The sequence below is a fragment of the Oncorhynchus nerka genome, linkage group LG17, assembly GCF_034236695.1.
Source record: "Oncorhynchus nerka isolate Pitt River linkage group LG17, Oner_Uvic_2.0, whole genome shotgun sequence".
In the NCBI taxonomy this organism is placed as follows: domain Eukaryota; kingdom Metazoa; phylum Chordata; class Actinopteri; order Salmoniformes; family Salmonidae; genus Oncorhynchus; species Oncorhynchus nerka.
In genome coordinates, this window is record NC_088412.1 from 34,271,353 (window position 1) to 34,415,531 (window position 144,179).

Below are 144,179 nucleotides of genomic sequence, written 5' to 3' on the forward strand. Positions count from 1 at the left end.
TGATTTATCTGGGTAGCCGGAAAGTAGAGCATTGCAGTCGTCTAATGTAGAAGTGACAAAAGCATGGATACATTTTTTGCATTATTTTTGGACAGAAAGTTTATTGATTTTTGTTATGTTACGTAGATGGGGAAAAAAGCTGTCCTTGAAACAGTCTTAATATGTTTGTCAAAAGAGAGATCAGGGTCCAGAGTAACGCCGAGGTCCTTCACAGTTTTATTTGAGACGACTGTACAACCATCAAGATTAATTGTCAGATCCAACAGAAGATCTTTGTTTCTTGGGATCTAGAACAAGCATCTCTGTTTTGTCCGTGTTTAAAAGTAAAACATTTGCCACCATCCACTTCCTTATGTCTGAAACACAGGCTTCCGGGGAGGGACATTTTGGGGCTTCATGTTTCATTGAAATCTACAGCTGTGTATCATCCGCATACCAGTGAAAGTTAACATTATGTTTCCGAATGACATCACCGAGAGGTCAAATATATAGTGAAAACAATAGTGGTCCTAAAACGGAACCTTGAAGAACACTGAAATGAACAATTGATTTGTCAGACAAACCATCCACAGACAAACTGATATCTTTCCCGACAGATAAGATCTTAACCAGGCCAGGACTTGTCCGTGTAGACCAATTTGGGTTTCCAATCTCTCCAAAAGAATGTGGTGATTGATGGTATCAAAAGCAGCAATAAGGCTGTAACATAACAAAACGCGGAAAAAGTGAAGGGGTCTGAATACTTTCCAAATGCACTGTATATGTCCAGACTAATACCCACACTAAATAACTGTCACTTTAGTGCAGTGACTGTTAGTTTCCTTCAATTTGTAGCCTTCATTTTTCATCATTCCTTTACATTGTTAGTTATCCTTTCTTTTCCTCTGTCATGTCCGTGTGGTTGTTTCTGAGGGCCGGTAGTAAATTTGAACCTGTATTGATCTAGGCAAGTCAGTTAAGAACAAATTCTTATTTACAATGACGGCCTACCCCGTCCATAACCGAACGACGCTGGGCCAATTGTGCGCCGCACTATAGGACTCCCAATCACGGCCGGATGTAACACAGGCAGGATGTCATTGTTCCTGACGGTCAACTGTGTGCTGCAATAGTGGATCATAATAGGCTAATGTATTACAAGTTGTGCAATCATTTGGGACATGTAGCCTATCTGAATCATTATGGAACGCAGACCATACATAGCAGTTTAAACATGAAGACTGGCCCACGGGTCATTCTCATCACAGTTCTGTGATTAGTGAGGATTAGGGTAGATTTATAGGATTATTGTTCAACCACTATTTCTTACCTTCCAATATTTTATGGATTAGACAATTGAATATGGCAAATTTCAGGATGAATCAAACCACTGTATTATTTATTCACCAATATACTCCCCAAAGGCTCTCCAACCCTGTTTATGTATGACTGTGTATGATAAATACTTTCCTAACCGTAAATAATCTTCAAAATCAGAGTATTTTTTAATCTACCAATAATTGGTGCAACAACAAATAAAGGATACGAATATATCTACATTAAGATGGCTTGCTTTCATAATTCCTATTCTGAACTTGTTCTCGATATACAGTATATTCTAGTCAGCGAGTCTGTTGAGAAAATTCAAATGAAATGTAAGTCGTATGTGTCACACACTCCCACCTGCCTGTTCGGGCGGCGCTCGGCGGTCGTCGTCGACGGTCTACTAGCCGCCACCGATCCCCTTTTCCTTTTCTGTTTGTTTGGTCTTATTGGTTGCACCTGTCTCTTGTTTTGTTTTTTGATTCAGTCTATTTAAGCCTGTTAGGCCTGCCTGTTTTTGTGTGGGCTTGTTTTCTGTTTGTCAGGTTGTGCGTGTTGTGCCCTGTGTTGTGCCCTGTGTTGGGTTGGACAATTTTGACTAATGACTAATTTCGCCTGTTGTTTTGGGCGTTAGCTTTGGAAACTTAATAAAGTCCGGTTTCCCCAGTATCCTCTGCTCTCTGCGGTTGACTCCGCACCCACCACTCCAGGCATTGTGGCAGTATGTAAAGGTTGGGCTTTAGATAAATGTACTGCAAACCCTGTTGAGTGAAAACTCCATGAGAAAATCTGTTAGCCAGCAAGTGGGAGGGTTTTCAGTGGTTTAATTAAATCTATTCAATGCACATCAGGGAGTCACATCTGCAAAGCCTGTTACCCACATGCATAAGGTAAGTGTAAATACCAACTACTGAGAAAGGCTTAAATCAAAAGACGGACTATGGGCGTGAAAGTATTGTCTGCTCAAGTTCAATTTGACAAAGAAAGCAAAATACACACCCACATTTCTACAAGTATATATTTATTTTATAAAACTAGTTACATTTATTACAAGTTTAGTACAGTAGATATCGGCTTCAATCAAATAAGGTAAGTTATTATAACAAAGACAAAAGTCATTGTGATAAACTGTACAATTGAGAGGCAAGAACAATCTAGAAAAAGCTAAACATCTGATAGAAACTTGACCGTACAAAAGATTTTAATGTGTTGCATTTGATAAAACCACTTGTGTGAGATGTAGACTGGATTTTTCCAAGAAAACACAATTGACAGAAAAAGAAAGAAAAAAAGAATGAAAACATTTGCTAATTCAATTGTCAAATTCCAGTTGCCATTTCCTGCAATAGAGGAAGTGGGTGGATTGCTTCTCAGGAACTAGGTGTGTCCCTGTGGCTCCCCTGACCTTCCATCTACTGTGTAAACATGATTGCATTCCAAGGGTTTGCTAAAAACAGTGGTCTTTACAATGACGAATTATCTCATACAACTTTCATCAATCCCATTGAATATATTACATTTATCTCATAACAAAATACTTTGACTGAATAAACAATGCAATGGATAAGCCACTACTACATGTGATGACATTGTTCCTGAGGGTGTGCTGCAAAAACAGGCTCAAGGAGAGGACTATATTTTGTGGGCATTTAGGGGAACAGTGCTAGTGATGATGGTGTTGACCATTAGGGGCTAAACAGGGGGTGTACTGTAGCGCACCTCAACACTGAACTTGTCTGCTGTTTTGGGCGGCAGTGGCTTCTTCACAATGCTTCTCTTCATGATCATCTCCTCATTAGCATAAATGGGTGCGTCAGTGTCGTCTGAGTGGTAGCCTGACTGGTACCCACTCGTCTGATTGGACGACTCGGAGGCCAGAGACTCCTTACTCTTACATCGCTGGATGTGACTATAGGAGGACAGGAACCATTTATTATCCAATAAACAAATACAGTAACAATCACACAAATGCTGTGAGATTCCAGAGTGTAACACAACCATTGGGTTGGGGGTTATGGGCCTCCTGTTTTCTCACCTGAAGTTGGACGTGCGGTGACGCTGATGGTCCAGACTCTTCATCTCCTCTGGTGATAGGCACATACCGCTGTCCGTCTGACCCTCCTGTAGGGAACACCCACATGGACTCAGATTATTGGCTGTTGATATGTAAGGGGGAGTGACACTGTGTGGAACCATGGAGACACTCACCATGACGCTGCTATGCCCCACAGGGACGTCATCAAAAGTCTTCACACTGAGTGGTCGACTGCACCTGTCACTCTGCTGGGAGAGCCTATAAGGAGCAGTGAGGGGGGGCATCACCCGTTACACTAGCAACTAGCAAGTGTTCATACAAACTGCACAAAAGTAGTCCACTATATTGGGGTTTCATTTGTGATGGATCAATGCGATGCTTGGAGTTAATTTGAGTCAGTGTGCATGTTGCTGACCCGAGGGAGATGGCGGGTGTGTTGTCACAGTGAATCTGGGGGACATGGGTTTCCTCTCTGATGATCCTGGTGAAGGGGTTCCTGGGTTCAGGGCTGAGTGAGCCCCCCTCCACCTCCACTGCTGTCAAAGGGATGTAGTCCTTCCCATCCTGAAGGTAAACACACACCGATTACACTCCCAGACCTCACGATCTCATCTCATACACACACAATAAGATGAACAAACTCACATACCGTGCACCAATACCCTCATAAATAAACTAGCACACATAACACGTGTGCTAGTGCTAGTTACATACAAACATGTAACATGCATGTAAACCAATAGACCTGATGAGCGCTGGCCTGTAGCAGGTTCCCCAGATGTTCTACGAGCTCAGTGAAATTTGGTCTGTCGGTAGGTTTGTCCAGCCAGCAGTCCAACATGGTTTGATATCTAGCAGAACAATCATTACCTGGTCATTTGTTAATTCATCACTGCAATGGTGTCACATTGTTGTCTATGGCTTCACGTGGCAGATTCTATTGACAGATAATTGTATTTCACAGTCATGGAATTGAGCAGGCTTCAGTATGTCATGTCGTGTGATATGCTGTATTTCAGTAGTCCACTCACATCTCAGTGGTGGCGTAGTCTGGTGCTCTCATCCTGGTCCCTTCCTTCAGCCTCCTGCAGAAGGCCTCATCAATGCCAACACCAGGGTATGGAGATGCCCCTGTGGTGGAGAGAACAACCGTTATAATACAGTCACAGTGTGGACATGGTGCGGCCACTAAGTGGCCAAGTTGTGTTTGAAGAGGTACTGTCACTTGGCTCACCCAGAGAGAAGATCTCCCAGAGCAGAATGCCAAAGGACCACACGTCGCTCTGTGTGGTATAGACCCGGTCGAAGATGGTCTCAGGAGCCATCCATTTCAGAGGGAGCCGCGCCTGTAGAGAGAATCGCAGTTTATGAGACGTCGTAATAACCACTGCTAGTGACTGAGGTACGGCGTGTTCTTAGTGGCTTACGTCTCCCTTGCGGACGTAGTCGGGGTCTTTGTAGACGTCTCTGGCCAGACCAAAGTCACAGATCTTCACAATGTTGTTTTCTGAGAGCAAGATGTTCCTAGCTGCTAGGTCCCGATGGATGCACTTGCGAGAGGATAGGAACTCCATGCCCTTGGCCACCTGGAAGCTATAGCTGATCAGGTCCTCCATTGTCAGGTGCTCCTCCCACTCACAACTCTCTGCTCGGGTTCAAATTGGGCATTTAGTAATAGCAGAGAGGTTAAATGATCACATTATCACGTCATACATTGTGATCAGTGAAGTGGTGCATACAAATGAAGGATCTTCTTTTGATCCATCTTTTGTTGCTTAGAATTCTCCTGCAAATAGTGTATTTGAGATTTAAAAAGGCTTCTAAAGTTTGTAATTCCCACTTTGAAATTAATTTCAGACTTGATTTGCCCTAACGAAAAATGTATCAACACCTACAAAAATGTATATTAAATATACCCCAAATAATAATTCAAATGTCCTGTTGCTGCATGATTATTTTCCCGCTGTAGCACACTGGCTCAAGTTAAGATCCTACGTCTATATAAATCCTATTGGTGATATGTACAGTATTTGCATGAGGTGAGTATGGAGGTATAGAGCTGCAGTACCATCCTCCTCCTCTACGTGGCTAACAGAGCTCTCCTCTCCAGGTCTGGAGCAGACTGCTGTCCCAGTGCAAATGTCCAAGTGGGTGCTGGTCCCCAAACCCAGGTCCCCTTCAGTCACGTCCTCCTCCATCCGCTCCCACTGACCTGACCGAGGCCGCCTCCTCTGTAACCATGGAGAAATGGCATGTCAAAGGATCAAGGACCAAAGGTCCAATAGAAAAAGTGGACTGGAAAACTCCTGGCCCAAGCAATACAACATGAAATGGAAGCTGGTAGTTTCCAGCGGCTCAGGCAGGCAGACAATGTGAGAGCATCACGGAGAACACTTGTGTAATGGTCTGGGATCAGTGTAACCACATCAGAGGCTGGCTGAGCTTTACAGAGCGCTGTTGCTGGGGCATGGCTCATTTACCTTGAAGGGGCTGTACTCTCCACGCTTGCTCTTTAAATAGCTGGAGAGGTTGCCGTGTTTACAGTACTCCACAATCACCATCAATGGACCTGAGGGGAGAGGGAGGGAGAAAAGGTTCAATATCAGAGGAAGATCATCATTTCATTAGAGCACTGTAGAATGGGAATGTGTAGTAAAGTAAGGGAAAGCGTAGGAGTGAGAAAGAGAGAGAGGACATGGAAACAGAGGCCCTCTTCCCCGTTCCCAGAACATGGCTTCCTCTCTGCAGTTTGAGCAGATATGCAATTAGGACAGATAGAGCATGCTTGTTATTCTCTGCCTCTCACCACTAATAAAGCAGACACTTCCTGATGAACACAGTGTGCAGAACACAAATGGAAGAGGGGGAGAAAGGGGTGTCAAGAAATGGTGCGAGAGAAAAAGAGGGGGAAAGAAAATAGGAAAGGGAATATGTGAAATATGAAATGTGTGAGTGTGTGTTGATAATGTGAAGACTCACTCCCTGGTTTGGTGCAGGCCCCCAGCAGGTTGACCACATTGAGATGGTGGCCGATGTGGATGAGGATCTTCAGCTCTGACATCAGTGCACGGTACTCACTGGATGTGGCTCCCTCTGTGGTGGGCAGAGATAAAAACTCAGTCAGCTCATTTATTGTGTGTGTGTGTGTGTGAATGCCAGGGGATGAGAAGGAGGTGTACCCACCTTTCAGCATCTTGACTGCCACTGTAGTACAGGTAGTGGCTTTCTCTATGCCAAAGGCTGCTGCCTCTACTACCTGTCCAAAAGCTCCACGCCCCAATTGGTCACCTTCAAAACACACCAAATATCATTTCAGACAGTGGATTTAAAACTTTCATCTCGCCTGTGTATAGCGTCTCTTCCTCCCCAAAAATGTGCCCGTAAGGATCTGAAAGTCTCACCTAGTTTCAGCCTGTCACGAGGGAACTCCCACTTGTTGGCGTCGTATGTGAGCCTCTCACAGTGCTCGTCCATGGGCATGTCCTCAGAGTCAAGGATGATGGACAGGTACCCTGTCTTCATGTCCCCATTATTTGTCTAGAGAGAGGGAATGGGGGGATGAGAGTGAACGAAAGAGAGAGAGAGAAATGTATATATTTTTATATAATGACCTACAGATACAGTGTCTTCAGACATTTCCCCTGATGGGATGAATGGAAAGCCCCCTTTTCTGATTATTTATGGATGTTTGTCTATGAGAGTTTGTCATGTGTTAGTCCCCTCTCTGCTGGTTCATCAGTTAGATGCCATGCCAGGCCCGGCCAGTGACGGAGGGACTGGCCGCAGAATGTGGCTCTGTTGTTCCCCAACACAAAGGAGTGTAGACACTGACCGCTAGACCAGTCACTTCTCATCTGTCAGACCCATCCGTGTGTGTGTGTGTGACTCTGTGTGTGTGTGTGTGTGTGACTCTGTGTGTGGGCCTGTGCAGAGGAGTGTGGAAAGGGGGTGAGTAGAGCAGTCTGTCTTACTCTTTTCCTGCTGCGGATGACGAAGACGATGAGAAGCCAGAAGAACATGGCGATGACCACAGAGCCAATAGGAACAATCAGCTCTACATTAGTCTTCTCCTCTGCACCTACAACCAAAACAATAACCAGAGTGAGTATGAAGTAGTATGAACTACAGTAAACGGTACAAGGTTATTTACCTCTTCATTATTCAATCGTTATACAGTGCTGCTTGAAAGTATGTGAACCCCTTGTAGAAATTACAGATTGTTTTAGTTTTTACCATGAAATCTTAATTGGATCAGAACCAGTCTTTTTGATCTGACATAGCAGGTATATATAATACTAATACTGTATGTTGGTGTAGAGGAAATCATGCGTGTAGTAGAAAAACTACATTAGAAAGGTGCAAGTGCAAAAATAAGGCTGATCTATGGAAATCTAAGTGAAAGCCAAGTTGCATTGGTTAAATCAAGTAGGTAAGTAGAATCAGGTGGTTAAATAATTGGGTACCAAATGAACCAATCAAAGGAGAGATCGTTAGGAAAGAGTTTGGGCGGGACTAAATAGATAAATAGAGATAGGAAACCTGGTCAGTTTGTTGTTACCCATCCAGGTGAATGCAAAGCACACCATGCCGAGAGGAAAGGAGATCTCAAAGGACATCAGGACGAAGGTAGTGAGAGCACATCAGCATGAGGAAGGCTATAAAATCATCTCAAGAAGATTTGAGCTCCATCAGTCCACTGTGAGGCAAATAATTTACAAATCGAGAGCATTTAACATGACAGCAACTCAGCCTAGAAGTGGACGCCCTTCCAAAATATCCCCAAGAAATCAGGTAAAAGCCAACCCAAGCATAACATCTAGAGATTTTCAGACCTTCCTTGCTGCATCTCAGGTGACTGTGCAACAACAAGAAGAACACTGAATCAAAATGCCATTCGTGGGAGGGTTGCTAGGGAGAAGCCTCTGCTGTCAAAAAAAGAACCAAACTGCCCGTCTTAACTTTGCCAGAGACCACCTGGACAAACCTGAAGGTTTCTGGAAGTCCATTCTCTGGACCGATGAGTCCAAAATTGACCTTTTAGGTCACAATCAACACTGCTATGTTTGGAGAAAACTCAACACTGCCTATCACCAAAATAACCTTATCAGAACAGTCAAGCATGGTGATGGAAATGTCAAGATCTGGGGCTGCTTTTCCTCTTCTGGACCTGGACGACTCCACATCATTAAGGGAACCATGAATTCTGAGGGAAACCAGGAGATTCTTAAACAGAACGTCGGGCTCAAGGAGCTAAAGCTGGGCTTAAAATGGGTCTTCCAACAAGACAATGACCCAAAGCATTCAAGCAAAGCTACCAAAGAACGGCTCAGGAGAAAGAAGATTTGTGTTTTGAATTGGCCAAGTCAAAGTCCTGACCTAAATCCAATCGAGACGCTGTGGGAGGACCTGGAGTGGGGCAGTTCATACCAGACACCCCTCAAACCTCACTCAATTGGCTGAGTTCTGTAAGGAGGAGTGGGGGGAACAATCTGTCAAAACCGATGTCAGAGACTGATTACTGGCTATAGGAGACCAAGTTATCGCTGCTGATGGAGGTGAGACAAGCTATTGACTGAAGGGGTTCACATATTTTGCACATTTTGCACACATCAAATCTGAGTTTATATTAAATAAACCACTTCTGTTAAATAAACAAAAAAATAATTTGAAATAGATTTTCTCCGTGAGTTTGGAATTTGCCAATTACAATGTGCTTTGGCTATAATTCAGTACCAAGCTAGGAGGAACACGGTTTCAGGAAACCTGTGTGTGTTTGTATTGGCAGAAGGGCACTGTTGGAATTCAGGCTGTGAGCAGACCTGATATTCTATCTAGTCATAACAAATGTTCTGGGGTCAGCATCACTCTGGCCAAAGTCAACCTGGAAAAAAACTGTCATCATACCATAAGTCTGCGACTACAAGCTGTAGAACCCTAATGATCTACCCCCATCATTAATGTTTCCACCCTACTCTCTCCCTCTTTCCATCTATATCCCATTTTCTCTCTTTTGCCCAATATCCCTCTCTTGTCCTCCGCCCACATATAAGAGGAACTTCTCGTTAGTGAGCTGAGGCAGCCTCTGTCGTCTGTCCTGTCTCGTTAGTGAGGCTCACTGGCGCCTGAGAGACCCTGAGCTCTGACTGGGTGACGGGCCGGTAGCCAGAGGCCTGTGATGGGGGCTGGGTCACGTAGGCTCTACAGATGCAGGATCTTAATTTGAGACAGTTTTCTACAGAAGGAAAATAATTCTGGAACAACATTAAATGTGAATTATTATGTGGATTATAATTCATGGACATTTTTTGTAAGGGTTGATACAGTTTTTGTTAGGGCAAATCAAGTCTGACATTTTAAAGTAGAAATTAAACACTGCAAATTTGCATTTTCTGCTGTGCCAGGAAATTCTTAGCAACAAAAGAGTGATCAAATGAAGATCCTACATCTGTAACTGGTCACTCTCTGTACGTCTGTTTGTTTGTTTGTTGCTGTGTCTCAGTGTTCTAGGCCAGCCTTTCCCTTTGTCCTTGCTGGGCTTCTTATTGTTTGGTATTCTGAAACTCCCAGGAGGATGTGCTCTAACAGGGCCCGCTTCCTGTTCCGTGGGGGAACAGTTATTTATACACTTCATCTTTGATATAGCAGAATGTCTAAAGTGGGAGGTGAATCAGGGGAACCTTGAGGCCAGCTATAAAAATAAAAAAAATCTATAAATGAATGGATGGTCTATATGGGAGTTTATGGGTAAGATATTGTGAGTAAAACTGAACAAATTCATTGTGGTATGAATCCCTCTTTGGTTATGCCTGTACCTTATTTTGTTTATGGATACACCACCAGAGAACAGGAAATACAGGCATTCCGTCATACTGCATTATGTCTGTAGCGTAATTAGTGTTGGCTGTTTCCTATGCTGTGGTCCAGTTTCCCGTAGTGGGAGAGACTGACCTTCAGTGATAAGGTTGCTCTGAGATGTGTCGCAGCCCCGGCTGTTACAGGCAGTACAGGTATACAGACCACCGTCCTCCTCCTTCACACGCAGGATGGTCAGGGTCTGGTTCAATCGGCTCAGAATCACACCTGTGGCACAAAAAAAGTCCATGGCATTAATACCAATATTGTACTGTATTTAACACAAAGTAGAAATGATAGCAGCAGAAGTGGTATATTAGTAACCATTGGGTCATGCCATTACCAGAGCCCTCCACCACTGTTTGGTTGTGTTTGGTCCACATCACGGTTGGGGTGGGTGTACCGGTCACCTCACATATTAGCATGGTCGTCGCACTGACGTTCACTCTCTGGTCTGTCAAATTGTTCAGGATCCTCGCGGCCTCAAGTGCTAAGAAAACACACCAAGAAGACAGGACTCTAAATATTTTTCCAAACACTAGACTAGATTTAGAAACCTGCGGTACCCATGAGAGGACCTTGGTTAAGGACCTGTGAGTGGCCCAAGTGATTGTGGAGATGACTGATAAATATGGTCCAGGTACAGATGTGTACCTCTGAGGGTGAGGTGTCGGAGGAGACATGTCCTCTCCCCAGTCTTGATGTTCTCCACCTGGCAGGCGTACACCCCCTGGTCCCTCCGAGACACATTGGTCAGGGGCAGCTCCAGGGTAACGTTGGTGCCCTGCAGCCCAGAGAGGACAGCCTGGGACAAGGGCTGCTGGGATAGGGACAGGCCCCGACAGGACTGGACAGCAGGGACCTGCTCTGTGTCAAACTCATTTTCCACACGGAACCAGGCCAAATTTCCATAGATCAGCCTGTCTGCCTTACACCTCAGAACCACCTGGTCCTGCTCAATGGGCTCACGGGACGGAGACACACTCAGCTCCAGACCACCTGTAGAGTAGACAATCACATGCACACACACACACACTTAATCATGAGGTGTTCTCATGGACGATGCACCAATGAACACAAACAGAAAGAACAGAAGAAGCATCAAATGAAGCTTACGTGTCACATGGAAGACGATAATGCGTGAATCTTGTCCCGCTTTGTTAGAAGTCAGGCATTTGTAGAGGGCGTGGACCTTGGCTTTCTGGATCTTCAGAGAACTCACAGTCTGCAGACAAAATGATCTTGACTATTATTTGACAAATTCATTGATATAATAAATGACTGAGGTCATTTAGAGAGGAAGGAATGGTCTTTACCTTGTGTACGTGATCTGTGTCACTGCTAATTCGGGCGATAGGATTCTGCCCTGTGGTATTGCTGATGTCCCTCCATTTGGTACAGTCCTCCATCTTGACCCCAAAGCTCGCCACTCCCGACCTGCAGAGCAAAACCAAAATCACTCCCTTGACACACTGCTATTGTCAGACACAAAAAAAAGCACAGCACCGTAGATACACAAAAACAAATAAACATACACACGCACACACACATATAAATACACACGCACACACACATATAAATACACACGCACACACACATATAAATACACACGCACACACACATAAAGAGACTATGACCTTTATAAATACAACATGTCCCTGATCTATTGGTCCCTGTTCTCAGCTGGGAGATGGTTATTTCAGGAGAGGTTACGTCATTTGTTTACAGACTGGAGTGGGTGGGATTGTCAACAAAGACACACCACTACAGTAGAGACCAGAACTCAAACAGAGAAGCAAGAGATCAGAGATGCATAGAAATAGACGGCTAGAGAGAGAGAGAGAGAACACAAAAATGATCTGTGAAATGGGGAGCCAGAGATGATTGGAGTGATGGTGGTAGTGAAGGATGGAGGGAAGACGAGGAGGTAGAGACAGGGTTGCACAGGAAGAAGCCTTTAGACAGAGTAGTGCACTGTGAACAACAGGAAACCCTGACCAGGCCTGAGGAAGTGCTTGGATGTGCAGGCTGAAGATAAGACCTTACTGTTGGTCTGTACAGTAGACTGGACCATACACTCCAACCACTCTATCAACAATCCTCACATTACTGCATACCTGAGGGGCCCATTCACTAATCACAACCGATTATGAAGCCCCAGCTCTACCCAATCACAATTTTCCTAAGCGACTCAATCATCAAAGTTTTCTGGAATACAAGGCTATCCATAATCCATAGAGAATACTGGGATCATATGAAAATCCATACAAAACCATACAAAGATAAGATCGGTCTTCATGTTTTCTCCGTCTGAAGCCCCCTGGTGTTTTTAAATTATGCACGCAACTTATTGTGCGAAGTATGAATCACATCCTACAATCTGATGCAGGTCACAGGGCACACTCATTGTCTCTGTTAATGCTTTCATCAACATCTAGAATGCTGATGTTCCTCCACAGAATCAACAACCTGTTAACAATGACCGTCTGAGGAGCAGCAGGGGGAGGTTACACACACATGCGCATGCATCGTGCAGACACACACGCACGCACGCACACACACACACACGCATAATGAACGTGAGACTTACTGAAAGAGGAGTGGGCAGTCCTCTCTGGACATCCACTGCCATTGGATGCGTGTAGGGGTGGGGATTCCACGGGCAGTGCACCTGAGGGTGGGGCTGCTGCCGTACATGTGAACATCAGTGTCCACAGCAACCTCCTTCTCAATGATATGGGGAGGGACTGAGGAGACATGAACCATGACTTGGCAGGTGCAAACTCCATATGGCCTAGGCTAAGTGCAGTGTGAACGCGGCAATGGTCACATCACAGTTTAAGTCTAAGACAGAGGTACAGCATAAAGGAGAAAGAGAGGGGGGGGGGATTATAGGACAAATTGGAGGGAGGAGCACGAGGGGAGGGGAGGAGAAGACTGGTGAGAGTAATGAGAGAGGAGAGGGGAGGTACATACCATTGACCAAGAGCTGGACGGAGCGTCTCTGCTCTTCTTTTGTTATCTTATTGGTCAAGACCACGGTGTAATTCCCAGCATCCTTTTCAGCTAGGCCAAGGATCATGAGCGAGTCCCTGGTAGGTTTAAATCTATAGTCATCCTTGTAAATAGGCTGGTCATTCTTATACCTGTAGAAATAAGGACAGGTGAAATTTACACAAATACGTAGTATACATAGAATACGATACAAACTACTGCAAGCATATACGGTACATCATTACTGTACATGATCAACATACCATCTGACTGTAGGTTCTGGGTAGGCGTCGAACTTGACTGGGATCTTAATGTTCTGGGCACTAGCGTTCACCCCCAGAACCTTAACCCACTTGTGGTCATCAAAATCAATAAAAGGCTTTTCTAATGTCAACAAAAAAAAAAAAATAAAACATTGTCAGCTACCACCGTCATCAAAACAATTCAAATGTCACAAAGTAACATAATGGATTATTGTGCAATAAATCCAGACCAGGGGTCATTATTAATATAAGACAGTAAGAGGATATCTGCAAAAAAAAGTGTAAAAACCTCCGGACTATGTATCTTGGAGAACAGATGTGGCTTAAACCACTAAGTGTACCTACCAAAGACCACAAGAGATGCAGATGCAGTTTTGACCATTTTTCCACTGGAGGCTGTGCAGGTATACTTTCCTGTGTAGTTGCCGGTCACGTTCTCCACTGTGAGTGTGTTGGACAGTTCCAGAGAGTTCCACAGCTTCTTCTTGTGTGACGTGGTGTAGGTCCGACCAGAGCCATTCACTGGGGCCTGCAAGTGGGGCAGAAAGAAGAGTGAGGGGATAAAAGCACTGTAAATCAACCTAAAGACTGGTATAAGTGAGAAGACAACACCATGAATTATATAAGGGCAGCATTGAACTGAAGTTGTGTTTAAAAACCTTCCTTGAAAGCAGGAAGTAAGGAGGAAACCTTGGGAGTAAGAGGAAGGGATATATCATATGGTATCCCTCTCTTGAATGGAATATGTCTATGGTGAGTCAGTTTAGTGTCAATATCATCACCATGTCTATGATTTCCGTGTTTGGTGGAATGTGATGACTAACATGTCAGTCAATAAAGCCTGAGTCAGTGATTTCATGTGCATTTAGTATAATCACAGTCTGTCTATAAGAGTGGGCCATGCAGAGTACTGACCAGGCTGATAGGGTGTGTCCAGGTGAATTCGATGGCCACGCTGAGCTCTGTGTAGGCAGTGCAGTTTAGCACCAATTTTTCCCCCACAGACAGCCTCTCATGTGCCGGGGTCAGGGTAAGGTCATGGATCTTATATCCTGCGGAAAAGGGAGGGGAGACACAGCGGTGTGGTGAGCAGGCTATTGTTCTCATAAGACTCACAAAAACACACACAATCATTAAGTTAAATGAACACAAACTTGAAAAAAAAATGGCCAGTTTCAATAACACCTTGGTAAGTCATACATACAGTGGATCAAATTGGATTCATACACTAAACTAAAACCTAACCCACTTACCAACAACTGTAACAATGTAGAGAGGTGACTTGTAGGTCTCATTGTGTATGCGTGTCTGACAGAAGACCAGTCCAGCGTAGCTGATCAGGTGACTGGGGACTGAGACACCCTTCATGCTATCCCAAAAAATGTCCTTGCCGTTCGGATTAAGTTCTTTCGTGGGATACTTCTGACGAAAAAGGACACCGAATAAAAAAAGAAAAACTAATTACAGATACATCACAACATTGCATCGACCTGACAAAACTGAGTAAAGCAGGTTCTTTGCTAGTGGTGCTGACCGACCAACCCTCACATGGAAATTATGAGTGATGTTTTACCATTTGATCAGCACTGGCTAGGTCAGAGGGCAATGTGGTTTTTCCAACACTCATTTTCAGTCAAATATCCTATGAACCATACAGGCCATATACGAGGTCCCAGAGTTCTAATACTGACTGAAGGTGGGAACAACCCAGGCAGGAAATGGAAACTCAGTTTATTGTTCCCTTGAACTGACATGAAAACAACGCAACAGACTCAGAATCTCACCTGACATTATCTGCCGCCCACAAAGCCTGCAGTCTAACAAAACATACCTGAGAGAGCAAGGTCTTTACCGACTGGCTTTGTTGACAGAGTAGAGCACAAATGTAGGCCACTTCATGTAGTAAGACTAGAGGAAAGGCAGGTATGAGGTGAAGCAGTCTTAGTTGTCAACTTTAGACAAAATAGATAGAATAACTTCTGGAATTTTGACTCCATTCTGAACAGAATATATTGCATGTATCCCATACTGTACATACTGTTCTGTGTTTTAATGTCTTTAAAGTCATTCTCCAGAACATTGGCAACTACTAAATCGTTTTTAAACGTGCCTCTTTGGGCTGGATATGTCAATGTGTAGTTCATACATGCATAATCTATTAGCAAAATTACTGTCTTGCCTCAATTAGCCACGGAATCCCTAAAGCAACTGTGTTCCTGGAAGCTGTGCTGTGCACTTTTCCCTACATTTCCCCCCACTTGGGTAAGCCCCCTAGCATTTTCGAGTTCTAACCAATGAGCCCTGCCATTTGAGTGACAGCTAACAAGATGCACACACAGCAGAGCGAGAGAGAGAGCAATGATGTAGGGCACATATACAGAATGTGACCTAGTGAGCCATTTTCAGGGGGACACTTTTGGCTGGTGAGCTCTACTTTAGTATGCCTTAAAATGTCCGCCCAAATGGACAATAAAGTCAGTGGATCTGTCCTTACGGTATGTAGCGTGACATTGAGATTTTCCACGGACCCTCGGCATGGGATGACCACCTGCACTCCCTCACTGATGAACACAACGTCATAGTCCTTGTCAGAGGGCACAAATGGCACTTTATAGTCTGAAATAAAACACAAATACATAAAGGAGTCATGAGACATCATGAGAGTCAACAGCATACACTGTATGTAATCCATACTGTACATACATCAGATCAGGTAGGCTCATTATTAAGGCAGCTCTAAGCAGCTCTTGGGTCAGATAGTAAATTTTACCCATTGGGTCATGCTTGAGGGATTTGGTAAGCCTACTTGTCATTCCAAGGTGAGGTAATGATGATGCACACCTTGGACATAGACATAAACGGCCACAGAGGTTTTTCTATCCTCCACCGCCAGGTCTCTGTAGGAGCACTGATACTTCCCAGTCTCATTGACGGTGGCCGAGGAAATGTGTAATTTGATGCAGAAGAATCCTGACCCACTGCAGTCTACTATGGAGAGTCGACTGCCAGCACGGCTGCGATTATATGATGTGGTCCATTCCAGGTTCTGACGGCCACTGTAGATCCAAAGAACAGAGTGGGAATGATGTAGGGGAGAAGTTTGATGGATGGATGACTTATATGGAGATTCATTATGTGAGGTATCAGAGGTAGTTGATAACAGTTTTAAGAACATTTGAGTTATGTTTGCAGCCATATTTGCCAAGCTTCTGGAGAAGAGAGGCCCATCAGGTTCCAGTATGTCTCACCTGCAGGTGATCGCCAGTGTGTCTGAGGTGTTGATCCTGAGGACTTTCTCCTGGATGCTCAGTGTTGGGGGGTCAGGCATGAACCGGAGTTCTAATGCTGTAGGAATGGAGAGGTAAACAGTCAGTCAATCACCCTGGTGATTGACTTATCTCAACAGTTCAGTCAGCATTAGCACACAGTGGAGATCAATATGAGACTGCTCTCTCTCTCATGTCAAACCAACCTTAAATCATGTGTATAGAAACATGTAGACTGGGAGACCGCCCGAGTGTAGAGTGCTAGTGATGTCTGAACATAAAATCAGATGGGTAATGGTTCCAATCCCAACTAAGGTTATGCTCTCCAATATCTAATCTCAAAATCCACACCAGACTCCTCAAACACACTAGTTTATTCTCTGCAACTAGAATGTTGATAGCTAGAACACATCATAACACATTTGTAATTCAATGATAAAATGAAGATTCATGAATCATTCCAACAGTGGATTTCACAGTTGGGAGAAATGTTTTGCATCCATGGCGTGGACTCTATGGACTCTGTCGCTATTTTTCCACTCCTGTAGCAAATGGCGGAGCTGTGTCAAAACAGGAAGCCAGGGCAGATGGGCCGGGTCAGGCTGAATAGCCCAGCTCTGTGTCGCCTAAGGTGGGGTTCCTGTTCCAGAGGATACAGCCTCCCAGAGAGGGCCTGGACACATACTATACATGCAGAAATGTGGAATATTTAGCCCCAAGTTATCCAACGTTTATGGAACAGTTCAATATTACTGATGTCTTTGATTAGCGTACTGATCCAAACAATATGAAAATGAAGTGTAGCACCAGAGTATTTAGGGGAGGAACATGTGTTGTCTCAATGCTAGCTCAATGGTCATTTGCTATACTGCCACAAATGAAGTGTCAAAATTGGATTGTTAAAAGGATTGAGGGCCAAGGGCCAGGGGTAATGAGGGCTACTACAGAATGTGGGGCCAAAAGGAATTGTAACTGACCTATGTACATAAAGGCCACTGTTAACACATTGTAATTATGTAAATGCATCACATTTTATACCTGGCAACTGCACTAATTGGATGTTACCAATTATTACACAATTTCTACTAATTGATGGTCAATCATTCAACTATGTTCTATTATATCTTCTACTGCCCTAGTGAGATAGAACCAATATTTTCGAGATCAGACTTTTATACCCCCCCCCAAAAAAAAATCCCTGAAATTATTTTAAGTTCTTATAAACATCTAAATACAGTTGTTAGTTTTAGTAAAGTCAAAATAAACCACAATTGAAACACATAAAGGTAGCCTAAGATCCAAATGTTTTCTGAACATATTAAACTTAACCATTTTGATCAATATTATTTCTGTGTCATCTTACCAATCATCCGGCTGGCTCCCAGAAGAATGGCCACGACATATAGAGTAATGACGGAGAATGCCTTTGCCATCGTCGACAATAGAGATGGATTGTCCCCGCATGAACACGCAATACGCAAAGTTCACTCCAGAAAGTAATCCAATGCTATCCGTTCATCACCTCTTCATGCACACTGACGATATTTGTCTATTCCACTGGACAATGTTAGAAAATGCTGAGCCAAAAACACAATGAACTGAATAAAATAGATAATCCTATTTCACAGCAGTGCAACTATGATACAGTCTGACAGTGAGTCGTGCTCAACAGTTTGGCGGAGTTGATGGGTCGCTCTGAGGAAGGATGGAGCGCAAATAGGAACGGGCAGTGGAAACGCGCTGTAGCAGAAGGAGGAGGGAGAAAGAGCAGTGAGACAACGCAAGGGAGGAGCAAGCCTCCCCATCTCCTCAGCCCCCGGTCCGTTATCTCTCAATTTAACTGACCTGTTTCAAAGAAACTTGGATAAGTCCACCCAAATAATTAGGGTCAAAGGCTAGATCTATAGGGAAGGAACTTTGGGTTGTGCAACACAATCTCACACTCAATTCGTGCATTTATGTACTAAAAGTATTTCAGCTGATTTCATGCTTTTTGTGCATTTTTGTGCACCTTAATTTGTGTGAAAATACACAAAGCAGTCACTATGGTCTGGCTCAGAGTATGCTATGAAGAAGGACATGACTAATCAAGGAAACATTGGTAGTGTGGTCATGTGCCACATAACTTAGATGTGCCACATGTTTAAGAGGATGATTTTTGATCATCTTAAATGATTCCTGATGATTTTTTGCAGCTTCTGTCATTCATGGTCAAATTGTTATTTGAAACGTTGTTTTGTTATTTTAGCTGACAATGCTGATGGGGTGGTGGGATGTGGGCCCCTCTGCTGTTTGCTGTTTGGGGGTGGATGTGGGGGGTTGGATGTCAGAATGTAGGTCTCCCATCTCCACATGTTTCCTGTCCCGGTCACTTCTGCTGGGACTCTGCCACCTGAACCGCCTGCCCTCCTCGTAGCCAACACTTCCTGGCGGGCACTCCAATCCCGACAGGGCACTTAGAACAGGAACTTTTCTTTTTTTTCTTCTTGTGTTGTTAGATTCACAATACAAGGTTCTAATTGTTCTCTACTCAACAAATAGAATGAGAGAGAGAGAGACCGAAAGAAGAAAGGATGGTGAAAGAGAGAGAGAGGCAGGGACTCTTGAGGGAGAGAGAAATGTTGTACCAGAAGATAATGATCCTCTATGTTTATGAGGTATTTGGGTGTTGCTGGACGGGGAGCACATATCTCACAGTGGGAAAAAGCAAGGGTTGTGATTCCTGCTAGAGATTTGTGCAAGTTTTTCCAGTAGTTAAAACAAAGACCACTGCCCTTGTTCTAAATGTGCACCTTGCCGAACTGGTCCTATATCTGGTCAACCACTGAGGGGTGCAGTTTCCACTCTGTAGCGATAGGAACCCCCCCCCCCCCCCCCCCCCAACGGGAAATGCGAACTGCTCCATAAGAGCAGATAACAGGCCAGGTTTAGGAGAGAAAGACAGCGTCCCCCCCTGCCTGTTGATATACGCCACCACCGTGCTGTAGTCGGACCTTACCAACACATACTGGCCCTTCAACATGGGAAAGAAACACCTCAGCCCCAGTAAAACAGTCAGTAGCTCTAAGTAATTGATATGCAGCGCCCTTTGTGATGTTGACCAAATCCCTCTTTCTGACTAGCCAACACACAGAGGTTCTCATCCCAGTAAGGATGTGACTGTCGTGATCACCTGTGGGATATTACCGGGCCCATAACAACTCCATTCAATAGCACAGTCGCGGGTCCCTCCAAAGAGTCAACTCTTTTAGGCATGACGGGGATACCTTAAGCAACCAATGGCAGTGGCAAGATATGTCCGGACGTGTAGAAATCACCCAAAAGAAGCATCAACAGAAGTCCCAGATGCACCACAGCTATCATAGAGGAACCGTGCAAGACAGAGTAAGAATGCGACCCTCCTCTGTTGAGAAAAAAATGCATGATTCAGAAGCAAGTACAGAATGAGACCCAGAAACTTAATGCGCCTAGCCAGAGTCAAACAACTTTTCACTATAAACCCCAGAGATTGAATATGGGAAACCAGCATGGCAGTGTGGAGCTCCAACTGTTCCCTCGACTCCGCTACGACCAGCCAATCGTCCAGATAGGCCAATACTCTGATTCACTGGCACTGCACCGGTTCCAAAGCCACCTCCACCACCGCAGAAAAGGTGCAGGGAAATAGGTATAGCCCAAAAGTCAGGACCAGACACTTGTAGGCCACACCCTCGAAATGAAGATATATAAACTTTCTGTGGGGAGGATGTATAGCCACATGAAAATACTCATCCTTCAGACCTATGGATGTGAACTAATCACTGGGACGCACCGACTGCAATAGCTGGCGAAGTGTGAGGAAATTGCAAACCTTGAGGTGCTTGTTTAAAACAAGTCCAGGATGCAACGTTACATCGCTCTTGGGAACTAAGAAGTACCAGCTATACCAATCACTCTGAACATTGAGGAATCTCGGGTAGAAACAATGCGCTTTCGTGGTACTACCGTTCTGATACCAGACTCACCCTGGGTTTGGGGACTTCGGTAACCAGTAACTTGCCCCCATTGACCGAGCCACTTGGGAGCACTGTTGCCATAGTAAATGCTTGGGGAGGAGGGCCCCAAGAACATGCCACCTCCCCTGGCCTCCAACTAGGGTTGCGAGGTCTGCTTCTTCCCCCGCACAGCTTTCACCCCGCTTTCCTTTCGACCCTGCATGACCTCTTTGCCAAGACGTCCGCCACTGCCAAGATGCACCAATATGGTCAAAAACCGACCTCGAAGCCACCCCCTGGCCCAGTGCAATCCACCTTTGGTCTGGACCCTTTCCTTCACGCCTCGGGAACTGCCGAGCAGCCCTTGAGATGGATTTTTCTGGGAGAAGGACCAGTAGAGCTGCGTCCTGTTTTTGTTTCTCCTCAAAATGAGCCTGTAAGGACTTCATAGCCCAGAAAAACAACCTTGTCAGCAAAACTGGCTCATCCAAATGCGTCCGCCTGTCCCTAATGAACCACACCCTCAGCCTGGTACACTTTGTCCAGCTGATCCACAGAGAACCGGCAACTCGGAAGCACCGTGCTAGGATTAGCCCACTTGTTAGCCTCTGGATTTAAGTAACTGGCCAGCTTTCCATCCATCGACAGTGTGCAAACAAGCCTTGCCTCCTCCATACCCTCAACATTCATGAACTCACCATAACCTGGTAGTACCAGCCTTGCTGAATGAGGGGAGTCACAGGTCGCCTTTAAAGAAGTGCAAGCAATGCTTCACCACTGCAATTACAGGAGGTAAATACAGTACCTTCCCCCAAACCTAGAGGAACACGGATGCGGGAGTTAAAGACCAATCCAATCCACCCCCAGGTGATCTGCCACCCCTACTACACCTCTCCATCAAAGGCGCATTAACCACCAATGGTTCACTCTCCTCTCTCCATCGAATCCACAGCCGGGGGTTTAGACCACCCCGAACTTATGTCAGGGTGTCTGTTGATAGAGGTGTCAGTCACACTATGAAAACCTTCCAGAGCCAACCGCTGCTGCTCTCACCCGGCCTCAGACAACCCCATTCCAGAGGTCGCTTCACCGGAAGACCCTTTGCCAGAAGCCCCAATCTTTCTCACAAAGTCAGCCCGACGCACAATGGAAGTTGAGCCCAGCTGGATCTAATGGTCCCACGAACTGGTCCGAGCCAAAAGCCTCCTGAGCGTGTTTTTACCCAGACAATCAGGACAGCACTTTAATTTTCATGGTGAAACCACATGTCCTAGGTCAGTGGTTCCCAAACTGTGGGGTGCACCCTCTGCCCACCCCTCGTGTCTCCCCTAGGGGGATGTTCCCCAATGCTGAAAGGGGGACCTGAGTTAAAAAGTGATGCCCAACTCACCTCAGCACAAATATCTCCTATAGTTCATCCTTTAAGCAACGCCCAAGACACTGCTGGACCCCAGGTAGAGTGGGCGCGTACATCGCTAGGTAACCGTTGTCCCATGTTGTTATATGCCAGGGAGATAACCTCCACAATCCAGTGGGAGTGCGCCCTGCTGCAAGCTGGATTAGCAAAACAAACAAAAAGCTGGTCACCTGGGATCGTTCAATGTACATGCGTAAAGTTTGCACAGGACACAGGGCATGTAACATCTGTTGCTTTTCAGAAGCAAATGGAGGAGGTGAAAAGGGAACCAACTCAAAAGCTAAGGACCTGTAGGACATAGTCAAGACCTTTGGTGTGAGGGCCGCATTAAGACGCAATGTCACCTTAGAGTCGCCCGGGGCGAACTGATTACAGGAAGAGTGTACGGATAATATGTGGAGGTCCCCAGCACAATAGGCAGAGGCCAAAGCGATGAGCAGGGAGGTTTTGTAGGAGAGGATCTTCAATCCACCAACTCCAGATTCTCAATGGGCGCTGCACATGTGAGTGCAATAGGTTCACATGACATGCTGAGATAGCGGCCATGTGCGCTTTTAAAGTGGAGAAGACTTGAAAAGCTCCTGTATGAACATAAGGATGTCCCTCACAGATCACTGAAAAGGAACCAGCCCTTTATCTTGGCACAAGGGCTCAAACGCAACTTATACGCATACATCCCTCTCATGGAGGGCGCCCTTGCGGACTGAATGGTAGCAATAACATACAGAGGTAAACCTCTAGCCCTCAGATTGGCCCTCTACGGTCAGGGCGTGACAATAAGACAGTCTCTCGTTTTCCAATTGTTTGTTTTAGTATACAGTAGTACCGCAAATCGTTTTTGTTCACACCAAGCGGAATAATTGAAGGAATGAATCCAAGTCTCACACTTTTGGAAGGCAGGACTTTCAGTGAGGCGCACATTTCATTGGCCTTGTTAGGTGTGATTGTACATCCTTCAACCGAAGTATCGAGAGTGCGACTCCCCATAGTATCTTATACCGAAGTTGACCGACTGAAAGGGAACCAAATGGTTCACCCCTACCATTTCTTAGTTGGTGCCACACTCCTTTTTATCCAGGCTGTGCCCTGGTCTCTATAAAGGAAGTATATTGCTGTGGGGTCATGAGTATGACATTAACATTTACATTTACATTTAAGTAATTTAGCAGACGCTCTTATCCAGAGCGACTAACAAATTGTAGGATAGGATAGGATTAACCGTTTTCATGGCTGTAGAAAGTGTTAAATTGATGTACCCCATGCACATGGTATATACAGTACAGCCAAAGTGGATCATACAGTGCATAGCTGAAATGTGGTCACAAAACTCTAGCTTGGGGAATGAAACCTATCCTACAGTATTTTACTCTATTGTCCTGGCATGCTCTGTGGCAGGGGTCACAAGGGCCCTTTCAAATTGTACTTTTGATACTTAAGTATATTTTAGCAATTACATTTACTTTTGATACTTAAGTACATTTAAAACAAAAAATACATTTAGACTTTTACTTAAGTAGTATTTTACTGGGTGACTTTCACTTTTACTCGAGTATGACAATTGGGTACTTTTCCCACTATTACATACTATTCAAGACAATGCTGAATAGTACACTATGTGAAATTTGTGATTTTCTTTTAAGACACGAAGACATGACATTTTCAGAAGTTGCAGAGAGGGACCACAATGTGTTCAATACATCTGTCTCTCAGGCTTTTGTAAACATAATCTTAAGCTTTTAATGTTCCTCACACTTCCAGCAGTCAGATCAGTGAAAATAGCCCTTTTGATCCAAGGTTACGTCTAGGAATCATGTTGTTGCTGTACAGCATGCATTTCATACAGCATGCCTTTTTGAAATATGGCACCACTGTATACTGTGTCTGGTTGCCCATTCAAACTGTGATTACTATGACTACAGTACAGCCTCATCTCTAAGAGATAAAATAGTAACTCCAATCTGACACACACATTCATATATACAGTTGAAGTCGGAAGTATACATACACTTAGGTTGGAGTCATTAAAACTCGTTTTTCAACCACTCCACAAATTTCATGTTAACAAACTATAGTTTTGGCAAGTCGGATAGGACATCTACTTTATGCATGACACAATACATTTTTCCAACATTTGTTTACAGACAGATTATTTCACTTATAATTCACTGTATCACAATTCCAGTGGGTCAGAAGTTTACATACATTAAGTTGACTGTGCCTTTAAACAGCTTGGAACATTCCAATGATGTCATGGCTTTAGAAGCTTCTGATAGGCTAATTGACCAAATTTGAGTCAATTGGAGGTGTACCTGTGGATGTAGTGGATGTATTTCAAGGCCTACCTTCAAACTCAGTGCCTCTTTGCTTGACATCATGGGAAAATCCAAATTAAATCAGCCAAGACCTTAGAAAAAAGGATGAACCAGACCTCCACAAGTCTGGTTAATCCTTGGGAGCAATTTCCAAATGCCTGAAGGTACCACATTTGTCTGAACAAACAATAGTATGCAAGTATAAACACCATGGGACCACGCAGCCGTCATACCGCTCAGGAAGGAGACGCGTTCTGTCTCCTAGAGACGAACGTACTTTGGTGCGAAAAGTGCAAATCAATCCCAGAACAACAGCAAACAAACTTGTGAAGATGCTGGAGGAAACGGGTCCAAAAGTATCTATATCGAGAGTAAAACGAGTTCTATATCGTCATAACCTGATAAGCCGCTCAGCAAGGAAGAAGCCACTGCTCCAAAACCGCCATAAAAAAGCCAGACCACGGTTTACAACTGCACATGGGGACAAAGATCGTACTTTTTGGAGAAATGTCTTCTGGTCTGATAAAACAAAAATAGAACTATGTTTGTCCATAATTACCATCGTTATGTTTGGAGGAAAAAGGGGGAGGCTTGCAAGCTGAAGAACACCATACCAACCGTGTAGCACGGGGGTGGGAGCATCACGTTGTGGGGGTGCTTCGCTGCAAGAGGGTCTGGTGCACTTCACAAATATATATGGCATCGTGAGGATGAAAAATTATGTGGATATATTGAAGCAACATCTCAAGATATCAGTCAGGAAGTTAAAGCTTGGTCACAAATGGGTCTTCCAAATGGACAATGACCCCAAGCATACTTCCAAAGTTGTACCAAAATGGCTTAAGGACAACAAAGTCAAGGTTTTGGAGTGGCCACAAAGCCCTGACCTCAATCCTATAGAAAATTTGTGGGCAGAACTGGAAAAAGCAGGTGCGAGCAAGATGGTCTACAAACCGGACTCAGTTACACCAGCTCTGTCAGGAGGAATGGGCCAAAATTCACCCAACTTATTGTGGGAAGCTTGTGAAAGGCTACCCAAAATGTTTGACCCAAGTTAAACAATTTAAAGGCAATGCTACCAAATACTAATTGAGTGTATGTAAACTTCTGACCCACTGGGAATGTGATGAAAGAAATAAAAGCTGAAATAAATCATTCTCTCCACTATTATTCTGACATTTCACATTCTTAAAATAAAGTGGTGATTATAACTGACCTAAGACAGAGCATTTTTACTAGGATGAAATGTCAGGAATTGTGAAAAACTGAGTTTAAATGTATTTGGCTAAGGTGTATGTAACCTTCCGACTTCAACTGTAGGCTACATTGCTTAACATACTGTAAATTTCACAAATTCTTTGCAGAATTTCATTAAATGCCAAGAAAAACTCATTACAGTTATTGTTTTATGAAGTTTATTTGGGTTAAAAATCTACTTCTTGAGAAGTTGATGTCCATGGGTCAGAGCCCTTTACCTGTCCTTACACACAGGGAGCTGTATGATCACCAGTCACTGGATCCTATCACCAGCAGAGTCACGTTCTTTGTAAATAGAGGCCGGCGCCCATCTAGGAGAGAGCGAGTCCTTGACGCTAAAGAAACAGTTTATACTCTAAGACAGTGGGGAAAACTCACCACGCGGTTAGGGATTCTGTATCGTGTCTCAAAACACCCAAGAAGAAAATATTCCAATATGTCGTATCTGTGTCTTTGAGAGGCCTTGTGTTGAAGGGAGTTCATGATGATGCTGGTCATCAGGATCAGCAGCGCACATTTTGGCTCACGAGACAGCGGTTTTACTTGGAATCTATGGAGAAGGATGTCAAGGAATACGTGGCCCACTGTAGGAGATATGTTTTGAGTAAAGCACCTGAGCCTGAAGCAAGAGCCCCCACTTGTCTCCATTGTGACAACGGCACCTTTAGGACGGGTGTGTATTGATTTCTGGACTGCAGAAGTTTCAAACAACAAGTCTATTGATGTGTTAGTAGTGACTGATCACTTTACTAAGCTGGCCTGTGCGTATCCATGTCCAAACCAGTCTGCTAAGACTGTTGCTCGTGTTCTCGGGAATAATTTCTTCTGCATTTATGGGTTCGCTGATTGTATCCATTCTGACAGGGGTGCTAACTTTGCAGAATTACTTCAGTTATCTGGTGTTGAAAAGTCCCACACCACACCTTATCATCCCATGGGTAACGTTCAAGCAGAACGTCTGAATCACACACTGGGTGGGATTATTAGAGCTCTGCCAGCTAGGTCCAAGGCTAAATGGCCTCAGATGTTGAACACGTTGACTTTCTCCTATAACTGCACTGTTCACGAGACTACTGGGTTTCCACCCTTCTTCTTGATGTTTGGACGCACCCCTAGGTTGCCGGTAGATTATATGTTTGAAAGTGTGCTGTTGGATGGGGACACAGTAGATGTGGATAAGTATGTCCAGTCTCTGGGTGAGGATCTGAGAGAGGCCATGACATTGGCCCAGCAGCATGCCAGTAAGCAACAAAAGAGACAAACCGAGGTCTACAACAAACGGTCTAAGGGTCACTTGGTGCGGAAGGGAGACAGAGTTCTACTTGCTAACAAGGGGGAGAGGGGCAAGAAGAAACTGGCTGATCGCTGGGAGAGTGTGGTGTACATAATGGTTGCGAAGAACAGCTCTGTAACGGTTTTCTTCCGTTGAAGGAGAGGAGGACCAAAATGCAGTGTGGTTAGTGTTCAACATGTTTAATATAGACGATAAACGACAACACTACAAAATACAAAACAACAAATGTGAAAACCGAAACAGTCCTATCTGGTGCAATGACACAAAGGCAGAAGACAACCACCCACAAAGTACCCACAGAATATGGCTGCCTAAATATGGTTCCCAATCAGAGACAACGATAGACAGCTGCCTATAATTGAGAAACAATCTAGGCAACCATAGACATACATACTACATAGAAAGGAAACAGCCCCGTAAACATACAAAAACCCCTAGACCAGACAAAACACATAAATCCCCATGTCACACCCTGACCTAACCAAAATAACAAAGAAAACAAAGATAACTAAGGCTAGGGCGTGACAAGCTCACTGAACACATGTCGTATCCAACACCCTGCCACTGGACGCATCAAAACTCTGCATAAGAACCTGATTATGCCAGTCAACGTTCTGCCTTTGCTTTCGTGGGAGGAACCTGAGGGTCACGAATCTCTATCGAGTGGTGACGTGATCTCTGAGATGTCTGCAGAGTCCAGCCAAATGGATGGGAGTGATGCCAGGACTGTCCACTGGGTAGCAGGCCTTCCCAAGTCTTCTGGGAGAATACTCCAAGAGGATGGTGAAGTCCCAGCTGATGGAAGTGAGGTGGAACAACCGTATGAAGTCTCCTTAAGTGAGGTGTACTCAGCGGAAGTGGACCAGAGAGATATCCACAAAGCCTACAAGAGTTCTAATTGCGAAACTCCATTCCGTGTGGATGATGCTGTGACAGATAATGTTACTTTGGTTGAAGATGCTTCGTCAGTGTGGTCTGTGACAATCTACCAGGATTCTGATCAGTAGTCTGACACTACTAGTGTTGAGTCTGTAACTGAAAGTGTGCTGGCTCCGGATATGCGGATCTGTAGTACTCCCCATCCTGAGGTCAGACCTCTGAGTAGGGTTAGTGCTGTCCGTGACATTCCTGATAGGTTTTTGGGTGAGGGTGTTCGGACTAGACTAGGTAGAGTTATTAAGCCAGTGGATAGGCTAATCCAAACTATGTCTACACAGGAAAGGAAACAGTTCCTGGTTTCTCGGTGACGGTAGAATATTGCCTACCTTTTCATTTCTTTATATATATGTAGTAATCTAAGTGTCTTAGAATGATTCATTGAGATGGATGTTTTCTAACAACCTTTCTCTTAAGGCTGAGGTCACCTTGTTGCCTCGATCAGATTCTTTGATTTGAAAGACAATGGAATAATCAAACATTTAACATGGTTCGGGGATTGATATTCAATAGTTGGGTCTGTACATTACCAGAGGTTCTCACAGGCAATTCTTAGCCTTAAAACATTACTTCTCTGCAGAAAAACTCTAAATGTTACAGTCTTCTCAAACTTCTCGAAACAAATTTTCTGTCTGACTGCTGATGGCTCTTTTCACCACAATATACTCCCGACCTGTGCCAAGAGAGCCTGCTATTCCATTATGAAAAAGATAGGCAATGGCGGGAGAGGGAGAGAAAAATAGACCCAATCCCCAATACTCTGACTCTCAGCTTCGTATCCTCAAGTCTTTCCTGTCTCAGCCTCCAGTATTTATGCTGCAGTAGTTTATGTGTCGGGGGGCTAGGGTCAGTTTGTTATATCTGGAGTACTTTTACATTTACATTACATTACATTTAAGTACTTCTCCTGTACTATTCGGTGTCCTGTGTGAATTGAAGTGTGCTCTCTCTAATTCTCTCTTTCTCTCTTTCTTTCTCTCTCTCGGAGGACCTGAGCCGTAGGACCATGCCTCAGGACTACCTGACATTACATTTACATTACATTTAAGTCATTTAGCAGACGCTCTTATCCAGAGCGACTTACAAATTGGTGCGTTCACCTTAAGACATCCAGTGGAACAGCCACTTTACAATAGTGCATCTAAATCTTTTAAGGGGGGTGAGAAGGATTACTTTATCCTATCCTAGGTATTCCTGAAAGAGGTGGGGTTTCAGGTGTCTCCGGAAGGTGGTGATTGACTCCGCTGTCCTGGCATCGTGAGGGAGTTTGTTCCACCATTGGGGGGCCAGAGCAGCGAACAGTTTTGACTGGGCTGCGCGGGAACTGTACTTCCTCAGTGGTAGGGAGGCGAGCAGGCCAGAGGTGGATGAACGCAGTGCCCTTGTTTGGGTGTAGGGCCTGATCAGAGCCTGAAGGTACTGAGGTGCCGTTCCCCTCACAGCTCCGTAGGCAAGCACCATGGTCTTGTAGCGGATGCGAGCTTCAACTGGAAGCCAGTGGAGAGAGCGGAGGAGCGGGGTGACGTGAGAGAACTTGGGAAGGTTGAACACCAGACGGGCTGCGGCGTTCTGGATGAGTTGTAGGGGTTTAATGGCACAGGCAGGGAGCCCAGCCAACAGCGAGTTGCAGTAATCCAGACGGGAGATGACAAGTGCCTGGATTAGGACCTGCGCTGCTTCCTGTGTGAGGCAGGGTCGTACTCTGCGGATGTTGTAGAGCATGAACCTACAAGAACGGGCCACCGCCTTGATGTTAGTTGAGAACGACAGGGTGTTGTCCAGGATCACGCCAAGGTTCTTAGCGCTCTGGGAGGAGGACACAATGGAGTTGTCAACCGTGATGGCGAGATCATGGAATGGGCAGTCCTTCCCCGGGAGGAAGAGCAGCTCCGTCTTGCCGAGGTTCAGCTTGAGGTGGTGATCCGTCATCCACACTGATATGTCTGCCAGACATGCAGAGATGCGTTTCGCCACCTGGTCATCAGAAGGGGGAAAGGAGAAGATTAATTGTGTGTCGTCTGCATAGCAATGATAGGAGAGACCATGTGAGGTTATGACAGAGCCAAGTGACTTGGTATATAGCGAGAATAGGAGAGGGCCTAGAACAGAGCCCTGGGGGACGCCAGTGGTGAGAGCGCGTGGTGAGGAGACAGATTCTCGCCACGCCACCTGGTAGGAGCGACCTGTCAGGTAGGACGCAATCCAAGCGTGGGCCGCGCCGGAGATGCCCAACTCGGAGAGGGTGGAGAGGAGGATCTGATGGTTCACAGTATCGAAGGCAGCCGATAGGTCTAGAAGGATGAGAGCAGAGGAGAGAGAGTTAGCTTTAGCAGTGCGGAGGGCCTCCGTGATACAGAGAAGAGCAGTCTCAGTTGAATGACTAGTCTTGAAACCTGACTGATTTGGATCAAGAAGGTCATTCTGAGAGAGATAGCGGGAGAGCTGGCCAAGGACGGCACGTTCAAGAGTTTTGGAGAGAAAAGAAAGAAGGGATACTGGTCTGTAGTTGTTGACATCGGAGGGATCGAGTGTAGGTTTTTTCAGAAGGGGTGCAACTCTCGCTCTCTTGAAGACAGAAGGGACGTAGCCAGCGGTCAGGGATGAGTTGATGAGCGAGGTGAGGTAAGGGAGAAGGTCTCCGGAAATGGTCTGGAGAAGAGAGGAGGGAATAGGGTCAAGCGGGCAGGTTGTTGGGCGGCCGGCCGTCACAAGACGCGAGATTTCATCTGGAGAGAGAGGGAGAAAGAGGTCAGAGCACAGGGTAGGGCAGTGTGAGCAGAACCAGCGGTGTCGTTTGACTTAGCAAACGAGGATCGGATGTCGTCGACCTTCTTTTCAAAATGGTTGACGAAGTCATCTGCAGAGAGGGAGGAGGGGGAGGGGAGGAGGATTCAGGAGGGAGGAGAAGGTGGCAAAGAGCTTCCTAGGGTTAGAGGCAGATGCTTGGAATTTAGAGTGGTAGAAAGTGGCTTTAGCAGCAGAGACAGAAGAGGAAAATGTAGAGAGGAGGGAGTGAAAGGATGCCAGGTCCGCAGGGAGGCGAGTTTTCCTCCATTTCCGCTCAGCTGCCCGGAGCCCTGTTCTGTGAGCTCGCAATGAGTCGTCGAGCCACGGAGCAGGAGGGGAGGACCGAGCCGGCCTGGAGGATAGGGGACATAGAGAATCAAGGGATGCAGAAAGGGAGGAGAGGAGGGTTGAGGAGGCAGAATCAGGAGATAGGTTGGAGAAGGTTTGAGCAGAGGGAAGAGATGATAGGATGGAAGAGGAGAGAGTAGCGGGGGAGAGAGAGCGAAGATTGGGACGGCGCGATACCATCCGAGTAGGGGCAGTGTGGGAAGTGTTGGATGAGAGCAAGAGGGAAAAGGATACAAGGTAGTGGTCGGAGACTTGGAGGGGAGTTGCAGTGAGGTTAGTGGAAGAACAGCATCTAGTAAAGATGAGGTCGAGCGTATTGCCTGCCTTGTGAGTAGAGGGGAAGGTGAGAGGGTGAGGTCAAAAGAGGAGAGGAGTGGAAAGAAGGAGGCAGAGAGGAATGAGTCAAAGGTAGACGTGGGGAGGTTAAAGTCACCCAGAACTGTGAGAGGTGAGCCGTCCTCAGGAAAGGAGCTTATCAAGGCATCAAGCTCATTGATGAACTCTCCGAGGGAACCTGGAGGGCGATAAATGATAAGGATGTTAAGCTTGAAAGGGCTGGTAACTGTGACAGCATGGAATTCAAAGGAGGCGATAGACAGATGGGTAAGGGGAGAAAGAGAGAATGACCACTTGGGAGAGATGAGGATCCCGGTGCCACCACCCCGCTGACCAGAAGCTCTCGGGGTGTGCGAGAACACGTGGGCGGACGAAGAGAGAGCAGTAGGAGTAGCAGTGTTATCTGTGGTGATCCATGTTTCCGTCAGTGCCAAGAAGTCGAGGGACTGGAGGGAGGCATAGGCTGAGATGAACTCTGCCTTGTTGGCCGCAGATCGGCAGTTCCAGAGGCTACCGGAGACCTGGAACTCCACGTGGGTCGTGCGCGCTGGGACCACCAGATTAGAGTGGCCGCGGCCACGCGGTGTGGAGCGTTTGTATGGTCTGTGCAGAGAGGAGAGAACAGGGATAGACAGACACATAGTTGACAGGCTACAGAAGAGGCTACGCTAATGCAAAGGAGATTGGAATGACAAGTGGACTACACGTCAAAAAGTCATGTCATGATGACTCCTTGCTGTCCCCAGCCCACCTGGCCGTGCTGCTGCTCCAGTTTCAACTCTTCTGCCTGTGTTTATTATTATTTGACCATGCTGGTCATTTATGAACATTTGAACATCTTGGCCATGTTCTGTTATGATCTCCACCCGGCACAGCCAGAAGAGGACTGGCCACCCCACATAGCCTGGTTCCTCTCTAGGTTTCTTCCTAGGTTTTGGCCTTTCTAGGGAGTTTTTCCTAGCCACCGTGCTTCTACACCTGCATTGCTTGCTGTTTGGGGTTTTAGGCTGGGTTTCTGTACAGCACTTTGAGATATCAGCTGATGTATGAAGGGCTATATAAATACATTTGATTTGATTAGATTTTTCCTCAGTCATTCAGCAGGACTGTTGATACCCAGTTTGTGGTTCTCAGTTCAGTTTTATCCCAGTGTCATGTGTAATTAGGGATGTCTCTCTCAAAGCTGATGGTGGTGGTCTATGAGGGCACAGGACAGATGGGGCAGCCGTGGACATGGGGCCTAAAGAGGGTCCAACTCTGGCCACAGTGAGCGAGTGGAAGGTGGACAGCAGTGAGGGGAAGGGGACAGGAAACAGTCCACGCTTCCCCAGACAGGATACTGCGCTCCTCTAAGAGGCATCCTGGAATCAAACGCCTCAAAAGCAGGACTGTCTATTACACAGAAACACACACACAAGCCCTAAACACGTGTCACACTGTACACACGGGAGCAGCATTTGATACATACATATACGTTACTCTCACACACACGCACACTCACACACAGTCACACATAGAAAGCACTGAGTAAGTTGAACTCTGTCAAACCTGACAGTGATAGTGCATACCAAGAATAAACCAATCAATCAAATAAATAAAACACTTTCCATATCTATCACACACACACACAAAGCCAAGAATACAGTGGATATACACAGTAAACACAAACACCTCTCTCTCTCTCTCTCTCTCTCTCTCTCTCTCTCTCTCTCTCTCTCTCATCCATGCACTCACAATAACATAAAGTACATGCTTAGACTATTGTAGACCATTCTGTCTCCTGTGGGAAAATTGATTCCTAATTAAGTCGCTGTTGTACTGCAGACACAGAATAATTACTATAGAGGAAGAGGAGGACTGAATTTATAGCCTCGTAATGAATTTCAATTGTCATATATATCATGTCCAGGAAGTGGCTTTATCCTTGAGGCAGATAAGAACAGAGTAGACCAAAGCTACTACCATTAAATCAAAGGAACTATAACTGAACCTGGTTGGCTAAAGAATAACTGCTATTAGGTCAATTTTGGTGCTCCCCATCGTAGGCTTACAGTACTTTTATGAACATAGCTCACTGTAATCAATCAATATTATTACCAATTATTTTAGACACTATGGAGCTCAGTGTCTTTTCCGTTAATAACAAAGATTTTGTCCGTCCTGTACACAACAAGATTGCCATCGGAATCTTAACACCCATAGTGTTAAATGTAACATTTTCTTAGAAATTATATATGACCGTCTCAAAGTCTTAAACTAACACTAAGTGTTGATAAACTAACACCCCAAAAGTGTTGAGTCCATAACACCATGGGTGTTGCAAATTCCAACTTAAATTAAAGATCATGACCATTCCAAATCATAATTTTTATGAAATTGGAGGATATTTGGATGAAACCAGATCAAAGTATGAAACAAAATTGTTGCTTCTACATTGATGAAGTTTGATCATAAAGTTACTGGTCCCCTCCCCAATGTCAAACACTTAAATTCAGAAGGCGGGACTATTAAGGGGATAGGGTGACATCACCCTAACTCTCTCATTTTAATACACCAATGGTAACATGATATTCTGTTACCCAATTTAAATAAGTACCACCTTGTAACCAACATCGGAGAAGGCATGTTTGTAGAGGGGTGTGGTATATTTCTTACATTATTAGCCCAGAATTTCTGGGGGGAACTTTTGGATATCAGAGCGACAGTAACTCACTGGCAATACCAGCATTACGACATGGGAATACGACTTTCCCGAATTGGATCCTTTGTTCGTACCCCCCAGGGCAATCAAACTGATACCAGAGGCTGATCCAAAACACCGCCAGCAGAGAAGATGTATACAGAGTGGACTTCTAGTCCGACTCAAGAGGCGCGCACACCACCCACTGCTTCCGAGTATATTACTCGCTAATGTTCAGTCTCTGGATAATAAAGTTGATGAGCTCAGGGTGAGGATCTCCTTCCAGAGAGACATCAGAAATTGTAACATACTTGCTTCATGGAAACATGGAATTCTCTGTATATACTGTCTGAGTCTATACTGTCAGTTGGGTTCTCAGTTCATCGTGCAGACAGGAATAAAGATCTCTTCCCGGGAAGAAGGGCGGGAGTGTATGTTTCATGATTAACTACTCATGGTGTGATTGTGACAACACGGAATCTCAAGTACTTTTGTTCACCCAAACTAGAATACCTCACAATAAAATGCAGACCGCATTGCCCCTCAAGAGAATTCTCTTCGGTTATAGTCACAGCCGTGTATATTTCCCCTCAAGCCGATACCACAATGGCCCTCAAAGAACTACACTGGACTGTATACAAACTGGACACCACATATCCCGAGTCCACATTTATTGTTAACAAAGCTAATCTGAGGAAAACGCTACCGAAGTTCTACCAATACATTGACTGTAGCACTCGCACTGAGAAAACTTTGGACCACTGCTACTCAGCATTTCAAAATGCCTACAAAGCCCCCTCCCTTCGAAAAATCAGATCAAGACTCCATTTTGCTCCTCCCTTCTTATAGGCAGATACTCAAACAGGAAGTACCTGTGCTACGGACTATTCCAAGCTGGTCTGACCCAATCGGAATCCACACTTTTGGGGTTTTGATCACGCGGTCTGGGATATGTTCCGGGTAGTCTCTGAGAATGACATTGACGAATACACGGATACAGTGACTGAGATTATCAGGATATGTTGTACCCACTGTGACTCTTAAAACCTACCCAAACCAGAAACCAGCATTCGCGCAAAACTGAAAGCGCGAACCACCGTGTTTAACCAAGGTAAGGTGACTAGGAATATGGCTTAATATAAACAGTGTTGTTATTCCCTCCATAAGGCAATCAAACAGGCAAAACATAAGTACAGAGACAAAGTGGAGTCACAAAAGACCCACTTCAATTTGCCCCAATAGATCCACAGACGATGAAATCGCCATTGCACTGCACACTGCCATCCCGTCTGGACTCCCAAGAGGAATACAGCTATGTAAGAATGCTGTTCATTGACAATAGCTCAGCATTCAACACCATAGTACCCTCCAAGCTCATCATTAAGCTCGGGGCCCTGGGTCTGAACCCCGCCCTGTGCAACTGGATCCTGGACTTCCTGACAGTCCGCCCCCAGGTAGTGAATGTAGAAAACAACACCTCCACTTCGCTGATCCTCAACACAGGGGCCCCACAAGGGTGCGTGCTCAGCCTCCTCCTGTACTCCCTGTTCACCCATGACTCTGTGGCCACGCACGCCTCCAACTCAATCATCAAGTTTGCAGACGACACAACCTGTTTACCAACAATAACGAGACAGCCTACAGGGAGAAGGTGAGGGCCCTGGGAGTGTGGTGCCAGGAAAATAACCTCTCACTCAACGTCAACAACTGATTTTGCACTTCAGGAAACAGCAGAGAGAACACCCCCCTATCCACATCGACAGGACCGCCGTGGAGAAGGTGGAAAGTTTCAAGTTCCTCGGCATACACATCACTGACAAACTGAAATGGTCCACCTACACAGACAGTGTCACAGGAAAGCAAAAAAGATCATCAAGGACAACAACCACCCAAGCCACTGCCTGTTCACCGCTATCATCCAGAATGCGAGGTCAGTACAGGTGCATCAAAGCTGGGACTGAGAGACTGAAAAACAGCTTCTATCTCAAGGCCATCAGACTGTTAAATAGCCATCACTAGCACCTTAGAGGCTGCTGCCCTATAGACATAGACTTGAGATCACTGGCCACTTTAATAATGGAACACTAGTCACTTTAATAATGTTTACATATTTTGTATTACATCTCATACATATATACTGTATTCTATTCTATTCTACTGTATTTTAGTCTATGCTCTACCGACATTGCTCGTCCAAATATTTCTATTTTCCTTGACTTTAGAGTTGTGTGTATTGTGTGTATTGTTGCGAAATTGTTAGATATTACTTGTTAGATATTACTGCACTGTTGGAGCTAGAAACACAAGCATTTTGCTACACCCGCAATAACATCTGCTAAACGAGTATGTGACCAATACATTTGATTTGATTTGATTTAGATAGCTACTCTACTGATGCCACAATTTGACTGTAGGGTGTCAGCAAATATAATAACACATTTACCCTATCATATATAGGGTAAGCTTGTTTGCCCTTTCATATGTGTTTTGTTTTAACTAGTGTGAGCGGACCAAGTAATTGGGCGTCACTCTAAAGCGGAAAGGTGGAATAAACGAGTCAGGAGTAGGTTTTCTTGATTGAACACAGTTCTCTATTGAGGGCATTTGGTCAACACAAACACTCCAACATAATCAATGAAAATCTTCCAAGGAAAAACATACATCTTCTCCAGATGAAACAGGAACACAATAGGCTTATCTTTAAACTACAACAAAAAGTCACGGGATTGTCACCGTCTTAGTGGTTCTTCCTGGATAGCTCCTCTCTCTCGGTGGCCATCTTCCAGAGATAGTTTCCCCCCTTCTCTGCTGGTTCCATTCTCTCTCTTATAGGGGAAGGAGAGTATGTCATTAGTACCGTCAGCTGTGCTTAATTGCCTCTGGTTACCTTGTCTCCCATGCCTTGTTGGGCTACTATCCCTGAGCCCAGCCTGCCCTCTGGTTACCTTGTCTCCCATGCCTTGTTGGGCTACTATCCCTGAGCCCAGCCTGCCCTCTGGTTACCTTGTCTCCCATGCCTTGTTGGGCTACTATCCCTGAGCCCAGCCTGCCCTCTGGTTACCTTGTCTCCCATGCCTTGTTGGGCTACTATCCCTGAGCCCAGCCTGCCCTCTGGTTACCTTGTCTCCCATGCCTTGTTGGGCTACTATCCCTGAGCCCAGCCTGCCCTCTGGTTACCTTGTCTCCCATGCCTTGTTGGGCTACTATCCCTGAGCCCAGCCTGCCCTCTGGTTACCTTGTCTCCCATGCCTTGTTGGGCTACTATCCCTGAGCCCAGCCTGCCCTCTGGTTACCTTGTCTCCCATGCCTTGTTGGGCTACTATCCCTGAGCCCAGCCTGCCCTCTGGTTACCTTGTCTCCCATGCCTTGTTGGGCTACTATCCATGAGCCCAGCCTGCCCTCTGGTGGTCCTTCCACACTAGTTACTGGCTAGCTAGGTCTTCAGCCAGCATGGAACAAAATGGGGTGAAGGTTCGTTCACTGCAGTTAGAATGACTGCCACGGTAAAGAAGATTGATAAAGGAGACCTAAACCATCTACATTTGAACCACCATCTCAATAATTTGTGAATAAGTCCAACCATTTACAGATTGGAATAGTTTCGAAAAATGTATGTTATTTATCTTTGTGCAGTATAAGATCAATTAATCAATCAATGTGCGTACAGAAACATAAATATTAAAACAAACTATTCTTAAAATCAACCTGCACCAAAACGTGCAGGGAAATATGATAATGAGGCCCCTCCCATGTCTTTTTCACTCAGGGTTAACGGGAGTTAACTCAACACAGTTGAGTAACAACAACACCACAATTCTGTAAATTCTGTTGCTATTTTGTTATTATGCTCTTTGAACAACGTGCCCTGATTTTCCAGTGGAGAGGCAACCATCTGCCAACAAAGCCATTGTCAGCCATCCCTCTCCTGTTCTCATTTAGGATTGTCAGAAGCCAAGGCTTGTGGGCGTCATAGAGCATGTTACATGTGCGTGTTTGTCAGAGTCTCAGCTTTCATATATAGCTTTTAATAGTTTGTAGCTCAAACCATTCGGACTCTACATACATGCAGAAGAAATAAACAAGTCCAATGGTACAAACCAGAAGTCTGTAGTTCAAACACACTTATGTTTAAAAGGGGTAAGAAGTACAAAACGTGTCTGCAATACGGTGTGACTCATTGGGTTAACATCTTTTTAGCTTCCTCTCATGGATATGTTTTGTGTCATTTGTGTACATTTTTTCTTGTGTTTTGTTGTTCTCTTTTGCAGGGACAGTGGAGACTAACCCACAGGTTAACCAGTGAAGCCTGGTTTGAGCTGGTCTCCTGTCATTACTTTCCTGAGCTGCTGATCTATGTATCTCTGGGGATTGTGTCTGGCAATCACACTCTCACCTGGTGGCTCATTGTCCTCTACATAAACACAGGCCCTCACGCACTTTGATATCTAGAGTTCTGACTGGGTCTTGACTGCTGGAGCTGCTGTACCTCTCATACCGCCTCCAACAGGAGGCCCATAAAGGAAATCAATGGTATAGAAACAGTTAACATGGTTCTGCCTACATTTGCTGTACCAAAGCTGAAATAAAAATGTCTACAGGAAAGCAATAAATGAATGTGTTCAATGAATGTTCCCACCTCAGCCACTGAATGACACTAAGATTGAGTCAATGACAGTTTGGATATTTTGCATTGTGGATTTTTCTGAGCTGTTTTCTCAGGCAGTGGCTCGAACAGTCAAGTCAGAGGCTGTCAGAGGCAGAGACCGTAAAAAAAAAGACATTTTCAGAGGTCTTCTGGCCAAACTCTTGCTGCCACCTGCTGTTTACACCTGTAACATCAACAGCACATTAATGAATCGTTGTGTTTTTTTAATCATCTATTGATTGGATCAGTTATATCCGTAATGTATCATACAGTATGGTGGTTATTTATCTGATGAACTAACTAATACACGACTGTCCCTGTGTAGTCTTCAAACCCCGGCCCTAGGCAACGTTGTCAAGTTTCAGGTTACGGGTCGAGTTATCGAGACTAGTCCCTTTGCAGCAGTTGTGCATCGGAACTTGAATGCTCCATTGATGTTTCCAGACGGAGGTTTTTGAGTGCCTGACCGAACAATGCTAACACTTTTAGGATTTTGTGTTATTGATTTCCTGTGGTTATCCTTGGCTTTATGCTTTCTCTTAGCTTTTTGTGTCCACAGACTTTCACGTTACCTGCCGACTGGATGTGAGCATTCAAAACTGTATATATTATTCCAGGATCTAATCCGATACGGTAAAACCAAGGGACCACTGAAACGAGACCACTGGCTGCGTGTTTTTGATATCCCAAAAAGGTAATGCTCGGCCCTTTTGAGGAAATGGGAAAACATATTTCAACTATATTTTAAATTACCCACTTCCATATATTTACTTTATTGGGTGGACGTTTATCAGCACAACGTAATGTAACAGCTGATCGGAAGTCCAGATTTTCGAATGGTTTTGCAAGACTAGAGCCCCGATTGATGATGATGACACTTGACTGACTGTAGGCCACTGATTTGAATTAAACCTCTTCTTTGTAGATGGTTCTGGCACTTCTATGCAATATCTGTTGGCTGGAATGGTTTTCTTATTGTCCTGTCACTTAACATGATTGTATGGGGCCAGAAATTCCCATCATGGTTGACTGACATATTGGGATTCCTGACTACTGGTGGACCAGTGGCAGTCAGGCAAGGTAACTTTTCCAGATTTGGGATATTTTATGGTTACCTCATTTGTTTTCATTTGCTGTGTTGGCACCTGGTAAGACCAACTCATCATATTAGTTTGTATGTGCCTGTAGAACACTGACTCGTGTTTACTTTAGTTCCACAGGTGTCAGCTGTGCTGGTGCAGGTCCTGTTATTCGTTCATTCTCTTAGACGACTACTGGAGTGCCACTTGGTCAGCGTGTTCTCTGATGGGGTCATTCACATTGTTCAGTATATATTTGGCCTGGCCTATTACATTTTACTGGGGCTGACAGTGCTGTGCTCGGATTCTTTGATAATTGAAGGAGGTGAGCTTTGTATTGTATTGCTTCACAATTCACATACTGCTTGATGATCTTTACCGAACAAAAATATAAATGCAACATGTAAAGTGTTGGTCCCATGTTTCATGAGCTGAAATAAAATATCTCAGAAATGTTCCATATGCACAAAAAGCTTATTTCTCTCAAATTGTGTACACAAATGTGTTTACATCCCTGTTAGTGAGCATTCCTCATTTGCCAAGATAATCCATCCACCAGACAGGTGTGGTATATCAAGAAGCAGATTGAACAGCATGTTCACATTGTGCTGGGGACTCTAAAATGTGCAGTGCCACAGATGTCTCAAGTTTTGAGGGAGCATGCAATTGGCATGCTGACTGCAGGAATGTCCACCAGAGCTGTTGCCAGAGAATTTAATGTTAATTTCTCTACCATAAGCCGCCTCCAACGTCGTTTTAGAGAATTTGACAGAACGTCCAAACAGCCTCGCAACTGCAGGCCACATGTAACCATGCCAGCCCAGGACCTCCAGATCCAGATTCTTTACCTGCAGATTGTCTGAGACCAGCCACCCGGACGGGATGAAACGGAGGAGTATATCTGTCTGTAATAAAGTGCTTTTGTGGGAGAAAAAATCATTCTGATTGGCTGGATCTGGCTCCCAGTGGGTGTGTCTGGCTCCCCAGTGGGTGGGCCTATGCCCACCCATGGCTGCGCCTCTACCCAGTCATGTGAAATCTATAGATTAGGGCCTGATTTCCTTATATGAACTGTAACTCAGTAAAATTGGTGAAATTGTTGCATGTTGCGTATATATATATATATATATATATATTCAGTGTATTATATGTAATTGTGATATTTGTTATGCTGTTGATGCCAGACTGATGGTGTTGTTTTGGTAGGGAGCCCTGCTTTCCCATTGCTCTCCCAGCTGAGGTGGTACTATGTGGCTGGAGCTGTTCTCTTCTTCTGGGCCTCTCTGCTGCAGCACCGCTCCCTGGTCTTGCTGGCCAGACTGCGCACTGGAGGATCAGGTGAGGTCATGCAGATCAGATGTCTTAATTATTAGTTCAAAATGACTCCGAGAGGACACTCGGCAAGTAAATGTTTGATCACATTAACCCTATCAGTCCCGAGACCCCAGCAAAAATCTGCATTTTTTGTCCATGCCTTATATTTATCCTCACAATTAAGTGTTTTACCATTTTCTTTTCAGGACAACGAGGGGTACAAGTAGCACACACAACACTTTGACACAATCATTTGCATTCATGAGTTGTATTGACAAAGTCAATAAAAAAAACAAGGTCACCCAAAGCAAAAAACTGATTTTTATTTTGAATGAACGCTGTAAGTACAGAAATGGTTTGTTCACTGGGAAATTAATATCCAAATTGTCAGTGACAACTGTGTGTTGTTTCTGACAGCAACTATGTGAGCTTATTACAGTATAGACACTATGTCCTGGGATTTCCTATGATCTTTGTAGAAGAACATCATACATTCTAACGACTCTTGTGTGGCTTGTGAGCATCATAGAGCAAAACATGTGCGTGTTTGTGAGAGTCTCGACTTTTCATGGAAAGCTTTTAATAGTTTTGTAGCTCAAACCATTCGGACTCTGTATATGTTTTTGTATAAAGGCCCGGGCCCCTTTGGAATCCACCCTTGTCTCACAAACACTGCTCTATCTCAGCCCCGGTTAATTACGGACTACGGATGCAGAAGAAATAGATGAATCCAATGGTAAAACCCAGTAGTCTCTAGCTCAAACACACTGTTTAAAAGGGGTTAGAAGTCCAAAATGTGCCAGCGATACAGTGGGACTCATTTGGTTAACATCTTTTTAGCTTCCCCTCATGAATATGTTTTGTATAATTTGTATACATGTTGTCTTGTTCTCCTCTTTTGCAGGGACAGTGGAGACTCTAGCCCACAGGGTTCCCAGTGGAGGCTGGTTTGAGCTGGTCTCCTGTCCTCATTACTTAGCTGAGCTGCTGATCTATGTGTCTCTGGGGATTGTGTCTGGAAGTCACGCTCTCACCTGGTGGCTCGTTGTCCTCTATGTGCTCTTCAACCAGGCGCTGGCTGCCCAGCTCTGTCATGAGTTTTACACAAGCAAGTTTCAGTCTTACCCACAGCATCGCAAAGCATTCCTCCCTTATTTATTGTAACTGATGCCTGATATGAATAATGTGATTTATTTTGTACAACTTAATTTTCCAGAAAAATAAATCTAAAGCCTTTGTTTGTTGAAATGATTGCATTGAATATCTATTTTTTTAATAGAATAGATTTAAAGATTAAACAAATTAACAGGACAAGATTGATAAGGACACTGTTAGCAGCAGAAATCGTTTGTGTACATTGGCAAGGACTGATAAGGGAGTGCCTTGGCTTCCGTACTTAAGGTGACTTAATTAAGGTGCAGGGTTTACGCCAGGCCCTAGCCCAGTTTATGCTGTGACTGACAGCAGCAGCTCCACTAGATAATGAATGGCATTGGTGTCCATTTCGGTGTCCATATCCTGAGATTGGCCCCAACTTAAAATTGCAGTTAATGACATCAATATTTAGAAAAGTCTTCCAGCATTTTTTAAATGATCACAGTATTTGAATTGCTTTTATTTGACCACTTGTATTACTCTACATTAAAGTGTAGCTACTATATAGTATAGTTTCATAGAGCCTCTTGCTCTCGCTGCATTTTCTTCCCTCCCACTATTGGTTGGCATTTGCAAGTCTCTCTAACTTGACATTTTCCATGACATCTACAAATTGGCAGTTGAAGTAGCCAATGACAGTACTGCACAGAAGTTAAAGTAGCAGATTACATACGCGTCCTCCTTTTAGCGATCCAATCACATTAGTGGTTTACTGTCTTTCAGGTAGCATGTTCACAATTTAAAAAATCCCGTATGAGTTCTATCCAAAGCAGTTCAATCGGCAAGCTTTTCTACCAATACCAACTAGCTATGTAGTGTACGTCTAGCTAATTATATCGAGTGATTTACGCAGTCAGGGGCAGTGATTTTTATCATTTAACCCATACGCTTATGTAAACTGCCTTTATTATCAGCATTTTAACACAATCTGCTTGCTTCCCTTTGTTAAAATGTATCTACTGGCCGGCGGAAGGAATGGAAGGGCTAACAGAAGTGTGATGTGTGTCCTGCTGCCCCTGGTTGTCGCGGTGTTGTCAGCTGGAGTTTCTGGGATGCAGGAGGAACACAAACCAGTCCAAGAACAACCGCAACAAGAGGTAGTTAGCTAGCTATCTTAACTAGCAACTCGAAAACATTTCACATAACTAATAATGCTAACTAGCGAGCGTCGTTACGTTCGCATAGCCAGAGCAAGATGATGTGTAAAGTCACCACCAGTATCTATTTCACTCGGTTACTTTGACCTCTTTCTTGGTTCATGCTTTGGGGACATGCTATAGGTGGACAACATGGTTAGCCGGGTTATTGTCCTGGTCGTCACTAGCCCTAGTCTGAAAGTTGAACTCCAATAACTACCAAGTTGTATTATACCCCCAGTCTACGTGACTTTGACTACCTGCTTCAATGAGACAGGCTGTACACTTTCCAATATACAGTATCAGTCAAACGTTTTGACACACCTACTCATTCCAGGGTTTTAGTTTATTTTGACTATTTTCTACATTGTAGAATAATAGTAAAGATATTAACTATGAAATAACACACATGGAATCTTCTAGTAACCAAAAAAGTGTTAAACAAAAAAATATTTTAGATTCTTCAAAGTAGCCACCCTTTGCATTGATGACAGCTTGGTATTCTCTCAACCAGCTTCATGAGGTAGTCATGATGCATTTCAATTAACAGTTGTGCCTTGTTAAAAGTGAATTTGTGTAATGTCTTTCCGTAATGCATTTGAGCCAATCAGTTGTGTTGTGACAAGTTCGGTGTGGTATACAGAAGATAGCCCTATTTGGTGAAAGACCAAGTCCATATTATGGCAAGAACAGCTCAAATACGCAAAGAGAAATGACAGTACAACCATTACTTTAAGACATGAAGGTTAGTCAATCTGGAAAAATGTAAGAACTTTGAACGTTTTCTTCAAGTGTGGCAGGTTGGGGCGGCAGGTAGCCTAGTGGTTAGAGCGCTGGGCCAGTAACCGGAAGGTTGCAAGATCAAATCCCCAAGCTAACAAGGTAAAAATCTGTCGTTTAACCCACGGTTCCTAGGCCGTCATTGTAAATAAGTATTTGTTCTTAACTGACTTGCCTAGTTAAATAAAAAGTGCAGATACAAAACCATCAAGCGCAAAGGCTCTCATGAGGACCGCCACAGGAAAGGAAGACCCAGAGTTACCTCTGCTGCAGAGGATAAGTTAATTAGTTACCAGCCTCAGAAATTGCAGCCCAAATAAATGCTTCAGAGTTCAAGTAACAGACACATCTCAACATCAATTGTTCAGAGGAGACTGCGTGAATCAGGCCTTCATGGTTGAATTTCTGCAACAACACCACTACTAAAGGACACCGATAAGAAGAAACACAAGCCAAGAAACACGAGCAATGGACATTAGTTTGGTTTGAGGAGTCCAAAATTGTGATTTTTGGTTCCAACCGCTGTGTCTTTGAGATGCAGAGTAGGTGAACGGATTATCTCTGCATGTGTGGTTCCCACCGTGAATATAGAGGAGGTGGTGTGATGGTGCTTTGAGGGTGACATTGTATGTGATTTATTTAGAATTCAAGGCACACTTACCCAGCATTGCTACCACTGCAGCGATACGCCATCCCAGCTGGTTTGCGCTTAGTGGGACTATCATTTGTTTTCAACAGGACAATGACCCAACACACCTCCAGGCTGCATAAGGGCTATTTGACCAAGAAGGAGAGTGTTTGAGTGCTGCATCAGATGACCTGGCTTCCACAATCACCTGACCTCAACTCAATTGAGATGGTTTGGGATGAGTTGGACTGCAGAGCGAAGGGATAGCAGCCAACAAATTCTCAGCATATGTGGGAACTCCTTCAAGACTGTTGGAAAAGCATTCCAGGTGAAGCTGGTTGAGAGAGTGCCAAATTGTGCAAAGCTTTCAAGGCAAATGGTGGCTACTTTGAAGATATATTTAGATTTGTTTTAACACTTTTTTGGTTACTACATGATTCCATGTGTGTTATTTCATAGTTTTGATGTCTTCACTATTATTCTACAATGTAGAAAATTGTAAAAAAATAAATAAAATAAAAACTTTTGACTAATACTGTATGTGTACAAAAAAAAAAAAAAAACATGGTTTCCATGGCTAACCTGTTGTGGAACTGAACTGATATTTGTTTCCCCTTCAACAGAAAACACCAACCGCTCATGCTATTGGCCCAGAGGTCAGTGAAAATGATCCCAGCAAATCTGGTGACCTGGGCTTCATCCATGCCTTTGTTGCTGCCATCTCTGTCATCATTGTCTCTGAGCTGGGAGACAAGACTTTCTTCATCGCTGCCATCATGGCTATGCGCTACAACCGCCTCACTGTGCTGTTGGGGGCAATGCTAGCGCTTGGCATTATGACCTGCCTTTCAGGTTGGTGGATGGATTGTTGGGATTTTGTTCATGTATCCCAATTAGTGGAGGTGCGGATCCATCCTGGGTGTGTCTGAATGTCCCCCTGAGTATTTGGTTCTGTACAGTCCGTCCTTTATCCTACTAAGTGCCTCTTATGTTTTCTCAGTGATGTTTGGCTATGCCACCACCATCATCCCCAGGATCTACACATACTATGTGTCCACAGCTCTGTTTGCCATCTTTGGTGTTCGCATGTTGAGAGAGGGGCTGAAAATGAGTCCAGACGAGGGTCAGGAGGAGCTGGAGGAGGTGCAGGCTGAGATTAAAAAGAAGGATGAGGAGGTCTGTAAAACACACACTGCCCACACCTTCATTTGCATGTTAGGAATTTTCATATTACCCTGCTGTAACTCTTGGTCTAGGGTTTCATTGTTTGGTTTGTATTCCTATTTCCTATAGCTCCAGCGGTCTAAGCTGGTGAATGGGGCTTCAGATGTGGAGTTGGGCTCAGGGTCAAGCCATCCTCAGGGGCGATGGCACAGCTTCATCTCGCCTGTGTTCATCCAAGCCTTCACCCTCACCTTCCTGGCAGAGTGGGGAGACCGCTCTCAGCTGACCACCATCATCTTGGCTGCCCGGGAGGTGAGTCCTGACAGACCCACTATGGAGTCTGAGTCTGCTTGCCTAGTAAAAATGGCACATGCTGGCAAATGTTTCACTGATCTCAAGCTAAAATGCTGAGATGTGGCTGCAAAGCATTCATTGTGGATCTAAAGTCTGAGTTCATGATTAAGATCAGGATATAGGGTTGCTGTGTATGTGTAATATACTCAAAAGGAATTATATTGTTAGGGAATTATTGTTGTGCATTTATTTCTACTGCACTGTGATACTTGTTGGTTCTGTGAGAGGCTTAAACGTATCATAAACAAATGCTCTGTCTCAGGATCCTTTTGGAGTGGCAGTGGGTGGTACTCTGGGACACTGTCTGTGCACAGGACTGGCTGTGGTTGGAGGAAGGATGATTGCACAGAAGATCTCTGTCAGAACTGGTGATACATTTTTCCTCACTTGAATAATAAAAAAAATGTGTTCCTGGTTGTGGTCATAGCCTACACCAGGGCTCTCCAACCCTGTTCCTGGAGAGCTACCGTCCTGTAGGTTTTCGCTTCAAACCTAATCGAGCGCATCTGACTAATAATTAGCAGGTTGATTCGATTAATCAGAAGTTACAACTGGGGTTGGAGCGAGATCCTACAGAAGGGTAGCTCTCAAGGAACAGGTTGGAGAGCCCTGGCCTAAACTGTAATGAATGTAGCTAGTAGTCATTGGAATTGTGTTATGGACCTCTTTTTTTTCTCCTCCTCAGTTACAATCGTTGGTGGGATAATGTTCCTGGCCTTTGCATTCTCTGCCCTCTTCGTCAAGCCAGATGCTGGAATCTGATTTGGAGTACATACCTGTAAAGCTCAACTATGTGTATTTGGAGAGGCTGTACTCTTGACTCTGTGTGTATGACAGTTGTACTGTACTCATGGTGTGGGTGAGATATGGAGAATATTCTATAATGGGACTCTAATTGGTGAGTGTGTCTGTGTGAATGTTGCCCTCTTGTCTTACTGAGTCTGTGATCCCTCACCGTTCTGAATCCTGTGTCTTACACACAGGACAAGACTTACCTCTCCCTCAGGCCTGTCAGTACTGAGCTTGGGTCTGTTTTATTAATTCGTTCCCCATCCTCGGGTTATTATATTATGATTTAAGAGCAGCTCATTCATTGACTGAGTGCATGGAATCTCTCCTCCCCTCTTCAGCATGAGCTCAGTGTTGTTGAACGCTGACTTCAGGGAAATCCCATGGAGGGCCAGTCTGTCTTATCTACCACTCAAATTACTACAACTGTTTATGAAGAGGTTGTGTGAGGCCTACTGATGAAGAAATCATGGAACAAAATACTTCATAGCTTCACTGCCATGTTTTGAGACCTGAGCCATTGTCTACTACACCTTTCCCGAAAGTGGTTGGTTTTGGTATTTATTTACGACTTTTGAGCAGAGATTGGTATTGTTAACTTTTATTTTTTTAGCTGAAGTACTGTAGACACGATACTTTTTTAAAGTACACAGGGAAATGTCACTACATTGTCAATATTTGACAAGTTGTACCCTGTGTAGACCGACCAAGCGTGTACATGTACGCTGTTTGCGATATTCACTTCATTGTTAAAGCCTGATTAATGTAAATACTCAATAAAACCTGTCATGCCAAGACTGGTTTCTTACCTTATAAATTATTGTCTAGCCCCTACATTTTATGCAATGACCAAGTTATCCTGGATATGAGTGATTGCTGAAAATTGCGAGAAGCAATTAACGCCTGCCTTCTGGTTTGTCCATCACGAGTGAATGTCCAAAACGAGGGATTTCTCAATTAAAAACATTTTATTCATTTTAAAATGTAATAAGGGGCGCAAGCAGCACTGCTTGCTTTAAAAGGTTCCATTATGTTTAGTTTATGTAGAAATGATCTGGCTCTAGAAATTAATTTATAGCAGCAAACTCCTTAGTGATATTACAGCACCATTAAAATGCTAAATACCTTCAGAATGTCTCTGGGTTATCACACAACCTAATTTACCTATGCTGCAGAGCATGGTTAGCACCATTGAAATAGAAGGGGTAGAACGGACATTAAAATGCATTTTTCCTTTTTAAGTCTACTCCGGGGTCCAAGGGATGAAACTCCCAAACAAATATATCAATATCATATTGGTCCATTCCACTGATTTCTGAGCACCCTCAACGATCGACATGTTCGAACTTTGAGTTCAACTGATGTCACAGAACTAGACAGAGGTTGTGGAATTCATTGCTTGAATAAAATGCTGAGAAATGCCATTAACTACAAACTGTCCATTCTACTTGTTCTAAATCTATGGTTAAATGTAATTATGGGTCAAGAACTGATGTAAAAAGTGGAACACAGCCCTAGGTTATGACTCAATTGTGCCAAGATGAACCATTTTCCAGTTCGATGTTTTTGGGAAATTGTACTGAACAGATTAATTTCATGAGCCAAACAAGTGTACTGCAAAGAACGCCACACATACAAAGATTAAATGATAGAACACTGAAAAACATCCAGAACTTCTAGCGTGTACATCAGAACTACAGAACATTAAACATGATTCACCACCCTCTACATTGGGCATTAAAAACATCTTTCCCACACCCCACATCTAGCATATAGTCTGGGTTGAATTACCTTGTATATATGCCTTTTGAGATACAACATAGGAGATCCCTACTTTGATACTTCTGGTAAACATGTGAAAAAGGAACATCAATATGTGGTCATCCTAGAGATGATCCAATATATTAATATAGCATTCCCCTCAAATCACATTGAGAGAATTCATAAGATTTATTTGGCAATTGAAACCAATTACATGGAGGGGGGGGGGGGGGGGGCATAGAGCATATGCTGTTAAATAAGGATTCCTTTCAACATTTCAATACACCTTTGCATAACCATGAGCTCATGAGTCCTTATCAAGGAGCTCAAAGTAGCCGATTCTGTTTTGGGTAAATTAGATCAATAGTTCTTACGCATGTCACAGTTTGTTTAATTCCTTTCTCATTTGAGGTAAATCATTAGGTAGATTTATTTTCTATTTTGCTTTCCCTTTCTACACCATGATAGCAGTATATTACATTGTATGACAATATCTACTATAGCTATCTTTTGAGGTCTAGCTTGGCCATAGAAAAATAATCTTAAAATCTGAGGTGTGTGTTCTGTTAAAACACATGGTTATTCATTTCTTTATGCATACCAGTTTTTACACAGCTATGTTGGCGTTCGATATTAAATTACATTCATTCAAGTATTGCACTGCCTGACCTACTGATGGTAGCTGAAAAGGTTTATCACTAGATGGAGCAACTTTAATTTGTGTTAATAAAAAAAACAGCATAAAATCAGTGACCAACCAACTATTAAGTAAGAGCCACATATACCGTTTCTATACAACTTGTTGAATAATCTGTGTCAATATGCATTACTGGCAATACAATAACTTTGAGGTTATAAGAAGTACCAGCCTTGTTGTACAGGGCAATGCACCACCAATAGCCTAGCAACAGGGACCACCATTCACACTAAGCGTGAATTTTAATAAGCAGAGACTAGCAGGCTTTGTGTGACTTATTGTACATGTGAACAGAAGGGCTTGGGACAGTTTTGCCATGAGGTACTGCAACATGAACATGGATTAGTCCAGCCAGCCTTGTGAGAGACCAGAGCAGGAAATGACCCCTAGAAGGCCCAGAGGTTCTACAATGTTATGCTGTGATACCAGAGGTTTGATAGAAAATGTTATTTGTCAACTTCCACCAATAAAAAAAGTGAAACTTAATGCAGGTTTCACACAATCCTTCTCAACTAAAAGATAGCAAACGATCAAGAATATTAATTATTCTACACTGAACAAAAATATAAATGCAACATGCAACAATTTCACAGATTTGACTGAGTTACAGTTCATTCAAGGAAATCAGTCAATTGAAATAAATTCATTAGGCCCTAATCTATGGATTTCACATGACTGGGAAAACAGATATTATTGGTCACAGATACCTTAAAAAAAGGGAGGGGTGTGGATCAGAAAACCAGTCAGTATCTGGTGTGACCACCATTTGCCTCATACACCACCACGCAACTCCTTCACATAGAGTTGATCAGGCTGTTGATTGTGGCCTGTGGAATATTGTCCCATTTCTCTCTTCAATGGCTGTGTGAAGTTGCTGGATATTGGTGGGAACTGGAACATGTCGTACACGTCGATCCAGAGCCTCCCAAAAATGCTTAATGGGTGACATGTCTGGTGAGTATGTAGGCCATGGAAGAACTGAGATATCTTCAGCTTCCAGGAATTGTGTACAGATCCTTGCGACACGGGGCTGTATATTATCATGCTGAAACATGAGATTATGGCGGCGGATGAATGGCACGTCAATGGGCCACAGGATCTCGTCATGGTATCTCTGTGCATTTCAATTACCATCGATAAAATGCAATCGTGTTCATTGTCCATAGCTTATGCTTGCCCATAACCATAACCCCACCGCCACCACTGTTCACAACACGGACGTCAGCAAACCGCTCGCCCACATGACGTTTCCCCAGCGTCCCAGTAGCCATCGAAAGTAAGCATTTGCTCACTGAAGTCAGTTACGACGCCGAACTGCAGTCAGGTCAAGACCCTGGTGAGGATGACAAGCGTGCAGATGAGCTTCCCTGAAAAGGTTTTTGACAGTTTGTGCAGAATTTCTTCGGTTGTACAAACCCACAGTTTCATCAGCTGTCCGGGTGGCTGGTCTCAGATGATCCTGCAGGTGAAGAAGTCGGATGTGGAGGTCCTGGGCTAGCGTGATCTGAGGCTGTGAGGCCGGTTGGACGTACTGCCAAATTCTCTAAAACAACATTGGAGGCGGCTTATGGTAGAGAAATTAACATTAAATTCTCTGGAAACAGCTCTGCTGAACATTCCTGCAGTCAGAATGCCAATTGCACACTCCCTCAAAACTTGAGACATCTGTGGCATTGTGTTGTGTGAAAAAACTGCATATTTTAGAGTGGCCTTTTATTGTAACTGTGTAATGATCATGCTATTTAATCAGCTTCTTGATGTGTCACATGTCACGTGGATGGACTATCTTGGCTAAAAACAAATGCTCACTAACAGGGATGTAAACAACTTTGTGCACAACATTTGAGAGAGAAGCTTTTGTGCGTATAGAACATTTATGGGATGTTTTATTTCAGCTCATGAAACATGGGACCAACACTTTAAGGATTAGCCCCTTTTTTTCAATTTTCGCCCAAAAATGACATATCCAAATCTAACTGCCTGTAGCTCAGGCCCTGAAGCAAGGATATGCATATTCTTGGTACCATTTGAAAGGAAACACTTTGAGGTTTATGGAAATGTCAAAGGAATGTAGTAGAATATAACACAATAGATCTGGTAAAAGATAATACAAAGAAAAAAAAGTTATTTTGTATTTTTTGTACCATCATCTTTGAAATGCAAGAGAAAGGCCATCATGTATTATTCCAGCCCAGGTGCAATTTAGATTTTGGCCACTAGATGGCTATGTGCAAAGTTTTAGACTGATCCAATGAATCCATTGTATTTCTGTTCAAAAGTTTTTATCAAGACTGCCCAAATGTGCCTAATTTGTTTATTTATAACTTTTCATGTTCAAAATTGTGCACTCACCTCAAACAATAGCATGGTATTTTTTCACTGTAATAGCTACTGTAAATTGGACAGTGCAGTTAGATTAAGAAGAATTTAAGCTTTCAGCCAATATCAGATATGTCTGTCCTGGGAAATGTTCTTGTTATTTACAACCTCATGCTAATCACATTAGCCTACGTTAGCTCAACCGTCCCGTGAAAGGGACACCGTTCCCAAAATGTTGCGTTTATATTTTTGTTCAGTATATAATCCATTTTTTATAGAGATGAAATTAGCTGACCTGCTCCCTGACCATTCTACTGTAAGTGAAGATTCATAACGACTACTACTAAAAGTGCCATTCTGCAGAAGCCCCTGACAACAAATGAGCAACTGGGAAAACCAGAGGCTCAATCGCCAAGAACCTCACTTGACAACATTCACCATAGAAACCTGGAAATCCACTATGGAAGTTAATATGGCAACATATAGTACAACCAGTCCATAGGACCCCACTCAACAACAGTTGTTTTAAATTTGCCATGGCACGACAATATAACCATCACCTTATAGCCTTACAACACAGTTACATGGTGATATGTACCTCCTGACAGGAGGAGCAGAGCAGCAGGAGAAGAAAAACTTCAAACAGACAACATCTCTTAACTGTATGATAATTGTTTCAATCCATTCTTTTGGCAGGTCCAACAAACACCAGTTTCACTTGTTTCAGAGGTCATTTGCGTTCTAGGATCAAATAGCCTCAGCATTTTCTCTGTTCTTGTCTGGACTGGGCCTAGCCTTAGGAAACATTTCCAGTAGTGTAGTTTGTCTTCTCGCAATCGAACAACTGAGAAGAAGTGAAGAGTACTGTCTGTAGGGGGTTCTTAATGTTAGAGTCATCAGTAGCCAGAGTTTCAATAAGTGCTATACGTTTACTTTAATGAATGACCCCAGTAGGTCAGATTAGCAGTTTAACGTCTTGATTAAGACCACATCCCCCCCACAGTGTAATACCTACGTCACTGGCTTCAGACAAACATACAAGCTTACTTCACGACCACATGAAGATGAACTCGGATCGCAACAATCGCTGGTGGCATTCTGTCCTAACACCTATTTGATGAGATCCACCTTCATTACATTTCTCCTCTAAAGAGGACAAATTATCAATCATTTGTTTGTTCTGACCCAGAAAAAGCTTCATTGGAGATCAAGGTCATAAACATGCTGTAGTTGTTGGTTGTAAGTGACAGGAGAAAGTATGGACATAAGGGGATGCATTTCATTCATAGAACAGACACTAAAATAATTCAGTATTCATACAATTTCTAACAGAGCTAATATGTGATATTGTGAGGAAAAATCACAAGCGTATATTGCATTTCTTAGTTTAAGGTAGTGTTTTTGACCATTTAAAACGGCATTGAATAGATACTTTTTCTATGAGAATACTTATATTTTCTACACATTAAGCCTTCGGGGCTAAAATAACTACAGTATTGTAAAGCATTATGACTTGGCCCTAGTATAGCCTGTATCTAGAGGTACTATTCATGCATCACTATGAGTGTTATGTGACCACTCCTTAAAACAGTCATAATGCCACAGGTTTGAATAAACGAAAAAATGCTTTTGGCATGAGGCATTATGGCCGAGTAAAGAATGAACTCATAGGATTTCCATAGGATGCATTTAAAGTCTATTTGGTCAACTTTGGGTCTTTGCTTTATTAACTATTTAAAATATTGTTCTGACTAAGATTGTGTCTATTTAGAGTCCTCAACATGTTGCTTTGGACCACAATGAATATTCTAAAAAAATATTGTAACTTTAAAACATTTTTTTTCCTTTACCAAGACATTGAAGGTGAGGAAGAGGATGAAACAAACTGTGACATGACGAGCAGCATCAGCAGTGTCCGCTAAGCAGACCCCCCCCCCCCCCTGAGAAGAAGGAAGTCTGTGAAAAGATCTGCCATTAAGCGTGTTAGGTTTGCTTTCTTTCATAGAGTACTAGATAAAAAATATATATATTCAAAGCTACAAATAACAGACTACGCTTTTCATTTCATGCATCATATAAAATATTAGTTATCTTTTTGTCCATATATTTACATATTATTTTACATGTGTTCTGTACAATAAAAGTACAATCCACATGACATTCTTAAAAATATCTTCTGACCCATAATTACTTTCACATGAAAAACAAAAATAGGAGGAAAAACAATACACACAAGGAATCTGTCTGCTGTCTGTTCCGTAGGACTTCTTTGAAGCCTGGATTGAAGCTCCAGTGTGTCGACTGGATCATCCTGCATAAATTAATCCTGTGAGGGTGACCGGAGCACACACTGAACACACAAGACGAGGACAGGGGAGGGGACAAACACTGGCGGGACCAGGGTTTCCTCTTCCTGCCACCGTGGTGAGGGGACCTGGACAGAGTGGAGGTCTCTGTGAGGTAAGAGTTCTGAGCATGGCCGTGAGGCAGAGCGACCCGGTGCTTACTGTCAGCACAGCATTGTTTTCTCTCTGAAGTGCCAATCGTTCCCAAGTTCTATTGATCCATCCATCCACTATAACTCTTCACCCCCTCACACAAACACACAGACCTAGTCTTGGTTCAGTCCACATGTCTAATTGGCTGTTGCCAGGTTACTGGGGCTGTGTGCTGGAGCGACCTGACATGCTACCTGCCCTGTGAGAGGCCAGCTGCTGCTCCTGTTGCTGCTGTTGTTGGAGTTGCTGTTGCTGTTGTTGTTGCTGCTGCTGGAGCTGTTGCTGTTGCTGCTGATGTTGCTGTTGTAACTGTTGTTGTTGTTGCTGCTGCTGCTGCAGTTGCGTGGTGGCGAAAGCGCCTTGATGCTGCAGTGGGAACGCCGCCTGCAGGATCAACTGAGTGGACTGGTTTCCATGGAGCAGCCGAGGGCCCTAGAGAGGGAGAACAGAGAGGTGGGTGGGAGGGAAAAGTACTTGATCTACCTCTACAGACAGTGCTCCCTATTGGTCACCTCACCTGGAGGAACTGGGTTTGTTGCTGGGCCTGTCCATGCTGTGTGGCTAAGGCCTGAGACTGCGCCTGCGTCTGCTGCTCCTGCTGCTGAGGCTGCTGCTGGGCGATGCTGATTGTCTGAGTCTGGCCCTGCTGAGGAGCGAACGCTGTCACCACCTGGCCCATGAACATGGTCGTAGGGACCATGACCGCTCCACACGCCATCGGACCAGTCACCAGCTTAGTCAGCAACTGAGAGCCAGCTGGGAACCTGAGAGAGATGAGGGAGAGAGGGTGGCAATAAATGAGCAACATAAGAACCACACACAAAAAATGTATGCAAATCCCTTGGGTAATCAATATAGTTCTCAGCAACAATCAGCTGCTGAGTGAGAGGAGAATAAACCCTGTTGATGGCATCATGTACCTGATCTGTCCCGAGCGGTCCTGGGCAAATGTTGCCACAGTAGCAGTGTTGTTGCTGCTGTTCTGGGCCAAGCTGTTGGCTATCTGGACCACATTGGCCTGGTTGGTCTGAGAGATCATCATGGTGTTGTAGAGGGAGGCCGGCAGGGCACTCTGCTGGGGTGGCAGAGAGTGAGTCGACCTCACAGAAGACTGTGAGAGGACAGAGCTGGTGTCTTGTAGCAGGTTCTGTTGTTGAGGCTGGGCCTGCTGCTGAGGTTGCCGTTGAACCGTGTGCTGCTGCTGAGTACTGCCCTGCAGATTGCCTGCAGACACCACCTGACCCTGCATGTTGAGAGCGCCACCTGGCTGCATGGTGGTCCCCTGGGCCAGCTGCACAGAGCTCAGGCTCAGCCCACCTGCACCCTGTTGGAGGAACATCTGCACCAGAGAAAATACCACATGGTAAGACTCTTCTTACATAGAAAAACACAGGCATAATGACACATGCATGCATCCACACAAATGTAAGCAGACATTTTGGTTCAAGTACCCTTTCCCAGCTCTGCATAAGAGGGCCATGGGCAATATAGTGCTGTTCCTGAGACAGACAGCAGGGGTCAGTGCTAACCTGTAGGCCCTGGCCCTGCACCTTCTGGAGCTCCTCCTGGATCTGCCTGAGCTCTTGCTGCTGCCTCTGGATGTTGGCCTCAATCCTCCTGGTCCTCTGCTCCAGCTGATCCTTCAGGTGCTGCATGGCATCCAGCTGTGTGGAGAACTGTACCATGGGCTAGCAAAGATGAAAAATAAGGGATGTTTGTGGATGGCTCATTATAATTGAACATTTCTGTCACTGCGAAATTACAGTCCTGCGAGAGATTTCTCACCTGGACACTGGGCTGGATCTGCAGCTGCTGCTGTTGTGGCGGTTGCTGCTCTGGTGGCGGTTGCTGCTGCTGTTGTGGTGGTGGTTGCTGCTGTTGTGGTGGTGGTGGTTGCTGCTGTTGTGGTGGTGGTTGCTGCTGTTGTGGTGGTGGTTGCTGCTGTTGTGGTGGTGGTTGCTGCTGTTGCCGTTGTGGTTGTGGTTGCTGCTGCCTCTGCTGTTGCTGTTGATGATGTTGTTGTGAAACAATGGACGGGGCCATGTTCTGCCCTGTATTCTGGGTGTGCTGGGAGCTCATTGATTGCTGTTGGAGACAAACACAGGAACTACATTATGAACCAGATTACTATAAAAAATAAAGATGCGGTGACCGCAAGCGGAAGAAAGCCCACACTGACCTGACTGCTGACGGACGACCTTCGCTGTGATGTCATCTCAATAGCAGAGACGGACTGGCATCCTGGTGTACCCCTGTCTGTCTTTAGCTTAGGTGCTGAGGAGGAAAAAACAAACAACTTACTCTTAGGATCAAAGTAGCTCTCAGAAAGGATGTGACCATAGACAAGATGGATGTAGTGATGTCATGTGGTCAGTGCTTACAGGCTGGATTGGAGACGGCGGTGTGAGACGAGGACTTGCGGGAGCTGCGTGAGGAGGTGGAGGGCGTGCGGCTGCGGTCAAATCGCTCCAGGGCCTCCTTCAGGCTGGAGGTGTTGAGCTGGTGTTGAGACTCAGAACCAGAGTCCTGAGATGGAGAGAGCAGAGAGAGAACAGTCAGACTCACTACTACAACTCCCAAACGTTGTTAGGAGACTTTGGGAGTTGAGGTAATCACTGATCTAACACAGTTCGATAGGTGAAAACAAAATGTTTTTATATAGGTTTTCCATTTGCACATTTAGCTCATATAATATAATTTAAAAGTATGCATTACGGTGTCTGTAATAAATAATACATTTGGCAAAAACGAATGTAGACATTAATAAATGCATTTCCATAGCTACAACAGTGTTGTACCAAGATGGAGACACGGTGGATTCAACACAGCGCCCCCTAACAGTCATATAGTGAATATATAAATCATTGTTCACAACCTCTCCAGCAGTAGGAGTTGATGACTTCACACAGCACACTTGAGCTGTCCAAAGCAAAATGCCAATCAAATGCTGTCCAAAGCAAAAAAAGTGCCAATCAATCTACTCTGAGCGTATTTATTTTAGGGAAAGCGATTTCCAAAAGTACACCTTCAATAGTGAACATTCTAGCAATATGCTGGCTAGCGTTGACAGTATGCAAAAAGAAAGCTACAAAAAGACACTAGCATTCATCTTGCTAGCCTACTGTAGCCATTTTGATCTCTCTTTTGGTGCGTTTGTCTTAAAGGGACAGCGTCCTATTTTCAAATCTTCTCAAAATGACATAGTTTAGAAACAAATGAATGCAATGCAATTCTAAAGAATAGAGTAATGACTTGCATTGCTAAATTATGACACAGCTTTTTAATACGTATCATAATAACCAAATATAGGCCATTAACAGCTGAATATAGAGAGAAAGCATGGCAAACTTTAGGCCAATGTATTTAAGAACCAAACCATGTCCGGGCCAGTATAAATTATTTTTGGGACACTCGATTTTTGGCCAACTTGGCAGAACATGGCCCTATCCATATTTTAACAACAAAAACAGTAACATCATCAACAGCAACAGCATAGAATGCCAAGAGTGTGCAAAGCTGTCATCAAGGCAAAGTGTGGCTACTTTGAAGAATCTCAAAATGTAAACTCAGCAAAAAAAGACATGTCCTCTCACTGTCAACTGCGTTTATTTTCAGCAAACTTAACATGTGTAAATATTTGTATGGACATAACGAGATTCAACAACTGAGACATAAACTGAACAAGTCCCACAGAAATGGAAACAGAAATGGAATAATGTGTCCCTGAACAAGGGGGGGGGGGTCAAAATCAAAAGTAACAGTCAGTATCTGGTGTGGCCACCAGCTGCATTAAGTACTGCAGTGCATCTCCTCCTCATAGACTGCACCAGATTTGCCAGTACTTGCTGTGAGATGTTACCCCACTCTTCCACCAAGGTACCTGCAAGTTCCCGGACATTCCTGGGGGGAATGGCACTAGCCCTCAACCTCCGATCCAACAGGTCCCAGATGTGATCAATGGGATTGAGATCCGGGCTCTTCGCTGGCCATGGCAGAACACGTAACATTCCTGTCTTGCAGGAAATCACACAAAGAACGAGCAGTATGGCTAGTGGCATTGTCACGCTGGAGGGTCATGTCAAGATGAGCCTGCAGGAAGGGTACCACATGATGGAGGAGGATGTCTTCCCTGTAACGCATAGCGTTGAAATTGCCTGCAATGACAACAAGCTCAGTCCAATGATGCTGTGACACACCGCCCCAGACCACGATGGAGCCTCAACCTCCAAATAGGTCACGCTCCAGAGTACAGGCCTCGGTGTAACGCTCATTCCTTCGACGATAAACGCAAATTCGACCATCACCCCTGGTGAGACAAAACCGCGACTCTTCAGTGAAGCGCACTTTTTGCCAGTCCTGTCTGGTCCAGCGACTGTGGATTTGTGCCCATAGGCGACGTTGTTGCCAGTGATGTCTGGTGAGGACCTGCCTTACAACAGGCCTAGAAGCTCTCAGTCCAGCCTCTCTCAGCCTATTGCGGACATTCTGAGCACTGATGGAGGGATTGTGCGTTCCTGGTGTAACTCAGGCAGTTGTTGTTGCCATCCTGTACCAGTCCCACAGGTGTGATGTTTGCATGTACCGATCCTGTAAAGGTGTTGTTACACGTGGTCTGCCACTGCGAGGACGATCAGCTTTCCGTCCTGTCTCCCTGTAGCGCTGTCTTAGGCGTCTCACAGTACGGACTTTGCAATGTATTGCCCTGGCCACATTTGCAGTCCTGATGCCTCCTTGCAGCATGCCTAAGGCACATTCACGAAGATGAGCAGGGACCCTGGGCATCTTTCTTTCTGTGTTTTTCCAGATTCAGTAGAAAGACCTCTTTTAGTGTCCTCAGTTTTCATAACTGTGACCTTAATTGCCTATCGTCTGTAAGAAGTTAGTGTCTTAAAGACCATTCCACAGGTGCATGTTCATTCATTGTTTATGGTTCATTGAACAAGCATGGGAAACAGTGTTTAAACCCTTTACAATGCAGATCTGTGAAGTTACTTGGATTTCTACAAATTATCTTTGAAAGACAGGGTCCTGAAAAAGGGACGTTTCTTTTTTTGTTGAGTTAATAAAATAGATTTAGATTTAGATATATTTAGATTTGTTTAATACTCTTTTGGTTATTACATGATTCCATATGTGTTATTTCAGAGTTTATATGTCTTCCCCATTATTCCACAATGTAGAAAACAGTTAAAAAATATATAAAAAAACCTTGAATGAGTAGGTGTGTGTGTGTGTGTGTATGCATGCACTTGTGTACGTATGTACAGTTGAAGTCGGAGGTTTACATAAACCTTAGCCAAGTACATTCAAACTCAGTTTTTCACAATTATTGACATTTCATCCTAGTAAAAATTCCATATCTTAGGTCAGTTAGGATCACCACTTTAATTTAAGAATGTGAAATGTCAGAATAATAGTAGAGAAAATGATTTATTTCAGCTTTTATTTCTTTCATCACATTGCCAATGGGTCAGAAGTTTACATACACTCAATTTGTATATGTAAAATAAAACAATTTATTTGGCAGCATTGCCTTTAAATGGTTTAACTTGGGTCAAACGTTTCAGGTAGCCTTCCACAAGCTTCCCACAATAAGTTGGGTGAATTTTGGCCTATTCCTCCTGACAGAGCTAGTGTAACTGAGTCAGGTTTGTAGGCCTCCTTTTTCAGATCTGCCCAAAAATGTTCTATAATATTGAGGTCAGGGCTTTGTGATGGCCACTCCAATACCTTGACTTTGTTGTCCTTAAGCCATTTTGCCACAACTTTGGAAGTATGCTTGGGGTCATTGTCCATTTGGAAGACCCATTTGCGACCAAGCTTTAACTTATACTTATTTTCCACCATAATTTGCAAATAAATTCATAAAAAATCCTACAATGTGATTTTCTGGATTTTTTCTTCTCATTTTGTCTGTCATAGTTGAAGTGTACCTATGATAAAAAGTACAGGCCTCTCTCATCGTTTTAAGTGGGAGAACTTGCACAATTGGTGGCTGACTAAATACTTTTTTGCCCCACTGTATGTAGGTACAGTCGTGGTCAAAAGATTTGAGAATGACACAAATATTAATTTTCACAAAGTCTGCTGCCTCTGTTTGTATGATGGCAATTTGCATATACTCCAGAATGTTATGAAGAGTGATCAGATGAATTGCAATTCATTGCAAAGTCCCTCTTTGCCACTGAACCCCCCCCCCCCAAAAAAAAATCCACTGCATTTCAGCCCTGCCACAAAAGGACCAGCTGACATCATGTCAGTGGCTGGAGATCACTCTGTCATGCTGATTAAGTTTGAATAACAGACTGGAAGCTTCAAAAGGAGGGTGGTGCTTGGAATCATTGTTCTTCCTCTGTCAGAAATGGTTACCTGCAAGGAAACACATGTCGTCATCATTGCTTTGCACAAAAAGGGCTTCACAGGCAAGGATATTGCTGCAAGTAAGATTGCACCTAAATCAACCATTTATCGGATCATCAAGAACTTCAAGGAGAGCGGTTCAATTGTTGTGAAGAAGGCTTCAGGGCGCCCAAGAAAGTCCAGCAAGCGCCAGGACCGTCTCCTAAAGTTGATTCAGCTGCGGGATCGGGGCACCACCAGTAATGGCAGCAGGCAGGTGTGAGTGCATCTGCTGGCCTGGTGTCAAGAAGGGCAGCTAAGAAACCACTTCTTTCCAGGAAAAACATCAGGGACAGACTGATAGTCTGCAAAAGGGATTGGACTGCTGAGGACTGGTGTAAAGTCATTTTCTCTGATGAATCCCCTTTCTGATTGTTTGCCAATAAGTTAATTGACAGCATGCCAGGGCGGATTGCAGAGGTCTTGAAAAAGAAGGGTCAACACTGCAAATATTGACTCTTTGCATCAACTTCATGTAATTGTCAATAAAGGCATTTGACACTTATGAAATTCTTGTAATTATACTTCAGTATTCCATAGTAACATCTGACAAAAATATCTAAAGACACTGAGGCAGCAAACTTTATGAAAATTCATATTTGTGTCATTCTCAAAACTTTTGGCCGCGACTGTATGTATGTATGTATGCATGTATATACATGTATATATATATATATATACATGTTTCTTTTTATTAATCTTATTTCCTGATAGTTGCTGGTTGAAAAAACAATCTAGCATTAAAATGTACCAGAGGCCACCAAACTAGAGCTTGTAACACCCCCATCCCAGCCCGGGGGAGCCTGGTTGGCTATTTTCTACTTGGCTGGCTTCTCCATGTGCCTGTGGAAAACACCCTCATCATTAACGAAACTCAGCCCCGTCTTTATCCCCTAAACTGAATTCTGATTGCTCATGCTCAGGAGTCGGCGAGACGAGCTCTCGTGTCAGTCTCATAAATGTCTCACCTTATCTACCGCAAAGATTTCTGGCGGCGGTGACTCAACAATCCCCAGCTCCCTGCGCTGTTCAGCCCTTACCTCAGCATAGCTGCAACACAACAGTGAAAGAGGGTTATGAACATCCTAACACAATGTAATACTACTGGTTATCCATAGTATGACAGACATACTTCTTGTGAAATATACATACGAATATCATTATTATTGATTGGCCGATTTATACCTGACGACAGTGTGCGTGCAGACGATGAACTCGGGCCTTGAGTTCCACTGGTGGTAGGTGATGTAGTAATGAGTCTGGAGCCAGATCCACTGCTGCCCTTTGGTGAGAAACCTGTAGTAGCACGACTTCCCCTTCCCATACTGCATTACTGAAGAAGAGAGAGAGAGGAGTGAACTGATGTCACAGATATGGACATGGGACAGGAAAACACAAACACACTCATAAAATGTGTACCCACTGTGACTATTAAAACCTACCCTAACCAGAAACCGTTTGCAACTTCCGGCGCCGACAGAGATGGCCGCCTCGCTTCGCGTTCCTAGGAAACTATGCAGTATTTTGTTTTTTTACGTGTTATTTCTTACATTGGTACCCCAGGTAATCTTAGGTTTCATTACATACAGTCGGGAGGAACTACTGAATAAAAGAGCAACGTCAACTCACCATCATTACGACCAGGAATACGACTTTCCCGAAGTGTATCCTGTGTTTTGCCCACCACCCAGGACAATGGATCGGATCCCAGCAGGCGACCCAAAACAACGATGTCGTAAAAGGGGCAAACGAAGCGGTCTTCTGGTCAGGCTCCGGAGACGGGCACATCGCGCACCACTCCCTAGCATACTACTCGCCAATATCCAGTCTCTTGACAACAAGGTTGATGAAATCCGAGCAAGAGTAGCATTCCAGAGAGACATCAGAGACTGTAACGTTCTTTGCCTCACGGAAACATGGCTCACTCGAGACACGCTATCGGAGTCGGTACAGCCAGCTGGTTTCTTCACGCATCGCGTCGACAGAAACAAGCATCTTTCTGGTAAGAAGAGGGGCGGGGGCGTATGCCTTATGATTAACGAGACGTGGTGTGATCATAACATACAGGAACTCAAGTCCTTCTGTTCATCTGACTCACAATCAAATGTCGACCGCAATATCTACCTAGAGAATTCTCTTCGATTATAATCACATCAGTATATATTCCCCCCCAAGCAGACACATCGATGGCCCTGAACAAACTTTATTTGACTCTATGTAAACTGGAAACCACATATCCTGAGGCTGCATTCATTGTAGCTGGGGATTTTAACAATGCTAATCTGAAAACAAGACTCCCTAAATTCTATCAGCATATCGATTGTGCAACCAGGGCTGGGAAAACCCTGGATCATTGTTATTCTAACTTCCGCGACGCATATAAGGTCCTCCCCTGCCCTCCTTTCGAAAAAGCTGACCACGACTCCATTTTGTTGCTCCCAGCCTTTATCCAGAGACTAAAACAGGAAGCTCCTGCGCTCAGGTCTGCTCAACGCTGGTCCGACCAATCTGATTCCACGCTTCAAGACTGCTTTGATCACGTGGATTGGAATATGTTCCGCATTGCATCCAACAACACCATTGACGAATACGCTGATTAGGTGAGCGAGTTCATTAGCAAGTGCATCGGCGATGTCGTACCCACAGCAACTATTAAAACATTCCCAAACCAGAAACCGTGGATTGATGGCAGCATTCGCGCGAAACTGAAAGGGCGAACCACTTCCTTTAACCAGGGCAAGGTGACCGGAAACATGACCGAATAAAAACAGTGTAGCTATTCCCCCCGCAAGGCAATCAAACAAGCTAAGCGTCAGTATAGAGACAAAGTAGAGTCGCAATTCAACGGCTCAGACACAAGAGATATGTGGCAGGGTCTACAGTCAATCACGGATTACAAAAAGAAAACCAGCCCCGTCGCGGACCAGGATGTCTTGCTCCCAGACAGACTAAATAACTTCTTTGCTCGCTTTGAGGACAATACAGTGCCACTGACACTGCCCGCTACCAAAAACTGCGGACTCTCCTTCACTGCAGCCGACGTGAGTAAAACATTTAAACGTGTTAACCCTCGCAAGGCTGCAGGCCCAGATGGCATCCCCAGCCGCGTCCTCAGAGCATGCGCAGACCAGCTGGCTGGTGTGTTTACGGACATATTCAATCAATCCTTATCCCAGTTTGCTGTCCCCACATGCTTCAAGAGGGCCACCATTGTTCCTGTTCCCAAGAAAGTTAAGGTAACAGAGCTAAACGACTACCGCCCCGTAGTACTCATTTCTGTCATCATGAAGTGCTTTGAGAGACTAGTCAAGGACCATATCACCTCAACCTTACACCCTAGACCCACTTCAATTTGCTTACCGCCCCAATAGATTCACAGACGATGCAATCGCCATCGCACTGCACACTGTTCTATCCCATCTGGACAAGAGGAATACGTACGTAAGAATGCTGTTCATTGACAATATCTCAGCATTCAATACCATAGTACCCTCCAAGCTCATCATTAAGCTCAAGGCCCTGGGTCTGAACCCACCATGTGCAACTGGGTCCTGGACTTCCTGACGGGCCGCACCCAGGTGGTGAAGGTAGTAAACAACATCTCCACTTCGCTGATCCTCAACACAGGAGCCCCATAAGGGTGCGTGCTCAGCCCCCTCCTGTACTTCCCGTTCACCCATGACTGCATTGCCACGCACGCCTCCAACGCCTCCTCTCACTCAACGTCAACAAAACAAAGGAGCTGATCGTGGACTTGAGGAAACACGCCCCTATCCACATCGACGGGACCGCATTGGAGAAGATGGAAAGCTTCATGTTCCTCGGCGTACACATCACTGACGATCTGAAAGGGTCCACTCACATAGACATTGTGGTGAAGAAGGCGCAACAGCGCTTCTTCAACCTCAGGATGCTAAAGGAATTTGGCTTGGCACCTAAAACCCTCACATATTTTAATAGATACACAAATGAGAGCATCCTGTCGGGCTATATCACTGCCTGGTACGGCAACTGCATCGCCCGCAACCGCAGGGCTCTCCAGAGGGTGGTGCAGTCTTCCCACCGTGTCACTGGGGGCAAACTACCTGCCCTCCAGGACACCTACAGCACCCAATGTCACAGGAAGGCCAAAAACATCATCAAGGACAACCACGTGAGCCACTGCCTGTTCACCCCTCTATCATCAAGAAGGCTAGGTCAGTACAGGTACATCAAAACTGGGAACAAGAGACTGAAAAAAAAGCTTCTATCTGAAGGCCATCAGACTGTTAAATAACCATCACTAGCTGGTTTCCACTCGGTTACGCAACCCTGCACCTTAGAGGCTGCTGCCCTATATACACAGACATGGAATCACTGCCCACTTTAATAATGAAACACTAGTCACTTTAATAATGTTTAATTAAATGTTTACATACTGCTTTACTAATCTCATATGTATATAATGTATGCTATTTTACTGTATTTTAGTCAATGCCACTCCGACATTGCTCATTCTAATAATTATATATTTCTTAATTCCATTATTTTACTTTTAGATTTGTGTGTATTGTTGGATACAACTGCACTGTTTGAGCTAGGAACACAAGCATTTTGCTACAACATCTGCTAAATATGTGTATGTGACCAATACAATTTGATTTGAAATACACAAATGTGACAGAAATGTACTTACAGTGTTCGTGGCATTTGGCCAGTGACTCCAGGTCATCCACGTGGTAGTAGTCATAACCAGATGTACCCAGAACCTCAAACGGCAGGTAACCTATTATGGGCGGAGCCCTGGGGAGGTAACAATGTCATTAAATGATAGCACAACCCATTCAAAAACAATAATATACAGTTTATCACCCTTTAAAGTAGTTATAATAACACATCAAAAAACACACAAAACAATGCATTACCCTCTGGACCTGGTATCTACAGAGGACAGTATAATAAAGGTTTTCAGTGGCAGTGAAACACTATGTACTCTTTCTAGTGTTGTTGCTCAAAAACAGTTGAGACTGACTGGCCCAGAGAGAACACAGCAGCCAGCTAATTGGATTTGAGATGAACCTAACACTCTAGTTTCAAACAGGTAGAGGCTAACTCACTCGAACATGACATAGGCAAGTAAACACACAGACATGGCTATAGACAGCACACATTACCTGTGGTCCAAGAAGAGGAACTTCCATTCTAAGCTGTGTCTGGAGGTGAATTCTTCATTGGGTTCTTCCACAGTGCACATCTCCTGTGGGTGAGTGAGGAAAAACTAGATGTTTACTTCTTATACAAAGGAAATCATTTACAAGGCTGTCACTTAGGAAACTTTACAGTACAGCATTTGACATACCTGGTTACCTAGCTACCTACATATGCAGTCTGTGATATACTGTATAAGTGTCTTACCTTAATAAACTGTGGTTTAGCTAATCTCACAGTTGCTATGAAACAGACTCGGTCCTCAAAAGCGGGCCGGAGTGAACGCTGGATCACCCCTTCCAAGCCGTTTCGAGTTGAGTTAGGTACTTTGGGAGAAAGGGAAAATAAAGATTGGGACAGACCAAAAGGCAACAGTGACTAAGTGCATTTATGGTCACAAACTAAATACAGAGCAACTACTTGTGTACACATTCCAAGCCTATTTTCCCATAAATCAATATAAAATAAAACTTACCATTATTCAGGGCCTTGAAGTTTCCGATGAACTTGACGTACTCGTACACAGGGGGAGCTTTAGGGTCAATCGTCCCTCTGAGCATGTGGCAACAGAATTCTAACTGGTTTTTAGCTGAAAACAAATTAATTATACAATAAAACAGTACAAATAAACTCATGGGTACATCTAACTCTGAAAAAATTATCTGCTTATGCTGTGGCCAAAGAAACTTGACTATGATGTTACTTTAGCTAATATGGTGACAGCGATATAGGCTGTGTGTAGCGGTTATCATCTGGTTTGGCTTGGAAATAATTTTTTTTACGCCTGGTAACATATAACTGATGTGCATTGAAGTCCACAAACAAAGAGAAAAGGTGAGAGGAAGAGAGCGCATGGTTGCGAGAAGGAATACAACGTGGCTGCTCTTAAAGTGAACTGTGTTTACATGTGATCAGGAGTGTATACATTCTGCCGATTCAGTTGAAAAACATTTCTTAAAATGGCAGCAAGCGGAATGAGCAGAGTTAAACATACCTCAATTTGTCTAATAGAAACTCTCGTTTGCAACTGTTGGACTAACAATTACACTCTAGATCAGCTAGATGCAAGCAAGAGTGTGCAAGGCGGTATTGAATGTGTCACTATCTGTCCGTGTGTTACTGTCTGTCACTTAAAAATATCTCAACCTGTATGCACCTACGTTGTAAACTTTGAGTCACAGGTCGAATTGCTGCAAATAAACTACTACTAAAGGGCACCAATAAGAAGAAGAGACTTGCATGGGCCAAGAAACACGAGCAATGGACATTAGACCGGTGGAAATCTGTCCTTTGGTCTGCTGAGTACAAATTGTATATTTTAGGTTCCAACTGCTGTGTCTTTGTGAGACACAGAGTAGGTGAACGGGATTAACTCCGCATGTGTGGTTCCAACCTTGAAGCATGGAGGAGGAGGTGTGATGGTGCTTTTTCTGGGGACACAGTCTGTGATTTATATAGAATTCAAGGCACACTTAACCAGCATGGCTACCACAGCATTTTGCAACAATATGCCATCTGGTTTGCACTTAGTGGGACTATCATTTGTTTTTCAACAGGACAATGACCCAAAATGACCCACACCTCCAGGCTGTGTAAGAGTTATTTGATCAAGAAGGAGAGTGATGGAGTGCTGCATCAGATGACCTGGCCTCCACAATCACCTGACCTCAACCCAATTGAGATGGTTTGGGATGAGTTGGACAGCAGAGTGAAGGAAAAGCTGCCAAGTAGTGCTGAAGATATGTGGGAACTCCTTCATCCTCCCTCTTCATTTACATTTACATTTACATTTAAGTCATTTAGCAGACGCTCTTATCCAGAGCGACTTACAAATTGGTGCATTCACCTTATGACATCCAGTGGAACAGCCACTTTACAATAGTGCATCTAAATATTTTAAGGGGGGTGAGAAGGATTACTTTATCCTATCCTAGGTATTCCTTAAAGAGGTGGGGTTTCAGGTGTCTCCAGAAGGTGGTGATTGACTCCGCTGTCCTGGCGTCGTGAGGGAGTTTGTTCCACCATTGGGGGGCCAGAGCAGCGAACAGTTTTGACTGGGCTGAGCGGGAACTGTACTTCCTCAGTGGTAGGGAGGCGAGCAGGCCAGAGGTGGATGAACGCAGTGCCCTTGTTTGGGTGTAGGGCCTGATCAGAGCCTGGAGGTACTGAGGTGCCGTTCCCCTCACAGCTCTGTAGGCAAGCACCATGGTCTTGTAGCGGATGCGAGCTTCAACTGGAAGCCAGTGGAGAGAGCGGAGGAGCGGGGTGACGTGAGAGAACTTGGGAAGGTTGAACACCAGACGGGCTGAGGCGTTCTGGATGAGTTGTAGGGGTTTAATGGCACAGGCAGGGAGCCCAGCCAACAGCGAGTTGCAGTAATCCAGACGGGAGATGACAAGTGCCTGGATTAGGACCTGCGCCGCTTCCTGTGTGAGGCAGGGTCGTACTCTGCGGATGTTGTAGAGCATGAACCTACAGGAACGGGCCACCGCCTTGATGTTAGTTGAGAACGACAGGGTGTTGTCCAGGATAACGCCAAGGTTCTTAGCGCTCTGGGAGGACGACACAATGGAGTTGTCAACCGTGATGGCGAGATCATGGAACGGGCAGTCCTTCCCGGGAGGAAGAGCAGCTCCGTCTTGCCGAGGTTCAGCTTGAGGTGGTGATCCGTCATCCACACTGATATGTCTGCCAGACATGCAGAGATGCGATTCGCCACCTGGTCATCAGAAGGGGGAAAGGAGAAGATTAATTGTGTGTCGACTGCATAGCAATGATAGGAGAGACCATGTGAGGTTATGACAGAGCCAAGTGACTTGGTGTATAGCGAGAATAGGAGAGGGCCTAGAACAGAGCCCTGGGGGACACCAGTGGTGAGAGCACGTGGTGAGGAGACAGATTCTCGCCACGCCACCTGGTAGGAGCGACCTGTCAGGTAGGACGCAATCCAAGCGTGGGCCGCGCCGGAGATGCCCAACTCGGAGAGGGTGGAGAGGAGGATCTGATGGTTCACAGTATCGAAGGCAGCCGATAGGTCTAGAAGGATGAGAGCAGAGGAGAGAGAGTTAGCTTTAGCAGTGCGGAGCGCCTCCGTGATACAGAGAAGAGCAGTCTCAGTTGAATGACTAGTCTTGAAACCTGACTGATTTGGATCAAGAAGGTCATTCTGAGAGAGATAGCGGGAGAGCTGGCCAAGGACGGCACGTTCAAGAGTTTTGGAGAGAAAATAAAGAAGGGATACTGGTCTGTAGTTGTTGACATCGGAGGGATCGAGTGTAGGTTTTTTCAGAAGGGGTGCAACTCTCGCTCTCTTGAAGACGGAAGGGACGTAGCCAGCGGTCAGGGATGAGTTGATGAGCGAGGTGAGGTAAGGGAGAAGGTCTCCGGAAATGGTCTGGAGAAGAGAGGAGGGGATAGGGTCAAGCGGGCAGGTTGTTGGGCGGCTGGCCGTCACAAGACGCGAGATTTCATCTGGAGAGAGAGGGGAGAAAGAGGTCAGAGCACAGGGTAGGGCAGTGTGAGCAGAACCAGCGGTGTCGTTTGACTTAGCAAACGAGGATCGGATGTCGTCGACCTTCTTTTCAAAATGGTTGACAAAGTCATCTGCAGAGAGGGAGGAGGGGGGGGGGGAGGAGGATTCAGGAGGGAGGAGAAGGTGGCAAAGAGCTTCCTAGGGTTAGAGGCAGATGCTTGGAATTTAGAGTGGTAGAAAGTGGCTTTAGCAGCAGAGACAGAAGAGGAAAATGTAGAGAGGAGGGAGTGAAAGGATGCCAGGTCCGCAGGGGAGGCGAGTTTTCCTCCATTTCCGCTCGGCTGCCCGGAGCCCTGTTCTGTGAGCTCGCAATGAGTCGTCGAGCCACGGAGCGGGAGGGGAGGACCGAGCCGGCCTGGAGGATAGGGGACATAGAGAGTCAAAGGATGCAGAAAGGGAGGAGAGGAGGGTTGAGGAGGCAGAATCAGGAGATAGGTTGGAGAAGGTTTGAGCAGAGGGAAGAGATGATAGGATGGAAGAGGAGAGAGTAGCGGGGAGAGAGAGCGAAGGTTGGGACGGCGCGATACCATCCGAGTAGGGGCAGTGTGGGAAGTGTTGGATGAGAGCGAGAGGGAAAAGGATACAAGGTAGTGGTCGGAGACTTGGAGGGGAGTTGCAATGAGGTTAGTGGAAGAACAGCATCTAGTAAAGATGAGGTCGAGCGTATTGCCTGCCTTGTGAGTAGGGGGGGAAGGTGAGAGGGTGAGGTCAAAAGAGGAGAAGAGTGGAAAGAAGGAGGCAGAGAGGAAGGAGTCAAAGGTAGACGTGGGGAGGTTAAAGTCGCCCAGAACTGTGAGAGTTGAGCTGTCCTCAGGAAAGGAGCTTATCAAGGCATCAAGCTCATTGATGAACTCTCCGAGGGAACCTGGAGGACGATAAATGATAAGGATGTTAAGCTTGAAAGGGCTGGTAACTGTGACAGCATGGAATTCAAAGGAGGCGATAGACAGATGGGTAAGGGGAGAAAGAGAGAATGACCACTTGGGAGAGATGAGGATCCCGGTGCCACCACCCCGCTGACCAGAAGCTCTCGGGGTGTGCGAGAACACGTGGGCGGACGAAGAGAGAGCAGTAGGAGTAGCAGTGTTATCTGTGGTGATCCATGTTTCCGTCAGTGCCAAGAAGTCGAGGGACTGGAGGGAGGCATAGGCTGAGATGAACTCTGCCTTGTTGGCCGCAGATCGGCAGTTCCAGAGGCTGCCGGAGACCTGGAACTCCACGTGGGTCGTGCGCGCTGGGACCACCAGATTAGGGTGGCCGCGACCACGCGGTGTGGAGCGTTTGTATGGTCTGTGCAGAGAGGAGAGAACAGGGATAGACAGACACATAGTTGACAGGCTACAGAAGAGGCTACGCTAATGCAAAGGAGATTGGAATGACAAGTGGACTACACGTCTCGAATGTTCAGAAAGTTAAGCTTACGTAGCAAGAATCTTATTGACTAAAATGATTAAAATGATACAGTACTGCTGAAGTAGGCTAGCTGGCAGTGGCTGCGTTGTTGACTTTGTAGGCTAGCTGGCAGTGGCTGCGTTGTTGACACTACACTAATCAAGTCTACACTCAAGTTCCGTTGAGTGTAAAAGTTTCTACAGTGCTGCTATTCGGGGGCTAGCTGGCTAGCTAGCAGTGTTGATTACGTTACGTTGCGTTAAAAGAACGACAATAGCTGGCTAGCTAACCTAGAAAATCGCTCTAGACTACACAATTATCTTTGATACAAAGACGGCTATGTAGCTAGCTATGTAGCTAGCTACGATCAAACAAATCAAACCGTTGTACTGTAATGAAATGAAATGAAAATGTGATACTACCTGTGGAGCGAAGCGGAATGCGACCGGGTTGTTGAGTGCGGAAGTCTGTTCGGTAGACGTTGGCTAGCTGTTGGCTAGCTAGCAGTGTCTCCTACGTTAAGGACGACAAATAGCTGGCTAGCTAACCTCGGTAAATTAAGATAATCACTCTAAAACTACACACTCTAAACTACACAATTATCTTGGATACGAAGACAGCAAAGACAACTATGTAGCTAGCTAACACTACACTAATCAAGTCGTTCAGTTGAGTGTAATGGTTTCTACAGTGCTGCTATTCGGTAGACGGTGGACGTTTGCTAGCTGGCTAGCTGCTAGGCAGATAGCAGTGTAGACTACGTTAGGACGACGAAATACGATAATTACGCAATTATCTTTGATACAAAGACGGCTATGTAGCTAGCTAAGAAGAAATTGCTAAGATTAGACAAATCAAACCGTTGTACTATAATGAAATGTAATGAAAAATTATACTACCTGCGGACCGAAGTGCGGATGCAACGGCACCGACCGCCACTGATATGCACATACATTTATACTGACTCTACACACACGCACACCCACTCACATACAAGCTACAGCCTCTCTGTTTATCTTATATCCTGTTGCTTAGTCACCTTACTCCTATACATACAGTATCTAGCTCCATCAAACCTGTATCCCTACACATTGTAAATATGGTATTGGAGCTGACCCTGTATATAGTATGCTTACTTACTTATTGTGTTATTCATATTTCTTCTTATTTCTCATGTGTTTTTTCTAGTATTACATTGTTATTGATTATTGCATTGTTGGGTTTTGAGTTTGCTAGAAAGGCATTTAACTGCACTTGTGCATGTGACATTAAAACTTGAAACTGAAAAACACTAAAACAGCTCCAGTACTTACTCTTGAGATACTCAGGCGTTAGCGTCTCGCCCTCCAGTATGTGAGACGACAGGGCTTTATACACGTCTGAATGTTCCCCCAGGGGCAGGAAGTTCAATAGGTTCTGATCCACCAGGTCAGACTGAAACACACACACGGATGTCAACCTAAGTCATGCATGTCAACCTTGGTCATGTATGTCAACTGTCGTCATGCATGTCAACCGTCGTCGCGCATGGATAAGAGCGTCTGCTAAATGACTTAAATGTAAATGTAAATGTCAACCTTTAGTAATGCATAACAACAACCTTACATAGGCATTAAGTAATGTGTATGGACAGAATTAATACTCACAGGAAGATGTTCCAGTAGAGATGTAACACTCTCTGAGACATAGATTATGTTCCCATCAGTCATAATTGCTAGGAAGAAGCCGTCTAACGCCTAGCAGATACAAAACAGTTATTAAAGCACCATCTACTTGCAGTATAACTATGTAGAAAAAATTGTACCATGGCGGTTAACTTTAAACTTGAATAGTCCTTGGTGTGTTAAACCAATCAACAATGACGTGCAAAAAATGAAGGGTGGTTTGCATACAAGCATTTATACAAATATTCCTTCGTTTTTTTTTTTTACCTATACAGTGGACCTGTTTTAACCCACACACTTTTTTCTCTTGCTTACACAGCAGAGAGGGGGAAAACATTTCACACAGACGTTTCATTGTCAACCTTCTTCAGTAAACTATGAACAAAAACATGTTCAGAATGTTGTTACTGCTACTTGACATCCTTTTTGACTGACATACTTTATTTGTACACTGAACAAAAATATAAAATGCAACATGTAGTGTTGGTCCCATGTTTCACTAGAGTAGTTGCCAGAGCATTTAATGTTCATATCTCTACCATAAGCCGCCTCCAACGTTGTTTTAGAGAATTTGGCAGTACATCCAACCGGCCTCACAACCGCAGACCATGTGTATGGTGTCGTGTGGGCGAGTGGTTTGCTGATGTCAACATTGTGAACAGAGTGCCCCATGGTGGAGGTGGGGTTATGGTATGGACAGGCATAAGCTAGGGACAACAAACACAATGGCATTTTATCAATGGCAATTTGAATGCACAGAGATACCGTGACGAGATTCTGGAGGCCCATTGTTGTGCCATTCATCTGCCGCTATCACCTCATGTTTCAGCATGATAATGCACAGCCCCATGTCACAAGGATCTGTACACAATTCCTGGAATGTCCCAGTTCTTCCACGGCCTGCATACTCGCCAGACATGTCACCCATTGAGCGTGTGTGGGATGATCTGGATCGACGTGTACGACACCGTGTTCCAGTTCCTGCCAATATCCAGCAACTTCGCACCACCATTGAAGAGGAGTGGGACAACATTCCACAGGCCACAATCAACAGCCTGATTAACTCTATGTGAAGGAGATGTCATGCTGCATGATGAAAATGGTGGTCACATCAGATACTGACTGGTTTTCTGATCCACGCCCCTACCTTTTTAAGGGATGCATATCTGTATTCCCAGTCATGTGAAATCCATAGATTAGGGCCTAATGAATTTATTTCAATTAACTGATTTCCTTATATGAGCTGTAAATCAATATAATCTTCACAATTGTTGCATTTATATTTTTGTTCAGTATAGATCCTACTTAGTGAAAGGATGTGCAATCTACTGCACTTTGAGTGTGTTGACTGCCACTCTCACCTCCAGCATCAGCTGTGTGAACTCTTCATTACTAAGAAAAGGAGGTTTCCAGTCCTGTCGGATCTCACTTGACTCTGACTGCGCAGCAATTTCTGACAGGGAGAGACACAGATTGAGTAATTCACATCAGTGATTCCCCTGACAGCTTGGTTAATACTAGGGGTTGGAACCGGTTTAGGGAACAGTCCCGAAAACTGGACAAAAATGTTTTTCCGAAGAACAGAACCAGAACCGAGAACGAAAGTGATGTATCCATGATCTGAATCTGCACGTTTCATCATAATATTGTTTTGTCTGTTCGTTTTAGAACAGACGCCCAGATGAGCATTCATCTCTTTCAAAAGGAGGCAAATAATTAGTAGGACATTTTTGTCATCATTGTAATGTCACTTTAGATGTAGCATAACTTTAGCTAGCTAGCTACGATTGTGGGGAGGGCACCGACATTTTAGCCAGCTTAAAGTTAGCATTGCTAGATATTTCTGACCAACTTTGCAGGCTCATGCCAACATTGCCATTTCTATAAAGTAAACGTGATGACATCATAATGCCAATGTTGTTTTCTACAAATTATTTGTCTACTTTAGCAATGTCATCGTATTTCCAGGCCACTATAGTGTAATTTTGACGAAACAGTCATTAGCCCCCGTTCAGGAAGACTAAGCAATAACCATCAGTAGGATATCAATATGCTGCAGCATCTGTAGAACCTTGATAGCAATGGCAATGACGCGAGCAAGTGACGGAGGTGCAACCCATGAATACTGTTCCGGAACAGAACCATTATTTTAAAAGCATGGGAACTGTTCTCCAGTCCCACGCAAAACACAACAAAGCGCCCATGCAAAGAAACTTATTCTAGTGTCTGTCTGCCTACCAGCTGAAAATATTTGCCAGTGTGTGTAAACTACCGGCCCCTCCCCCTCCTTCTAAAGCATGCATAGTCTACTGTAGTTACGGACGTTACAGCCGTGATTTAGAAATTAGGGAGAGAGATTATTAATTACAGAACAACAAATGTACTTTTTTTCACATGCGATTTAAGGATACTATAGTTACAGCATCATGTTTCACATTGGATTTATTAACTACAAAAAAGTTATTTTAATCTTAATTCTGGTGCTTCTCTGCACACACAAGCTTGTTAGCTAGCTAGCTCTGGTCTAGCTCTTGACAACTCTAGACGGCATTATGAGTAATGTAATGGAACTGAGAGTCATGATCAAGGGCTAGTTCTGGTCCACCGTCAGTTAAGCCAAATCTCTGAAGTTCAAAGACATTCAAAGTTCCTTCATAGAAGCCGCTCCTCCGTAGGTATAATTATGTGGGCTTAATTCAGATATTATACGTCATAATTACAAGATGCCCAGCACTTCATGCCCAGCGCTCTCCTCACCCGCCAAATTTCAGTCGCATGTTGCACCCTACACTACACTTGTCTGTCCAATGTATGCACATTGCTTGCCCGCTCCATAGCAAGCTGCTCGATCCATTTGTGAAGTGATTTATTGTCAAACTAAATGTTTAAAAAAAATCTAAAATCTGAGGTTTAAAAAGGAACAATATAAACAGTTAATTTTTTGGTGTTCGAACCAGTTCAGATCTTTATTTTGCTGGTCGGAACAGTGGAATGGAATTTTTTTAAATTCAGATTCTTTTCAGAACAAAACTAATGGAAAATAATTCTGGTTCCCTGGTTAAAACACTGAAATGTTCCTATTTTTCCAGACATGTTGATGTCCAAGGGCTAGAAGGAGGAGAGGTCCATACCTTTATGCTTGCGCAGGAAATCGATGCTCTTCTGTAAGATGGTAGACTTGTCCATCTTCCGAGTGTTGCCTGGCAACATGGTAGCCAGCTCCTTGATGAGGACATTGAACTGGTCTCTGCGCTTCTTCTCAGACTTGTTACGGGATACTCTGGAGGGTTGGACATGAGAAAGATAAGAATACACATACTAAGATGCTAACAAAAACAACACAATGATCAAACTAAGCCTTTGTTCAGAGTTCCCTTTAATGGAGTGCTTGAGCTTTATTAAGACCTCACCGTTTTGCTTTGTCCTTTTCATCTTCTTCCATTAACCCATCAAAGATACTGCTTGCGTCATCCCTGCAAAACAAACAACCAACCAACCGGTCAAACAAGATCCTCCAATCCTAAACCTCTACTCAATAAAGACCAGCCAATCACATACCACGGCCCCAAAACAATTTAAAATCCATTTATTTAAACTAACTTAGCATTTACTTACACTTAAATAATGTCAGAGGAATAATATAAACATTTATTAAATTACAGACCAGAACAAAAAAAAACTTGACAATGGCATTACAAAATAATTATTTTGGGCCAAATATAAGAGGTGCAGATATCATTGGCCAGACTGCTACCTCAGCCCAAGCAGTAGAGGGCAGTGCCAGGCTCAGTCTATATTTAGACAGAGACTTGTGCTCTTTGACTCAGCTGGTATTGAGGAACAATGTCCGGGGATGTGACTTATTTGCCTTGGAAGGGAGAACCTTTCGCTTACTCAGCCGACTAAGACTGATATCACTAAAGTACGTCAAATTGTCATTATTAGGACCTTGACAAGTAGCATTGGCAATGTTCTGCCTGCAGTTAGAAAATATTCATAAGTACAGTGTGTCAGCATGGATGAGACCTATTGAAGCCTATGGCGCTGTGTATTCGTGCCAATATGCATGTAGCTGTGTATTCGTGCCAATATGCATGTAGCTGTGTATACGTGCCAATATGCATGTAGCTGTGTATTCGTGCCAATATGCATGTAGCTGTGTATACGTGCCAATATGCATGTAGATGTGTATACGTGCCAATATGCATGTAGCTGTGTATACGTGCCAATATGCATGTAGCTGTGTATACGTGCCAATATGCATGTAGCTGTGTATACGTGCCAATATGCATGTAGCTGTGTATACGTGCCAATATGCATGTAGCTGTGTATTCGTGCCAATATGCATGTAGCTGTGTATACGTGCCAATATGCATGTAGCTGTGTATACGTGCCAATATGCATGTAGCTGTGTATACGTGCCAATATGCATGTAGCTGTGTATTCGTGCCAATATGCATGTAGCTGCATATACGTGCCAATATGCATGTAGCTGCGTATACGTGCCAATATGCATGTAGCTGTGTATACGTGCCAATATGCATGTAGCTGCATATACGTGCCAATATGCATGTAGCTGTGTATTCGTGCCAATATGCATGTAGCTGCATATACGTGCCAATATGCATGTAGCTGCGTATACGTGCCAATATGCATGTAGCTGTGTATACGTGCCAATATGCATGTAGCTGTGTATACGTGCCAATATGCATGTAGCTGTCTGTGTATACGTGCCAATATGCATGTAGCTGTGTATTCGTGCCAATATGCATGTAGCTGTGTATACGTGCCAATATGCATGTAGCTGTGTATACGTGCCAATATGCATGTAGCTGTGTATTCGTGCCAATATGCATGTAGCTGCATATACGTGCCAATATGCATGTAGCTGCGTATACGTGCCAATATGCATGTAGCTGTGTATACGTGCCAATATGCATGTAGCTGCATATACGTGCCAATATGCATGTAGCTGTGTATTCGTGCCAATATGCATGTAGCTGCATATACGTGCCAATATGCATGTAGCTGTGTATACGTGCCAATATGCATGTAGCTGTGTATACGTGCCAATATGCATGTAGCTGTGTATTCGTGCCAATATGCATGTAGCTGTGTATACGTGCCAATATGCATGTAGCTGTGTATACGTGCCAATATGCATGTAGCTGTGTATACGTGCCAATATGCATGTAGCTGTGTATTCGTGCCAATATGCATGTAGCTGTGTATACGTGCCAATATGCATGTAGCTGTGTATACGTGCCAATATGCATGTAGCTGTGTATACGTGCCAATATGCATGTAGCTGTGTATTCGTGCCAATATGCATGTAGCTGTGTATTCGTGCCAATATGCATGTAGATGTGTATACGTGCCAATATGCATGTAGCTGTGTATACGTGCCAATATGCATGTAGCTGTGTATACGTGCCAATATGCATGTAGCTGTGTATTCGTGCCAATATGCATGTAGCTGTGTATTCGTGCCAATATGCATGTAGCTGTGCGTGTGTGTACATGCAGTAAATGTTAATATGTACACCTCCAAGAAAATATTTTAAAGTGCTTGACTGTCTGTCTACATGCATAGCATGCGTGGATATGGTCCATATGAGGGGTCACTGTGCTCCACAGTCCTTCCAGCCAGTACCATAAAGGTTTATTGGCCAACCTGAGTCACTTCTGAGGTATATTGTCACTCCACACTTCATTAAATCACTGACCAAGATTCCTTGGAGGGAGGAAATCATGCTAATGCAAATGGTGCTGATCTAAGCATGTGCCATTCTGTGGAATGAGGTACACTGGCATGCTTTCTGTATGTGTGCATCTGTCCCAATATTTGCCCTTATGCGTTTTGGTGCATGCTGTGTGAGTATGAGATTAATGTTTTGTGTGAGTGTGTGTGTTTTTAACCCCAGAACTGCTACGATCAAATCAGCTTCAAATTACACTCACGAAAGATATTTTTAGATGAAGCCATTAACATCAACAATGTAGAAACCTGATGGTTTCATATCAAAACAACAAATGCTGCAATAAAGATACAGTAAAAACAAGCACACATCCACAGCCAGGCTCTGCTCTCATATGAGAATGAATGGGACTCCGAAGAAATGCGAACTGATATTTACATTCCAACTTGCTGGAGGCATCAGATCAATAACAAATTGCCCATAAAGATGCCACATGAATAAATGAAACTCCACCCATAGTGCACTATTAAATTAGGCCACCTAAAGCTGGCAGTGTTTTATTGTGGTGCCATGTAAAACGTGAGGATTGTGTATTTAAGCTGGTGTTAATAGTGTGTGGCCAGCTCTAACTTCTGCCTTACAGGAGGCGGAGCTACAGAGGACCGTGTGGCAGCAAAACACTATTCTCCTCTGAAACCAAGGGACAATGAGTAAGATGGATGCTCACAAAAATCATACTTACAAACACAACCACCGTCAAAATACTTGAGACAAACTATCAACATACCTTTCACAAACTAACGACAGACTTTTGACAAGAGGTATTTTTATAGCAGTCCTGCTGAAAGGTGAATTAATCTCCCAGTGTCTGGTGGAAAGCAGACTGAACCAGGTTTTCTTCTAAGATTTTGCCTGTGCTTAGCTCCATTCCATTTATTTTTTCTATTCTGAAAAACTCCCCAGTCCTTAATGACTACAAGCATCCCCACCACTATGCTTGAAAATGTGGAGAGTGGTACTCAGTAATGCATTGTAATGGATTTGCCCCAAACTGAACACTTATTCAGGACAAAAAGGACAAAAAGTTAATAGCTTTGCCAGTATTTGCAGTATTACTTTAGTGTCTTGTTGCAAACAGGATGCATGATTTGGACTATTTTTTATTCTGTACAGGTGTCATGACCTCTCTCTTTCTCTCTCTCAAATTCCTGGTGGAGACTCTCTCCCCCTGGCCATGCAGAAAGAGAACAAAGGATTTCACATGACAAACTCCTAAATCCCCAAAATGGAAATTTGAAACAAAATATCCACTTGTGAGAAGGTGGGAATGTTCCGTGGACACTTAAGGGGCGGGTATGACGAGTATGTTTCATTTGGTGACCTCAGAGAGTACAGGAAACACACTTAACTATCTCTGAATGTGTACATTTCTCAATTATGGGGTTTGCATCTAATTCTTGTATAAAATGAATGAGTAAAGATGAAATTATTTGTGAAATGATGTAATGTGATGTTAAACCTTTAATGTGAGAGAATTGTATTCCCTTTAAAGTTTAACTAAGTCATTGGCCCGCCCCGTGAGCGCAGACATTATCTGGCGTCATAGAACCTACTTTTCTATTGTTACGAATAAAAATCCCTCCTGAGGAAATCCTCTTCAGACCACAAACATCTCAGTATAAGGTAAGGTTGTAATGGTTGCTGAATTCCTAACCATACCACGTGCAGCATTGGCTACACGGCTGGAAATGGTTCAACTCTGAGACTATCGATCCCTACAGACTAAGAGCAAATCTTAGATAATAATTACTAGTCTGCAGCTAGAAATTATGTCAACCTGGGATGTGAAGACCGACAAAACATCTAATCTATGAGAACATTTCTGAATGGTACTCTGAAGTATCCATTCTAACCACGATAGATTTTGATCTTCAGGGAAGTAGAGAGAGAGACGATGATGAACTGACTCTCCAACAGAAGAACTGACGATTCCAACATGACGACACACTGGGTGTAAATATATATATTGATTACAATTATTCCCGAATGAGTGAGCGTTCATGTGCAAAGGATTAGCATTTCAATTAATATAATTATAGTAGTACTGTGTGTAGTGAGCCCTCTGTTCTTTTCCGCCTGTTCTCAGTCCACACCTACTTCTCTTTGTCCACCAAGCCGTCATACCGGCTTAGCCCACTAGGGAACCTCCCGGGAGGTTTCCTTGTAACCATAACTGTTTGTTTATGCATTTCGGTGACTATTTAGTTAGTTGGTAAATAAATGATTAAGACAATTGGTGTATGGATGATCCATAGTAAAGGCTGGGTTCGTGCAGATAACCAACAATGTACGACGTTTGCAATGAGACTAACGTTAGGTAAAGAATCATTCTATAATTAGTAGACAAATTAATCAGATATTAAAATATCTGAAGAGTTATATTAGGAAAATTATAACTTTGTAATTGGAAGATCTTCCTTGGTGCCCCGACTTCCTAGTTAATTACATTTACATGATTAGTTTAATCACCTGGCAAAAATGACAGAGAATTGATTTGATAAAATAACAGTTAACTTTTAATGATGCCAAAGACACGACACAGGCTTCCTTCTTTTCACTTTGTCAATTAGGTTAGTACAGCCATTAAACTCTGTAACTGTTTTAAAGTCAACTTTGGCCTCATGGTGAAATCTCAGAGCGGTTTCCTTCCTCTCCTGCAGCTGAGTTAGGAAGGACGGCTGTATCTTTGTAGCGACTGGATGTATTGATAACCATCCAAAGTGTATTTAATAACTTCACCATGCTCAAAGAGACATTCAACGTCAGTCAAAGTGACATCCAATGTTTGGTTTCTAACCCATCTACCAATAGCTCCCCTTCTTGCAAGGCATTGGAAAACCTCCCTGGTCTTTGTGGTTGAATCTGTGAAATTCAATGCTCGACTGAGGGACCTTACAGGTGTGCGGTACAGAGATGAGGTAGTCATTCAAAAACCAATTATTGCACAAGGATTGAGCCCAAGAAATGTATTATTAGATTTGCCATAACAAAAGGGTTGAATACTTATTTTATACGCATTTCAGCTTGTTATTTTTTAAATAAATAAATATAAACATTTCAAAAGACATTATGGGCTTATTGTTAGTAGGCCAGTGACAAAAACATCTAAATGTAATCCGTTTTAAATGCAGGCTGTTTACGCAACAAAATGTGACAAAAGTAAAGGGATGTGAATACTTTCTGAAGGCACTGTATTTAACAAGGCAAGTTCATTAAGAACCATTTCTCATTTACAATGACAACCTGGCAAGGTATAGTATATCCCTGCCTGGTGGGACAGTATACCAGGGTTGGGGTCCATTTGGAATATCTGAATTTAATTCATTTCAAACAATGAATTTGAATTGGACACATCTCATAGGAAGCAGAATTTGAAATGAATTTTCATTTTAAGGAAGTATCATTTTAATTCAAAGCAATTCAAATCAATTCAACTGAGACGTGAAACATGAAAGTCTCATTCATTCGAAAACATCTTCTATCAAAAGGATATGCCTCTTAAATAATGCAAAGAACACTCAGAGTCGATATTCACGTAATAATAAAGAATTCCCCTCAACCACAACTTCACGAAAACAAACATTCCTTGCCTTTGACCCCAGTGTAAAAGAGCCAACTTCATCATACATTTTTAGCTATACAGAAATAACAAAGCATGACAAAAAGCTGCTGTGTTGTTCAATGTAGATGTTACCAGATATAAAATCCCAACCCTACGGTTTGCAATGCTCCCACATAGGGAAATAGAGCCTGCGAGAAGAGCCCTGGGGGTTCAGGCTTTTCAGCGTGGGAGAGTGGGAAATGTGGGGAAGCCGGTGTCGGCTAAACGTAGCTATGTGTGTGGAAAACAGCACAGGTAAGACATTTATCTTGTTTAGTATAGTTTGTAATTCCACTCACTATTTCATTTTGTTTTTTACCTTTATTTTACCAGGTAAGTTGACTGACATTCTCATTTACAGCAACATACCTTTCCTGATATCTAAACACATTAAGTCAAATGATTAGACAACCCACATGACAGTAGAGGGGGAGTTCAGTGGTGCCCAACAGAGAGGCCCCCCCCTTGCATAAGATGGCACACACACACACACACACACACACACAGGGGGAAGAGAAAAACACAACCCACTCAAAATGGAGCAGGGCTGAGTGGTATACTAATCTTGGGGTTAAGGCGGGAGATCCCGTGCTGGTAGGACACAGGGACACTTCCGCTGTCACTCAGCTAGCCAGCCAGTTAAAACAGGTGCCGAGCCAGAGTCCACCCACACACAGGTCAGTCACACACACCTAAAGGTCCACCAAAATGTTGCTTGAAATCACCATGGGGACTCTGTGCAGCCAAGGTGAAGTACAGATGAAAATTTAAAAAATACTTAAGGATTTTTAACCACAGGTGATTTCAGAGACAGCGTCTAGGTTACCAGTTTGATGAGCAGGTAAGGTAGGATATTTATTTCTCTCAGGGGTAGGAGGAGATTGGTGGACTGACTCACCCGCCTATGCTGGAAGTCATCTTGTAGCCTGTTCAGGGTCGCAGTGGTGGAGAGGGGCCTTTTATTCGTGAGGTAGACATTTGTGAATGAACCTGCCAGATAAAACTAGATTAGCAGTGAAATTACAGTACCTGGCCTGAAACAAAAAAATAGTCCACAGCCTCCATCCCTGAAGCGCAGCAGCACACAGCCCAACCTTACCTCCTGTCTAGCCGACTATGTGGGAGGATGAGGAGTGTGGTGTAGGTCCACTCTGTGAGGAGACACTGTTGTGATGGCAGAGGTCTGTGTGCCCACTAGGGGAGAGGGTTTGTTACGAGAGTCACAGAGAGGATCCTGTGTCAAAGACCAGCGGTTGTCAACGGGTCCTTTCTGAGCTGAGCTTTCCGCCGGGTTCGGTTGTGGACGTACCTCATGACAGCTACATCGGATGCTCTAACTGGTTACAAAACAGAAGACATTACATTAGTAAACCTTTGGAGTTTTCTATTTATTCAATTCCAAAGGTACTTGTGTACCGTAGGTCCTTGTGTCCGTCTGAAATGAATGATTGGAGAAATGTTACATGGAGAAAATTCCACCTAGCCTATCAGTGGCGCTATATTTCTCATGTGCCTAGGAGGGGAAGGGTTTAGGGGTCAATTTGGGACTGGCTGTAAATCACACTGGTTAGTACAGAGCAGAGGTAAGCACTTACCGATCACATGGTTGGTCTGGAGTCGCTACAGCACTGGACTAGAAGATACCCTTTTTCTTCTCAGATCTAAAATAAGAAAAGGCACATGACATTATACCCCTGAAACATACACAAACACACACCCACATTATACCCTGAAAACAGACACACAAATAACCTTACATACAGACGCACATATAACCTTATACCCTTAGAGATGACACATGATGATGGAACAGCTGATTCAAAGAGACAGATGGGTCACAACAGCCACACGTACGCAACCAAAAACTGACATGATAAAATCCTTGTTTAGACACCGGCCCTAGTCTTTAAACTGGTTAGCGGTCCTAATGATACCTACTTCTGCCAATGCAAGGACGTCTACAGTAGAGCTTGACTGACCAATAAAATGACCAGTATCAGGATTCCTCCCATTCTGACCCGACAGACTGCAATACCTGGATAGAACAAACCATCAGAGTTGGTGTTTGACACATTTTTTAACTACGAACACATTTTAGGATAGAACGAGCGAAACAGAGACATTGGGGTGTGGTGGCTGTGGCTGAGTGTCTAGGTGAATGAGGGGAGTGCCTGATAGAAGGGGGGGGGGGGGGGGGGCAGTGTCACCGGCCGTTGACTTTCAGCTCTGCCCATTTTGGTGCTCTCTGCATGTGACAGATACATTTGACCTACACAGGCAGAATGACACACAAGCTCTCACACACAAACACATCACATAACACACAGAGAATAAGGTCTCTGTCCATAACATAAGGTTACAGGTTTAATGAACTCTCAACGTGACCATGTATGTAAGCAGCAGCAAGTTTCTATCCACATTATGTAGCCTTGCAACAAGGGCGCATTGACACAGCTGGTGATGTCGTTAAATATACATTTCATCTGTCAAAACTATAAAATAACGTGCACAGAATTGGAAAGATATGGTCATTCTCCAGTGGGAATAAATATTGAAAAAAATGTCAAACGTAAGTGTTCACATACAGTGGTATAAGCGAGGGATGGCAACAGTTTATCGAAAATACAAATGGTATTCAATCACTTGTTGTGTGTTAATTTGAGAGAGAAAAAAAATGGGCTTATTTTAACAATGAAAAAGCTGTCTAAATTCAATTCAATTATCCATGTGCCATTGTTAAATACAAGGAAATACCATGGCATTTCAAATTCTTAACTTAATAAAACATCAAACTTTTGAATGTAGTTTTTATGACGGTGCGTTGAGCTACTGCTGCACATTTAACCCACCAGGCAGCCCTGACAATGTTAAGCTATTTTCCCCTCTTCAATTAACGATTACAGGCATCCACCTAACGGAGGTTCCACAAGACCTGACACAGATCATTGCAAAATACCCAGCAGAAAATATTCTTCAAACAGAATCCGTTCAAATCAAATGTATTTGCCACGTACACAATTTACAGCAAGTTTAAAAGGTGCAGTGAAATGCTGACAGCTTTATCACAGCAAACATCAGACTTCTCTTTTATGATCTACTCAAAGCATATTTAGAACTTTATATATATATATTTTTTTTTATATATTTAAAAAACATCAAAAACCGTCATATGAAAAATATTGTGATATGATATTTTGGCCATATCGCCCAGCTCTAGTTCCTTAGGATTGCATATTTACAGGTAGTGTGAATAGTATACAAGGCCAGGCACCACACCCTAATAGGTAATTATTTCTCTTTATATAGGCCTATATCAAAAGTAACCTTTACCTGTTGAATATAGACACATAAGGTAACAAGATATGCAAATGAGACATACACTACCGTTCAAAAGTTTGGGGTGGTCACTTAGAAATGTCCTTGTTTTGAAAGAAAAGCACATTTGATAAAGAACATCAAATTGATCAGATGCAGTAAGAAACACAGTGTAGACATAGTTAATGTTGTAAATGACTATTGTAGCTGGAAGCTGCTGATTTTTTTGTGGAATATCTACATAGGCATACAGAGGCCAATTATCAGCAACCATCACTCCTGTGTTCCAATGGCACGTTGTGTTAGCTAATCTAAGTTTATAATTTTAAAAGGATAATTGATCATTAGAAAACCCTTTTGCAAGTATGTTAGTTAGCACAACTGAAAACTGTTCTCCTGATTAAAGTACATATCAATGACGCCACTCTTGCTGCGGGTGATTCCCTGATCCACCTCTACGCAGACGACTCCATTCTGTATACATCTGGCCCTTCTTTGGACACTGTGTTAACTAGAGGTTGGTCGATTAATTAGGGACGATTTCAAGTTGTTTTCATAACAATCGGAAATCGGTATTTTTGGACACCGATTAGGCCTTTTTTTATACACCTTTATTTAACTAGGCAAGTCAGTTACGAACACATTCTTATTTTCAATGACGGCCTAGGAACGGTGGGTTAACTGCCTTGTTCAGGGGCAGAACGACATATTTTTACCTTGTCAGCTCGGGGAATCAATCTTGCAACCTTATGGTTAACTAGTCCAACGCTCTAACCACCTGCCTTACTTTGTGTACCTAACCATAAACATCAATGCCTTTCTTAAAATCAATACACAAGTATATATTTTTTAGTTAATATTGCCTGCTAACATGAATTTCTTTTAACTAGGAAAAATGGGGCCCTTCTCTTGCAACAGAGTCAGGGTATATGCAGCAGTTTTGGCCGCCTGGCTCGTTACGAACTGTGTGAAGACTATTCCTTCCTAACAAAGCCAATTTCGCCAAACGGGGGATGATTTAACAAAAGCGCATTTGCGAAAAAAGCACAATCGTTGCACGAATCTACCTAACCATAAACATCAATGTCTTTCTTAAAATCAATACACAGAATTATATATTTTTAAACCTGCATATTTAGCTAAAAGAAATCCAGGTTAGCAGGCAATATTAACCAGGTGAAATTGTGTCACTTCTCTTGCGTTCATTGCACGCAGAGTCATGGTATATGCAACAGTTTGGGCCGCCTGGCTCGTTGCGAACTAATTTGCCAGAATTATACATAATTATGACATAACATTGAAGGTTGTGCAATGTAACAGGAATATTTAGACTTATATTTTCGAGATGATAGTTTACGGATTGTACCATATTAATGACCTAAGGCTTGTATTTCTGTGTGTTATTATGTTATAATAAAGTCTATGATTTGATAGAGCAGTCTGACTGAGCGATGGTAGGCAGCAGCAGGCTCGTAAACATTCATTCACAGCACTTTCATGCGTTTTGCCAGCAGCTCGTCACTGTGCTTCAAGCATTGCGCTGTTTATGACTTCAAGCCTATCAACTCCCGAGATTAGGCTGGTGTAACCGATGTGAAATGGCTAGCTAGTTAGCGGGGTGCGCGCTAATAGCGTTTCAAATGTCACTCGCTCTGAGACTTCGAGTAGTTGTTCCCCTTGCTCTGCATGGGTAACGCTGCTTTGAGGGTGGCTGTTGTCGATGTGTTCCTGGTTCGAGCCCAGGTAGGAGCGAGGAGAGGGACGTAAGCTATACTGTTACACTGGCAATACTAAAGTGCCTATAAGAACATCCAATAGTCAAAGGTATATGAAATACAAATTGTATAGAGAGAAATAGTCCTATAATTCCTATAATAACTACAACCTAAAACTTCTTACCTGGGAATATTGTTGTTAACCACCAGCTTTCATATGTTCTCATGTTCTGAGCAAGGAACTTAAACGTTAGCTTTGTTACATCGCACATATTGCACTTTTACTTTCTTCTCCAACACTTTGTTTTTGCATTATTTAAACCAAATTGAACATGTTTCATTATTTATTTGAGGCTAAATTGATTTTATTGATTTATTATCTTAAGTTAAAATAAGTGTTCATTCAGTATTGTTGTAATTGTCATTATTACAAATACATTTTCAAAAAATGGTCCGATTAATCGATTAATCGGCATCATAATCGGTTGACCTCTAAATCATAAATCGATCCACCACTACACAGACGACACCACTCTGTATACATCTGGCCCTTCTTTGGACACTGTGTTAACTAACCTCCAAACAAGCTTCAATAACATAAAAACACTCCTACTGTGGCCTCCAACTGCTCTTAAACGCTAGTCAAACGAAATGCATGCTTTTCAACCATTTGCTGCCCGCACCCGCCCGCGTGACTAGCATCAACACTCTGGACGGTTGGGACTTATGTGTGGACAACTACAAATACCTAGGTGTCTGGCTAGACTGTAAACTCTCCTTCCAGACTCATATTAAACATCTCCAATCCAAAATTAAATCTAGAATCGGCTTCATATTTCGCAACAATGTCTCATTCACTCACGCCGCCAAACATACCCTCGTAAAACTGACTATCCTACCGATCCTCGATTTCGGCGATGTCATTTACAAAATAGCTTCAAATACTCTACTCGTCTATCTCAGTGCCATCCATTTTGTCACCAAAGCCCCTTATACCACCCACCACTGTGACCTGTATACTCTAGTCGGCTGGCCCTCGCTACATTTTCGTCGCCAGACCCACTGGCTCCAGGTCATCTATAAGTCCATGCTACGTAAAGCTCCGCCTTATCTCAGCTCACTGGTCACGATAACAACACCCACCCATAGCACGCGCTCCAGCAGGTACAGTGCCTTGCGAAAGTATTCGCCCCCCTTGAACTTTGCGACCTTTTGCCACATTTCAGGCTTCAAACATAAAGATATAAAACTGTATTTTTTTGTGAAGAATCAACAACAAGTGGGACACAATCATGAAGTGGAATGACATTTATTTGATATTTCAAACTTTTTTAACAAATCAAAAACTGAAAAATTGGGCGTGCAAAATTATTCAGCCCCTTTACTTTCAGTGCAGCAAACTCTCTCCAGAAGTTCAGTGAGGATCTCTGAATGATCCAATGTTGACCTAAATGACTAATGATGATAAATACAATCCACCTGTGTGTAATCAAGTCTCCGTATAAATGCACCTGCACTGTGATAGTCTCAGAGGTCCGTTAAAAGCGCAGAGAGCATCATGAAGAACAAGGAACACACCAGGCAGGTCCGAGATACTGTTGTGAAGAAGTTGAAAGCCGGATTTGGATACAAAAAGATTTCCCAAGCTTTAAACATCCCAAGGAGCACTGTGCAAGCGATAATATTGAAATGGAAGGAGTATCAGACCACTGCAAATCTACCAAGACCTGGCCGTCCCTCTAAACTTTCAGCTCATACAAGGAGAAGACTGATCAGAGATGCAGCCAAGAGGCCCATGATCACTCTGGATGAACTGCAGAGATCTACAGCTGAGGTGGGAGACTCTGTCCATAGGACAACAATCAGTCGTATATTGCACAAATCTGGCCTTTATGGAAGAGTGGCAAGAAGAAAGCCATTTCTTAAAGATATCCATAAAAAGTGTTGTTTAAAGTTTGCCACAAGCCACCTGGGAGACACACCAAACATGTGGAAGAAGGTGCTCTGATCAGATGAAACCAAAATTGAACTTTTTGGCAACAATGCAAAACGCTATGTTTGGCGTAAAAGCAACACAGCGCATCACCCTGAACACACCATCCCCACTGTCAAACATGGTGGTGGCAGCATCATGGTTTGGGCCTGCTTTTCTTCAGCGGGGACAGGGAAGATGGTTAAAATTGATGGGAAGATGGATGGAGCCAAATACAGGACCATTCTGGAAGAAAACCTGCAAAAGAGTCTGCGAAAGACCTGAGACTGGGATGGAGATTTGTCTTCCAACAAGACAATGATCCAAAACATAAAGCAAAATCTACAATGGAATGGTTCAAAAATAAACATATCCAGGTGTTAGAATGGCCAAGTCAAAGTCCAGACCTGAATCCAATCGAGAATCTGTGGAAAGAACTGAAAACTGCTGTTCACAAATGCTCTCCATCCAACCTCACTGAGCTCGAGCTGTTTTTCAAGGAGGAATGGGAAAAAATGTCAGTCTCTCGATGTGCAAAACTGATAGAGACATACCCCAAGCGACTTACAGCTGTAATCGCAGCAAAAGGTGGCGCTACAAAGTATTAACTTAAGGGGGCTGAATAATTTTGCACGCCCAATTTTTCAGTTTTTGATTTGTTAAAAAAGTTTGAAATATCCAATAAATGTCGTTCCACTTCATGATTGTGTCCCACTTGTTGATTCTTCACAAAACAATACAGTTTTATATCTTTATGTTTGAAGCCTGAAATGTGGCAAAAGGTCGCAAAGTTCAAGGGGGCCGAATACTTTCGCAAGGCACTGTATATCTCACTGGTCATCCCCAAAGCCAATACCTCCTTTCCTTCCAGTTCTCTGCTGCCAATGACTGGAACGAATTGCAAAAATCGCTGAAGCTGGAGACTTATATTTCCCTCACTAACTTTAAGCATCAGCTGTCAGAGCAGCTTATCGATCACTGCAGCTGTACACAGCCCATCTGTAAATAGCACATCCAACCAACTACCTACCTCAACCCCATATTGTTTTTTCTGCTCTTTTGCACGCCAGTATTTCTACTTGCACATCCTCATCTGCACATATATTACTCCAGTGTAAATTGCTAAATTGTAATTACTTCACCACTATTGCCCTCTATATTGACGTACCTCCTTACTTCATTTGCACACACTGTATACAGATTTTTATATTGTGTTGTTGACTGTACGTTTGTTTATTCCATGTGTAACTCCGTGTCATTGTTTTTGTCGCACTGCTTTGCTTTATCAGTTGTAAATGAGAACTTGTTCTCAACTGGCCTACAAGTTCAAATAAAGGTGAAATAAAACAAAAATATTCAAAAAGAGACTAACAACTTACAGATGGTAGGAAATTAAGATCACAATTATGAAAACTGAGGACACTAACTAAAGAGGCTTTTCTACTGACTCTGAAAAACAAGAAACGAAAGATGCCCAGGGTCCCTGCTCATCTGCGTGAACGTTCCTTAGGCATGCTGCAAGGAGGCATGAGGACTGCAGATGTGGCCAGGGCAATAAATTGCAATGTCCGTGCTGTGAGACGCCTAAGACAGCGCTACAGGGAGACAGGACGGACAGCTGACCACGTGTAACAACACCTGCACAGGATCGGTACATCCAAACATCACACCTAATGGAAAGGTACAGAATGGCAAAAACAACTGCCAGAGTTACACCAGGAAAGCACAATCCCTCAATCAGTGCTCAGACTGCCTGCAATAGGCTGAGAGAGGCTGGACTGGGGGCTTGTAGGCCTGTTGTGAGGCAGGTCCTCACCAGACATCACCGGCAACAACGTCGCCTATGGACATAAACCCACCGCCGATGGAACAGACAGGACAAGCAAAAAGTGCTCTTCACTGACGAGTCGCGGTTTTGTCTCACCAGGGGTGATGGTCGGATTCGCAATTATCGTCGAAGGAATGAGCGGTACATTGAGGCCTGTACTCTGGAGCGGGATCGATTTGGAGGTGGAGGGTCCATCATGATCTGGGGCGATGTGTCACAGCACCATGGGACTGAGCTTGGTGTCATTGCAGGCAATCTCAACGCTGTGCGTTACAGGGAAGACATCCTCCTCCCTCATGTGGTACTCTTCCTGCAGGCTCATCCTGACATGACCCTCCAGCATGACAATGCCACTAGCCATACTGATCGTTCTGTGCGTGATTTCTTGCAAGATAGGAATATCAGTGTTCTGCCATGGCCAGCGAAGAGCCCGGATCTCAATCCCATTGAGCATGTCTGGGACCTGTTGGATCGGAGGCTGAGGGCTAGGGACATTCCCCCCCAAAATGTCCGGGAACTTGCAGGTGCCTTGGTGGAAGAGCGGGGTAACATCTCACAGCAAGAACTGTCAAATCTGGTGCAGTCCATGAGGAGGAGATGCACTGCAGTACTTAATGCAGCTGGTGGCCACACCAGATACTGACTGTTACTTTTAATTTTGACCCCCCCTTTGTTCAGGGACACATTATTCCATTTCTGTTAGTCACATGTCTGTGGAACCTGTTCAGTTTATGTCTCAGTTGTTGAATCGTGTTACGTTCATACAAATGTTTACACATGTTAAATTTTCTGAAAATAAACGCAGTTGGCAGTGAGAGAACGTTTATTTTTTTGCTGAGTTTACATTTTGTGATAACTGCACTGTGACTGCACTGAACAAAAATATAAACGCAACCATTTAAAAGATTTTACAGTGCATTAGGAAAGTATTCAGACCCCTTGACTTTTTCCACATTTATTATGTTACAGCCTTTTTCTAAAAACGATTAAATTGTTTTTTCCCCTTGTCAATCTACACACAATACCCCATAATGACAAAGCAAAAACAGGTTTTTAGAAATGTTTGCATAAGCATTCAAACCCATACTAAGCACTTTCTTGAAGCACCTTTGGCAGCGATTACAGCCTCGAGTCTGCTTGGGTATGATGCTACAAGCTTGGCACACCTGTATTTGGGGAGTTTCTCCCATTCTTCTCTGCACATCCTCTCAAGCTTTCAGGTTGGATGGAGAGCGTTGCTGCACAGCTATTTTCAGGTCTTTCCAGAGATGTTCAATCGGGTTCAAGTCTTGGCACTGGCTGGGCCACTCAAGGACATTCAGAAGCCACTCATGTATTGTCTTGGCTGTGTGCTTAGGGTCGATGTCCTGTTGGAAGGTGAACCTTCGCCCCAGTCTGAATTCTTGTGCTTTCTGAAGCAGGTTTTCATCAAGGATCTCTCTGTACTTTTCTCAGTTCATCTTTCCCTCGATCCTGATTAGTCTCCCAGTCCTTGCAGCTGAAAAACATCTCCACATCATGATGCGGCCACCACCATGCTTCACCATATGAATGGAGCCAGGTTTCCTCCAGACGTGACACATGGCATTCAAGCCAAATAGTTCAATCTTGGTTTCATCAGACCAGAGAATCTTGTTTCTCATGGTCAGAGTCCTTTGGGTGCCTTTTGGAAAACTCCAAGCTGGATGTCATGTGCCTTTTACTGATGAGTGGCTTCCCTCTGGCCACTCTACCATAAAGGCCTGATTGTGGAGATGGGAGAACCTTCCAGAAGGACTACCATCTCTGCATTACTACACTAGAAGAACTCTGGAGCTCTGTCAGAGTGACCATCGGGTTTTTGGTCACCTCCCTGACCAAGGCCCTTCTCCACTGATTGCTCAGTTTGGCCAGACGGCCAGCTCTAGGAAGAGTCTTGGCGGTTCCAAACTTCTTCCATTTAAGAATGGAGGCCAATGTGTTCTTGGCGACCTTCAAAGCTGCAGAAAGTTTTTGGTACCCTTCCCCAGATCTGTGCCTCGACACAATCCTGTCTCGGAGCTTTACGGACAATTCCTGCAACCTCGTGGCTTGGTTTCCGCGCTAACATGCACTGTCAACTGTGGGACCATATATAGACAGGTGTGTGCCTTTCCAAATCATGTCCAATCAATTGAATTTACCACAGGTGGACTCAAATCAAGCTGTAGAAACATCTCAATGATTTTTGATCAATGAAAACTGGACGCACCTGAGCTCAATTTCGAGTCTCAAAGCAAAGGGTCTGAATACTGATGTAAATAAGTTTATTTTTTTATTTTATACATTTGCAAAAATGTCAAAATCCTGTTTTCGCTTTGTCATTATGGGGTTTTGTGTGTGTTGATTGATGAGGAAAAAAATCAATATAATCAATTTTAGATTAAGGCTGCAATGTAACAAAATGTGGAAAAGGGGAAAGGGTCTGAATACTTTCCGAATGCACTGTATATGGTAATCAGTCAATTGAACCAAATTCATTAGGCCCTAATCTATAGACTTCACATGACTGGGAATACAGATATGGTCACAGATACCTTAACAAAAGGGAGGTGTGTGGATCAGGAAACCAGTCAGTATCTGGTGTGACCACCATTTGAATCATGCAGAGCGACACGGAGAACCATGAACTGAGACATTTTTCAGCTTCCAGGAATTGTGTACAGATCCTTGCAACATGGGGCTTTTCATAATTATGCTGAAACATGAGGTGATGGCGGCGGACGAATGGCACAACAATGGGCCTCAGGATCTCGTCACGATATCTCTGTGCATTCAAATTGCAATCAATAAAATGCAATTGTTTTCGTTGTCCGTAGCTTATGCTTGCCCATAACATAACCCCAGCGCCACCATGGGCCCACAAGACGTCATACATAATGTCTGCTATCTGCACGGTACAGTTGAAACCGGGATTCATCTGTGAAGAGCACACTTCTCCAGCATGCGAGTGGCCATCGAAGGTGAGCATTTACCCACTGAAGTCAGTTACGACGCTGAACTGCAGTCAGGCCAAGACCCTGGTGAGGACGACAAGCACGCAGATGAGCACTCAGTTTAACAGTTTGTGAAGAAATTCTTCAGTTGTACAAACCCACAGTTTTATCAGCAGTCCGAGTGGCTGATCTCAGACGATCCCGCAGGTTAAGAAGCCAGATTTGGTGGTGCTCGGCTGGCAGGGTTACACGTGGTCTGCGTTTGCAAAGCCGGTTGGAAGTACTGTCAAATTTTCTAAAACGATGTTGGAGGCGGCTTATGGTAGAGAAATCAACATTAAATTATCTGGCCACAGCTCTGGTGGACAGTCCTGCAGTCAGCATGCCAAAACTTGAAACATCTGTGGCATTGCGTTGTGTGAAAAAACTGCAGATTATAGTGGCCTTTTATTGTCCCCAGCACAAGGTGCACCTGTATAATGATCATGCTGTTTAATCAGTTTACTGATATGCCACACCTGTCAGGTAGATGGGATTATCATGGCAAAGGAGAAATGATCACTAACAGAAATGTAAACAAATTTGTGCCAAAAAAATGAGAGAAATTAGCTTTTTTGGGATCATTTATTTTAGCTCGTCAAACACAGGACCAACATTGTACATGCTGCATGCTGATTTTTCGTAGCATTAAGGATCCCAACTTCGTTTATACTTTCACACCCCAAGTAAATCAAATAAAATCACATTTTATTTGTCACATGCGCCGAATACAAGTGTAGACCTTACCGTGAAATGCAGACTTATAAGCCATTAACCAACAATGCAGTTAAGAAAATATTTACTTAACAAACTAGCTAGCCAGTGCTAGCTAACATATTCATGCTTTGACTATTTTTCTCTGATTTAGAAGATATCGTTGCCCAAACAACATGCTGATCTAGGCCTACACCAGCACTGGTATCGAGCTAGCTATGTTTGAGCTGACTTTTTACATTAAGCTAATTAGCTAGCTAGCTAACTAGAAATGAGCATTAGCAGCTAACACAATTTAGTTTAGCCACAACTTTATAAGAAAATACAAACTAGCTGTTTGTAGACAGTATGATACAAACTAATAGTGTAATTATAGAACACTTGTGGATTTATATTCAGAAGCAAAGTGGAAATCAGCATCATTGTCACCAACATCTTGTTGCATCTGACCATGCAGGCAGAGTGAACCGCACAGCAAGTGCTCGAGTGATAGGGTGCAGGGCTTTGTATAGGAAGCGTATGGGGAAGCGGAATCCAGGAAGAGCGGGAGAGACGACTCAAATTAGGAAACGGAGTAAAGTATAGAAAAAGACGTTACATGCGCTGGAGTGGTGTATCGCATTACAAATTGAAATACCGTTATAAAAAGTAAAGTAAAAACCGAAACCGGTGCGTGCATCAATACCAGTATATACTGTATAGTAAAATACTAATACCGCCCGGGCCTATAAGTTACTATGCCTTTTGCGGATATTTTTCTAATTTGATTGTCTATTTCAGACTGTAACAACCATAACGGAGGGTGTAACATCTGTAAGTCATTTTTCGTCTCTAAAGTAATAATGGAAATGACAACCTTTAAAAAATAGTTTTTGTGCTCAGCCAAGCCTTTCCTTCGAAATGGCTATCCATGTTAAGACGTATAGACTTTCACTAAAATGTTCAGTCTCCTCTAAAAGCTTGTAAACAACATCCATAACGCTTCGTATTTGCTTTATTTCTCCAACATGCCAATATTTAGAAGTTAGCTTTTTGGGTATAAACACCCCCCTAGGGCTATTATACACACATAAAAGTTTAAATGTATATTTTTTGTAAATTATTTTTGCGTGCAAGTCCATAACACTGGAATTGCCACGAAGAAAAACATGCAGACAGAGCATGACGTGAGAGCAGAGGAATGATAGGGAGTAGGATTAGGGTTAAAAAGCTACAGCAACATTTCTATTTCCTCTAAAATAACAACAGTTGCAGTAGCAGCAGAAACACTAGCTGTAGCTACAGCTAAAGGCTGTGCTTGTATAACTATGAGGTCACTGAGTGCTTCACTGATCCGCTGACACAATGACCTATTTTCCTCTTCCTTCCCCTTTAACTTCATCACAGCTCCACAGGCAGCCAATAACAGAGCACTTTCAGTCACCATGAAACCCTGAGCAGCCAACCACTGAGCAGAGAAAGTCACCATGAGCCCTGAACAGCCAATCAAGTCCCTAACCAGCATATCACAACATTCAAAAGCCAATTACACAGTTAGCAAATGCGTCCTGGCTTCTCTGGGGCAGTAGTGAAACAAGAGGAAAAGAAGAGAGAGGGAGGCATGAAGGATAATGGGAAGGACATGGAAAATGAGAGGGTGGAAGGGGAAGAGAAATGTTTTTAAAGTAGCCACTCATCAATCACTGAAGCCGCAAATTTCCTGTTTCTCCCTCATATACACAGAAACCGATTAATACACCTCCCAGGCAGGAGCCCCCTCATCATTTCTTAGTAGCCTCAAATACAGAGCCTATAGGGAGGAGGTCAGAGAGCTGGAAGTGTGGTGCCAGGACAACAACCTCTCCCTCAACAACGGCAAGACAAGGGAGATGATTGTGGACTACAGGAAAAGCAGGGCCGAACATGCCCCAATTTATGTCGACGGGGCTGTTGTGGAGTGGCTTGAGAGTTTCAAATTCCTTGGTGCCCACATCACCGACAAACTATCATGGTCAAACACACCAAGAAAGTTGTGAAGAGGGCACGACTACACCTTTCCCGCTCAGGAGACTGAAAAGACCTGGCATAGGTTGCTAGATCCTCAAAAAGTTATTCAGATGCACTATCGAGAGCATCCTAACCGGTCGCATCACCGCCTGGTATTGCAACTGCTCGGCACCCGACCATAAGACTCTACAGAGGGTAGTGCATATGGCCCAGTTCATCACTGGGGCCAAGCTTCCTGCCATCCAGAACCTATATACTAGGCGGTGTCAGAGGAAGGCCCAAAAAATTGTCAAGACTCCAGTCACCCAAGTCATAGACTGTTCTCTCGGCTACCGCACACATTCGTTACCGGAGCGCCAAGCATAGGTCCAAAGGGCTCCTTAACAGCTTCTACCCCCAAGCTATAAGACTGCTGAACAATTAATCAAATGGCCACCTGGACAATTATTTTTTAAGTTTAGCGAACTTAGTAAATATTTTATTCTCTATTTTCTTATAACTGCATTGTTGGTTAAGGGCTTGCAAAGTAAGTAATTCAGGGTCAGATATGCACTTGTTGTATTAGGCGCATGTGACAAATAAAATTAGATTTGATTTGATTTTTCTCCCACTTACAAAATCTCACTCACCAAACCCTTTTTCACCAATTCCCTCTCACAGGCATTGTGCTGATGCGCTGTGTGTGCGCGCGCACGCACTGACTCAGATGTAGGTCAGAGGAGCTCTGAGGATATGACTCATTCTAAAGTGGATCCTTGGCGCAGCTCGTCGTCACGCACACCAACGCATGCATCGAGACGCCAGCATATCGCCAGTGCCCATCAGCAACCCCATAGCAACCGCCCGCGCCATGCAGGGTAAAAATAGCTCCGCTGAATTCCTCTACAGCTGAGAATTTCTCCATCATGAGTGCGCATCCCCCTATTCTATTATAGAGCAGAGAGAGAGACTCCCTTTATCTTCTCTGTTGGAGGCTGAGCTCCCCCCTATGATGGTCTACCTACCGCAGAAAGAGGACCTACCTCCATACCTCTAAGACCTTCGCTAGAAAAATGAGAAAAAAAGCATCAATAGCACTGTTTGTCCATCTTGAGACACTGTAGCCAGTATGCACTTCCTCAAAACAGTCTGAATGTATCTAAGATAACTCAAGAAATCGGTAATTCATTTTGACATTTTTGCCAACAAGATCTTAGTCGCAAAATGTTTGCATCTAACTAAGATGTTTGGTACAGTATTTCTCAAGTAAAAAAAATATGCATGAAAACAATGAAACTCTCATTGAATGACAACAAACACTTCATTGAAGAATCCCTACTGTTGACCAATCACCGGCGAAGGGGCGTAGACTTTGGCTATCGACTTCAGGTTGCCTAGAGACATTGTGTGCGCACGAACAACATCTTGGTGTCATTATACTCCTAGTGTGCTCTAACATATGGACCTTCTGAAATACACATTCACATGAATTAATTCATTTAACATTGAAAATATTAATATGAATCAATCTCAAAAGTACCCTTTTTAAGACATATTGTTTGGAACAATATCTACTCTATAAGTACATAAGATTTACAAAGTGGCCTCTCTGCTAATTCTGATCAATTTTATGAGCACCACCAACACAGTGAATGGGAAAATGGATTTGAAGGGAACTCTGTTGGTGATTTGCTGAATGTGCAACCCTAAAAGGAGGGCTGTGCTTGGTTAATGAACTATAATGTCAATTTCTATGCAGGTAATTGTCATATTTTCAAGTACCAGAGTGCATACTCTTGAAATGTGACGTGTTTGAAGAGAATATGGTTCCAGACAATGTCTAAAAATAAGCAAAATCAAAAAGGATACTTGTGAGATAAATATTTTTAATGTTGAATAAATTAATGGGAATCTAGACAGATATGAGAGCACACTATAGCCTAAGGAGTATAATGACACCAAGATGTTGTCTATATCATGTACGGTTCATGGATCATAGGGTCTTACTGGAGGTATGTAAAACGTACCTATATTAAACACAACAAATCTGATCCGTATCGTATGGACCTTGGCATACAAAATAGGTCCTGTCTAAGCTCAGCCCAAGCCAGTGTGTACCATCCCGACATATTCTGACATCGGAAACTCAAAATAATTTGTGGACCATCGATTAGTAAGGGGATAGGATAGCCAGAGTGTCACCATATGAAAAGCAGCAGTACTGCTTTTAGGGAACTGACAGTGGGGATGGGAAAATGTCTCCGCCATAGAAACAGGCCGACATTTAAGATATTCAGCCGTTCAGACAAGGAGCTGGAGGAGGAGAGTTTCTGCTCTAAGTGGCAGAGAATCCCTCAGTAATCTAATGCAGTCGGAAACCACCAACGAGCATCAACACATTCATTGCCGGGAAACAAACCAAATATACATTTACCCACACTTTGCATATACACCCTCTCTCTCTCCCGCTCTCAGACACAAAGGTTACACCTCTCCCTGTTAAATCAGACAATAAGAGAGTGTGCCTGCTACCAGCACACACTGTGGTTAATGGCTTCTAATTAGTAGGCTGACAATTCCAAGAAGAAGGAGAATACAGTGGAGTTACTGACAAACAAAAACAGCAGGCTCGATGATTCTTCTGACAGTCAGTGATCCGTACTGTGTCTGGGCTAAAGCTTAAACCTTGAGCTACTGTTTCTCTATCCATGCTGCTGCCCAGTTCCCTGCCCACCCCAGCTCGTCTCCACACTACTGGGCTGCTGAAGCCCCCAGAGCTGGGCAACCCAGTTGTGTTCCACCCAAGCACATGCATCCGCAGCCCCAACAGCACAAAAGGGGTCTTTGTTTGCGTTTGAATCCCACACTCCACAGACAGGAATGTCAGAGTAGGGCAGCGGTTTCCAATGGCAGCAGGAGGACGGAGAGGCTGCCAGGAGCCCCACCACTTGCCCATTCTCCCACAGTGGCCAGTTCAGACAGAGAGAGGTAGAGAGAGAGACAGAGACAGAGAGATGAGTACTGCCAGGCCAACACAGGAGAGGAAGATATTAAATACGCCATGCCAACTGCCCACAGTGCCCGCTACCACCGCCTACCACGATATGCATCATGAGCGTAGGCTTACACTACCGTTCAAAGGTTTGGGGTCACTTAAAAATGTCCTTGTTTTTCAAAGAAAATCAATTTTTTTGTGACTTAAAATATCATCAAATTGATCACAAATACAGTGTAGCCACTGTTAATGTTGTAAATGACTATTGTAGCTGGAAACGGCTGATTTTTAATGGGCAAACCCGTTTTGGTGATTTGATCAAAATAAATAAATCACCTCATGTTTTTTTAACTCATTCAGCAGTTTTTACCAGATTAAGTACAATGCCATTGGAAATTCATTTTGTTAATAAAGTTACATTTATATTACAAAAAACGTAAATTGAAAATTAGGCTGTCGCTGCTTTCTGCTGACAAAACATTTTGATGAATTGTGTCAAAAAACAGTTTTAAAGTGTCCAAATCAATAACCAGAAACACATTTTGATATATTGAAAACCTAAAACATACAATTTACTATATACACATACTTAGTAATAGTAATCATATTACTTGTATTTTTTAAACAAGCACCTTGTAAACTGCACACATATGGTAAAATAATTAAGCATGCCAATTTATGATAGTATACACTGAGTGTACAAAACATTAGGAACACCTGCTCTTTCCTTGACAGACTGACCAGATGAATCCAGGTGAAAGCTACTGATGTCAACTGTTAACCTGTAAATTCACTTCAATCAATGTAGATGAAGGATTTTTAAGTGTTGAGACATGGATTGTGTATGTGTGCAATTCAGAGGGTAAATGGGTAAGACAAAGTATGTAAGTGCCTTTGGTAGTAGGTGCCAGGTGCACCGGTTTGAGTGTCAAGAACTGCAACGCTGCTGGGTTTTTCATGCTCAACAGCTTCCTGTGTGTATCAAGAATGGTCCACCACACAAAGAACATCCAACCAACTTAACACCACTGTGGGAATCATTGGAGTCAACATGGACCAGCATCCCTGTGGAAAGCTTTCGAACATTGTGTAGAGTCCATGCCCCAACAAATTGAGGCCAACAAAAAAAAAAGGGGGGGGGGGGGGGGGTTGTTCGTAATGTTTGGTATACTCAGTGTAGATTCATGAGAATTGCAATACATTTTGTATCGGCACCCAAGTATCGTGATAATATCGTATCATGAGTATGTTGACCACTCAAAAACAATTGCAACAATGCCATTTATTTCTCACTCATTTAACCATTTCGAGAGTTTATAAATGCACTCAAACACAATTTACCCAGACACTCTAGACTAGAGCCTCGATAGAGGCTGAACGTTTTTCTTTGCTATTCGAACGGTTATTACGGAGACTGCGGTCATCAAAAACTCCATGACCGTCACAGCGCAAACGTCAACATCAGAACCAACCATTTATCTCAAGATAGTCAGGCTATAATATATTCCAAAACCCTTACCTATCACCATTTTGACCTATTACCTGGACAAATTTTAACAATGACTTTACTCTACTTGGGCAAACCCAAATACCCACTTTGAGAAACCCAAATTTAAAATTCAGACCCCAAAAGGTGACACATAGCTAAATCATCAAATATAAATTACATGCACAAATAGCCTAAATTTGTCACTGCGTGTATTCAAAAATGCTTTAGACCACATTAACTTAATAGACCCGTCACACCAATGGTGCCAGTCTAAATGGAGTCGTTGCATAGACTGTGCAGTACATTCCTCAAATGCCATGCAGCCTTTTTCTTCGTCTCCTTACCTCATACACTTTATTAAGCGATGTCCAGTAAGGCAACCAACCCTCTGCAGCCCATGTTCTCAGCACAGCCGTTTTGTTCAAAATGTCAACCTGGAAAATAAAAATAACAAAGGCCACTGAGAACCACACATATATTTGGTCAAGATTGCCCTGTGGTCTGGGCGAGTCTATATGGTAGGAATATGAAACAGTCGTTACCTAACATTCTTGTGCAGTGACCCACCTGAAGCTTTTCAAATTTCCTTGTGACCAGCAGAAAAAACAATCACAATATATTGTGCCAGAGTGCAGTCTTTAGCAGGCAGGGCTGGGAATTGCCAGTGACCTCACAATACAATATTATCACGATACTTAGGCGCCGATACGATATGCATTGCGATTCTCACGATTCTATATGTATAGCGATTCGATAATAGGTTTCGATGTACCAAACACATTGACCACCATGTCTGCTGTAAAGGGACAAGAATGAGCCATGATCAATCAGCCATGGAAATAAAAGTGCTGAAATCATGTTGAGAATAAGCTAGAGAAGGAGTTAGGGACTTGCTTTAGGTTTCATTGGGGTTGGCTGTGTGGTGAACTATGAGTTTCCAGAGGACAAGGTTGTGCCGTGTGAGGTTCTGCTCTAGCCATCAGCTCTGCTACTCCCAGACGTTCTGATTAGAGATTAATCACATCCTGAAGCTTCCAAAGCAGTGACACACCAGTCAGAAAACACAGACACACACAACCACACCTCCTAAACTCATTTACAAACAAGGCTTGGCACTGTGTCAGTCAGCTGGGATGGGGGGGTTCGGTACCACAGATGTAAACACAAGCTTCCATCTGCTCCTGGATCCACATGAAACTAATCCTAGGTGTGTGTCGTGTCTTGAACCTGGCGAGAGAGAGAAATAGAGAAAGAAAGAGAGAGAGAAGGGTTGGGCTCATTTCAAATTGATTTCAATTTACTTTTCAGTTTATTGAAAAGTCATTAAATTGTAATTTTAGTTTACTTCCTGAATTGACTGTCGTCAATACGAATTGAGCCCAACTCTGGCTGGCTGGCTGGCTGGCTGGCTGGACAGACAGACAGACAGACAGACAGACAGACAGACAGACAGACAGACAGACAGACAGACAGACAGACAGACAAGGCTAGTGACTTGAAGGGGATTAAAGGTGCTACACCTAGAATTTCTAGGTTAATTGCAACAGCGCTAGGCTGCATTCAAAACAAATCTCCCCCGCATCTCATTTCCGTGTTAGGTGGAGACTTGCTTGAGCCTTTTACTTTCGGTTTTGGTCCACCAGCTTCAAACAGCTGTCAAAACGATATTTTTTGTGATTGAAAATATATTTCCGAGCAATTTTGATGGTACCATGATTTCCTACAGTATTCAGTGCTTGTTTTCTCACATAAACTGAAATTGAGAGAACAGTGTACAATTTTAGCAGCCAGGAAATGACAGACCGATTTCTTCATGGCCACTTAATCCAATTCCCACTAGAAAACACAGCCACAAAAAAAAAAGCTTTCCCATTTTGATTACAGATGCTGCACCGGTAGGAGAAATCAACAGGCGAATATCACAGCGGGAAGTAATACTGTGAAACACTATCATTGCCATAACTACAAATATATTATGGACATTTTCTCAAATGATTTTTTTTTCAATTAGGCTACTATCTGATGAAAGAAGTTTCAATACTCTTTGCACAAAGACAGGCCCAGGCTGACCTTCTCCATCACCACTGGAGTGTAGATACTCCAGATGTTAAGATGGTGCCGAAGAGGATGGCTGACGCTTTACATGCCCATAACCAATGTGTGTCCATGTATGATTCAACCATATATGCATCAGCAACCACAGCTAATGAAGTCACTGAAAACCTTAACAAAGAGTTGCAGTCTGTTTTGGAATGGGTGGCCAGTAATAAACTGGTCCTGAACATCTCTAAAACTAAGAGCATTGTATTTGGTACAAATCATTCCTTAAGTGCTAGACCTCAGCTGAATCTGGTAATGAATGGTGTGGCTGTTGAACAAGTTGAGGGGACTAAAATACTTGGCGTTACCTTAGATAGTAAACTGTCATGGTCGAGACATATTGATTCAATGGTTGCAAAGATGGGGAGAGGTCTAGCCGTAATAAAGTGATGCTCTGCTTTTTTGAGACAAGGATTTCCCTACCGGCCAAACCCTCCCTAACCCGGACGACGCTAGGCCAATTGTGCGTCGCCCCACGGACCTCCCGGTCGCGGCCGACAGAGCCTGGGCGCGATCCCAGAGTCTCTGGTGGCACAGCTGGCGCTGCAGTACAGCGCCCTTAGCCACTGCGCCACCCGGGAGGCGCTCTCTTGGCTAAGAGTTGAGGAGAGACTGACTGCATCACTTCTTCTTTTTACAAGAAACATTAATGTGTTGAAAATCACAACTTGTTTGCATAGTCAACTTACACACAGCTCTGACACACACACTTATCGCACCAGACATGCCACCAGGAGTCTTTCATAGTCCCCAAATCCAGAGTAAATTCAAGAAAACATACAGTATTATATAGAGCCCTTATTGCATGGAACTTCCTTCCATCTCATATTGCTCAAATAAACACCAATTTGGGGCTCAAAAAACAGATAAAGCAACACCTCACGGCACAACGCCGCTCCCCTTTTTGACCTAGATAGTTTGTGTGTATGCATTTGTATGTAGGCTACGTGTGCCTTTTTAAAAATGTATGTAGTTCTGTCCTTGAGCTGTTCTTGTCTAATGATGCTCTGTATTATATCTCATTCTGTTTTATGTTTCAGGTTTTGTTTGGACCCCTGGGAGAGTAGCTGCTGCTTTTGCAACAGCAAATGGGGATCCTAATAAAATACCAATTGTGCTATTATGTTTGTTTATTTGCGTTGTTTGTAACTTGTTTTTTGACTTATTTTGTACATAATGTTGCAGCTACCGTCTCTTATGACTGAAAATGACTTCTGGACATCAGAACTGGGATTACTCAACACGAACTGGAAGATGATTCTTCATTTAACGAGTCTGACGAGAAAGATATACTGCTCTCCAGGGAACAGACCCAGATCCCCGCCATTTGCGTGAAGAAAAGACAGAGGAAAAGAGGACGCAGATCAGGCTGACAATCCGTAGGCGAGTGAGTAAACTCCCACTGCCACCCGTTTTACTTGACAACAAACAATCATATCTTATGTTTCACCAAGTGGTGGCTGAACGACGACACGGAAAATATAAAGCTGGACAGATTTTCAACGCACCTGCAGAACAGAGAAGCTACAGTTGAAGTCGGAAGTTTTTCAACCACTCCACAAGTTTCTTGTTAACAAACTATAGTTTTGGCAAGTCGGTTAGAACATCTACTTTGTGCATGACACAAGTCATTTTTCCAACAATTGTTCACAGACAGATTATTTCTATTATAATTCACTGTATCACAATTCCAGTGGGTCAGAAGTTTACAAACACTAAGTTGACTGTGCCTTTAAACAACTTGGAAAATTCCAGAAAGTGATGGCATGGCTTTAGAAGCTTCTGATAGGCTAATTGACATAATTCGTGTCAATTGGAGGTTTACCTGTGGATGTATTTCAAGGCCTACCTTCAAACTCAGTGCCTCTTTGCTTAACATCATGGGAAAATCAAATGCAATCAGCCAAGACCTCAGACAACAAATTGTAGACCTCCACAGGTCTGGTTCATCCTTGGGAGCTATTTCCAAATGCCTGAAGGTACCACGTTCATCTGTACAAACAATAGTACGCAAGTATAAACACCATGGGACCACGCAGCCGTCATACCGCTCTCCTAGAGATGAACGTACTTTGGTGCAAAAAGTGCAAATCAACCTTGTGAAGATGCTGGAGGAAACGGGTAAAAGAGTATCTATATCCACAGTAAAACGAGTCCTACATCGACATAACCTGAAAGGCCACTCAGCAAGGAGGAAGCCACTGCTCCAAAACCGCCATAAAAAAAGCCAGACTACGGTTTGCAACTGCACATGGGGACAAATATAGTACTTTTTGGAGAAATGTCCTCTGGTCTGATGAAACAAATGGGCCAAAATTCACCCAACTTACTGTGGGAAGCGTATGGAAGGCTATCCGAAACGTTTGACCCAAGTTAAACAATTTAAAGGCAATGGTACCAAACACTAATTGAGTGTATGTAAACTTCTGACCCACTGAGAATGTGATGAAAAATAAAAGCTGAAATGAATCACCCTTCTATTATTCTGACATTTCACATTCTTAATTTAAAGTGGTGATCCTAACTGGCCTAAGACAGGGCATTTTTACTAAGATTAAATGTCAGGAATAGTTCAAAACTGAGTTTAAATGTATTTGGCTAAGGTGTATCTAGACTTCAACTGTATAAATGGTGTACTGAAGTGTCTGCCCAGATTGACAGAAGGGTCTGGATCTCCTCAAAGGACCAAGGAACCGACTTTTTAGTTCTTTGCCGCAACAGTATACATTTATCTGTTGACTGATTGAAGAAGCTGACAACTGGTTGCTTAGCAACTGCGTTTGCCAACTTGAGAACAACGTCACTGGCCTGAATCTTAATCGGGCTAGCATCAGTTGTGAAACTGGGCTGGACTGGCCAGGGTTTCCTCCGACCCAGCTCTAATTTGAGAATTACATTCAAGCCAGCTCAAATGTGGCCTTAATTCAAATGCCAATGAAAAAGGAGCTTAGGTGTCAAAATACACATCTCCTCATATACATATTTCCTCACTGTACAGGTTCAACGAATACCAGGTTTAGGCTAAGGAATAAACTGTGTACTATTTGGGGAGTGACTGACACGCATCCTAACTTGGTCACGGTCAAACCAAAAGTCACTGGACATTTTCTAGAACTCAGACAACAGGCTACTGTGCATGCTGTGAGCAGTGCTCGAGGACAACTTCCCCACAAATACTCCTAAAGACAAACGATAACAATGAGGACACAGACAAGGCATGCAGACACCACTATAGATATCACAAGATGCATGGCAAAACAGATGCAGTTCAGGGTGGATGAGAATGACTTACCATGGCCTGCCCTGAACAACTTGTTCAACCATAGAGCCACTGAACAACTTGTTATTCCATTTCCATGGACAAATGTATGTTTCAACATTGGTTACACGCTGCGTCTGTCAGTGCAGATCGGTAGAATTCAGAGGGCAACTTAGCAACAACAGATCGGTACTGCTTCAACAGCTGACAAAGACACATATTGGTATGGTTTCAAGGCTGCCAAAAACACAACCCTACTGAGCATCACAGGAACCAGTGCACCAAACTGCATTAGGCAGGCATTCCGTGCATAAATAAATAAAATGTGTAGCCTACATTAAGGCAGTAAATTAATACAATGAACATGGTCAGATAGCTCTAGTTGAATATAGCAGTGGCTATTAGATGTATGCCATTTGGATACATTGTATCCATATACAGATGATTCTCATGAAACCAGTTTTAAACATGTCTGTAGCAAATAGAGTTACAAAACCTATGATGCATTTGCAAAAATCAACTATCATTCTGCAGACTAAGATGTCTAGTTTTTGGCAAAGTGCAATATGTAACTTTTTGGTGACCTGACCAAATTCACATAGAAATGTGTGTTATAGATCTGTCATTCTCATTGAAAGCAAGTCTAAGAAGCAGTAGATATGTTCTATGTGCACTATTTCTATGTTTCACTTTGTGTCTTTTACTTTCGGTTGTGTACACCAGCTTCAAAACAGCTGAAAATACAATATTTTTGGTTATGGAAAATATGTTTCACAGCAGTTTAGATGGTACAATGATTCTCTACACTATACTTGCTTGTTTTGTCACATAAAAAGAGAAATTAGGCAAACTATTAGAATTTTAGCAACCAGTAATTGGCAGTGCGATTTCTGCATAGTTCATCTTTAAATACATTTTATATTTTTGCCAGAATTTCTTACATTTTCACCCCAAATACTCATTACCGAAATGCGTCCGGATTAAATTATCGGGTCAGTCTATACAATTTTACTTTATAAAAAAATAATTTGAATAAAAGACTAAATAAGTTGCTGTAGTTAGTCTATAAATCATATTTTTTTCGAATAATAGTTGACGTTAAACTATCTGTCTGTGAACAAGTCTCATTACCGTAACACTTTTTCAAGTAAAAACTAAAGTTCTACTCAACATTTCTTGATGCATCATCTAGAGGAGTAGTCTTTAGATGAGCATAAGTTAATGTATTCGCTTAAATTCGCTGGTTCACCAACTACTTCTCAGAGAGAGTTCAGTGTGTCAAATCGGAGGGCCTGTTGTCCGGACCTCTGGCAGTCTCTATGGGGGTACCACAGGGTTCAATTCTCGGGCCGACTCTTTTCTCTGTACATATCAACGATGTTGCTCGTGCTACTGGTGATTCCCTGATCCACCTCTGGAAATACCTAGGTGTCTTGCTAGACTGTAAGCTCTCCTTCCAGACTCATATTAAACATCTCCAATCCAAAATTAAATCTAGAATCGGCTTCATATTTCGCAACAAAGCCTCCTTCACTCACACCACGCCAAACATACCGTAAAACGTAAAACTATCCTACCGATCCTCGATTTCGGCGAAGTCATTTACAAAATAGCTTCCAACACTCTACTCAGCAAACTGGATGCTGTCTATCACAGTGCCATCCATTTTGTTACCAAAGCCCCTTATACCACCCACCACTGCGACCTGTATGCTCTAGTCGGCTGGCCCTCGCTACATATTCGTCGCCAGACCCACTGGCTCCAGGTCATCTATAAGTCTATGCTAGGTAAAGCTCCGCCTTATCTCAGCTCACTGGTCACGATAACAACACCCACCCGTAACACGCGCTCCAGCAGGTATATCTCACTGGTATATCTCACTATATCTCATCCCCAAAGCCAACACCTCCTTTGGCCGCCTTTCCTTCCAGTTCTCTGCTGCAAATGACTGGAACGAATTGCAAAAATCATTGAAGCTGGAGACTTATATTTCCCTCACTAACTTTAAACATAAGCTATCTGAGCAGCTGCAGCTGTACATAGCCCATCTGCAAATAGCCCACCAAACCTACCTACCTCATCCCCATATTGTTTTTACTTACTTTCTGCTCTTTTGCATACCAGTATTTCTACTTGCACATCATGATCTGCACATCTATCACTACAGTGTTAATTTTCTAAATTGTAATTACTCCGCTACTATGGCCTATTTATTGCCTTACCTCCTCACACAATTTGCACACACTGTATATAGACTTTCTTTTATTTCTATTGTGTTGACTGTACGCTTGTTTATTCCATGTGTAACTCTGTGTTGTTGTTTGTGTCGCACTGCTTTGCTTTATCTTGGCCAGGTCGCAGTTGTAAATGACAACTTGTTCTCAACTAGCCTACCTGGTTAAATAAAAGGTCAAATAGAAAATACAAATAAATGTTTTTTTTTTTCTGACTTTAGAAGAGGTTCTTATTCTCAAACACCCCCTTTACCTCACTTGGTCTTCTCATTACCAAAACGGCTAAAAAGTTCAAATAGGGAAAAAGTCCGAACCATTACCTTACCAACATTAAGGCATAAATGGGCTTTAGTGATGTGGTCAATTGTTTGTTGACTCATAACGGCCCTCCTATTATTTGCAGATTGAGCTTGGGCCTCATGGCACGAAATACACATTTATCATTACCACATCATTTTTTAGGTCCGTTTCGTTAATGAGAACCTTAATTTCGGTAAAGATACTAAGCTAATTGTAATGTACAGTCAATGGGTGTGCTGTGCTGGTAACTTTATTTACTTACTAGGACCACTTCTTAAACCTATTGTATAGATATTTTTGTAAAACAACAGTTATTTGATTAAGTAGAGTTTGTTATGAAAAATGGGGTGTATAAAACCCAATGTAATTTACTTTAAGCCACAATGGGCTGGATATCCCCCATTTCGACATGTGTATCTGTTTTCACACTTGTTTGATATTCCAAAACAGTTTTTAGTCCATATCTCACGTATGTAGATACTTTATAGGCATATTGTGTTATGCTGTTTGCCCATAGGATTCCATTCAATCCATAAATATACCTAAAATACCTTTCAACCACAAATATCCACATCCTAATAAACCAATATTACCTGTAATTACCTTGGATAAAAATATACAGTGCCTTGCGAAAGTATTCGGCCCCCTTGAACATTGCGACCTTTTGCCACAAACATAAAGATATAAAACTGCATTTTTTTGTGAAGAATCAACAAGTGGGGCACAATCATGAAGTGGAACGACATTTATTGGATATTTCAAACTTTTTTAACAAATCAAAAACTGAAAAATTGGGCGTGCAAAATTATTCAGCCCCCTTAAGTTAATACTTTGTAGCGCCACCTTTTGCTGCGATTACAGCTGTAAGTCGCTTGGGGTATGTCTCTATCAGTTTTAAAGCAAAAAAATACAGTTTTATATCTTTATGTTTGAAGCCTGAAATGTGGCAAAAGGTCGCAAAGTTCAAGGGGGCCGAATACTTTTGCAAGGCACTGTATTTATTAAGTCACTTTATTAAGGTTTAAATCCACTTTTGGATGCAGTAACTTTACTTATACTGTATTTTTGTAAATTGCATTAAAATCTGTGATTTTAAACAGAACCAAAATGTACGGTTCAAATAAGGAAATGAGTCAATTGAAATAGTCATTAGGCCCTAATCTCTGGATATCACATGACTGGGAATACAGACACGCATCTGTTGGTTAAAGACACCAATACAAAAAAAGTAGGGTCGTGGATCAGAAAACCACTCAGTATCTGGTGTGACCACCATTTGCCCCATGCAGGGCGATACCTCTCCTTCACATAGTGTTGATTAGGCGGTTGATTGTGGCCTGTGAAATGTTGTCCCACTCCTCTTCAATGGCTGTGCAAAGTTGCTGGATAAAACATGCTCAATGTCTGGTTACATGTCTGGTGAGTATACAGGCCATGGAAGAACTTGGACATTTTCAGCTTCCAGGAAATGTGTACAGATTCTTCCGACATGGGGCTGTGCATTATAATGCTGAAACATGAGGTGATGGCGGCAGATGAATGGCACGACAACGGGCCTCGGGATCTCATCACCATATCTCTGTGCATTCAAATTGTCATTGATAAAATGCAATTGTGTTCGTTGTCAATAGCTTATACCTGGCCATACCATAACCCCACCACCACGGGGCACTCTGTTCACAATGTTGACATCAGCAAACCACTCACCCACACGACACCATACATGCTGTCTGCCATCTGCCCGGTACAGTTGAAACCGGGATTCATCCGTGAAGAGCCCCCTTCTCTAGCATGCCAGTGGCCATCAACGGTAAGCATTTGCCCACTGAAGTAGGTTACGACGCCAAACTGCAGTCAGGTTATGACCCTGGTGAGGATGACGAGTACGTACATGAGCTTCCCTGAGACAGTTTCTGACAGTTTGTGCAGAAATTCTGTGCAAACACATTTTTATCAGTTGGCCCGGGTGGCTGGTCTCAGACGATCCCACAGGTGAAGAAGTCGGATGTGGAGGTCCTGGGCTGGCGTGGTTACGCGTGGTCTGCGGTTATGAGGGCGGTTGGATGTACAACCAAATTCTATAAAACGACGGAGGAGGCTTATGGTAGAGAAATTAACATTAAATTCTCTGGCAACAGATCTGATGGACATCCCTGCAGTCAGCATGCCAATTGCATGCGCCCTCAAAACTTGACACATCTGTGGCATTGTATTGTGTCACAGAACTGCACATTTTAGGAGTGGCCTTTTTTTGTCCCTAGCACAATGTGCACCTGTGTAATGATCATGCTATTTAATCAGCTTCTTGATATGTCACACCTGTCAGGTCGATAGATTACATTGGCAAAGGAGAAGTGCTCACTAACAGGGATGTAAAGAAATTTGTGCACAAAATTTGAGAGAAATAAGCTTTTTGTGCATATTAAAAATTTCTGGGATCTTTTATTTCAGCTCATGAAACATGGGACCAACACTTTACATGTTGCGTTTATATTTTTGTTCAGTGTATTTCACCTCCAAGTCATCTAATTTGCTAGGTCATTAAAAGCTCAAATGTGTCACAGTCTCTGTGGTCATATAGCTATCAGAGATGGTCCCCAATTTAGGGAATCTCCGATGCTATAAATGCTTTTGGTTTTACTACAGTCTATGGCAGTGTTTTTTGTACTTGCAGTCCACCCAACTGAAAAGTGCACATCCACTTCCATAACATTTGTTCTAGGCTACCAGCATGTAAGATAAGCATTCACAATAACACAGGATACCCTTACAAAACTGCAGTACAATGAAATAATGGTTGTTTTATTAATGATATCTGGATTTCTTGCTGTGTGTGTTGGCTTCTAATAGTAATATTTTGTCGTGTTAGCTAATTGCACTGTTTATTGTGCTGCACATTTTCTTCTGTTCCACTAAATGATGTTTTGATGTTCTATAATGACTTTTTTCAGAATTTAACAAATATTACATAGGCCTGCCTATGTATTTTATTTCAATAGCCTACTACAATCTACCAGGATTTACAAAACTACATTTTTAATCGCATTTATTTCCATCAATAATTATTCCAAAGTTATTGCACCTGAATTTGACCCTGAAAATATGACAATTATATTTCTCCTTAAAGCTTTTAATAAATTAACATAATGCATGCAGTAATTGGACTTTAATTTCAGTACCTAAATAAGGAGGTAGGCATATCAGTTCCAGCTAAAGCAATTAAATATTTTTTTTCACTAACCCGTATAGTAGTTGGCGGAAGTACACCAATAGGTGTAGTCTGCCATAAAACCTTAAAGATAACGGAGCTAAAACTTGAATTGGAATCTGTGTCTCACGCGCAGCAAAATATCTCTGCGCTCAGGCAGCCTGCTTGAGAGCAGCCGTCAACATTCCATATGGCAGTTGGGCCAGGGCGCCCGCTAAGCTACACAACAACACAGCTGGAAAACCACAACAGGTTCTCGAAATTTACACAAGAAACTTATATAAAAGATTTGACTGCTAAGTGTTCTCTGTTCTCCTGCATTCTTGTTACACTTTTGCAAGTAAAGCAGCAGTGTGTTGGGGAGAAGAACATCAAGGAATGATTTGAGCTAGCTACTGTAGTGATTTATTTGAATGATAGTAACTGTGTGTCAGTGGAGGCTCCTCAAAGGAGGAAGAGGAGGACCATCCTCAGTGCGTTTTATAAAAATAAAAATGGTTAAACATTTTAAAAGTTATCCTTTTTAGATAAAAAATATATTCACATCACCAAATAATTGATTAAAACACACTGTTGAAGGTCTACAGAAGCCTCAACAGCACTCTGTATGGTAGCGCCAGTGTAGCCGGAGGACAGCTAGCTTCCGTCCTCCTCTGGGTACATTGACTTCAATACATTCTCACCCCCTTCCATATACTTACACAGTAATAATGACAAGTTCCTGAGGACGTCCTCCAACCTATCAAAACTCATGCAGCATGAACTGACATGTTGCCCACCCAATCAAAGAATCAGAGAATGAATCTAGTACTGAAAGCATAAGCTACAGCTAGCTAGCACTGCAATGCATAAAATGTGGTGAGTGCTTGAGCCATAGAGAAAGACAATACTTGAACAGGTTTGAACAAATTCATTTCTTCCAAAATTAAGAAGCAAGCAGGTTTTTTTCCCAGAAAAGCTGATAGCTAGTTTAGCTTACTCAAACACCCTGCTCAAACAGAGGGGTGATGTGTTAGCTAGCTGGCTATGACTATCCAACACAACACAATTTATTGCCACCAGGGCCCGACAGTGTAAGTGCTAAACTACTTACTGATTGCACACTAACTTTACTGCATGATTGTAGCGGGTTTACTAATGTGTTAGTTCTATTAGCCATGTTGACTATGATGTTACTTTAGCTAATATGGTGACAACGATGTAGGCTGTGTGTAGCAGTTACGATAGGGTTTGGCTTGGAAAGGTTTTTTCGCCTGGTCACATACAGCTGATGTGTTGTACATTGAAGTCCACTGTCTGTCACCTCAAATTTCTCTCTCGTCCTGTGTGCACCCACGTTGTAAACTTTCATTCGTAGGCTAGATTGTAGCAACATCATGACGGGTACAGGGAAAATGAGAGAATCATGTAGTAGCCTAAACCTAACGCTGTTACATTTAACTGGGTGAATGGAATATCAATGACAGTCATCCAATATGCTGTAATAGAAATAAGGCCATGCTGATGAAAAGTAAAAATCGTCCTCCCTCATCTTTAATGGCACCGACAGCCACTGGTGTGCGTGTGTCCTCTACGTGTGAGTGAGTGAGTGAGTGAGTGAGTGAGTGAGTGAGTGAGTGAGTGAGTGAGTGAGTGAGTGAGTGAGTGAGTGAGTGAGTGAGTGAGTGATGATCACAATAAGTTTAGAAAAAACATTGTCATGTCAACATTGTCATGCTAACTATGTGTGTATCTGTGTGAGAGGAAGGAGAGATGATTATGATCACAATAATAAAAAAGATTGTCATCGTGTGTGTGTGTGTGTGTGTGTGTGTGTGTGTGTGTGTGTGTGTGAAAGAGAGAGTACATGAATACACAGAACATTGATTGTTTGTGTTGCGTAAGAACGTAAACTAGGATAATTCTTGAAACTTCTACCCCCAATATGGATGTGAAGATTTTCTTGATTCATTAGAGATCCTTGTATTTTTGGATATTTTATATTTGAGAATAACATACATTTTGCCAATACCTGCTCCCCATCAACACGCATTCTAATGTTACACCGATCAACTGCCTTTGTCAATTCTTTATTCTCTGTTTTTGCAGGAATCTTCTAGCTTGGATGGAAGGATGGAGGAGGGAATAAAGGGAATGAGTACAGAAGTTATCCAGCCTGCAGACTAAGAAATGTAAATAGCCTATGCTTGGCTGTCTATGCCTCTCCGTCTGTCTGCCTGACTGCTGAAGAAACTTTTTGGAACCCTTTTTTTCGAAGAGTGTAGTGTAAGTAGATCCAATCGAAATAGCACCGCTTCTAATAATATAACATTGTAAAGCAAATCAAATCCAATTTTAACTCGCCTTTTTTCCCCCCAGGTGCAAAACCCTTGTGTCCTGATTTAACAGACACCTCCCTTGGTGAGCAATGTTCTCTCTAAACTGTTGCCCGGAGACTGTCGGGAGCGCAGAAGAAATATCAGCCAACAGAGAGAAGCACGAGATTGAACTTCACTCAAATTCCTAGAGTTTTCCTCGTTAATTAACACCATCAATGTTTTCTGTTACTGTGGCTATTGTAATCGAATCAAAGCAATATTAGCAACTTTCAATGCAACATGCTAAAACAAAACAAACTATTTAAGAGATGTTGTTGTAGGCAAAACGCATTGGAGCAGGATTCTATTGGGCAGGACTCAGCCTGTACTATACACAGACCAGTGCGGCATAACCAATCAGAGCTGCAGTAGACCTATATGCAAATAGACAATTGCCATATGGATCTGTGGTGTTTACTTTAATCTGAACTGTGTTGACAGCTGTGGTCTGAGTAGATTATCTTTATCTTGTTTTGAGATCAAAGCATGAGCTGCATGTAGCCATGTGTCCACATTTTGTTCATAATTTGTAGTCAGCAATGGGGGTGTGATTGCTTCCTACAATCATCAAGTTTGCGGACGACACAACAGCGGTAGGCTTGATTACCAACAACGACGAGACGGCCTACAGGGAGGAGGTGAGGGCCCTCGGAGTGTGGTGTCAGGAAAATAACCTCACACTCAACGTCAACAAAACTAAGGAGATGATTGTGGACTTCAGGAAACAGCAGAGGGAACACCCCCCTATCCACATCGATGGAACAGTAGTGGAGAGGGTAGCATGTTTTAAGTTCCTCGGCATACACATCACAGACAAACTGAATTGGTCCACTCACACTGACAGCGTCGTGAAGAAGGCGCAGCAGCGCCTCTTCAACCTCAGGAGGCTGAAGAAATTCGGCTTGTCACCAAAAGCACTCACAAACTTCTACAGATGCACAATCGAGAGCATCCTGGCGGGCTGTATCACCGCCTGGTAAGGCAACTGCTCCGCCCTCAACCGTAAGGCTCTCCAGAGGGTAGTGAGGTCTGCACAACGCATCACCGGGGGAAAACTACCTGCCCTCCAGGACACCTACACCACCCGATGTTACAGGAAGGCCATAAAGATCATCAAGGACATCAACCACCCGAACCACTGCCTGTTCACCCCGCTATCATCCAGAAGGCGAGGTCAGTACAGGTGCATCAAAGCTGGGACTGAGAGACTGAAAAACAGCTTCTATCTCAAGGCTATCAGACTGTTAAACAGCCACCATTGAGTGGCTGCTGCCAACACACTGTCATTGACACTGACCCAACTCCAGCCACTTTAATAATGGGAATTGATGGGAAATGATGTAAATATATCACTAGCCACTTTAAACAATGCTACCTTATATAATGTTACTTACCCTACATTATTCATCTCATATGCATACGTATATACTGTACTCTACATCATCGACTGCATCCTTATGTAATACATGTATCACTAGCCACTTTAACTATGCCACTTTGTTTACTTTGTCTACATACTCATCTCATATGTATATACTGTACTCGATACCATCTACTGTATGCTGCTCTGTACCATCACTCACTCATATATCCTTATGTACATATTCTTTATCCCCTTACACTGTGTACAAGACAGTAGTTTTAGAATTGTTAGTTAGATTACTTGTTGGTTATCACTGCATTGTCGGAACTAGAAGCACAAGCATTTCGCTACACTTGCATTAACATCTGCTAACCATGTGTATGTGACAAATACATTTGATTTGATTTGATTTTTACAAGATCTCAAAATGTGTGCATTTCTAGACATCTTTGAAAGGCAGGTCAGGTAAAGAGCTTTTTTTGTCTTAAAGGGGCAGTGTTGTATTTTGAGACAGGCTTGAATAAGATAAGTAGCCAATATGCAGAGGGTAGCATAATTTGTCTGATTCTTTGTAATAATGGTATGGGAATAATGATGCATTTTATTTTGTAAATTGTTTTCTTGCATCAAACAACAACATTTTCAGTTACCTCCTTGTCTGAAGGACAAGTGGATAAACAGGTTAATGTCTAGCCCTGCATGTTTTTTTCTCCAAAAGTCTCATAATTTAGAACACCACACATTGGCTGCTACTGTAGGCTGAATGTTAAAATGTTAAAATGTTATGGGTTGCATTTTCTTTATTGTTTTTGATGATAGACCACTCTGTTAGAAGAAAAAGAAACGCACACCTATTAAGACGAGGTGCTGGCTAGCGGAGTAGAAACTTGAAAATAAAAGAGAGCCGCACACTCTTGGAGCTCAGGGTATAATATACCCTGATGAAGACAGCTTGGCTGTCGAAATGTTGGTATTAAATTTTTGCATCTGAGCTCCAAGAGTGTGCGGCTCTCTTTTATTTTCAAGACCACTCTGTTAGGCCTACATTGTGATCAAATAGCCACTGTTGCCTATCTGGCCATTGTTAAAACTGTAGCTTAAAATGGGTACAGCCTCAGTGTTCACAGCAAAAGCACGCTGGAAGTTCATTCAAGTTTGCACTCAGCAGACCTGAAATTTGCTCAGTGCCAGATTTCTTTTTTAGGTAACATCGTTGGTGAGTCATGTACAGTTTCTCCAATTTCTCTCTGTCGCTCACTCAAACACGTGTGCAGTTGCAGAGAAGAGGACGAGATTTGCCAATTACACCCATTTCTAACACTATTTGTTGCATTAATGATATGACAGACATCCCTTTTGAACAATATAATATTTTATTGTCTTTACAATATACTTACATTTAACTTTCTTTTTTTAAGACTGCCAAGCTATCCTGAATTGGGGCACCTCTGTCCGGGACAATGTCCTCAGGATTAGGCAGCGGTGTGTTTATAAAAAGCGTATCATTACCTGTATTAAGATAAAGCAACACTTGACCATTTAGAGAGGAGTTAAACATTTTCATTATCCAACTACTGTCTCATTTTTATATCCTCTTCCTTCAAAATGTTTCAGATTCATGACCAATTCATTTATGTCCGACTTCAATATGTAGGGACCGAGGAGCAAACATGCCTTTGCTACCACTTTTAGTAGATTCTGACAGTTAAAATATATTTTACTGTGCGTTACTGTCGTGTCCTGCATGCCAACACTGTTTTTTTTTATGCTCACAGTAAGTGTCATGAAAAGCCAGAAAACTCAGGAGATTGATGTGTTGCGGGCCCTCTGGAAAGTCCCGAAATATGCCCCTGAGCCGTGTTGGTGAAGGAAGCAAAGTATGTATATAAGCAAGTTGCACTTTTTTAAAGACATCTCAAAGCTATAACTGCCACAAAATACTTTAACTAGTACCATGCAAATACTTCTAGCCAGCTGAGTCCACAAAGTTTCTTCAAGAATGTCCTTTCCTATTTTGCTTATAAAATCTCAAATGTATAAAGTTGTAATGCGCCGATTCTCTTCACTGCAGATCTGAGCCATCACACGACTCTTCAAGAAGGCCACGACGCTCCAGATCACCATCTGTGCTCAGGGGTCCTCGATGAGGATCTACCCCATCACACCACTCGTATTAATCATGAATCAAATAAAACAATGGGCCTTTATGTACTCACAGTATTTCTATGCATGTCATTTCTGTTGATGAATTATGAAACAATTACTGTACACAGATGTGTGAAATTGTGATGTAGATTTGTTTTTGCCATTGCTTGATACATTTTAAATGTAAAAAATATGTTGCAGATTAACTTCAATCGGTGACTATGGAAACAAATAGAAATGTAATGAACAATGTTTTTAATATCCAACTTTGTCCTCTGCAATACTTTTTACAGTAAACTCTTAGGGGGAAAAAGAGGAGCTGTCTAGAACCTAAAAGGGTTATTTGGCTTTCCCCATAGGAGAACCCGTTGAAGAATCCTGTTTGGCTCCTGGTAGAACCCTTTTGGTTTCAGGTACTGTAGAACCCTTTTGGTTTCAGGTAGAACCCTTTTGGTTTCAGGTACTGTAGAACCCTTTTGGTTTCAGGTAGAACCCTTTTGGGTTCTATGTAGGACCCTTTCCACAGAGGGTACTACATGGAAACCAAAAGGGTTCTATGTGGAACCAAAAAGGCTTCTCCCTAGAACTAAAAATGGTTATTCTATAGAGACAGCTGAAGAACCGTTTTGGAACCCTTTTATCTAAGAGTGTAGTAATAAGCTGTAGTCAGGTAGTCATTACCAGGTTATGATGAGGTCTTAACTATGACCAGTAGGGTACATAATATAGCACATAAAATAGTGGTAAGAATTAGGACCAGCTGGTCAGATAGAGATCACAAATATATCCAACTGGTGGTATGGCGGTCTGAAAAATACGTTAAAAAACGTCATTTTTCAACCAGTTTGCGACCAGAATAAGACATGACGTCTTTCAACCAGGATTTGCCCACTGGGTAGGCTCCTTAAGAGTACGTGGGCTAGCTGATGACATGCAAAGTGTGTATTCCCGTTATACGGATTTCCTCTGCATAATATTGATGTGTAGCCTATCTGCATTTCTCACTGGATCACCCAGCTACGTTTGCAGGTTGCGTCCTCAGATCCTGGGTGAAAATGTCGAGGGTTAATTGGATTTGTTTCAGCCCACATCTATGCGAAAGCTTCCGATTGCAGTGTAAAAATCTAACTCACATTCACAGCTACTGTTCACTGCACAACCGTAGCGTTCAACCCACTGACATTATAGGTTCAGCCCCAAAAGGAACATCATTAGAAATTACAGTGAAAGAGACGCAACTGTGCTGTCATTGCAAACGCGCACTCGAAACCAACTGCGTGTTTCATCACTCCAAAACAGGGGTCAATGCGAGCTACCAGGCTAAATATAGCAACGTAGTTATAACACATTATGCGACTGATACATCCACTATACTAATGGAAATTGTAAACATACGAAAACCAGGAGCATATTTAAACATCAAAAACCTATGCGGCGATCTACTGCACACTCCCCGGTATTTCTAGCCTAGATTACGAATGTGGGTCACCAGGCCTTTTGAAACAAGCTTGCATAGCTAAGAAAAAAATGCCTCGGTTTTACTCCTCTTCAATATAACTGTGTCTACACATAAACCTATGACAGGCGCGTTTCCAAATTAAGTGGATTTTGTCGGTTAAAAGGTCATTCTTACCTTGTCTGTTCACCGTTCATCTGGATTTCCCCGCTTCTTGTTTTGCTTTAGCTGGCCGCGTTGAGTTGAACTCATAGAGAATGATAGAGGCCTCTAGTGGCCAAAAGGCGGTATTAGCATGGGCAGAGCCATTGAGGACTTCCACCATTTTAATGTAGTCAACTGGGTGGCCGATACGTCCTGGTGGGGTTTCCACTAGTTACCATAGCCACAAGTCTAAATGGCTATATGGTTGAAATGAATTAAACAAACTTTTGCTTTTTGTTCTTCATTGTGGGGTTAGGATTGGGCATAAGGATAGCAGTGTGGTTAAGGTTAGGTTTAACATCTTATTATAAGAAGAAACATTTTAGAAATATGCAGGGTTTATGACTTGTGACTGTGGTAACTAGTGACGACCCTACTGTTGACCCTGTTGAAATCATGTCCAACTGGGTCATCAGGGGGGATCAGTCAATCGTAAATAAGAAAGTGTACTACTTCAAATGGAGATTGCCTCAATGGCGCCTCCCATTCTGTCACAGACGTTCTAATAGCACACGTACAACAATAAGTCCTCTATATATCTCTATGGTTGAACTGGATTTCAAATCAACAGCAGGGTCTACCTCGATCTCTTGACGCGCATGCGCAGTGTTTACCGAGCAATACATTTGACACGAACAAACTCGTATATAACCACGTGCCCATTCACAATTTTCATGCGAGTAAAGTCATAGGCAACTGCATACATTTTTTTTTAAATCACGACAGCTGTGATGGAAACGGGAAGTTTCGGTACAATTTTATAAATGCCGACAGATAGGCCTACTTTCTTCGTTCAATATTGTGCGATATTTTTGTATCTGTAAAATTAATGATGCTTGAAATGGCGGTGGAAACGCATTTATGCGCAGGTATTGATATAATAACTATCATATCGAAGTAAATTTGGACCACGAAGTGGTCCTCCCACCATATATGACTCACTGGAATCACGAGATTATATGTGGTCCTCCCACTACGATTGACTGGCGGGAATATGCGGATATTTTCTTTAACCGGATCTGAGAATATTAGTATGAAAATCAGTCGCCAATTGGATGGCAACCTAGCTCCTACCTCTAAAATATTGTAAGACGTTTGAAGTATGTTGCGATAAACATTCTAATTAATTGTATTTCACTCGAATAATAACACAATGCCTACAGCTCAACAACCATACATATATTTGTTGTTAAAACATTTTTTTTTTTGGGGGGGGGGTTTATGAAAGTAAATATGGTTAAATAGCTTTTAAAAATATATTCCAATATTTGTCATGTTTAATAGTTTATATTAGTGGTTCATTATCTGACTGAACTAAAAGGGTGACACCTCTATATAATGTATTGCTACTGAGACCTATTTCTCACAATAGCCTACAAACATTTGCGCCTTCAGTTATGTGAAAATTAGCTAACACAATCCTTTCGCTTTTCCTATTAGATGCTGTGAAGCGAACTTTATGTCGTGTATTTCATTCCAATAAACATGCAAGGTACTATTTTTGTTTCATAAGGATCTTTTTTTCTGTGGTCAGGTTTTTGGCTACTCGTGTTCTCTCTGAATTCTTGTTATACAACTGTTCAAAATCCTTGGCCTTCATGTGCCGCTCACTTCCTTGGCAGGGTGCCAATTAGGTCAAACTCACGAACCAATCAACCTTCATTGTGCACGCGGGAAAATAAATTCTTGACAGCTGATGTGTTGAATCACTGGTTTGTGTTCTTGAATGATAGGATTTATGTCATACAACCAAACAGCCATTTCAATTTCAGTCCCGTGCACCCCACCTTGGTTTCTACGGTTAAAAGCAAACGCAATTAAACGCGTTTTCTTTCCGTATTTAAATGTCCGGTATCCAACTGTGGCAGTGGCAGCAAGAAAACGTTCATGGTTGTAATATTTGTGTTGTGGAGAAATGACCAGGCAGGAGACGGGAGTACAGTTAGTTGTCGTTTAGTCAAAAACCCCTCGTGCTCTACAGTTCGCGGCATTCCAGTGCGCATGTGCATTTCCTATTAGGTGTAGTAACGTAAACACTGCCGTAATGCATTACTGCTTAGTAACAGCACAGTAACTAATATAAACAGATGTAGATCCCAGATACTACACTCCTCCCCCATAGTGTTTAACTCCCAGAGAACAAGGTAAATATGTTAGGTAACTACTAATGCAATATCTGAACAATGCATTCTTAAACATTTTTCAACTACTGGGTTGAAGCTGACTTTTCAGAGCCCAGCACAAATCCAGGGGATTATTCTGCCCCGAAGATGGAGTTTGTGTCCTAATAACTAACCCAGGTAATGTCCTTTTTCTTTCCTTTTATCTAGGACATATTAAAGTGTTTGTTTTACTGTCCGTTACCTCCTTAACCAGCTCAACTCACAGGTCAAGCTTTTGAGGTGCCCTTCGCTGTCGAATAGGATATCTCCGCTCCTCCTGGGCTTCCTGTGGTGGGCCAGGTTCGGGTGGAAGGTCAGGCTCTGTCTCTTCCGTACGTCCACAGTCAGGAGAATAGTCCTGGGGGTCGTTATTGTTCTTGTTCTCTTGGCATGTCTCTGCTGGGGCGTTGGACCGTAGCAGATGATCCACATGAACGTTGACCTGGCGATGACCAATTTGGACTTGGTAAGTCAAAGGTCCTCTGCGTTGCAAGATCACACCTGAGTTCCACAGGCGCTTGGGGTGTCTGAAATCACGTACCATCACCCTCTCTTCCTCTTTGAATTCTCTGACAGTCTTTGAGTGTCTGTCATGAGCTTTCTTCTCAATTTGAGCATAATTTTTCTCACTTGGTGACAGAGTCCGTGATGCAAATGCAATAGGGTGTTCTTCACCTGACGGTAGAACATGTGAGATGACGGCTCCTACTCCGTATGGAGATGCATCACACGCGAGTCTCATCTTCATCTCTGTGTTATAGTGGGCAAGCCACTTGCTCTTTAGCAGACGCTGTTTGCAAGTCTTGAATGCTTCTTCGCATTGTGGGGACCAATTCCACTTTGTATCGGCCTGCAGCAGTTGGTGAAGCAGATGCAACAATGTGGACAAGTTTGCCACAAACTTTCCGTAATAGTTCAGGAGCCCCAAAAATGACCTCAGCTCTGAGATATTTGTGGGTGCTGGAGCGTTTACGATTGCTTCCACCTTGCTGTTGGTTGGGTGCAGGCCTTGTGCATCAATCTTGTATCCGAGATACTCCACTGAGTCCTGGAGGAACTCACACTTGCTGCGTTTCATTCTCACTCCGTATTTCTCCAGTCTTGACATCACTTTGTCCAGCACTACAAGGTGCTCTCCAATGGTTGGTGCTGACACGAGGATGTCGTCCATGAAGCACACAACATGGTCTATACCGTCCAAGATCTGATCCATTGTTTGTTGGAATATCGCTGGAGCTGTCGAGATTCCATAGGCCAAGCGATTGAATCTGAATAGCCCCTTGTGTGTATTGATGGTCAGATACTGTTCTGACTCCGGATCCAGCTTCAGTTGCTGATAAGCGAATGCCAGGTCCAGCTTACTGAAAACCTTCCCACCAGCTAGAGTGGCAAACAGATCTTCAGCGTTTGGTAGTGGATATTCCTCTGGTAGTATGCAGCGATTTACTGTGACCTTGTAGTCACCGCACATTCTGACGGTCTTGTCTTTCTTTGGGACTACAACAATCGGAGCGCCCAGTCGCTCCTCGCTACTTTCGTTATTATGTTATTCTTCTGTAGGCGGTCCAGTTCCTTCTCTACTGCTTCCTTAAGAGCATAGGGAACTGGACGTGGTTTGTGAAAGATAGGCTTGGTTCCTTCTTGCACTCTGACTTTTGCTGTGAAGTCTTGTATTTCACCGTAGCCATCTTTGAAAAGTTCTTTGTGCTTCTCCAGCATGTTAGTGAGTGTAGCCTGACTCACTGGTTTGTCATTTCTCAGACTGAAGATTTCTCCCCAGTTCAACTTGATCTCTTGTAGCCAGTTTCTGCCTAGCAAGGCTGATTTTTCTCCTTTAACAATGACAAGCGGTAGCGTCCACTCCTTCCCCTCATACCGGACTGGTACCTGGATCTGCCCTAACACAGGAATAGTGTCACCAGTGTATGAAGAAAGGCGGATGGACGCGGGCTGAAGAGGGCACTCTTTCAGTTTTTCTTTGTAGAGTCTCTCTGGAACCAGGGATACAGACGCTCCGGTGTCCAGCTGCATTTTTACTGGTTTTCCCGCTAACTCCATGTTGAGATAGATTCCATCTTTTAGTTGTTGAGCTGTGTACACTGTGAACAGTTCCACTACTGTTTCAGTTGTACCTTCCTCTTCTTGTGCTGCGTCTGACACTTTGTGCGCTCTTGCTGTGCGTTCCGAGGCTTTACACACTCTCTGTAAATGTCCAACCTTTCCACAATTGTGGCACTTTTCCTTTTGGAATCGACATTCACTGTGCTGATGATTATCTCCCCCACATCTGTAGCAACTTGGCTTAGACCTTTGAGATGTGGGCTGCTTTGTTCTTGTGTAACCTTGAGGACGGGACTGAAAAAAGTGTGACTTTTGTGAGCTTTTTTCACCATGTGCATCACTGACCTTGTGAACACCTTTCTGACGTTCTGCATGTCCCGATAGCTCAATAGTATCCCTGTGGGCAAGCTCGAGTCCAAGTGCTATATCACAGGCTTTCTTAAAGGTCAGGTCCTTCTCTGACAGGAGCCTTCTGTGATATGCTTCACCTGTGAGACCACATACAAACTTGTCTCGGAGAGCATCATCAAGAAATCGTGCAAACTCACATGTACTTGCCAGCCTTTTCAAAGCAAGGATGTAGTCAGCCACGGTTTCCCTTGACTCTGGTGACGTTGGTAAAATCTGAAACGTTCTGCAATGAGAATTGGCTTAGGCTTGAAATACCTTGAAAGAGTTTCAGTCAGTTCTGCATAGTTCAACTCCACTGCTTTCATTGGTTCAATGAGACCTTTCAGCAATCCATACTCAGTTGGACCCAAAACACTGAGAAATACGTCTGCTTTCTTTCCATCTTTGATTTCATTTGCAGCCAGCCAACGCTCAAAACGCTCCAAATAGGAATCAAAATCCTCTTTTGTAGCCTCAAACTCTGGTACTCGACCAATGGTTGCCATTTTCACAGTTAATTGTTCAGTTTCCTTATATTCCTTAATTTTCTGAATATTCATCTACTTCTTCACTTCAGAAGTTTCTGCAATTACTTAATTCACTGCACTGATTTGTATTAATGTACACACGGTGTTACGTCCCTTCTTCCTTTTTTTCCCTTCCTTGACAATATTTCTCCACTGAGATCGCCTAATTTCAATGGGTTCAATGACAGTTTCTTTTATTTAACCACCAGAGGGCAGTGTCGCTATTCTGGACTCCAATAGTCTTGCTACTTGGCAGCTTCTGAATACTGTACTAGCAGTGCTAGCCTACTCTACTGGCGAAAGAAAATAAAAAATAACTGACGAATTACATACTTTTTTTGAGTGTCATTACTCACGCAACATTCTTCCCTTCAAGCAATGTCCGTTTATGTAGTTTAATCACCTCGTCGCCACTGTAATATTTGTGTTGTGGAGAAATGACCAGGCAGGAGACGGGAGTACAGTTAGTTGTCGTTTAGTCAAAAACCCCTCGTGCTCTACAGTTCGCGGCATTCCAGTGCGCATGTGCATTTCCTATTAGGGTGTAGTAACGTAACACTGCTGTAATGCATTACTGCTTAGTAACAGCACAGTAACTAATATAAACAGATGTAGATCCCAGATACTACAATGGTTATAAATGTATCCAGTCATGCAGCTAACGTTACACTTGTTTACTTCTCTCATCATATCGAGCCTACAGCTTTTGAAACTGTGTGGTCATCAACACCATGTGTCCAACCTTCCACAAAAAACACTGGACCTCATCAATATTTTTTATTTATTTGATTTAATATGGGTGGGTATAATTTGAGGAACATTCCTCAAATTATACCCACCCATTTAATATTTATTTAACACATATGCCCCTGTGTTACAGGATGTGGGAGCCATGGATCATCATGATCATATGACAGAAGAACAAGCAGAGGTAATTGTTTGATTTGTAATTTCATAAGTTTATTATTCTTCTACGATAGGCCTATCTCCTACAACACATTATCATTCCCATAATAGATTCACTGTATTTTCTCAAAAGATCATCACTGAAGATACAGAGGTGATGTGGCTGTCTCAGATCGTTGTTATGCATCATGACACCCCAATGTACGAGCCAGTGCCACCCTGGGCAAGGAGGCTTGCTGCTGTGAAGGAGATGGTGGCTGTACAGAAGATGCTCCTGTGGGAGGGCACAGCCATGAGTAGGGCGCAGAAGTAGAAGCTAGCCCTGGAGAATGATAAGTTTGCCATGAAAAAGCAAAAAAGACTTGATTATTAATATCCTAAAATAAATCTGGTTTGATATCATACAGACGTCTTCTTGTCATGTGAATCTCCTCCTTATTGAATGTAGGCCAGCATTGCATCTACCAGCGGCATTGTGGTCAGCAGCAACATCCTGATCAGGTACAGCTGGTGGAATGTCAGGTATATTGGGATGTGGCATCAGGAAGCACCAGTGACTCGGTCAATAAAGAAGTGGTCAGATGACACAGATGCTAAGTTACAGGACTGTTTTGCTAGCACAGACTGGAATATGTTCTGGGAATTTCCGATGGTATTGAGCAGTACACCACATCAGTCACTGGCTTCATCAATAAGTGCATCGATGACGTCGTCCCCACAGTGACCGTACGTACATACCCCAACCAGAAGCCATGGATTACATGGAACCTCCCCACTGAGCTAAAGGTTAGAGCTGCCGCTTTCAATGAGCGGGATTCTAACCCGGATGCTTATAAGAAATCCCGGTGTGCCCTAAAACGAACCATCAAACAGGCAGAGTCAATACACGATTAAGATTGAATCGTACTGCACCGGCTCTGACGCTCCTCGGGTGTGGCAGGGCTTGCAAACTATTATGGACTACAAAGGGAAGCACAGCTGCGAGCTGCCCAGTGACACAAGCGTACCAGACAAGCTAAATTACTTCGAGGCAAGTAACACTGAAGCATGCATGAGAGCATCAGCTTTTCCGAACGACTGTGGGATCACACTCTCTGTAGCCAATGTGAGTAAGACCTTTAAACAGGTCAACATTCACAGACAGATTATCTGGACATGTACTCTGAGCATGCTCTGACCAACTGGCAAGTGTCTTCACTGTCATTTTCAACCTGCCCCTAAATGAGTCTGTAATACCAACAGGTTTCAAGCAGACCACCATAGTCCTTGTGCCCAAGAACACTAAAGTAACCTGCCTAAATGACTATCGACCCATAGCATTCACGTCTGTAGCCATGAAGTGCTTTGAAAGGCTGGTCATGGCTCACATCAACACCATTATCCAAGAAACCCTAGACCCACTCAAATTTGCATACCGCCCCAACAGATCCACAGATGATGAAATCTCTATTGTACTTCACACTGCCCTTTCCCACCTATTCATTGACTACAGCTCAGTGTTCGACACCATAGTGCCCTCAAAGCCCATCACTAAGCTAAGGACCCTGGGACCACAACCCTCCCTCTGCACCTGGATCCTGGACTTCCTGGCGGGCCACCCACAGGTGGTAAGGGTAGGTAATGACACATCTGCCACGCTGATCCTTAACACAGGGGCCCTTCAGGGGTGTGTGCTCAGTCCCCTCCTGTACTCCCTGTTCACCCATGACTGCATGGCCGGTCATGACTCCAACACCATCATTAAGTTTACCGACGACACAACAGTGGTATGCCTGATCATGAACAACGATGAGACAGTCAATAGGGACATGGTCAGAGACCTGACCATGTGGTGCCAGGATAACAATCTCTCCCTCATCGTGATCAAGACAAAGGAGATGATTGTGGACTATAGGAAAAGGAGGACCGAGCACACTCTCATTCTCATCGACAGGGCTGTAGTGTGGCAGGTTGAGAGTTCCAAGTTCCTTGGTGTCCACATCACCAAGAAACTATCATGGTCCAAACACACCAAGACAGTTGTGAAGAGAGCAGGACAAAGCCTATTCCCCCTCAGGAGATTGAAAAGATCTGGCATGGGTCCTCAGATACTCAAAAACTGCTACAGCTGCACATTCGAGAGCATCCTGACTGGTTGCATCACTGCCTGATATGGCAACTGCTAGTCCTCCAACCGCAAGGCACTACAGTGGGTTTTTATGCAGATGTTGTGCAAGATACATGCCAATGTTATGATCTTGCATGTTTTTTCTGGGCTGTATAAAATAACTCCCCAGTGCGGTCAATGCCTGTCTTTTTCTAGTTCCTGTTTTCTAGTTTTCCAGATTTTGACCATTCTGCCTGCCCTGAGCCTGCCTGCCGTTCTGTACCATTGTCACACCACCCTGGATTGTTGACCTCTGCCTACCCTGACCCCGAGACTGCCTGCTGTTCTGTACGTTATGGACTCTGATCTGGATTACTGACCTCTGCCTACCCTGACCCCGAGACTGCCTGCTGTTCTGTACGTTATGGACTCTGATCTGGATTACTGACCTCTGCCTACCCTGACCCCGAGACTGCCTGCTGTTCTGTACGTTATGGACTCTGATCTGGATTACTGACCTCTGCCTACCCTGACCCCGAGACTGCCTGCTGTTCTGTACGTTATGGACTCTGATCTGGATTACTGACCTCTGCCTACCCTGACCCCGAGACTGCCTGCTGTTCTGTACGTTATGGACTCTGATCTGGATTACTGACCTCTGCCTACCCTGACCCCGAGACTGCCTGCTGTTCTGTACGTTATGGACTCTGATCTGGATTACTGACCTCTGCCTACCCTGACCCCGAGACTGCCTGCTGTTCTGTACGTTATGGACTCTGATCTGGATTACTGACCTCTGCCTGCCCTTGACCTGTCGTTTTGCCTGCCCCCTGTTCTAGTAATAAACTTTTGTTACTTCAACACTGTCTGTATCTCTGTCTTCTCCTGAAATGTGATAGAATCTGGATTTTAGGACTCTGATAGATCTCTCTACTAGACTTCTTGTTTTCATCAAAGCATGGTTGTAGTTCTCGTTGTGTCATTGTTAGTGTGTAGGACTGGTGTTATGAGCCATGTTTTTTGTCCATAGCCACTATCATCTAAAAAAAACAAAATACTAAGTAGTAAAATTGATATCATAAGAAGAAACACTTTTTTAAGTGTGCTTTGGACCACAAAACAATTACACAGTTAAATGGTATCAGGTGAAGGAAAGAAAGGGTTAGGGATTTCTTTACATAATAGCCATCCACCAGGAATGTGCCATTCCTCAATCTTGGCTCCCAGGGCTGAATTTGATCAAATTAAGGAGTCGTGTGCTCCAGGACCATTTGGCAACAGCATTTGTGAAGGCTAGTGTGACATCGCACACTACTTGGACATTGATAGAGTGGAAGTTATTTTGAATAACATAAATTTCCTCCTCTTCACGTGGACCCTATCAGGTAGAACATTATACTCACAAGGCCTACTGAAATAATAAATTTTGGTGGGGTGCAAACTTTACTTATGTAATCATTGTCACTGACCTTTTTTGCCACATGGGTCCAATCCACTGCACCAAGGACATTGGGGAAGTTAGCCACCTCAAAAATGTTTTGTTTGGTGCTTATTTGTTCAGCTGCAGTTGATGAGAACTTGATAAATCTTCATACATGATGACACAGTGCATCACGCACACTGCACTAACCACCCGACTCACAGAGGACTGCAAGCAAGGCTTGAAAGGATCCTGATTCTAGGAATCTCAGGGCTATCATGATTTGAATGATGATTGGAAGAGGGCATGATCTCATGGTCTTTCTTTTTAAGTTTTCATTTAGGCCAGCCAAGTGTTGTGGTAGTCGATATTGCCTCGGTAGAACATGGTCAGGGACATATAGAGGATCCATCCAATCCCGTAGGGGCTTCTGGGAGTTCTCTTCTCTCTAGCCGCTGTGCAAAGAACATCCATCCTTCAAAGTATCATCGTAAGCATTGAATCACTAAATATTGTTTGATTATTACTGTTTTGGACTATTGCCATTAAATGGAAGTTGTTTTACTTGTTATTTTAATAATTTTCTAATAATACATTTAGTTTAGTCTTCATTAGATTTTATATGACCATTTCAACAATTATTATTATTATTATTATTATTATCCATTATTTAGTCAAATATGTGATTTAAAAAATAAATAAATAAAGGTTTACAATTATGTTTTTAGTTATAATGGGTTTTTTTTAAATGCTCACCTCCTGACCAGTCTGCACAAGACAAGGGTTTAGCCGCCGAAAGCTATGTACATTTCCAAGAAGAAATCCAAGAAAATTATTTTAAAGAATCCCATTTCTTCTTAACTTTTCTCTTAGGAAGAAACATAGGTAGAAATGTAAGAACATTTCCAATACCTTTATTGAGGAATAGCAACTTTTGGTAAGTTAAAATTTCACCCATTAAGAAATGTCCCATTGCGTTTCACTCTATCACATTGGCTTGGCAGGAGAAAACAGTCCTTCCCGATTAATTTGGAGGTAGCTAAGGGTGTTTTCAGACTTGGTTCCTTTCAGACAATTTTTGTGAACTCTGTGCGGTTCGCTGATTATTTTTTCCTGTGTGAACCCTCCAAAGTATCTCAGACCCCTCAAAAGAACCCCCGAAGCGAACTGAACTGAGACCATCTCGAGAGGTGGTCTGAATTCGGTTCGCTAGAATTCCTCAGTCCGGTTCCCTTTTTTAGGGCAATGTGAACACAAAGCTCCCCAGATTCGCTTGTCATTATTTCCGCAGCAGACACTAAAATACTGCAACACCGTTTCTCCTGCCATAACCCTCACATTGGTGCCACAAAAGAGGGGAAATGATGAGCAGGTTCTCAGAAAAATGTGTGTGGTTTTGGGATATTGTTTAGCAATTGTCAAGGATGCACAGAAATTCCAAAATTTGTTTTTAGTTCAGATTATTAATTTGAAATGTGTGCGTTGTAAAGACATGTCCATAAACTGTTTATTCGCTTGTGGGATTTGAATAGTGTGAGAAGATGACAATATATTTGGTGAGAGTCACAACATAGGATACAAAATCAATTCTAGCTCTTAAAGAGGCAGGAGCCTACATTTGGTGTACAGATCTGGGGAAGGGTACCAAAAAATGTCTACAGTATTGAAGGTCCCCAAGAACACAGTGGCCTCCATCATTCTTAAATGGAAGAAGTTTGGAACCACCAACACACTTCCTAGAGCTGGCCGTCCAGCCAAACTGAGCAATCGCAGGAGAAGGGCCTTGGATAGGGAGGTGACCAAGAACCCAATGGTCACTCTGACAGAGCTCCAGAGTTCCTCTGTGGAGATTGGGAACCTTTCAGAAGGACAACCATCTATGCAGCACTCCACCAACCAGGCCTTTAAGGTAGAGTGACCAGACGGAAGCCAGTCCTAAGTAAAAGGCACATGACAGGCCGCTTGGAGTTTGCCAAAAAGTACCTAAATACTCTCAGACCAAGAGAAACAAGATTCTCTGGTCTAATGAAACCAAGATTGAACTATTTTGCCTGAATGCCAAGCGTCACGTCTGGAGGAAACCTGGCACCATCCCTACGGTGAAGCATGGTGGTGGCAGCATCATGCTGAGGGAATGTTTCTCAGCCACAGGGAGACTAGTCAGGATAGAGAGAAAGATGAACAGAGCAAAGTATAGAAAGATCCTTGATGACAAACTGCTCCAGAGCACTCAGGACCTCAGACTGGGGTGGTTCACCTTCCAACAGGACAACGGCTCTAAGCACACAGCCAAGACAACACAGGAGTGGCTTTGGGACAAGTCTCTAAATGTATGTGAGTGGCCCAGCCAGAGCCCGGACTTGAACCCGAGAGACCTGAAAATAGCTATGCAGCAACACTCCCCATCCAACATGACAGAGCTTGAGAGGATCTGCAGAGAAGAATGAGGGAAACTCTTCAAATACAGGTGTGCCCAACCTGTAGCATCATACCCAAGAAGACTCAAGGCTGTAGTCGCTGCCAAAGGTGCTTCAACAAAGTACTGAGTAAATATTTATATGAGTGAATATTTATGTAAATGTAATATATATGTACAGTACCAGTCAAAAGTTTCGACACCTACACACCGATTACAGGGTTTTTCATTATTTTCACTATTTTCTACATTGCAGAATAATAATGTATACATATGGAATCATGTAGTAACCAAAAAAGTGTTAAACAAATCAAAATATATTTTATATTTGAGATTCTTCAAAGTAGCCTCCTTTTGCCTTTATGACAGCTTTGCACATTCTTGGCATTCTCTCAACCAGCTTCATGAGGTAGTCACCTGGAATGCATTTCAATTAACAGGTGTGCCTTGTTAAAAGTTCATTTGTGGAATTTCTTTCCTTCTTAATGTGTTTGATCCAATCAGTTGTGTTGTTACAAGGCAAAAAAAGAAACGTCCTTTCACTGTCAACTGCGTATATTTTCTTTTCTTTTTAAAATTTTACCCCTTTTTTCTCCCCAATTTCATGGTATCCAATTGTTGTAGTAGCTACTATCTTGTCTCATCGCTACAACTCCCGTACGGGCTCGGGAGAGATGATGGTTGAAAGTCATGCGTCCTCCGATACACAACCCAACCAGCCATACTGAGACATAAACTGAACAAAACTGAGACATAAACTGAACAAAAGTAACAGTTAGTATCTGGTGTGGCCACCAGTTGCATTAAGTACTGCAGTGCATCTCCTCCTCATGGACTGCACCAGATTTGCCAGTTCTTGCTGTGAGATGTTTCCCCACTCTTCCACCAAGGCACCTGCAAGTTCCCGGACAATTCTGGGGGGAATGTCCCTAGCCCTCACCCTCCGGTCAAACAGGACCCAGACGTGCTCAATGGGATTGAGATCCGAGCTCTTCGCTGGCCATGGCAGAACACTGACATTCCTGTCTTGCAGGAAATCACGCACAGACCGAGCAGTATGACTGGGGGCATTGTCATGCTTGAGGGTCATGTCAGGATGAGCTTGCAGGAAGGGTACCACATGAGGGAGGAGGATGTCTTCCCTGTAACACACAGCATTGAGATTGCCTGCAATGACAACAAGCTCAGTCCGATGATGCTGTCCCACACCGCCTCAGACCATGACGGACCCTCCACCTCCAAATCGAGAGTACAGGCCTTAGTACAGGCCTCGGTGTAACACTCATTCCTTCGACAATAAACGCGAATCCAACCATCACCCCTGCCTGGTGTGACAAAACCGCAACTCGTCAGTGAAGAGCACTTTTTACCAGTCCTGTCTTGTCCAGCGACGGTAGGTTTGTGCCCATAGGCGACATTGTTGCCAGTGATGTCTGGTGAGAACCTGCCTTAAAACTGGCCTACAAGCCCTCAGTTTTCAGGGTCCTGAAAAAGGGATGGTTCTTTTTTTACTGAGTTTACATTATTTTCTGAAAGTGAAATTGTATTTGTTGTAGCATTGGGACATCTACTGTTTAGAGGAAGTACTGCACCTTGGAGCAGCTATCTTCCATTCCTTGTTTTATTTATTTAACTAGGCAAGTCAAACTAATTTTTATTTACAATGGCAGCCTACTCCAGCCAATTGTGCACCACCCTATGGGACTCCCAATAAAACATCTACCACAAAACAAAGAATTTGTCATATTGTCAGGTTGATCAATGAAAGGGACCAACCTATCTCCCTTTAGGATCAAGGTTTTCAACAGTCTTGAAGGAATGTAACATTGCCTTGGGATGGGCTTGGTGCTGAAGATATGACTGTGCTTTCTGAGATGTTCTTTTTACTACCACTAGATAGCGCCATGGTCAAATATTTGATCCACACGGAAGTGAATTGATCCTGCATCAGATACAAATGTGTGTTTGTCTTCTGTTTTATCTGTTACAATATTATGTACAGCTGGGAGGTATTATATTTGACCAGCTCTTCTCACCCTTTGGCAGAGCATTCTGGCTGTTGACTGAACACATGCTTCCCGTTTGGCGGAGTTCTCACACTCAGAGACTTGTCTTGTTGCTTCACACTCCCAACCTCCTCCATCCCCTACCCAGATCTAGCTTTCCAGGACACAGCAGCCTGCTCATGGGTCACTATCAGTCCACAGCCTTCCAGCTACTTCTTTCAAGAAATACTCCCACAGTGGGTGAGAAACCAGAAAGGAAAGAGATACACGTTATTTGTGTAGTGTCATTATCGATCATACAGCCACTGCTGTGTGTGTTAAGTCTGATAATAGTTACTAGGTCACAAAAACAAAGTATACATTTTTATTCCATATTCCAGACCTGACTCTCCACAAATATTTTCCTAATTAACAAAACCATTAATAAAGCGTCAATGCTATAAGGTAAATACAATTAGTAAGTCATCAGAATGAGTTTACCTCTTCACCTGAATGTAATAGTTGGTAGCTGAAACAATGAGGTTTTGGTATATTGAGACTATAATCAGCCTTTCTGGTCTTTCGTCTGTTTGAAAGGTAGAGTTTAATTCCAGAATGCGGGTGCAACATAATAGTGTTGGGTGAGATCTCAATCTTGTGTCATAGGAAATGTTTCACAGAGAGACATTGTTTTTTTGAGCACACTAAGTATGGTCAAGAGTATTTCAGCTCACACACACACACACACACACACTCCTCTTGTGTGTTCACTGAAAATGTTCCAGTTGCGTCAGGACCTCTGTCACGACTTCCGCTGAAGTTGGCTCCCCTGCCTGTTCGGGCGGTGCTCGGCGGTCGTCGTCACCGTCCTACTAGCCACTACCGATCCCTTTTTCGTTTGTCTGTTGGTTTTGTCTTATTAGTTTCACCTGTGTGTATTTTAGTTTAATTAGCGTCCTTATATTTAGTAGGTTGTCCCGCCCTTGTTTTGTGCGGGATTGTTTTTGTATTCCTGTTATTTGGTGGTGTTCATGAGTTTTATTCTCCGGACTATTTTGGTCCTGCGTTGGATTATTCATCCTGTGTGTTGGGTTGGCCGTTGTTTTGTGCGCCGGAGAATAAACTGTCTAATAATTGAAACCTGCTCTCTGCGCCTGATTCCACCCACTTTAGTAATTCGTGACAACCTCTTTGTGCAAGTTTCATAAGCAGTATCTGTCTTTTTTTGCAAAATCATGCCACCACAAAGATAACCATATAACAATGCTTTTAATTCAAAAGACACATCATCAAAACACAAATAAGACTTTTGGACAAACAAAGATTATTTTACTTAGACTCTCATTTCTTTGTTCTTCATTTTGTTTCTTCATTCTTTCAACATCGTTTTGGTGGAGGTCTGGACCACTCTAAGATGGTTGTGCCTGTTCGGTTATCTGGTTCTGTGTCATCTCTGTACAACGTATAGTAGGGACTCTGTAACACGTTGTTTTAAAGGGTCAAGGCCATGCAAGTACAAACACAGTAGGCTACGACTCATGATAATACATGTTTTCACAGTAATAATAACCAAAGAGTTTCATGGAAACCTGCCTCCCCACTCTGTCAGATTACGGTTTGATATGTTTTTTTCCCCCCATTCCCAACCCTTTCAGGGTACACTAGTAAATGGACATCAGTGTTACAGCAGTGTTTACTAATTATAATGGCATTAAGAAATACCCCAAACCTTACATTTACTCAAATTCTAGGGATCTTCTTCCATTTCTTGGCTGTAAGAAAGAAAAACAAATGTTACTGATGTAAATATGTAAATAAACGTTGTAATGGAGTTAATGCCTGTTCCCTGAATGTGTGTATTCATACCCGATATAAGAAGTACCCTCTGCTCTGAATACCCCCAGGTCCCTGGAGATTATCCTAAACAGAAAGCACAGAGGATATCAATGATCAGGTGATAGAAATTCAGGTATTGTCTTACTTGAGTAAGGCAGTATTTATTCAGCCGACAACCGCTTTAAAATGAAAAAAGTCAACATTTCAGTTGGAACAGAAAGAAGTGTGCTAGATATCCTTGTTTATCTGTCTAAGCTCCTTTTCCACTTATTTCATTCTTTCGTAGGCAAAACCATTAGAGCAGACGTCACTCCCGTTGAGTCTCTGCCGTAAACAGACACACACTAAGCTGAGCACTTTTCCACTCACAATTCTGATGTAGCTACTATGTGAATGTCAACCCCAGGTAGAATGAAGGATTAATTATGTTGAGTTAAAGCACAGCGATGTGGATGTTCACCTGTCAGATGCACTAATTTTAGACTGTAATTACCTGAATCATGGAAAAGAACAGCTAATGTAGACGAGTACAGAGAGTGACAATATGTGTGTAAAAAAGGTAGCCTCTATACGCACAATGAAACAGTCTCATAATAGGACAACACACTGGAAAAATGACAAATCCTGTATGCATTGGCTAAGTGAAAAGAGAATAGCCCCCAGATGCCCTAAATTGACTGCAAAGGGAACATCAAGAGTTTTAGCTCTCCCAATTAAATAAAAGCAAAGGGTGCTCACAATATCTTTAATTAGACAATTAGTATCACACTATAACAAAGCACTGCAAATTGTGGTGGCTTTGTTATATGCGAGTCTAAGAGATTACTGAGAGATTTCCTCTCCAAAGAAGTGACAGGTGCAGAGTAGATGTAAAACGGAACATGCAGAGTGTACATACGCGGAATACAAACTCCTCTCCTCTCTCTCGTCTGGTATGGAGTTGAGGAACTAGCTGCAGGAGAGGGTGCATCACAGGGGACTGACACATCCACAAAACATCCACATACAGACAGACATGAAGAAACATGAACAACTGCCCGGACATAGAGACAGAGGGCTGGGGGCTGCAGAGAGGAGTCCATATAAACATACACACACACACACACCCTGACATCCCATCCACACAGACACATCCGTGCGAGGGCAGGCGCCCACAGAATTTTTGAATTGACTCCCATTCCACTCATGAGTTGAAATTCTAATTGAATTGGCCACACCCTACAGGATGTAGAATTTGAGTTTGAGTGACAGAAAGTAGAAGTTAATTCAGTGCAATTCAAATCAATTCCAATCAGTCATAAAAAAATGAGTTTCATTGAATCTGACTGATCACACTTCCAGATAACAATAAATATCAATTTTCTCTGGAATGTTCATATACTCTTTTAACATTAGTGCTTAGAATAGCCAATTATAATTCCACCAAACATTTAATTTGTTTGGCTTCTTTTTGAATCCCTCAGGGTCAATTTGAGGGTTAAACTAATGTATTCTGGGAAATGTGGTATTTTCCCCATATTGAACAAAATGTAAGTGATTAATGAAATATAATGAATATATGAATATTCATAAACAGGTTGCTTTCCTTGATCGTTCTTTTAAGAGTTTGTCCTGAAATCAATAGTTTCAACAATACCTTTTATGCATGTATATAATGACATGTTTTATGTTCAATGTGTATATTTGTATAGACTACCAGGTACTTTACCCTGCACCTTAGACTGCTGCCATATGTACATATTCATTGAACACTGGTCACTTGAATAATGATTACATACTGTTTCTTCCACTTTATATGCATTGTAACCTCACATGGTCTCTCCTATCATTGCTATGCAGACGACACACAATTAATCTTCTCCTTTCCCCCTTCTGATGACCAGGTGGCGAATCGCATCTCTGCATGTCTGGCAGACATATCAGTGTGGATGACGGATCACCACCTCAAGCTGAACCTCGGCAAGACGGAGCTGCTCTTCCTCCCGGGGAAGGACTGCCCATTCCATGATCTCGCCATCACGGTTGACAACTCCATTGTGTCCTCCTCCCAGAGCGCTAAGAACCTTGGCATGAACCTGGACAACACCCTGTCGTTCTCAACTAACATCAAGGCGGTGGCCCGTTCTTGTAGGTTCATGCTCTACAACATCCGCAGAGTACGACCCTGCCTCACACAGGAAGCAGCGCAGGTCCTAATCCAGGCACTTGTCATCTCCCGTCTGGATTACTGCAACTCGCTGTTGGCTGGGCTCCCTGCCTGTGCCATTAAACCCCTACAACTCATCCAGAACGCCGCAGCCCGTCTGGTGTTCAACCTTCCCAAGTTCTCTCACGTCACCCCGCTCCTCCGCTCTCTCCACTGGCTTCCAGTTGAAGCTCGCATCCGCTACAAGACCATGGTGCTTGCCTACGGAGCTGTGAGGGGAACGGCACCTCAGTACCTCCAGGCTCTGATCAGGCCCTACACCCATACAAGGGCACTGCGTTCATCCACCTCTGGCCTGCTCGCCTCCCTACCACTGAGGAAGTACAGTTCCCGCGCAGCCCAGTCAAAACTGTTCGCTGCTCTGGCCCCCCAATGGTGGAACAAACTCCCTCACGACGCCAGGACAGCGGAGTCAATCACCACCTTCCGGAGACACCTGAAACCCCACCTCTTTCAGGAATACCTAGGATAGGATAAAGTAATCCTTCTCACCCCCCTTAAAAGATTTAGATGCACTATTGTAAAGTGGCTGTTCCACTGGATGTCTTAAGGTGAACGCACCAATTTGTAAGTCGCTCTGGATAAGAGCGTCTGCTAAATGACTTAAATGTAAATGTAAATGTAAATGTATTCTAGTCATGGCTCATCATAGATAACTTATTTTGTAATTGTTTGCTAGGTATTATTGCACTGTTGGAGCTCGATTTGCAGATGTTATCGCAGGTGCAATGAATTGCTTGAACCACAAGCGGTGAAACACAAGCATTTCACTGCACCAGCGATAACATCTGCAAATCTGTGTATGTGAACAATAAACTTTGATTTGACTATACCTAATATAGAATAGAATAGGCATTTGAATTTAATTTAATTGAATTCTATTTACTTTCATTCATATTCAAATTGCAATTTTGTATCCTGTTTACTACCTCAATTCAAATTGCAGAATTTAATTGGAATTTGATGCATTCTCAATTCAATTCGGAATTAGGCAACACTGACACACACATACAGTTGAAGTCAGAAGTTTACATAAACCTTAGCCAAATACATTTAAACTCAGTTTTTCACAATTCCTGACATTTCATCCTAGTAAAGATTGCATGTCTTAGGTCAGTTAGGATCACCACTTTATTTTAAGAATGTGAAATGGCAGAATAATAGTAGAGAGAATGATTGATTTCAGCTTTTATTTCTTTCATCACATTCCCAGTGGGTCAGACGTTTACATACACTCAATTAGTATTTGGTAGCATTGCCTTTAAATTGTTTAACTTGGGTCAAACACTTCGGGTAACCTTCCACAAGCTTCCCACAATAAGTTGGGGGAATTTTGGCCCATTCCTCCAGACAGAGCTGGTGTAACTGAATCAGGTTTGTTGGCCTCCTTGTTCACACACACATTTAAAGTTTTGCCCACATATTTTCTATAGGATTGAGGTCAGGGCTTTGTGATGGCCACTCCAATACCTTGACTTTGTTGTCCTTAAGCCATTTTGCCAACTTTGGAAGTATGCTTGGGTTCATTGACCATTTGGAAGACCCATTTGCAACCAAGCTTTAACTTCCTGACTGATGTCTTGAGATGTTTCTTCAATATATCCACATAATTATCCCCATTTTCTTTCCTCATGAAGCCATCTATTTTGTGAAGTGCACCAGTCCCTCCTGCAGCAAAGCACCCCCACAGCTGTCACCCCCGTGCTTCACGGTTGGGATGGTGTTCTTCAGCTTGCAAGCATCCCCTTTTTCCTCCAAACATAACGATGGTCATTATGGCCAAACAGTTCTATTTTTGTTTCATCAGACCAGAGGACATTTCTCCAAAAAGTATGATCTTTGTCCCCATGTGCAGTTGCAAACCGTAGTCTGGCTTTTTTATGGCGGTTTTGTAGCAGTGGCTTCTTCCTTGCCTTTCAGGTTATGTCGATATAAGACTTGTTTTACTGTGGATATAGATACTTTTGTACCTGTTTCCTCCAGCATCTTCACAAGGGCCTTTGCTGTTCTGGGATTGATTAGGACTTTTCGCACCAAAGTACGTTCATCTCTAGGAGACAGAACATGTCTCCTTCCTGAGCGGTATGACGGCTGCATGGTCCCATGGTGTTTATACTTGCGTACTATTGTTTGTAAAGATGAACATGATACCTTCAGGCGTTTGGAAATCGCTCCAAGGATGAACCAGACTTTTTGGAGGTCTACATTTCTTTTTCTGAGGTCTTGGATGATTTCTTTCGATTTTCCCATGATGTCAAGCAAAGAGGAACTGAGTTTGAGGGTAGGCATTGAAATAAATCCACAGGTACACCTCCAATTGACTCAAATGATGTCAATTAGCCTATCAGAAGCTTCTAAAGCCATGACATTTTCTGGAATTTTCCAAGTTGTTTAAAGGCACAGTCAACTTAGTGTATGTAAACTTCTGACCCACTGGAATTGTGACACAGTGATTTATAAGTGAAATAATCTGTCTGTAAACAATTGTTGGAAAATGACTTGTGTCATGCACAAAGTAGATGTCATAACCGACTTGACAAAACTATAGTTTGTTAACAAGAAATTTGTGGAGTGGTTGAAAAACAAGTTTTAAAGACTCCAACCTAAGTGTATGTAAACTTCCAACTTCAACTGTACGTACACACACAGTCCTCAGTACAACCCTGTGTTCATTTGCAGACTCTGAGACTCTGCATGTTTAGATCGACACATCACATAGTGACAGCACGCTCTCCACATGCAGGCCATGCCAGGACATTGAAGTGCTATACCTTCTCTACTAATGTAATGTACTAGCGTCATGCGTAGGTAACATTGGACAACATTTAGTGTGGGATGTCATTATGACGGAATTGAAGTGATGTCAGATAACCGACTACAATCAGTTAAATAGACATTTTCATGGCGTAATCACAATGTCTAGGAAAGACATCATATTTTGATTGTTATCTGGTTGACAAGTTTTACATTTGGCAACTCAACTTGATTTTACTGTGCTAACATCCTCTGAGGATGAACTTTGCAAAGCCAATCTCTGCCCTGTGACTGTAAACAGAGCTATATCCTAAATGAATTAATGAAGCCATCACAGGAAATAGAGGATGTCATTTCGGTGCCATTACAATGACTTGGAGACTTGAGATGAAAATGGTTGGCACTTAAAAATACAGCCTTCCATGAATTATTCAGACAGGGCAGAAAATTACTCCCTTCATTGTACTTTCTGTTTATCTAATTTACACTAATGATGTTCCCCCACGTCAGTTATTCTGATCACAGCGGAAGTGAGGGTGAAATGAGTAATTCCAATTCTCATGCAAACAAGACAGGATACACTAATGTGTAAACAGGTGTGTCACGCACCCCAAAAATGTGAGGGGCACAAAGTATGTCAGAATAGCTAGTGGTGGTCTGTAGGGGGGCTAGGCCCCCCGTCCGTATATTAGAGAATTTAGCATTTTCAAACACCTTTTTCCTGCATAATCCTTATGCTTAATTCTATATCATTAAAAAAAATGCATATCTAAGCATACCTCTTCACTTGTCTGTATCCTCCTGGCTGGGGATTTTTTTAAAGAAACTAAGGGCTCTATTTTAACAAACCTAACACAATGGTAAATCTAAGAGCATGCGGTAGTGCTATACGTTCAGGGGTGTGTCAGAAATATTTGTGCCATTTTCACTATCACAATATTCGGCACACTTGCTTGGCGTTTCGCCCCGAAAGGGCTGGGTTTTGATGAATAAACAAGTTGTGGGTGTGTGTCGAGGCTTGGCCCCTCACTGGCCAATCAGAACGTGCGCCTTGGCGAAATATGTGGTTGCTTCAAGCTGTGTATTTACGTTTTTTATGTATTGCCTTGGAATCAACTCCAATGTTAGTCTGTTATAGTTTGTTAAATAGCTTAAGGAAGCCAAATAACAAAATGTAGACCTATCTTTGCTAACTGCTAACCTGAACCCATTTGTAGTCCACATTGTTCTAAGTAATTACATGGCTTCAATAGCATTCACACTGATATAGGGGCCAGACCTACTGTAAATTGCATTATGGCTGAGCATGGACATGCCAAACATTATCAATAAGCAAGAATAAAATATTTATTGATAAGGCCTAAAAAGAGAATGAATAAGTCTAATCAAATTCTAAACAAAACAACTTGTTTTAAATAGGCTATGTTACACTTAAAAGGCACCATAATTTCTCCCCGTGGGCATCTAATATTAAAAAAACGCAGACTATGCAGGGTTTTATGCGCCTCCAAACTTTTCACAGTTGCTGGACTTTGATCCAATATAAATAGAAAGGGAGGATGTCCACTCACCGTTATACTGCTCCCAAATAGTCCTATGTTTTATGAACATAATCAGAACCATTTTAAAGAACAGGTAGTGTTCACACACCTCCAGAAGTTACATTGCAAGCGTGACACGGACTTTGTCACCATAAAACCAAGACGTTGAATCATTCTAATAAGTTGTGGTAATAAAATTGAAAGAAAAACAATCTGTTTTTTTGAAATAACAAATAAATGTTGTTAAAATCACCAGGATAAAAAAAAGTCTACGTTATAGTAGGTTTTGAACATATGAAACGGAAAACAAGCCATTTTTACAGACCAGATCACTTCTAAATATGAGGTTCACCATGGGCATGGACACGTAGCCTACATCATGGAGGGGGTTTTACGCACGTCCAAAACCGGACCTGCATGGCTAAAATAATGTGGGCCTGCCTACAATGCAGAGATAAAAAGGGAATGTCAGCTCACTGTTTTACTCCTCTCAAACTTGATATTTTAATAAAGCTTTGGTGATTAAAGATTTATTTCCAAGCGGTCTCAGGAGCCAACCCCTTTATTGACAGTCTTGACTACTTCATAATTGCATTGGGCAAACAAAAAAAGCCTTAATTGAGAGGGGAGGCTATGCTTGATTTTTAATCAAATAAAACAAAATGGGAGAAAAAAAAACCTGTTTCTAAATACTAAGTATAGAGGCATCAAAAGCACATTAGGCTACTGTTGTTCCATGCACATATGGGTAGTGTGAGTCACGGCTGTATAGGCTGTGTTTCCACTAAAACCTAACACTTTTTCAAGATAAAAATGCACGTTATGGAATAAAAAAGGTAATGCAATACTAAAAACAGAGTACAAGTAACAGATAATAAAACGAAAATGGAATGTGCCTTCGTGTCAAGCCGCAAAGCAGTGCACAGTGAAATTGAGCTTTAACCCAACTTACCGCCTCCTCTGTTAAGCCAGCACCGTGTTGCTTAACATAATGAAATAAAAACTGTATATGCAAGCAAACACATACACGCACAAATAAAAATGGTCAAAAGGTTGGATGTTGATTGCATTGATATTAGTTACCCTTAGTGAACACTTTTCAATAGACGGATGAAACAGATGCCGCACTTACCCTTTTACTAGGATTGTCCCATCCTTTCTGCAATGACAATGAAATAAAACTACATTTACTCGAGAATGATTAAACACTGCAAATCTGAATATACATGCAACTGTGTTGTGCTCGCACAGTAGGATAAACCACAATGTGTGTATTTATATTTGTGATATCATTTTTGTTTGAGCTACTATGCTGGAACATGAATGGTGGAATACCTTAGACTTCTGTACAAGCATCAACACACAGAGTTCTCCTAAAACATTGGGTATCTAGGGTAGCAACCAGAGAGCAGGGGGAAAGAGGTGAGCGCAATAGTCTGATACGGTTGTAACAGCATTTTCATTTCAAGCCTGTTATCGACTATTTAAAATTTCATCATAATTGGAATTGATCCTGAATTTGAAAATATGAGAGCGTTTCAGAGAAAGAAAACATTGAACATTCATCCATTCTCTTCCGTGCTTTCTTATGAACATTTCATTATTCTAGTCTTACTCACCCGAAATGGCAGGTCTGCAGAAAGGTAGGATGAGCACACATCTTCTAGCTATGGGAGACAAGACGAGTGTTGTTATGAGAGAGGGAGTGAATAGTAAACATGTCTCTGCATAGTAAAGGAGAGGAACAGCTCAGTCTTAGTATGGGAAAATGGAGAGAGAGAGAGAGAGAACAGAGAGACACTGTAGTTCTGTGGCCTACCTGGTTGAGAAGCTGGTACTGGTCTAGTGTTGCTCTCTGCTGTTGTATTGGAGAACCTTCCATTGAAACACAGGCAGACACGAGTATCATTACATCATCACATTGATGCGGTATCACTAAAGCTAATAGGAGTGTGTATATCGTGATTAAAAACCATAACAATCCATTTTGAGTGGATCATAGTCATAAACTAATGCATTTTGACAATATGACAGGAGGATGGGAACTTGGAGAGTGTATTGAAGCTTGTCTGTGTTATCCTGGGGTCATATTTGTTCATATTCAAAAACTCATAGTGACCAACTATGAACCAACAGCTCTGTATCCCAAAAGTGTACTGACATCCAACCATGGTCTTTCTTTAAACCACTATTTTCCCTTATAGATCCCTCTTTCCCTCTTCTGTCCTTCTTTTTGTCTGAATTGTCCTAACAGCACACAGCAATAGCTCTGTTCTCTTCCTGTCGCCGTCGCGGTTTAAATGTCTCTAAACACCTGTGCCAATTATCACATAAGAGCATCAAAGCCGCGTTCAATCGCTCAATGTCACCG

At 43.1% G+C, this 144,179-nt stretch overlaps 5 protein-coding genes across 15 annotated transcripts in view; 2 read left to right on the forward strand and 3 right to left on the reverse strand.

The window, feature by feature from the left end:
* Positions 1–2,306: 2,306 nt before the first annotated feature.
* Positions 2,307–18,434, reverse strand: kdr (kinase insert domain receptor (a type III receptor tyrosine kinase)). 4 transcript variants are annotated; one of them, XM_029686420.2, is made up of 29 exons: positions 18,076–18,434; positions 16,695–16,791; positions 16,288–16,502; positions 15,941–16,062; positions 14,700–14,865; positions 14,362–14,498; positions 13,792–13,975; positions 13,447–13,567; positions 13,166–13,335; positions 12,780–12,936; positions 11,506–11,626; positions 11,306–11,414; positions 10,844–11,188; positions 10,533–10,679; positions 10,286–10,417; positions 7,309–7,415; positions 6,739–6,874; positions 6,521–6,625; positions 6,317–6,430; positions 5,818–5,906; positions 5,406–5,568; positions 4,765–4,982; positions 4,572–4,683; positions 4,369–4,468; positions 4,083–4,188; positions 3,753–3,901; positions 3,511–3,595; positions 3,338–3,423; positions 2,307–3,211 (listed from the first exon to the last, which is right to left on the reverse strand). In XM_029686420.2, the coding sequence occupies exons 1-29, from the start codon at positions 18,143–18,145 to the stop codon at positions 2,995–2,997; spliced, it is 4,080 nt and encodes a 1,359-aa protein (XP_029542280.1). In that variant the 5' UTR covers positions 18,146–18,434; the 3' UTR covers positions 2,307–2,994. The 4 variants fall into 4 exon arrangements, with proteins under 4 accessions (XP_029542280.1, XP_029542279.1, XP_029542282.1 ...); XM_029686419.2 differs by having other exon boundaries at positions 14,700–14,868; XM_029686422.2 differs by lacking the exons at positions 16,288–16,502; positions 16,695–16,791; positions 18,076–18,434 and adding an exon at positions 15,278–15,354 and having other exon boundaries at positions 15,941–16,061.
* Positions 18,435–39,128: 20,694 nt separating this feature from the next.
* On the forward strand, positions 39,129–42,339 carry srd5a3 (steroid 5 alpha-reductase 3). 3 transcript variants are annotated; one of them, XM_029686425.2, is made up of 6 exons: positions 39,129–39,392; positions 39,624–39,778; positions 39,911–40,102; positions 40,984–41,115; positions 41,725–41,827; positions 41,996–42,083. In XM_029686425.2, the coding sequence occupies exons 1-5, from the start codon at positions 39,172–39,174 to the stop codon at positions 41,817–41,819; spliced, it is 795 nt and encodes a 264-aa protein (XP_029542285.1). In that variant the 5' UTR covers positions 39,129–39,171; the 3' UTR covers positions 41,820–41,827; positions 41,996–42,083. The 3 variants fall into 3 exon arrangements, with proteins under 3 accessions (XP_029542285.1, XP_029542283.1, XP_029542284.1); XM_029686423.2 differs by lacking the exon at positions 41,725–41,827 and having other exon boundaries at positions 39,130–39,392; positions 41,996–42,339; XM_029686424.2 differs by lacking the exon at positions 41,996–42,083 and having other exon boundaries at positions 39,130–39,392; positions 41,725–41,989.
* Positions 42,340–42,977: 638 nt separating this feature from the next.
* Positions 42,978–47,894, forward strand: tmem165 (transmembrane protein 165). 3 transcript variants are annotated; one of them, XM_029686428.2, is made up of 7 exons: positions 42,980–43,063; positions 43,220–43,343; positions 45,414–45,642; positions 45,791–45,966; positions 46,084–46,266; positions 46,571–46,676; positions 46,994–47,894. In XM_029686428.2, the coding sequence occupies exons 2-7, from the start codon at positions 43,245–43,247 to the stop codon at positions 47,068–47,070; spliced, it is 870 nt and encodes a 289-aa protein (XP_029542288.1). In that variant the 5' UTR covers positions 42,980–43,063; positions 43,220–43,244; the 3' UTR covers positions 47,071–47,894. The 3 variants fall into 3 exon arrangements, with proteins under 3 accessions (XP_029542287.1, XP_029542288.1, XP_029542290.1); XM_029686427.2 differs by having other exon boundaries at positions 42,978–43,343; XM_029686430.2 differs by lacking the exons at positions 42,980–43,063; positions 43,220–43,343 and adding an exon at positions 44,974–45,118.
* Positions 47,895–52,783: 4,889 nt separating this feature from the next.
* On the reverse strand, positions 52,784–119,562 carry LOC115145135 (circadian locomoter output cycles protein kaput). 3 transcript variants are annotated; one of them, XM_029686432.2, is made up of 24 exons: positions 119,492–119,562; positions 101,237–101,326; positions 83,845–83,941; positions 83,502–83,567; positions 83,006–83,243; positions 82,805–82,896; positions 75,957–76,019; positions 75,678–75,826; positions 73,908–73,999; positions 72,529–72,618; positions 72,196–72,316; positions 66,434–66,547; positions 66,166–66,284; positions 65,925–66,007; positions 65,447–65,553; positions 61,957–62,104; positions 61,740–61,821; positions 56,754–56,898; positions 56,552–56,646; positions 56,158–56,457; positions 55,902–56,060; positions 55,293–55,711; positions 54,890–55,136; positions 52,784–54,804 (listed from the first exon to the last, which is right to left on the reverse strand). In XM_029686432.2, the coding sequence occupies exons 6-24, from the start codon at positions 82,822–82,824 to the stop codon at positions 54,529–54,531; spliced, it is 2,829 nt and encodes a 942-aa protein (XP_029542292.2). In that variant the 5' UTR covers positions 82,825–82,896; positions 83,006–83,243; positions 83,502–83,567; positions 83,845–83,941; positions 101,237–101,326; positions 119,492–119,562; the 3' UTR covers positions 52,784–54,528. The 3 variants fall into 3 exon arrangements, with proteins under 3 accessions (XP_029542292.2, XP_029542291.2, XP_029542293.2); XM_029686431.2 differs by lacking the exon at positions 83,845–83,941; XM_029686433.2 differs by lacking the exons at positions 83,845–83,941; positions 101,237–101,326 and having other exon boundaries at positions 119,492–119,536.
* Positions 119,563–134,723: 15,161 nt separating this feature from the next.
* LOC115145493 (neuromedin-U) overlaps positions 134,724–144,179 on the reverse strand; it is an 11,291-nt gene continuing 1,835 nt past the window's right edge. The window contains exons 2-9 of one of the 2 annotated variants that reach the window (XM_029687028.2): positions 143,628–143,683; positions 143,428–143,475; positions 143,144–143,197; positions 142,941–142,967; positions 136,206–136,286; positions 135,338–135,391; positions 135,206–135,243; positions 134,724–134,947 (exon numbers count right to left, since the gene is read on the reverse strand). In XM_029687028.2, coding sequence (XP_029542888.1) covers positions 135,208–135,243; positions 135,338–135,391; positions 136,206–136,286; positions 142,941–142,967; positions 143,144–143,197; positions 143,428–143,475; positions 143,628–143,683 — 356 coding nt within the window. In that variant the 3' untranslated portion in view covers positions 134,724–134,947; positions 135,206–135,207. The remainder of the gene's footprint in view (positions 134,948–135,205; positions 135,244–135,337; positions 135,392–136,205; positions 136,287–142,940; positions 142,968–143,143; positions 143,198–143,427; positions 143,476–143,627; positions 143,684–144,179) is intronic. The other variant, XM_029687029.2, reaches the window with a different exon arrangement.

What these genes read in the sequence shown, in the direction of transcription:
- kdr (XM_029686419.2), bottom strand. Translation starts at nt 18,145, where the DNA reads ATGGCAAAGGCATTCTCCGTCATTACTCTATATGTCGTGGCCATTCTT. An exon ending in GGGAGCCAGCCGGATGATTG is followed by an intron (nt 16,792 to 18,075) that starts GTAAGATGACAC and finishes CCATTCCTACAG; the next exon opens with CATTAGAACTCCGGTTCATG. An exon ending in CCAGAACCTACAGTCAGATG is followed by an intron (nt 13,336 to 13,446) that starts GTATGTTGATCA and finishes TTATTTCTACAG; the next exon opens with GTATAAGAATGACCAGCCTA.
- srd5a3 (XM_029686423.2), top strand. Translation starts at nt 39,172, where the DNA reads ATGCTAACACTTTTAGGATTTTGTGTTATTGATTTCCTGTGGTTATCC. An exon ending in GTTTTTGATATCCCAAAAAG is followed by an intron (nt 39,393 to 39,623) that starts GTAATGCTCGGC and finishes TCTTCTTTGTAG; the next exon opens with ATGGTTCTGGCACTTCTATG. An exon ending in ACTGCGCACTGGAGGATCAG is followed by an intron (nt 41,116 to 41,995) that starts GTGAGGTCATGC and finishes CCTCTTTTGCAG; the next exon opens with GGACAGTGGAGACTCTAGCC.
- tmem165 (XM_029686427.2), top strand. Translation starts at nt 43,197, where the DNA reads ATGTATCTACTGGCCGGCGGAAGGAATGGAAGGGCTAACAGAAGTGTG. An exon ending in AAGAACAACCGCAACAAGAG is followed by an intron (nt 43,344 to 45,413) that starts GTAGTTAGCTAG and finishes CCCCTTCAACAG; the next exon opens with AAAACACCAACCGCTCATGC. An exon ending in TCATCTTGGCTGCCCGGGAG is followed by an intron (nt 46,267 to 46,570) that starts GTGAGTCCTGAC and finishes GCTCTGTCTCAG; the next exon opens with GATCCTTTTGGAGTGGCAGT.
- LOC115145135 (XM_029686431.2), bottom strand. Translation starts at nt 82,824, where the DNA reads ATGACTTCCAGCATAGGCGG. An exon ending in AACGCCTGAGTATCTCAAGA is followed by an intron (nt 66,548 to 72,195) that starts GTAAGTACTGGA and finishes ATTTGTTTTCAG; the next exon opens with CTAAAAACCAGTTAGAATTC. An exon ending in CGCCGTCTCCAATCCAGCCT is followed by an intron (nt 56,647 to 56,753) that starts GTAAGCACTGAC and finishes TTTCCTCCTCAG; the next exon opens with CACCTAAGCTAAAGACAGAC.